Source organism: Oncorhynchus mykiss, chromosome 8 (genome assembly GCF_057628025.1).
Source record: "Oncorhynchus mykiss isolate SJ-2025 chromosome 8, ASM5762802v1, whole genome shotgun sequence".
Classification (NCBI taxonomy): domain Eukaryota; kingdom Metazoa; phylum Chordata; class Actinopteri; order Salmoniformes; family Salmonidae; genus Oncorhynchus; species Oncorhynchus mykiss.
In genome coordinates, this window is record NC_143029.1 from 13,914,947 (window position 1) to 14,049,426 (window position 134,480).

The following is a 134,480-nucleotide window of genomic DNA, read 5'->3' on the forward strand; positions in this document are numbered from 1 at the left end:
TGGAGCAGCTGTCATGGAAGGGGAGAGAGTATGACCCGATGACCACATGAGGAGGTTATGTCTGCCATGATTTTTCCTCCATGAGGAGGTTATGTCTGCCATGATTTTTGCTCCATGAGGAGGTTATGTCTGCCATGATTTTTCCTCCATGAGGAGGTTATGTCTGCCATGATTTTTCCTCCATGAGGAGGTTATGTCTGCCATGATTTTTCCTCCATGAGGAGGTTATGTCTGCCATGATTTTTCCTCCATGAGGAGGTTATGTCTGCCATGATTTTTCCTCCATGAGGAGGTTATGTCTGCCATGATTTTTCCTCCATGAGAAGGTTATGTCTGCCATGATTTTTCCTACATGAGGAGGTTGTCTGCCATGATCAGGCGTTTCTGTTCTCGCCGATGCGCCCAGCAGCATTCCGAGACACTTTCTCAAAGTCAGCTTTGCTTTCCGAATTCTCTTCTGAGCCTTAGCCATCTTGGATTCCTTATCCTTCTCTGACCTCTCTGACCTCTCTGACCTAGTCTTCTGCGCCTCGGAAGTAACTTATTTTTGGGTGTCCTTACCTACACCACGGTACATGAAGGCATCTGGCAAGAGACAAAAAAAGGATTGAACTACATTTGATGTCATACGGCTAATTTTCCACTATCAGAACCGGAGGAACAATACCTAAGGACAGCCAATAATGGTGATTCAAGGAAGTAAACATGTATTCTTAAACTAATTGTATATTTGGCCACATAGTGACAAGGCTGCCAATAAGTGAGGAAGTCTCAATCTCACACAACTGGAAGAAAGTCATTCTCCACAACAACAAAAGTGTTACTGTGTAGCTGTACTTACAGCGAGGACAAAAGGCTCCAAGCACAAAGCACTTCACTTCCAGTAGCACCCCATTCATTGCCAAGTCTCTCCTGGCCAGGAATGTTGTGAAGTGCATTGCTAGCCACCAGTCCATTCTGTTCACCAACTCCTCTGCAACAATCTTCAGCCATTGTTTTCTAAAGGAAAATATCAATCAGTGGAATTACAAGTATTATGCATAATATTACATTTAGTTAATTAGCAATGAGAAGAGATACAAGCAATGTAAGGTGACTAATTACATGAATGGAGAGGAACTTCAAAAGTATATTTTTGAGAGAGAATAGTATGGATTCATGCTGTCATCCTTACCTGGGCCTCAGCCTCTTCACGATGGTCATCAAATGGTTCCAGACATCCAAGTTTCTCCTCCAACTGGATAAGTCCAGGAGATCCAGAACAACACCTAGAGCCTTCTGAAGATCACTCTCTCTGAAACAAATCAATTCTTCCTTTACTATGAACACCTTCAAGTGACCAACGTCAATGTGAAGGGCGCATCCACCAAACACATTCATCTTAAATGTGTAAAAGCCCCAGTTTCATGCACAAAATTGAAAGAATGGCCAGAACATCAAGATACACCATAAATTGGCTTTTTCCACATTTTACACGCTAGGGCACAGTGTCCTTCCCTCTTAAGGATCAGACCATTTTCACATAAAATGACATACCCAAATCTAACTACCTCTAGCTCAGGACCTGAGGCAAGGATATGCATATTCTTGATACCATTTGAAAGGAAACACTTTGAAGAAGTTTGTGGAAATGTGAAATTAAATGTAGGAGAATAACACATTAGACCTGGTAAAAGATAAAAACGGTATTATTTGTTCCATCATCTTTGAAATGCAAGAGAAACGCCATAATGTAGTATTGCAGCGCAGGCACAATTTAGATTTTGGCCACTAGATGGCATCAGTGTGTGCACAAAATTGCAGATTGTTCCAGCGAAGCATTTCAATACTGGACAATATTTTGTATCAAGTCTGCCCAAATGTGCAGAATTGGTCAATTGATACATTTTCAAGTACATAACTAATAGAGAACATACAAAAATGATATGGTAATAAAAATTAAGTTTACACACTCCCAGGAATGTCATACATGATGGATCATTAGCTTATACAGTAACTTTCACACATCTAGATGGCCAGGCGGGGTGGGTGTGGAGTCAGACACAGCAGGGGTTCAAACTGTAGAACTCAGTTTCCACATTTGAATCTAAAAATGTATTTTTATCAAAACTATGCTACATTTTATCTCTGGGACCCTAAGGATGACAAATCAGAGCAAGAGTACTGAATGTAAGTACATTATTTACCTTCAGAGGTGAATGTATGAAATGAGTTGACGTGATAGAAGTTGTTGTTGTGTACTCTACTCAAACAATAGCATGGTATTTTTACACTGTAATCGCTACGGTAAATTGGACATTGCAGTTAGATTAACAAGAAATTAAGCTTTCTGCCCATATAAGACATGTTTGTGTCCTGGGAAATGTTCTTGTTACTTACAATGTCATGCTAATCACATTAGTGCACGTTAGCTCAACTGTCCCAGTGGAGGGACACCGATCCCGTAGATAAGACACTGAAAAGTATAATATAAGTACCAGTCAAAGGTTTGGACACACATACCCATTCCAGGGTGTGTCTTTATTTGTACCATTTTCTACATTGTAGAATAATAGTGAAGACAAACTATGAAATACCACATATGGAATCATGTAATAAGCAAAAAAAGTGTTAAACAAATCAAAATATATTAGAGATTTTTAAAAGTAGCCACCTTGACGACAGCTTTGCACAATTTTGGCATTCTCTCAACCAGCTTCATAAGTCAACTGGAACGCATTTCAATTAACAGGTGTGCTTTGTTAAAAGTTCATTTTGTGGAATTTCTTTCCTTCTTAATGCGTTTGAGCCAATCAGTTGTGTTGTGACAAGGTAGCAGTGGTCTTGTACTAAATAGGGCCAAGTCCATATTATGGCAAGAATAACTCAAATAAGCAAAGATAAATTACAATCCATCATTACTTTAAGACAGGAAGGTCAGTCAATCCCGGAACATTTCAAGAACTTTGAAAGTTTCTTCAAGTGCAGTCGCAAAAACCATCAAGTGCGATGACGAAACTGGCTCTCATGAGGACCATCACAGGAAAGTAAGACCCACAGCGCCAGAGAACAAGGCTGCCATTTTACGTATTCCTAACCAATTGTGTTTGTTCGTGTCTTTGCGTTGTTTGTAACTTATTTTGTACATCACCACGGACTGGCAGAATCCTTTCTTTCCTTTAACGAGTCCGACATGAATGATAAACTGCTTTCCCGGGAACAGGCCCAGATCCACGTAATTTGCGTGAAGAAAAAGGGGCCAGAGGGCAGGCTGCCTTCTGAGAATTCATAGGCGATCAAATAAACCCCCACTTCCTTCCATTCTGCTAGCAAACGTGCAATCTTTAGAAAATAAAATTGATGACCTACGCAGAATATTAAACTACCAACGGGACATTCAAAACTTTAATATTTTATACTTCACGGAATCGTGGCTGAACGACGACATTATTAACATATAGCTGGCCGGCTATACGCTGTATCTGCAGGATAGAACAGCTGCGTCTGGTAAGACAAGGGGCTGCGGAAAACATATTTTTGTAAATAACAGCTAGTGCACGATATCTAAGGAAGTCTCAAGGTTTTGCTCGCCTGAGGTAGAGTATCTAATGATAAGCTGTAGACGACCCCATCTACCTAGAGAGATTTCAGCTGTATTTTTCAGAGCTGTCTAAATACCACCACAGACCGATGCTGGCATTAAGACCACAGTGAATGAACTACTCCGCCATAAGAAAAGAGGAAAAGCCTCACCCAGAGCATGTTAAATGTGCAACTCTCGACCACCTTTACTTTACACACAGAGACACGTGCAAAGTTCTCCCTCCATTTGGCAAATCTGACCATATTTCTATCCTCCAGATTCCTGCTTACAAACAAAAATTAAATCAGGAAGCACCAATGACTCGATTAATAAAAAAATGTGGTCAGATGAAACAGATGCTAAGCTACAGAACTGTTTTGCTAGCACAGACTGGAATATGTTCCTGGGATTCTTCCTATGGCATTGAGGAGTACACCACATCAGTCATTGGCTTCATCAATAAGTGCATCGATGACGTTGTCCCCAGTGACCGTACGTCCATACTCCAACCAGAAGCCATGAATTACAGGCAACATCCGCTCTGAGCTAAAAGCTAGAGCTGCCACTTTCAAGGAGTGGGACTCTAACAAGGAAACTTAAAGAAATCCCGCTATGCCCTCCGACGAACCATCAAACAGGCAAAGAATCAATACAGGACTAAGATGAAATCGTACTACACCGGCTCTGAAGCTCGTCGGATGTGGCAGGGAATGCAAACCATTACAGACTACAAAGGGAAGAACAGTCGAGAGCTGCCCAGTGAAACGAGCCTACCAGATGAGCTAAAATACTTCTATGCTAGCTTTAAGGAAAATAACACTGAAACATGCATGAGAGTACCAGCTGTTCCAGAAGACTGTGTGATCACACTCTCCGCAGAAGATGTGAGTAACACCTTTAAAACAGGTCAACATTCACAAGGCCAGGCGGATTACCAGGACGTGTACTGCGAGCATGCGCTGACCAACTGGCAAGTGTCTTCCCTGACATTGTCAACCTCTCCCTGTACGAGTCTGTAATACCAACATGTTTTAAGTGACCACCATAGTCCCTGTGCCCAAGAACACAAAAGGTAACCTGCCTAAATGACTACCGACCCGTAGCACTCGTCTGTAGCCATGAAGTGCTTTGAAAGGCTGGTCATGTCTCACATCAACACCATTATCCCAGAAACCCTAGACCCAATCCAATTTGCATACTGCCCTAACTGATCCACAGATGATGCAATCTCTATAGCACTCAACACTGCCCTTTCCCACCTGGACACAGACACCTGTGTGAGAATGCTATTCATTGACTACAGCTCAGCATTCAACACCCGAGTGGCCTCAAAGTTCATCAATAAGCTAAGGACCCTGGGACTAAAACACCTCCCTCTGCAACTGGTTCCTGGACTTCATGACAGGCCACCCCCAGGTGGTAAGGGTAGGTAACAACATCCGCCACGCTGATCCTCAACACAGAGGCTCCTCAAGGGTGTGTGGTCAGGGTGTTTGGTCAGTCCCCTCCTGCACTCCCTGTTCACTCATGCACGGCCAGGCACAACTCCAACACCATGATTAATTTTGCCGATGACAACAGTGGTAGGCCTGATCACCGACAACAACGAGACAGCCTATAGGGAGGAGGTTAGAGACCTGGCCGTGTGGTGCCAGGACAACAACCTCCCTCAACGTGATCAAGACAAAGGAGATGATTGTGGACTACAGGAAAAAGAGGACTGAGCACTCCACCATTCTCATCAACGGGGCTACAGTGGAGCAGATTGAGAGCGTCAAGTTCCTTGGCGTCCACATCGCCAACAAACTAACATGGTCCAAGCACACCAAGAAAGTCGTGAAGAGGGTACGACCAAACCTATTCCCCCTCAGGAGACTGAAAAGATTTGGCATGGGTCCTCAGATCCTCAAAAGGTTCTACACCTGCACCGCCGAGAGCATCACTGCCTGGTATGGAAACTGCTCGGCCTCCGACCGCATGGCACTAGAGGGTAGTGCGAAAGGCCCAGTGCATCACTGGGGCAAAGCTTATTGGCATCCAGGACCTCTATACCAGGCGGTGTCAGAGGAATGCCTAAAAGTGGTCAGACTCCAGCCACCCTAGTTATAGGATGTTCTCTCTGCTTCCGCACAGCAAGCGGTACCGGAGCACCAAGTCTAGGTCCAAGAGGCTTCTAAACAGCTTCTACCCCAAAGCCATAAGACTCCTGAACACCTAATCAAATGGCAACCCAGACTATTTGCATTGCCTTGCATTGTTTTGAACAGGACAATGACCCAACACACCTCCAGGCTCTGTGGCCAAGAAGGGAAGGAGTGGGAAGGAGTGCTGCATCAGGGAAAGGGAGGTACCTAGTCAGTTGTCCAACTGAATGTATTCAACTGAAATGTGTCTTCCGCATTTAACCCAACCCCTCTGAATGAGAGAGGTACGGGGGGCTGCCTTAAGTCGACATCCACGTCTTCGGCGCCCGGGATAGTGGGTTAACTGCCTTGCTCAGGGACTGGACAACAGATTTGTACCTTGTCAGCTCTGGGATTTGATCCAGCAACCTTCCGGTTCCTGGCTAAACGCTCTAACCACTAGGCTGCCTGCTTCCAATGACCTGGCCTCCACAATCTCCCCGACCTCACCCCAATTGAGATGGTTTGGGATGAATTGGACCGTAGAGTGAAGGAAAAGCAGCCAACAAGTGCTCAGTATGTGGGAATTCCTTCAAGACAGTTGGAAAAGCATTCCTCGTGAAGCTGGTTGAGAGAATGCCAAGAGTGTGCAAAGCTTTCATCAAGGCAAAGGGTGGCTACTTTGAAGAATCTCAAATCTAAAATATATTTTGATTTGTTTAACACTTGTTTGGTTACTAAATAATTCAATTTGTGTTATTTCATAGGTTTGATGTAGAAAATAGTACAAATAAAAGACAAACCCTTGAATGACTGGTACTGTACTATCTATACACAACACACTTACTTACCGGACTGTAGCAGAAGAGAACTGTATACCAGCATTAACTCGTGACTTGGGACCAATGTATGCAGGATCTAAGGCTAATGTAATAGAAAACATGGACTCATTAAAAACATTACTGTACTAGAACGCTATTGAAAGGGCAGAGGAGCGCAGGACTAACTGTAGCCTAGAGCTTAGCAATTACATCTCACAAAAGTACTGTAATTACTTTTTTTAGGGAGGTCAACCTTAGGCAAACATTTTCCGTGGCTTAATTTAACATTCAATAAGCCAACTGTAAACATACAGCTAAATAAATAATGTTTTGTGAGTATACTTCCCACCTATTCCCATTCACACCCTCTTTGGTGCCTTTCCTACAATACAAAAGGAAAGGACATACTTCAGAAAAAAACTAATAGACGATTTTCATTTAATACAAAATAATGTTTAAAACAAGCAGAGGCCAGTGCTCAACATTTCTGCTAGATATCTTTGTCAAGAACACAAACAATGGCCTCAGTCCTACCTTGAGCACTGAGCAGTTTATTTGATGGGTGGTTGCATTTCTTCATGTACCGGTAGAGGTAGACATGGGCATTGGGGAGGCAAACTGATGTCATAGGCATAGTCATTCAGAACCTTCACAGTTCCCTCGTGATCGTTGTAGAATTCCAGCATCTGCCATTGACACACACAAGTCAAAACATTAAATGTTTTCTCCTGTTCAATGCCTACTAAACACAAACTAGCACTTACATTAATGTAACTCAGAACAAAAGGATCCCAGACCCCAGGAAGTTTAATGATATCCTTCCGGTTCACAGAGGCTTGGCGGAAGTAGCTGTGCATCTCTTGATTGACACCATCATACTCATCTGAAATAATTATGTCAAAGTCCATGTTAAGCTGAGGCATCACAGTTTCTGGTTACTTTTTGTTTTACCACGATGTTTGAAATGCATTGGAATTATGTCCCAAAAGGCAGTTACATTATCTGTCCAGTAGATGGTAATGTTTTTACTCTTTTTTTTTTTTTTTTTAACTAGGCAAATCAGTAATAACAAATTCTTATTTCACAATGACGGCCTACCCCGGCCAAACCCTCCCCTAACCCGGACGACGCTGGGCCAATTGTGCACCGTCCTACGGGACTCGGGACTCTCGATCGTGGCCGGTTGTGATGCAGCCCGGGATCGAAACAGGGTCTGTAGTGATGCCTCTAGCACTGAGATGCAGTGCCTTAGGTCTCCCGAGTGGCGCAGCAGTCTAACACAATATGAAGATTTTTACTATCAATGCAATTGAAACCAATGAATAATGGATGTTTGGGGGTAGCCAGGTGTCGTCTTACCAGTGCTGGAGACGGTGGACTTTTTTACTCCCCCCACACCAGATGAAGTAATCCAGGAAGCCACTGTAGGACTGGATCAGCTTAATCCGCTGGGACTGATCGGCTGACTGCTTGCCGTACCTCCAGCTCTCAGCGATGGACGTCCTCAAACTGCCCGTTCACCAGGAGGTGAAACGAGTGCTCCAGACATATTTACTGGACAAAACACTTCCTCAATGTACATTCACATACAGTACCAGTCAAAGGTTTGGACACACCTACTCATTCAATTGTTTTTATTTGTACTATTTTCTACATTGTAGAATAATAGCGAAGATGACAAAATTATGAAATAACATGTATGGATTCATGTAGTAACACCCCAAAAAGTGTTAAATCAAAATATTTTATATTTTAAAGTTAATTTGTGGAATTTCCTTCTTAATGCGTTTGAGCCATTCAGTTGTGTTGTGACAAGGTAGAGGTGGTATACAGAAGATGGTCTTTCACCAAATAGGCTAAGTCCATTATTATGGCAAGAACAGCCCAAATAAGCCAAGAGAAATGACAGTCCATCATTACTTTAAGACAGGAAGGTCAGTCAATTCAGAAAATTAAGAGCTTCGACAGTGCTATGATGAAACTGGCTCTCATGAGGAACGCCACAGGAAAAGAAGACCCAGAGCTACCTAATAAGATCATTAAAGTTACCAGCCTCAGAAATTGCAGCCCAAATAAATGCATCAGAGTTCAAGTAACAGACATCTCAACATCAACTGTTCAGAGGAGACTGCGTGAATCAGGCCATCATTGTCGAATTTCTGCAAAGAAACCACTACTAAAAGGACACCAATAAGAAGGAGACTTGATTGGACAAGAAACACGACATTAGACCGGTGGAAATCTATCCGTTGGCCTGATGAGTCCAAATTAGACATTTTTGGTTCCAACCGCCGTGTCTTTGTGAGATGCAGAGTAGGTTAACGGATGATCTCTGCATGTGTGGTTTCCACCGTGAAGCATGATGGAGGAGGTTTGATGGTGTGAGAGTGCTTGCTGGTGACACTGATTTATTTAGAATTCAAGGCAGTTAACCAGCAATACGCCATCCCATCTGGTTTGCGCTTAGTCGGACTATCATTTGTTTTTCAACAGGACAAATGACCCAACACACCTCCAGGCTGTGTAAGGGCTATTTGACCAAGAAGGAGAGTGATGGAGTGCTGCATCAGATGACCCGACCTCCACAATCACCCGACCTCAACCCAATTGGGATGGTTTGGGATGAGTTGGACCGCAGAGTGAAGGGAAAGTAGCCAACAAGTGCTCAGCATATGTGGGAACTCCTTCAAGACAGTTGGAAAAGCATTCCAGGTGAAGCTGGTTGAGAGAATGTCAAGTGTGCAAAACGATCAAAGGAAAGGGAAGAAGAACCTCAAATATAAAATATATCTTGATGCGTTTACCACTTTTTTGGTCTCTACATGCATCAATGTGTTATTTCATAGTTTTGATGCCTTTACTATTATTCTACAATATAGAAAATAGTAAAAAATAAAGAAAAACACTTGAGTAGATGAGTTCACACTTTTGACTGGTACTGTACATTTCCATGTTAAACACATTGTTACATATTCCATCCATTTGTTTGTTTTTGAAGGTGTCATACTGGCTCAAAACATAATAAAAGTATTGACTTTTTTAACCTATTGGCCTATATTGACTTTTTTTTTAAAAACTATATTGACTTAGGATCCTTTGGGAAAGGTTATATTTTTTTTAACTGACTACAGAGGTGAAGGAAAGACGATAAGAAGGAACATACCTTCAGGTAATGTTTCACTCCTGAGTTTCACTCCCGCATAGATCTCTAGTAGCGCACAGATCTCTAGTAGCGCATAGAAACTGTTGTGGCCTTCCAGCTTCAAGATGGGACGGTGGTGTATCTGTGCTTGTCCTTCAAATGATCTGAAAATCTAATTTAGCATTTCTACAGTATTTCGAGTTAATTTTGTGAGTGTTTAGTCAGAGCAAAGATATCCCTACCTCAGCGTAGAGTTGTGGCATGTCCTCCAGTGTTCGTGAGTAACTGGACATGTACTCAGCAGCTTCCTGCCATCTATAGTGTAGCAGGGTCTCCTTGATGTGCTGGAGGCAGTTCATTGTGGTCTTGTGAAAACCAGTCTCACGGTGTGTCTCTGTGATCATACAGGAGACAGACTGGTTACTAGGTCTAAGAGATCTTACACAATGATGAACACGATAATCAGGCATATAGTCGTGCGTTCTCGTGGCGCGATAGGTCCAGAGCAAGCAACCAGCCACCGGTAGCAGCACATTGTCAAGATAATAAATTAGCGGATCACATATTCGTCAACAAAGTGTATTTTATAAAGTGTCTTTAAATATAGTTGACTCCGGGGTAGGTTTGGCTGCTTGATTCGTTTTCTGTTGATTGATTCATCATCTGAAGAGTCATTTTCTCCCAGTTCTCCTAGCACCCTCAGTTCTGACTCAAGATCATCCATGACACCGTTTGAAGTTTGACCCATTTCGTAGACAATCATGTGAAAGCCCACAAATGTCATATTCTGGCTAAATATGATGTAGTTAGTTTAGTAAAATGTGAATTTGCTTCAAACCCCATACATGCTTTTCATTAAAACACAGTTAACCTAGTGGACGCTCTAACAATGAGATTAAATCTTCAAAAATGAAGGCAAACGGGAGGAGGCAAGATCAGGTTCTATTCTAGCCAATGACAGGGCAGATACGCGTATGAACAAAAAGCACAACAGTTACCACAACCACAAAGTCAGAATTGGCTGTGTCGTAAAAATGTATGAAAACAAAAATTAGATTAAATTTAAGGTTAAGCATAAGGTTAGCAGTGTGGTCAAAGTTATTTTAAAAATAACATTTTATGAAGATACATTGTAGAAATCGGCGGGGTTTATGACTTTCTGACTGGGGTAACTAGTAACAACGGCGATATAAAGTGTTTTTTCTCGAATTTCCCGGGATGTCACTTGTTCTACTTATATCAGTACACTCGTAACATCCTAATAATTACGAAACTTCTATTCAATCAAATAAGCCACACGTACTAAATAAGCCATTCAATGTTTTTTTAACCAAATGCGACAAGCTCTCATTGACCTCCATACACAAACTGCTCGCTTGATGAGCGGAAAGAAACGAAAAATCGCCCCCTGCTAGAGAAGACAGCTTTTGCGCTCAGTAATCACTCTCGCTTTCGCCTCTTCCTCTCTGGTTCATAACATGCCTCACTTCCGGTATACTTCCCGAAGAGCTTCCTGGCATTCTATCATTGGTGGAAAAACTTATTGAAGAGCTTTCTGGCATTCTATCATTGGTGGAAAAACGTATTCCGCTCGTTAGTAAGTAAACAAAGTCTCTACCGCTGATGTAGGTAGCCTTTATATGATTTTTAAAATGGCATAAATTATTCAGAATCCACAAAAAGTGACGTTAGTTGGAGATGATCTCATAGAATAAAACGATCTCCTAAACCTGTGTTTACCACAGACCTTATTTTCTGCTTTTTATCCCAAAACACCATTCTTTCCCCCGCATAGGCTTTGTTCAACGAACCATGGTGGTGTTAGTGCCAACAAAAAGACGCAATTACTATTGCTCGCGATATAGGAAATATTGGGAACAGCTGAAATTTAAAATCTGCTCAGCCTGTATTACTTAAGGGAAGCTGTTTGCTTTAAGATGTGAGGTAACTGAGCTCTAAGAAAATTGCTAATATCACGGAGATTGAGCATCTTGATTTTAAGGCTAAATTTAATGATTTTACAGAGCCAACTACACAAATTATATAAGGAAAAGGCTAAGAGCCTTCATAAGGTTAAGAAAACAATGGCTTGAAAAATGCGAAATTAACAGATTTATTTGGAAAAGAGAAGGGAACCCGGAACTCTTCGGAAATATAAGATTAATGGGGTAACCTCTGAGGATAGTTGATATCAGACTTTACCACTATGTTTTATGAGATTCTTTACTCCTTAGATACATTTCAGTGACTAAACTCTTTGGTTCTAAAGAGAAGGTTAACTGTTAATGAAGAATTCAATCGGACTTGCTGTCAAGATTTGTCCATTATGGACATCCAATATGGGATTGCCCCATGAAAAAAAAAAAGTATCCAGGCCCTGTTGGATTACCCTCTGAATTTTCCAAAACCTATGAAGAAACAGCACAATTTTTACGTGAAACCTTTAACGGTGGCTATAAATAAAGGGAGAACTACCTGCCTCTAAAGCAAGGTTATTATCCAAGACTGAGGGACTATCTATTGATATTACAAAATCCACTTGCTGTACCTCAGGCTATTGTACAACTTCATATGGAAAAACAAGCCAAAATAAAAAGAGATGTTATCACCAACAGGGTTTAACGGTGGACTAATATGTCTTAGACTTCATTCTCTTTAACTAAATAACGAAAGTCAACTGGGTTAAAAAGGTACTTACTAAAAAAAAAAAAAAAAGAATATTGTACCGCATTTTGGTTTTTCAGAAACTCGGATTGCGACTTTTTTTTACAACAATGTCCTTATATTGTGGGTAAACTTCCTGTGGAATTGGCATCTTTTCACAAGCAGGCTTTAATGTGCCGGGCTTTGCTGTATAAACAACTTTTCACTTCCAATGTTTTATATGGAATAATAATTATATATTACATGGAAACAAGATGTTATTTTACCGTAATTGGTTCTCAAACAACATTGTTCTAGTCAGCCAATTAGTATCCGTGGGAATCTGTATACACGGAGAGAGTTTATGGAAAGATACAACTGAGGTTTCAAGCAAGGAATATGACACCGTTATAAAAGCTATACCTAGTGGCGATAAAGTCTTTACTACAGAATAATGCATATTGTGGGATATTTCCGATTGTAAGTGATATCCAGGTGAATGGCATAGGTTTACCAGATTAGAAATTCAACAATCGATTATTAAGGGATATTTTCTACAGGAAATCTATTCCTTCTGCCATATTTTGTTGGGCTTCATCGTTTGATGTGAACTGGCACCGTGCTTGGCTCACTCCTCACAAATTTATGGTGACCAACAAAGTAAAGGAGATCTCCTTTAAGATTTTCCATGGATTCAAACCCCTGTAATAACTTGGTTTCTAAATATACACACACCTGATGTTACCAGGGAATGCAGTTTTTGAACTAGAAACTGAATCTATTTAACACTTATTTTGTGTTTTTTTGCATGATGAGGGTTTCTGGACCGATGTGACGCTATATCTTGGTAACAAAATGCATACAACCATTGAAATATCCAAGTTTTGACATTTTACTACACAGATTCTATAGTTGAATGTCAGTATGTCAATCTCTTATTAGGAAACATTTTTATACACATAAACATTAGTTTTGTAATGAAACGTATGCAAAGCAAAATGTCTCAGATGTATTTGTTACTTTTTGTTGAATTGTAATCACTCTGGCTGTTCTATTGTTTTGTATGTTACTGTTGTTTAATCAAATACAAAGTAAAATGTTATGCACTTTAACGCACCTATTGATCGAAGTGAGTAGGTAATATAACCAAGTTAGAATATACTAGCAAATCATTGGTAGGTTCAGTGCCTCACATCACTGGAATCGTGAAGGCAAGTAGGCCTCAAATAGAGCTGGGAAAGATATTATTTATGGGAGTGAAATAGAGATCCATTTTAAAACAATAATGTCAATACCTAGGGGAGATATTTACTCTGAATGTTGAATGGAGCAGCCCAGTTAGCCAACGTCACTTTTATGGGCTGTAAGAATAGGCAGAAAGACACACACACACACCACCACCACCAAATGGGAGCCCTGCCGGGCTACCCTGGACCTACTATTTTGAGAACCGGAATGCACCACGCTCTCATACAGAAAGGTAGCCATGCAGAAAGGATAGCCTAACCACCATGAGGCTGCGAGAGATTCAGTATCATATTCTCTCTTTATTTGTTTTGTTTGTTAGGGTACCCCTGGAAAAACAATGCACGTGTACACCACACACATCTTTTGAGGTGTCATAATACATCTGCTGTAGTCAGATTGGCAAATTGAATGGGGAAAAGGAAATTGCGACCACAAACAGGCTTTAATGTGCTGGGCTTTGAATGTTTGAGGTGTATCCAACAAAGACGTACTAAACCCGAATCAGAACGTATGCGATTCAAATGAAGATTATATTCTGGTTCTATGGCCTTGCTCTTTAATATTTGTCATTGTCCGCCCATATTTTGATATTTGACTCCACGATCAACATCCTGCAAATTGCACCAGCCTTGGATTTGCTGACGTGTCGGCTTCATCTGCTCATGCTCGAGCAGAACCAGATAGCCCAACTGACGACATGGCTGTAAATGTATCTCATGTATACATTTTACTTTTATTTATTATTAATTTCATATCCAATGCCGCCACCGAAAGGAGATTCTCCGACTTAAAACGATGTGCTGACGAAGAATGCAGTAGTAAGTACTTGGCGTTTAGCTCACGCGAACTTTCAGGAATGATGCTTCCATCGATCGTTAAATGCACTCTCCCCACCTCATTCCAGTGTAACGTAGCAGCTAGCTAGCTAATAAACCGGCGTTATCTTTGACCTGTTGCCATTTCAAAGGGATGAACTCGGCTAACCTAGATAAAAGTACTGTCATTAGTATTCTTATCAGCACGAGACGAGTAACGTATTATTACTAAATATAGCTAGAAACCTGGCTTGTTTGGTTGTAGCCGAATCCTGGGTTGGCTACTGCTGGCTAGTTGCCTAATTCTGGAGCTAGTTAACGTTACCTCAACTCTGTTTTCTGTAGTAGCTTGTACCATGTAAACAAGCTTTCGGCCTACATATTTTATTGAAATCAAAGCCACCGAAGGCCCCAGTGCTTCATGGGCAATGTTCACCAGTGTGGACTACACAACATAGCTGGCAGTGTCCTTGGTTAGCGAACACATCTATGTTGTGTGTATGGTAGGCTAAGTTATTGTAATCAACTAGCTCCCTAAGTCAATCAAATGTACTTATAAAGCCATTTTTACTTTAGTATTATCATCTTTAGGGACCGTTTAATTATGTGTTGGCTTTTAGGAAGCAAATAGCCAATTTCACTGTGACTAGCTCAATTGCAAGATGGTGTATAGGCTTAGCTATTGTTGACATAAAAAACACGTCATTAACCCCCTCTGCCTGCAAGTTCTTGACTTTTTGCATCTGCCATAGCTGTTTCATTGAACCCTTGATACTCACTGTAAAGTGTAAACAGATTAGATTAAGCAAGGTTTACCTTAGGGATGTGTATTTACACATGGGGCACTAAAGGTGGACGCCCAAAGACGGTCCATGGCTGGGTCATTGGATGAGATGTTTGGTGTGGGTGACATTCCCACAACAACTGATCTGTGAATCCTTCCTCTCCACAGTGCTCCTGTGCCGGGGGAAAGCATCAAGTGATTTCACTGGACCAGACTGTCGGTTCCTGTCTTTTAAAAAAGGAGAGACGGTATATGTCTACTATAAACTCTCAGGCAGAAGGACAGATATATGGGCGGGAACTGTAAGTATGAGTTAATATTTAATCATGTGATAACAAAACATTCTAGACTGCAATGTTAACATTGTTTCATTCTTTGTTTTGTTTCCATTTCTTACAATTAGGTTGGTAGCCGCTTTGGTTACTTCCATAAGGACCAACTCGCAATCAATCACATATACACTGAAAAAGAATTGGAGATTCCTGCTCAGGTAAGAAAATAACTTGTATTTATTTTATTTCCAATGCATTATTAAGAAATTCTGAAATGCCTGTACTTTCTGAAATGGTAGTATGACTCAAACAAGGTTCTTTTTTCTTTTCAGGAAACCGACTTTGTTTGTTTTGACACCGGACACGATAAGTTTGACAGTTATGACATTGAGTCACTGTTAGTCTCCTCCTTATTGTTAACGGACCAAGACAAGTCTGTACAAGGAACCACAGAGACTTTAGACCGAAACAAAAGTGCAGAGAGCACCACAGTGGAAGTGGATGAGCCTCCACCTGAAGTGACTCTGTTAGAAAACAATGATGTTGATAGTGATGTTCCTGAGGACATTGATAAGGTTTTAGAAGAGGTTTTAGAGGAGTTTCCAGAGGATAAAGATCCAGGCCATTTTGATCCTTTAGAGTCCTCTCTACCTCAGCCTGAAATTGAAACTCTTGACGCAAAAGGAGTTGAATCTAACACAGTAGTTGAGCCCACAGCTGAGAGGATCAAAGATGACCTTCAGAAATATCAGCTGACGACCGAGGACTCTGTGCCGGACAGTGTTGTTGAACCAGAGCAAGGTGAGACTAAAGAAAGCCTTTCAGAACCTCTATCCAAAGATGATCCTGAGTTGGAGAATGCGCCAGATGGTTTTTCAGAAGGCAGACCTGTCCCTCAGTTGAAAACTACACTTGGAACAACTTTTGATGCTGTCACCTCCGATGACGAGGAAACTAGGAAGGTGACTCCATATGACGAGGAGGACGAGGGAAGTGAAGAGTTTGAATATCAGCAGGATGACAAAAGTGATTATCATCTTAGGGAAACTCCATTGCTGGCTTTTTCTGAAGAACATTCTAATTTAGAACACGAAGACATTGATAAGGTTTTAGAAGAGGTTTTAGAGGATAAAGATCCAGGCCATTTTGAATCTGATCAGACAGATGAGGAAGAGAGTCCACCAGAGACAGCTGAAAAACAGGACTCCAAGGACAAGAACCTATGGTCTTCATTAGGTGATACAGTTTTTAACATTGTCAGTGGTGGGGAAAGAACAGCTCATGTTACAGGTTCAGAGGAAGAGGACGACGACGACGATGACGACGAAGGTGAGATTGTACCAGAGGAGCTTCCCAAAATTGAAGAACCCAAGGAGAATATACAGCTGCTAGCCAACGACCCAAAGCAGGAGCCAGAGGTAACAGAACAGCCACATGAGGTCATCTTTGAGGAACCTATAGACTCTGATTTCCTTGAGGCTGTCAAAATGCCTAATGTGGATTCCCAGACTTTGCAGTTGGAGGATGAACCTGAAGAAGGTGACATTGAACCTTCAATACCACTTGCTGATGAGGTGATTCCTTTTGAACATACTGAGGAGGCTATAGCAGAGAATCTTACAGTAAATGAAAGCCCAGTCCCTAAACACGTCTCACAGACAGAAATGCTCTCAGACTTTGATAGTAATACTATCGACTCAGAACAGACGCAAGCTGTTGAAGAACTCCCCATACAAAAAGAACCCAAGGAGAATATACAGCTGCTAGCCAACGACCCACAGCAGGAGCCAGAGGTAACAGAACAGCCACACGAGGACATATTTGAGGAACCTATAGACTCTGATTTCCTTGAGGCTGTCAAAATGCCTAATGTGGATTCCCAGACTTTGCAGTTGGAGGATGAACCTGAAGAAGGTGACATTGAACCTTCAATACCGCCTGCTGATGAGGTGATTCCTTTTGAACATACTGAGGAGGCTTTAGCAGAGAATCTTACAGTAAATGAAAGCCCATTCCCTAAACACGTCACACAGACAGAACTGCTCTCAGACTTTGATAGTAAAACTAACGTATCAGAGCAGAAACAAGCTATTGAACTCCCTATACAAAAAGAGTCAAGAGATTTCTCACAAGTAGAGAATAAATTGAAACCGGGTGGTACAGAGCTTTTCAGACGATTTAGAGGACCTAACGTCCCAGATCCAACTAAAAACACAATGGTTAAAGAGAGGCATGAAGAACTCCCTGTAGACAATGAGGATTTGATAGACCCAGAGAACTTGGAGATTGAAGAAGAATTGCTAGAGGATGAAAATGCAGCATTGTCTTCATCCAAAACCGAGCACACTGATAAGGACAAAGAAAGTAGATCGGAATTTGGGTCAGAGCAATCCAATTATGCTACAGAAACCGAGGTATCTAGTGATGAGTTGGATGTTGTCCAAATTGAGGAGGCTATTGACATAGAACCTGAGGAGCATGACATAGAAGATTCAGAAAGCGCAGGGTTGGATCAAACACATACACCCTCACTTGAAGACAAAGTTCCGGATCCCCTTTCAGGCCAAGAGCCAGAATACAGTGATAATGTGTTGAGGCTGACGCTACTGCGCAACCACTTCAAGGAACAGGATATGAAGCTCTTCCAGAAGATTCTGGGTCTTCAGAACCTCTTCAGGGTGGAGTTCTTGTTCTCTGACCTGGAGCAGGAGCTGAATGCTGCCCTGATGTCACAGACAAACACCAGTGAGGACATTGAAAAGGTGCTGGAGGCCATTTTGGAGGCCTCTGAGACCCCAATCCTGGATGAGATTGAGAGGATGCTGGATGCCCGGGAGAATGCTGACGTACAGCAGGAGACTGGTGAGCTTGATGTGGAAGCCACCATCTTGGACAACTTCCAAGAGTTGGCGTTCACCCTGCATCAGAAGTACTCAATGACCAGCGACAGTGCTCCCTTGGCAGAGGGCAGTCAACTACACCCTGACACCGGTAAGATTGCTTATTTACTTCAGTTAATGTCAGATTATGGGAAGATTAAAACCTTTTAAATTAATTTATTTGGAAAATGTCATGTTGCAAATGACATGATGATAATAATGCCTGGCGATTGGGTTTGCATGAGAAGTTGTATTTAAAGCTGGAATCCATAATGGTGAAACAGCCATGTCCATTTGCGATATTACAACAACAAAGTTAATGCAAACAACAAACACTTTATTTTTCTCTCTGACTTCATTGTATGCCCGATAGAGCAAAATATGTACTGCAATTTTTTTTACCATGCTGTACGATAGTCCTCAGCTCGGCAACAATAACAACGGTCGTGAGGTGGCCAGTGGCGCTGTTTCCCCCTATTGCGGATCACATCTTTAAGAAATGCCTATGAAGTATCACAAAGTAAATAGTCTGTTGACATAGCACAAAACCACACCCTGACAATGCCAGTTAGTACATTTTCATGCATTGCAATCTAACTGTTTGAACCGCTATAATAATTCGAGAAGATGGGGACGTGTCTGATGCAGAGGAAGAAAAGATGTTCCTGCACTCTGTGGGGGACATAAACGAGGACAACCTCACGGTGACGGGTGAAGAGACTAAAGCACCTGAGGAGAAGCCTGATCATGAAGGCCACAACAGACCAGATCTGGATATGGGTCTTGAGGAGGATGTGGGGCATTTTAACAGAAACCAAGACAATCAACCAGAAGAAATCCAGAGGGGCCCTCAAGCTATTTTGGAAAATACCTTGGACATGGGACTTGTTGACATGGAGCACCCTTCCTCAGGTATGCGCTCTTTCAACTTCTTCTACTTTTGAGATTGCTGTGAGGGATAAACTGTGCAGACATTAACCTAATTTGCTTGTCCTTTATTGCCAGGCTCTTTGGAGTCGCCCCCTGTTTCTGATTTCCAGGAAGAGGAGCAGAGTAGTTCATCAATCGTATCGGTGTTAATTTTCTCTGGTAGTCTAGTCACCGTGGTTTATGAGTACCTTGGAATATATGCTGTTATGGTAAGTTACTTCATGTACTTCTATGAATGAGTTCGTCTTCCTATTAATTGACTAACTTTTCAGACTGTCAGAATTGAATGCTTAGGCCTCAAGTGTGGTATGCATCAGGGTTTCCATTAGCAAAACATACATTTACGAGTAACGAACAGCAAAATCACTAGCCTAAAACAATACTATACTGATAGAATAGATTAACATTTCTACTATTGGTCAGCTATTCGAGAAATAAATAGTCTATTCCAAATGGACTCTTGGACACTTCTGGGAAGGTGGATCCAAAATTCAGTCAACCAGTAGGCCTAGGCGTAAAAATAAAATACACATTTAAAAGCAATGCGTGATGCTATAGATAAGAACGTTTCGCTAAAAATGTTGATAAACTATTATTTCTAAACATAAGGGCAAGTGTTCGTTCCAAAATGCAGTTAGAGGGAAAACACCATTGTCAAAAGGGCACCGCACATGCAAGCAGTTTCATGCAACAGAGATTAAAATATATGTTAGAAATTTATAGAGATCTAATAGGCTACTTTTGAAGCAAGGTAAGACGTATCTCAAGTCTTAAAATGTTCAGGTTTCAAACAATTTAAGTATATGTTTTCAAAATGCATAGCCTACTTCCTCCAGCTCATTGCAAAGTGGTATGTGATGCACTGATGAAGCCTGTCTTCCGTTGCTGTTTGAGATGCTGGTTTTCTCGCGCTGTCTGACAGGTTTTCCGCTCAAGGACTCTGTATGTGTGTGATGAGATGCATAAGGAATATTCTGTGCCTACACATTATGCAAATTAACCTATAGACCGATAAGCATGACCAGTCAAATGTATTTCCATCGACTGGTTTCCATCAATGAATAGCTAAAAGCATTAATTCATAATGGGATTGTTTCTTTTCTTTCCCCAGACAATTGGCCAGGCGACAATTTTATTTCTCAACTTTTCTATTTATTTCATAGCCGGTAAGCCAGCTTTTAGCCTAACGGAAACCCTGGTATGCATATGCATTTTATCTCACCTACTTATTGCTGCGACAATGCATAGTTTTCAAATGTTTTGTTTTTTAGCTTTATTTTATTATTATTTTAAACATTGGTTTTGCACAGAGCAATATTTTTCCCACTTGAATGTTTGACGCTCGATGTGATGTCATTAGGTCAAAGGTTCTGCAGGGCCATGTTCAGTTGCAAAACGTTCTCGAACGTTGCAGATAGAAATCCATTAATCGAGCAGAAATAATTCATTATTCAACATGTCTGAGGTATATTTGTTCTACAGAGCGTTTTTCTATCTGAACGTAAGAAAAACTTTGCTTCCTGCTGTAATCTTTATTTAAAACAATTTTGCAACTAAAACGAGTTTCTATTGGACAAATTCAGTAGGTCCCGCCTCGTTTAGTACGGTTTCCTTTAAGAAACGTTTTGCCAAAGACAGTAAAGTAGGTAATGAAACTGGGATTTTGCAACAGAATCGACCGAATGAATATATCCCAGGTTTATTGACCTTCCTTCTTTTTTTGTTGACGTGTTCTAGGGAAGTCTAGGCTGAAGTTCAGTGACCACCACTGTCGGTTTATTGGTATTGTGTAGGGCATACTTGTAACGCCGCTCGTAGTGCAAGCCTTCTTTCTACTTGTGCATTTGTCGTGGAAAGTAATCGCGTTCAAATCTCTAAAAGGAAGCTAAATGCATAGCTAGCTATCTACGCGTTACTAGTAGACAGGTTGTTGGCGAATCAGTCAGCAAGCTAACGTTAGCTAGTAAGCCTATTAGTTCACCAAGCTAGATGGGCACAGCTTGTCATCTTCGGTGTCGTCAAAGACAACCACGATGAAGGATCCTCAAGTATTCTACGTTGATAGGTTTGTGAAACGAGGAATTTCGGATTTCCGCAAGCCAGTTGCATTGCATATTAGCCTAGCTAGGTAGCTCAGCTATCAAACAGTACTACTTTCAGTAGCAATGGATTCGGAAGTAACAACCCCTTTGCCCATGATGCCAGAATCTGATCAACTCTCCGTCTTCTACGCCTCATTTATAACGGAACTTCAATATGTAAGTAGTTGGCTAATGTTAGTGTTGACACTGCGCATTTATGGAGGCTATAACTATTTCAGCTAGCCAAGTCTTAGTCTACCAAATGGATGGCTTGCTATAACTAAATTGCAACTCAATTTTGTTGGCACCTTCAAAGTCTTGTGTAATGGTTTAGTTGTCGTCCAATACATATACAATTTCTCCAATAGTTTCAGCCTAGAAGGGATCACTTGATTGCTCGTTTGTTTCAATGTTATCAAAGTGAAAGTTGACTGTCCTCTTCCTCATAAAAAAAATTGGCCACTTACCAGACTTTAGCAGTAACCATTATTCATGTAAATGTATGGCTCGGATCGAGGGGTTTCTCTGAGCGGTTGAATTTTGCTTTGTTGCTTTAACCTATTCCCTTTTACAATTAAGCAATAAGGCCCGAGGGGGGTGTGGTATATGGCCATACCATGACTAAGGGCTGTTCTTATGTACAATGCAAAGTGGAGTGCCTGGATACAGCCCTTAGCCGTGGTATTTATGGCAGTATACCACAAAAAAACGAGAGGTACCTTATTGCTATTATAAACTGGTTACCAACATAATTAGAGCAGTAAAAATAAAGGTTTTGTCATACCCATGGCATATGGTCTGATATACCAAGGCTTTCAGCCAATCAACATTCAGGGCTCTAACCACCCAGTTTATAATTAATTATATGCTAGACCTTATGTTAAGTAGTTGTTTGTTTATTGCCCGCCTTTAACGGGGTGAAAGGGCACATAATGCACTCTAAATCCAAATTGGCCTTAGTTTGTTAGATCCACTCCACAATGTGGTGTTTTAATTTAGCTTGTTTGATCTAATCCAAGATTTTCACTGAGCGACTGAGATGTATGGTCTGTGTTGGGCCTGTATGCCACGTTCATAGTGCAAAGGTCTCTGGTTGGACAGTGGCAGGGCCCCAAGTCAATCCCCTTTTGATTAGATAAGCTTAAGGCAGGTTTACCCTCTTTATTGATTTTGATCAACAACTGGGTTACAGGCTAGGTCTATTTCAGAACCCACCTTGATTTGATCTGAAGAAGTGTCTGTTGGCATTGACTGAGAGGGTGCTCAGTTTGAACAACACAGTAATGCCTGATGGTTTAGTAAAATTATTTTCCTCTGTCCTTCATCTCAGCCCAACTATTGCCCAACTTATTTGCTTGACCTGAAATATGAGCTGTAGCAAGGAACGCTGTGTGATTGGGCCTGTGTCTCTCCCCAGATGGTCACCTGCCTGCCAGAGGAATGGAAGCCAGGTCCAGACTTTTACGGCGTGTCCTGGGAACCCGTGCTGGCCACTGCAGGTGCCGGGTTCATCGGCTTCCTCTTCCTCTTTTGGAGGAGTGTTCTATCTGTAAGTCATTTTTGCTCGGTCACTGCTTTCAGACTTTCATATGGTGTCCGAGACACAAGTGATTCTTCATGTTCTGAATCATTCAGTGGGGTTTTTCTCTAACATAACATTATCTTGGATTTTGTGAACTAATACATCTGATAATAAGTACCAAGCTCTGTTGGCAGAGCAGTGCCGCCTCTCCCATTGACTTGAGGACTTTACATGGATTTTTACATCTCCTGCAACGTAGTTTCCGCAGGTCGCAAAATTAACTTGGCACAAGCTGAATGAAATGTAAAAAGCTTGGAGTACGCTCAGTGCTCCATTGACATTTCAGAGAGATGCTTGTTTTTCAGACAAATCTTCGAAAAATAACAGGAGTAGCCAGTAATATGAAAAGCGTTAAATAAAAAAAATACTACATGTCATGTCTCAACATCTATCTATCTTACCTTTATATTGTTTTATGTCCTCCGGATTAGAGAAGAAAAATGACGAGTTCAGTGACGAGCCTGTCAGTTAGTCTTAATTCTCACACAGCATCCAGCCTACAGTGCCCTTTTTCCAGATTTTTGACCACTTTTTTTTCCTCTGGCCTCCATTGATTTAGTCACCTTGATCTTGACATCCAACAAGGGTAAAAACTCCAATAACATTTGAATGGATTATGATATAGGTTTGGACCATTGGTCAAAATAAGCATTTTTGATTGGACATCGTACATTTCATCATTTTTGTTTTTATTGTTTTATGTAATTCTATGCAATCGAGGTGGGCATGCTGCTATTGAAGAGACTTTGCCTCAATGTATTGACCTATTTCCTTTTCCATCTCACAGGTCAAAAGGAAGTCCTATCTAAGTAGGTTCATCTACTTATTCTTTTGCAATTTATGGTGCATAGTGAATCCTCATTTATATATGCCTACATGTCTTACACGTCTCATTTCGTACTCTTAACATATATTTTTGATTAGCTACTGAAAAAGAGATGGCAGACAGGATGAAAACATTTGAACAAGAGAAGGAGGAGATACTCCTGAAGGTTGCTGAACTGCAACAACAGGTATGTTGCTGAGACTTTTCACTGACCAAGATCCAGACTTTGGGTTCAATGTGAATTAAGTGACATAACAATGTTTTGATCATATATTTCTACTGGGTTCCCCTCAGGGTGAAGAACTCAAAGAAAAGAAAAAGCTGTCTGAGAAATCTGCCACCTCATCTCTGGAAAAGATCCAAGAATTAAAAGTGAGCCTCTGGAAAATATTCTCATGATCACACGTCATTGTCAGGCTGACTATTGTTTACTTGTTTGTTTTTTTTGTTTTACATAGTTTTTTAAATGTGTTTGTCTCACCCTTTTCTTTCAATATCTATCCAGAATCTTGTGCAAGAGATGGAGAGACAAAATGAGTGCCTGGACGAGGAAAAGAACTTGCTCGCCAGATCCTTTGACGAAGAGCGGACAAAGGCGGCGAAACATCAAGATATGGTGAGTCATGCTGAGCGATAAGCCGAAATGTCGGGCGGGGTTTTCGTCTGGGTTTTTTAACAACCAATTGATCAACGTTGTTCCTTCGAAGTATCTCTACCTGACAATACATCTAATAGATGGTATTCAACAGTCTTCAAACTAGATAAAGGCATAATTTTAAGAACTAGTAATATTGTGATTTTGTCAGACCAAATAGTCTGCTACTACTAGCCAGCTAATCGCCTAAATAGAACAACTTGATGGGGAGCACAGAGAAACATAGTAGTCATTATGCTCATTATCTTTACCTATAGATGTCAGAAATGGACAAAACTATTGAGAAGTTGAAGCGGAGCAGAAAGAAGACTCAGGAGGCTCTCTCAAAGGTACATATCAAAGATGCAAACATCAACATTGCACCACTCAAATATAAATGGCATATGGCCGTTTTTAATATATAGCACAGTATAGAGCACACATTTTTGATTCTGCAGGCTACCATTCTGATGGAAGAAGCCAAGCTCCGTGAAGATGCACGGAATGTCCAGCACCATGTTCTGGAGAAGGATATTGCCACCCTGAGAGAGGAGAACATCTCGGTGAGTACCAACACGGAACAACGATTCACACTTTAAGCCTCGTGACATATGGTGCAGCAGTCTTTGGCCATGCGGGGCCTGCATAGCAACGTCCTTATGACCTAATATCCTCCTTCCAGCTGCACCACGCTGCCAATTCGTGGGAGGAGAAGCACAGGGAGTTGAGCGAGCAGATCAAAGTCTACCAGAAGTCCCAGAAAGATCTGGAGGACTCCCTTGCTCAGAAGGACCACAACGTTGAGGTGAGTTTTTTTAAATTATAAAAAAATTAAAAATCTAACGTTACGATTTTGTATTTGTTCTAAAGTTGTTGACTGATCCAAGGGGAGTAGTGTAGAGTATAATTAATTGGTGGTTCTCTCCCTCTCTGGCAGGTTTTGTCTGACCTCCTGGGAGACCTCGAGGCCTGCGACGACCTGAAAGGAGGCGTCGTGGCTAACGGGGAAGCCGCTAACGGTAATTCACCTGACACCTTGTCATAAATGACTTGATAACTTGCTAATTAACATGCCAAATATGTAAGTGTTGTCCCACTAAGGCTTTGTTTAGACAGGTAGCCCAATCTTTTGACCAATCAGATCAGCTCTGAAAAAGAGCTGATTTGAAAAGATCTGATGTGATTGGTCAAAAGACCATTTAGTGGAAAAAGATCAGAATTGGTCTTCCTGACGCAGTTAAGACTGAACGCAAAATTAGGCCTATATGGCGGCATCTGCTAGCCCTCAGTGTGTATCTGGGTAAACTGGATTTAGAGTCATGTTTGGTCTGTTTCAGACAAGCAGACCGTCATCCGAAACCGCATTAAGCAAATGATGGATGTCACTCGGGTAAGACGGAGTCCTTTCTTGAACAAACCCACATTTTTGTGTATCTGAAAGCCAAAATAATGATATTCAGAACTAAGAAGTGAGTCAACTCTTACTAACTCTTGGCATACAATACTTTCTACAGGTCCAGACCACTCTGTCTGTTGTGGAGGAAGAGCGCGATCGCTTCATGACCAAGCTGCTGAATGAAGAGAAAGCCAGGAAAGAGCTGGAAGGTATGTCAAGCACTATATCCCAGCAGCTAGAATTTGAAATGCATCACTCCCTTTTCTCTCTCTCTCAACACGATCAACTTATCACCACAGAACAATACCAGAAGCTGGAGCATGCCATCTTGTTGGTGAAAAGTGATAAGAACCACCTGGAGAACCAGTACAAGACCCTGCAGCAGAAGAACGAGATCATCACAGAGATGTACCAGCAGAAGGAGAACGCCTTGCAGCAGTAAGTAGAATTAGACGCTGTTCAGTTCATGCATTAATACCATTGTAGGGTTTGTTCTCAGCGGTACCACAGCATGTAAAAAGAACAATGACTTTTTCCTCAATGTGCCTTCTTCAAAACATATTTTATTGTTTTTCTGTGAAGTATATTGAGATTATTGAATGCACTTTAAGTAAAACTTCATTTGATTTGTGTTCGTCGCCTCACAGGAAGCTAACCAAGGAGGAGTTTGAGCGTCGCAACAACGAGGATAGGCTGACTGAGGTGGACGGCAAGGCCCTGGAGGCCGAGGAGGAGGTCAAGGTGTGCAGGCAGCGTATCAAGGAGATCCAGGATGAGCTGAAACAGACTGAAAAGTCCTACAAAGCCCAGATCATTGAGCAGGAGCAGAAATCCCATGAGAACTGGGTATGTACAACTTACTTGTTACAATGTTAATGTGTCTCCTACTCATTTCTCAACCCCCACTGATTGCACACATGTAGAACGACAAGGACATTACATTTATTTTTATTTTTTAAATGAAATAAAATAAAAGTCTGCTGTTTGACCAATATTTCATAAGGTAAATTTAGTCCCAAACATGACATTTTAAATACCTCTTCCATCTCTCCAGGTTATTGCACGCGCCGCAGAGCGAGCTCTGTTGGACGAGAAAAAGGAATCAACCAACCTCCGTATTAAGTGAGTGCTACAGCAAACTCAGTTGGGCAATACCAATGGGGTTAGCGACACCAGTCTAGATTTCTTTCTCTCTTTCACCTTAGACTGACGGAGATGTCCAGCAAGCTGAATGAGCTCCGTAGGCCTCTATTCAAACCCACCCCTGGGATGGCTCCCATGCCTCTCCGACGAGGTAAGAACAAATCCCCACAGAGTTCCCAATGTTATTAGGTGCTGGCGACTGGCACATCTGGGGTGCATTCAGTAAGGCAAATTGTTGAACGTGCAGTGCGCTCCAAAAGTGTTGGGACAGTAGCAATGTTGTTGTTTTGGCTCTGTACTCCAGCACTTTGGATTTGAAATTATACTTGACTACGATGTTAAAGTGCAGACTGTCAGCGTTCATTTGAGGGTATTTTCATCCATATTGGGTGAACCGTTTAGAAATTACAGTACCATTTTAGGAGACCAAAGGTATTGGGATAAATTAACTTAAGTTTATTAAAGGAGTCAAAAGTTTGTATTATTTGATCCCATATTTGTGGCACACAATGACTACATCAAGGTTTTGACTCTACAAAGTTGTTGGATGCATTTGCTGTTTATTTTGGATGTTTCAAATTATTTTGTGCCCAATAGAAATTAATGGTAAATCATGTATTGTGTCATTCGAGTCATTTTTATTGTAATATTTAATATAATGTTTCTAAACACATTCATTAATGTGGTTACGGATAGCTACCATGGTTACGGATAGTCCTGAATGAATAATGAATGCGAACGTTAGAGACATAGACTTGCTAACCTCTCACCATTTCAATAACAGGGGAGGTTAGCATTTGAGGTGGTATGATATTTATGCCCAACTTTCTCAGTCACTATTCATTCAGCATTTTACCTAATCATAGTAGCATCCACATTCATTTAGAAGTTTTTTTAGAAACATATTCTATTCTTATTTACAATGAAATGTACTCAAATGACACATTATTTACCATTTGTTTCTATTGGGCACAAAATAATCTCAAACGTAACCAAAACAAACAGAAAATGCATCCAACATATTTGTAGTCATTGCGTGCAATGAATATGGGACCAAATACTTAACTTTACTGCTTTAATACACAAGTGTATTTGTCTCAATACTTTTGGTCCCATAAAGTGGGAGGATTATGTACAACAAGTGCTGTAATTTCTAAACTGTTCAACTGATTATGGATAAAAATACCCTCAAAGTAAAGCTGATAGTCTGCACCTCATAGTAATTAGCCGTGTTTGAATACTCATACTAACTGTACTATTTGTGACATAAATTTAGTATGTAGTATGGTCATAGTATGGATATACTGTAGTTAGTATGCCAAAGCTTCCCTGATGTCGTACTACATTACTTGTATACTTCGTATTTTGGCGAGTGGACACTCTTTCTGTGTTTTTAGGGCCCATAATGCAATTCTTCATAAAATGGCCGTGGCTTCACAACATAAGATTTGAAGAAAATAGCGGAAAATACGCAGCCATAGTCCGACAGCGGATACAAATTAATTCAAATGTTGAGCAATGTAATGACTTTTCAAATAAGTTACGTTACATGTTTGCTGACAAGTTGTTAGCTACGCTAGCCTTACGAACCGCATAACATGTCATTAAATCTCATTTATTTATAAAGCCCTTTTTCCATCAGCAGTTGTCACAGTGCTATTACAGCAGTTGCTTGAATGTACCGGTATGTTAGCTACCTAACTTTAGTTGGCTACTAATACATCAAACTTGCCAGTATATAAACTATACGCTATCTAACTAACTACCCAATGTGTATTGACTTGATTGTTCACGTCATTCTTAGCATAGCTAAGTGGAATAGTTGTTGTGTGTTCTCAATGCACATTGTTAATGACGTCGTAACATGTCTAGCTAGTAATTTGTTATGCTAGCATGAAGTTGCATAGCAACAGCATCTACTTCCGGTAGACAGGTGAAGCGTTAATACACTCAACTGGAAGGATACTGTTTGTTTACACTATACTAAGATGAACTAATAGTATGTAGTATACAGTATGTTCGTTTGGGTATTCAAACACAGCTATCATTGTATCATTTCAAATCCAAAGTTCTGGAGTACAGAGCCAAAACAACCCAAAATGTGTCACTGTCCCAATACTTTTGGAGCTCATTGCGTTTTGCAGATGGATCTGAAATGACTCTCTATTCTTGAGGACAGAGATGGATACATGCTCTACATCATATGTTTATATCTGAATATTCTGTCATGTTGCACCTTCCTGAACAGACCCCTGTGTTCTTTGAGTCCCCGTTGGTTTGTCTCTATTCTATTGTTGGTTGGATAATAGCTGTGATTGCGTTTCAGATGAGTTCTTGTACTTTGTTTTTGACTATTGGATAACCCATCTGCTGTTGGAGCTTTACCATCGGAAATATGTGGAGTTGTGTTGTTGATTTGACGCCTATTCCTTGAAGCTGGACCAATGTGGAGAGACTGACCACAATATTTGGCTGTGTGCTGTTGGTTGGGTGTTCATCATTTTAAATGGTTTGGTTTAAACAGGTGACTCGTACGGGCCCTCGCCCGTGAGCGGAGGTGCCCCGTCCCCCCCTCTCATGATGGAGGGTCCTGGGCGACCCCCCTCTGCCCCTGTGGGGAGACGGAACGAGCCCTACGGTGAGTCTCCAGAACCCTTCCCCGGACAGCCTCGGCCCTGGTGATTGGCCAAGCAGTACCGTCTCTCAGCCAATGAAATCCCTTCTAACCTTTTCACCTTCCTTTATATCCCCTGTTCTGTTTCAATCATGTCTCCTTTTTCTTCCTACTGCTCTCATCCTGTACCTAGTTGGTTTCCACGTCTGATCACTTATTCTTCTTATCTTCTGATTACTTCCTGTTTACATTTAGATTTTCTTGTGACATGCTTTCCTCTCTCTCACTGCCATCTTTTCTCCCCATACCTACCGCCGTACCCATCTTTTTCAACCGGGTTTGCGTGTCCAGGTGGTCCAGAATGTCCCCTTGCCTCTATCTTTCACCGTCCTTCTCATGCATTCCTCCTGCTTTTTCTGTACTATGTTGGTGTCTTGGTGGTGCTCAGCTGCTGGGAGGTCATATGTGAGGGGCATGTCCTTGGGATAGTCAGGTTACAGAAGCCTTGGCCATTGTGATCCCTTGTGGAACTCTGTACAATCCAGTTGTTCTTCAGCCATGTGATATTAATACTGATTCACAAGTGTTCTAGTTGTGGAATAATCCTACCAGTATATGGCCAAACATTTTCGACAGACTGCAAATAGACCAGACACTGCTATAAATAGCTGGTAGCATAAAGCAGTAACGTGAACCACAGTGGTGTAGAGTCAGGTGCCTAATGACACCCAGGAGAGCTGAGGTCAGAGAATATGGCAGTGTTAACATTAGCCTTGGTAGGATGATGTATGACCGTGTATTTTGTGTTCAACAGGACCACGACCTCCATCTGACCCTCACGGTCGTTACCCCCCTGACCACAAACACCCAGTGGCTGCCAGACCTGGTAGGGATGATTTATTTGTCAGTGAAGGTTGATTCAGTATTATTCCCTATGATCCAATATCCAGACCTGCCAACATGCATGCATTTTGCATACCAACTATGCAATTCTCTATCCATGTTCGAGATCCGAGTTAAAAGTAGAGTTTTTTTTAAAACCTTTTTATTTAACTAGGCAAGTCAGTTAAGAACAAATTCTTATTTTCAATGACTGCCTAGGAACAGTGGGTTAACTGCCTGTTCAGGGGCAGAGCGACAGATTTGTACCTTGTCAGCTCGGGGTTTGAACTTGCAACCTTCCGGTTATTAGTCCAATGCTCTAACCACTAGGCTACCCTGTCGCCCCATAAATTTAACATCCTGGTTCTCGGGCTGCAACACACAGACATGTGCGGAGTTTGTGTCAACAGACATGGAGATTGATACATCATTATTGGACGTAGCTAACCCGTGTCTGCCCCTCCTGTTTGTTGTGATGCTGAGTTTGCCGGCTGTCAGATGTACCTAAACACATGGACAAATCCCTTTTCGACTCCGTGTGGAAAGGTGAACACTAATTGTTTCAAGCTAATGTTAGCCAACATAAGATGGACATTCAGTGGGCTCTAAAGTGGCAGCAGTTCGCATTTGTAGATTTTGTACCGAAACAAATAACTTTAAAAAAATCCCAGAATAAAGGCCTTTGTTCTTTCTCATTAGATCTTGTTAGTGACTTTTACCATATGTATAAATAGATTGCTGTCAAGAAAGAAAGTATTCCAACCTTTTATAGACTTGATTTGGTACAATTCTATAATTGTGATCAGACTCACAAACAGCATGAGCGTGCGGGATGAAAGAACCTCAATTCGGCGCGCAAGTTGAATCTCCACTTTGCCGTGAGTGTCTGGTACTCTAAAAAGTTGGACAGGGTTGGCATGTGTGAATGTCTCTATCCTAGCTGTATTTCCTTTAATCAATCTGCTCTTTGCATCACCTTTAGACACCATTGCACCACGGACATCCTCTCCAAGCAGTCTGGACAGCTCGGTGAGTTTTCAGTCAATTTGTGACAATGTCCACAACTTCTTTCCTTATTACGTTACAAAGTCAGGAATGGAAAATGGACAAAATGGAACTAGCAAAGAAAAGTTTCATTGAGGCACCTCGAGTCCTTAGTCTTATGTGCATCTCTCCTCCCCCCCCCCCCCCCCTGTTACTCCATTCAACATGTGGGTGTGTTTGCTCTAAAGCAGACCGCTCCACCACAGGCTGAGGCCCAGGCCTCCACAGAGAACCCAGAGGCAGTGAGTATTATGTAGGAGGCTGAGGCACGGTGGAAGGGATGTGGATATGTGAGCATGCTTACCTCAGCCATGGATCAGTGGCAGGCAGTGGGCTTGTGGCCTCGCAAGGTTTGTCAGACTTAACAGTAACTGTCCAGTGAAAATCATTCTGTTAACTCATACCCAAATTATGTTGACTCATCCTATACTCATGTTTGTGGCCAAAGTATAAATTGGGGGGGAAAAAACATATTTGTATCTCAAACCGACCATTTAAAAAATGCGTGCTATTTCCTCAGAGGATGATGTCATCCTCCTGAGGAGGATGAGCTGGCCAATCAGCAGTCTACTCACAATATTTTTTATTACCGGTATACGCCCACACAATTCCACACAGAAAAGCGTATATTTAACATGCTTAATGACAATTTTTTTTGGAAGGGAAAACTATTTCACTCATATTGTAATTATCGGTCATTTCATTGAAATCTGGAGACACTGAACAGTTACTTGAATGTTGCTGGCTGGATTTTCACATGCGTGGTTACTTGCCTTATCAGTTCTTTACATTACAACACCACCCCCACTGAATGAAATGTGGTGACACTTCTACAAAGCCATAATTAAAGCACAACTGCATGATGTGAATTGTGTTATCGTTAAAAGCTGTGTGTTTTGAGGTTAATGCTTTGTGGAAAGGTCCTGATTCCCGAAATCACGGTGATTCACGGTGATTGGAACTTTGTCGTGTGATTTGTTGTTGGGAACTGCATAACTTACCTTACTATTGTGGGATATCGAAGTTTTTTCTGACATGTGCATGATTGTGTTTTGTTCTAACGAAACTGTTTTGAAAGGAGCTCACGGGTGGTGCCAGCAACAGGGCTACAGGCACCACCAACCTACATCTCCTCTTTAAGACTTCTAGGTTTGTAATGGTGTTTATTGGTGGTTCCTCCAGAACTCAGGACCTCGGGGCCCTGGCTCCCTCCTGGTCTCTCCTATCAGCTCCCCCCCCGACTCAGGCCCCGGCCCCCTCAGACCAGTAATCAGCCATCCCTCCGGACTCTGCTACCGTCCTCCTGGCCCTGGGCCCCACCACATCCCTCCTCCCTCACCCTTCATGCCTCCCATGTACCGACCAGCCAACGGACACCCAGGCATGATGCCTCCCGGACCCCCACCACCTAATGGACACCCACCTGGCCCCATGATGCCACCCGGACAGCGGCCTCCACCTCCTGGTGCCTACGGCCCCCCACACCACCGGGGCCCTCCTCCACCTCACTATGGACCAGTGCCTCCCCCATTCGGTAGGTGTTGAATTCGGCGACCCATTTGTTTTATTTTTTAACCTCAAGTTGACTTTCTTTGCTATTGTTATTTCAGTTGTGTAGAGTAACGTAGTAGTGATAATGTAATTTTTGTTCTAGGATATTATATTATTGCTTTTCACTTTCTCATGTTTGCTCTCGCTCTCCCCAGGTGTTCGCGGCGGCCCCCCTATGGCCCGACCCATGGGACCACCACGTCCCTACATGCACTACGGACCACGTGATCACTCCATCCCACCCCAGCACCTGCCCCCAGGAGCGGCCCCATACCCTCCTCACAGTGGCCCCAGAGACTTCCCCGGGCAGCCCCCCATGCAGCAGGCCCCCCATGGGCATGACTCTTCTGTGGGTCCCCAGGGGCAAGACTACAGCTCCCAGCAGGCAGCAGCTACCCCCCAGGACTCAGTCAGCTCCTCCATGGGAGAGCCTTAGACACCCACCAACTATGTCAGAGGGCTTGGATACCACCTGCTACCATTAACAACCCGGCTATGTCTAATCAACCACGATTTATCTTTATTTTTCCCCTTTCCTTTAGATTTAATTTGGATATATATATATTAGTGCCAGTCAAAAGTTTGAACACCTACTCATTCAAGGGTTTCTTTATTTTTACTATTTTCTACATTGTAGAACAATAGTAAATAAACCAAAACAATGAAATATCACATAGGGAATCAAGTAGTAACCAATAAAGTGTTAAACAAATCAAAATATATTTTAGATTATTCAAAGTAGACACCCTTTGCCTTGATGACAGCTTTGCACACTCTTGGCATTCTCCCAACCAACTTCATGAGGAATGCTTTTCCAACAGTTTTGAAGGAGTTCCCATATATGCTGAGCACTTGTTGGCTGCTTTTCCTTCACTCTGCGGTCCAACTAATCCAAAACCATCCCAATTGGGTTGAGGTCAGGTGATTGTGGAGGCCAGGTCATCTGCAGCACTCCATCCCTTTCCTTCTTGGTCAACTAGCCCTTACACAGCCTGGAGGTGTGTTGGGTCATTGTCCTGTTGAAAAACAAATGTTAGTCCCACTAAGCCCAAACCAGATGCAATGGTATATCGCTGCAGAATGCTGTGGTAGCCATGCTGGTTAAGTGTGCCTTGAATTCTAAATAAATCAGACAGTGTAACCAGCAAAGCAACCCCACACCACCACCTCCATGCTTCACAGTTGAAACCACGCATGCAGTGATCATCCATTCACTTACTCTGTTTCTCAAAGACAGTGGTTGGAATCAAAAATTTGGACTCATCAGACCAAATGACAGAGTTCCTCTGGTCTAATGTCCATTGCATGTATTCCTTGGCCCAAACAAGTCTCTTATTGGTGTCCTTTAGTAGTGGTTTCTTTGCAGCAATTCAACCATGAAGGCCTAATTCACGCTGTCTCCTCTGAACAGTTGTTGTTGTGTCTGTTACTTGAACTCTGAAGCATTTATTTGGGCTGCAATTTCTGAGGCTGGTAATTCTAATGAACGTATCCTCTGCAGCAGAGGTAACTCTGGGTCTCCCTTGTGACAGTCTTCATGAGAGCCAGTTTCATCACAGAGCTTGAGGGTTTTTGTGACTGCACTTGAAGAAACTTTCAAAGTTCTTGAAATGTTCCGCATTGACTGACCTTCATGTCTTAAAGTAATGATGGACTGTCATTTCTCTTTGCTTATTTGAGCTGTTTTTGCCATAATATGGACTTGGTCTTTTACCAAATAGGGTTATCTTCTGTATCACCTCTACCTTGTCACAACACAACTGATTGGCTCAAACGCATTAAGAAGGAAATGCCACAAATTAACTTAACGAGGCACACCTGTTTATTGAAAGGCATTCCAGGTAACTACCACATGAAGCTGGTTGAGAGAATGCCAAGAATGTGCAAATCTGTCAAGGCAACGGGTGGCTACTTTGAAGAATCTCAAATATAAAATATACATGATTCCATATGTTATTTCACAGTTTTGATGTCTTCACTGTTCTACAAAGTAAAAATATAATTCCCTGGAATGAGTAGGTGTGTCCACACTTTTGACTATTAGTGTACCAAGTTATTTCATATATCCCATTACTACATGACCAAAAGTATGTGGGGACACCTGCTCATCAAACAAACATTTAATTTCTAAATCATTGGCATTAGTATGGAGTTGGTCTCCCCCTTTGCTATAACAGCCTCCACTCTTCTGGGAAGGCTTTCCACTAGATGTTGGAACATTGCTTTGGGGACTTGCTTCCATTCAGCCACGAGCATTAGTGAGGTCGGGCACTGATGTTGGGCGATTAGGCCTGGCTTGCAGTCGGCAGTCCAATTCATCCCGAAGGTGTTCGAAGGGGCTGAGGTCAGGGCTCTGTGCCGGCCAGTCAAGTTCTTCCACACTGATCTTGACAAACCATGTCTGTATGGACTTTGCTTTGTGCATGGGGGCATTGTCATGCTGAAACAGGAAAGGGCCTTTCCCAAACTTTTGCCACAAAATTGTCTAGAATGTCATTGTATGTTGTAGCGTTAAGATTTCCCTTCACTGGCACTAGCCCCAACCATTATTCTGCCTCCACCAAACTTTACAATTGAGACTGCATTCGGGCAGGTAGCATTCTCTTGGCATCCTCCAAACCCAGATTTGTTTGTCGGACTGCCAGATGGTGAAGCGACATTCATCACTCCAGAGAACGCATTTCCACTCCTCCAGAGTCCAATGTAGGCAAGCTTTACACCACTCCAGCCGACGCTTGGCATTGCACGTGGTGATCTTAGGCTTGGGTGTGACCGCTCGGCCATGGAAACCCATTTTCATGAAGCTCCTGACGAATAGTTATTGTGCTGACGTTGCTTCCAGTGGCAGTTTGGAACTGTAGTGAGTGTTGCAACCAAGGGCAGATAATTTTAACACGCTTCAGCACTCGGTGGTATCGTTCTGTGAGCTTGTGTGGCCTACCACTTTGCAGCTGAGCCTTAGTTGCTCCTCGATGTTTCCACTTCACAATAACCACACCTACAGTTGACCAGGGCAGCTCTACCAGGGCAGGCATTTGATTTGTTGGAAAGGTGGCATCAAACTCAGCAGAAAAAGAAATGTCCTCACTGTCAACTGCATTTATTTTCGGCAAACGTAACGTGTAAATATTTGTATGAATATAAGAATATAAGACATAAACTGAACACGTTCTACAGACATGTGACTAACAAATTGAATAATGTGTCCCTGAACAAAGGGGGGGTCAAAATCCAAAGTAAGTCAGTATCTGGTGTGGCCACCAGCTGCATTAGGTACTTCAGTGCATCTCCTCCTCATGGACTGCACCAGATTTGCCAGTTCTTGCTGTGAGATGTTACCCCACTCTTCCACTAAGGCACCTGCAAGTTCCTGGACATTTCTGGGGGGGAATGGCCCTCACCCTCTGATCCAACAGGTCTTCGCTGGCCATGGCAGAACACTGACATTCCTGTCTTACAGGAAATCACGCACAGGACGAGCAGTATGGCTGGTGGCATTATCATGCTAGAGGGTCATGTCAGGATGAGCCTGCAGGAAGGGTACCACATGAGAGAGGAGGATGTCTTCCCTGTAACGCACATCGTTGAGAACGCCTGCAATGACAACAAGCTCAGTCCAATGTTGCTGTGGCACACCACCCCAGACCATGACGGACCCTCCACCTCCAAATCGATCCTGCTCCAGAATAAAGGCCTCAGTGTAACTCTCATTCCTTCAACGATAAATACGAATCCGACCATCACCCCTGGAGAAACAGAACCACGTCTCGTCAGTGAAGAGCACTTTTTTGCCAGTCCTGTCTGGTCCAGCGACGGTGGGTTTGTGCCCATAGGCGGTGGCGTTGCCGGTGAGGACCTGCCTTACAACAGGCCTACAAGCCCTCAGTCCAGCCTATTGCGGACAGTCTGATCACTGATGGAGGGATTGTGCAACTCGGGCAGTTGTTGCCATCCTGTACCTGTCCCGCATCTGTGATGTACCGATCCTGTGCAGGTGTTACACGTGGTCTGCCACTGTGAGGACGATCAGCTGTCCGTCCTGTCTCCCTGTAGCACTGTCTTAGGCCTCTCACAGTACGGACATTGCAATTTATTGCCCTGGTCACATCTGCAGTCCTCATGCCTCCTTGCAGCATGCCTAAGGCACATCCACACAGATGAGCAGGGACCCTGGGCATCTTTCTTTTGGTGTTTTCAGAGTCAGCAGAAAGGCCTCTTCAGTGTCCTCAGTTTTCATAACTGTGACCTTAATTGCCTACCGTCTGTAAGCTGTTAGTGTCTTTTACGACCGTTTCACAGGTGCACGTTCAGTAATTGTTTATGGTTCATTGAACAAGCATGGGAAACAGTGTTTAAACCCTTTACATTGAAGATCTGTGAAGTTATTTGGATTTTTACAAATTATTTTTGAAAGACAGGGTCATGAAAAATGGACGTTTTCTTTTTTTGCTGAGTTTATATCCTATGACGGTGCCACATTGAGTCACTGAGCTCTCCAGTAAGGCCATTCTACTGCCAATGTTTGGCTATGGAGATTGCATGGCTGTGTGCTCGATTGTATACACCTGTCAGCAACGGGTGTGACTGAAATGGCCGAATCCACTAATTTTAAAGGGGTGTCCACATACTTTTGTGTGTGTAATATATATAGTGTATATATTTGCAAACGGAAGCATCTAAAAAGCTAGTTTTCCTACTAAAGCATCAGAAAATTTGTCTTATGTTCCGTGTCTGAAATGTAAATGACTGTCTGCCACCATGCAAGAAGGCTTATTGTGCAATAACATTTCTATTGTATGCCTGAAAATTACGTTTTTATTTTGTAAGGTAAAACAAAAGGGTATTACATTGATTTTGTATTAATTTCACAATGTTATGGTTTCCTGTGGAAATTATTTAAAATAAAGGGGCGGGCTTAACAAGTCTTTGTTGCTTGATCGATCATTTCAGAAGTACTATCTTACCACTCTCCCTAAAGCTGTCGCTTATAAAATTGACCTTTCGCTAAACCCGCCCCCATTTTGGGCAACTAATCGCCGCGCTCCACCTCGGACAAGCTCGCGGCACGTTTTAAATCGCATAAAAGCCAGTGAGGGCTATTGCAAAAACATTTCTTAAGCTAAATATTTGCACAGGGCACCAGGAGTACTTGCTACTGTGATTCCTGAAATTCTCTGTAATTATACATTTTTTACCTTGTTTGCTAGCTCAGCTGGTTAGCTAGCGCTGTCTCATTGACCAGCAATTGTTAGGTTAGTGTTGGGATTTTAAGAAATAATGAGGTTTAGCCATAATTATGACTTTGGCTGTGGTAACTAGTGATAACTTATTAAATGGTTCTCAATGAATGTTGGAATTGAGCATCCCTGAGGTTGCAACAGTAACCAAGGGGGGTTAGTGAAGGGTCAATTGAAGGTCAGATGTATAACTTATGTTCTTAGGATATTTTATGAATAAAGCTGGTCAAATCGACTGCAGTTATGAAACATGAAGACTCTTGAATGAAACCCATTATAGTTTGAGCACTGTTAAACATTTCCCTTCAATGTGTGTTTTGTATGGATAGCTATATCATGTGTAAAGCCATGTAGATCCAACACCTTCATTACCTTTCACATTTGTAATTTGTTACATTTCAGGGATACTTTAGATTTCTTTTAAATTTAAAAACAACAATTTTTTTTGTACATGATTAAAGACAATGCAAATACTATCTTGTATGCTGGGGTGAAAAGTTTCATTCTGTAGGTTAAAGAGCATTGTTCTTTGTACCCACAGCCAAGATTTACTGCAATCAAAACACTTGACTGATTGTTGATTTTAATTGCATATCTAGAATGTTATGAGGTATGTTGTCAAGGATGTCATTCATATATATATGAGACTGCTCTTCCTGTAAACAACCTACTGTATACATTGACAGTGGTTCTGAGTGAATGACAGGGAGAAGTACGAGCATAGGAAAGTTTGAGTCTTATGCTCTAGTCCAGTGGTTCCCAAACTGGATTTGTTCTGATTGTGTACTCAAACCAAAAACGGGTTTTGTGTGCATCTCTACATTGGGTACATCAATAAGTAGTCTGCATTGTGATGGTTCACAGATCAGAATTTACCTCAAGGGCACTGGCTGCACAGCAAAAGGAAATTATTTGTTATACGTCAATATATTCTTTAACTGTTCAGAGAAAAGCACAATGAATGAGTAAAGCAGGTGATTGACACATTCCTCTTAGTATACGTACTGGGTTCCAGTTTCTTCAGACCTTCCAATTTTCCTGGGACTCTGTGCACTAGAAGATGGAAAATACTGAAATATTCTTTGTCTTTAGAGAGAATTTGCAGCAGACTTGATCAAATCTGCCTGTGATTCACTCACAAGGTTGTGTTACAGTTAAATGAGTATCATAGCTGGTTTAGAATTAGAAATCATAAAAAAACTGAGTATCATATCAATCTGTTAGTTTTAACACAGACACTGGATTTTCAACAACAATTGTCTGCAGCTGTGTTTATTTTGCTCTATTCTCGAACAATGAGGACTGTCTGGACATTCAATGTATCAACTGTTTGCTCACAGAGGCGAAGTGACTACCACTTAACGTTAACTGAGTTAGCTAGCTAGCTTACGATATGCACGTACGATGTAAAATGTAACCCAAACCGGCTGCGCGCGTGTGCTATCGTGCATACATTTATTTCGCCCCCCCCCCCCACACCAAACGCGATCACGACACGCAGGTTAAAATATCAAAACAAACTCTCCAGTAGCAAGAGCGACATCATTGATGTATACAGAGAAGAGTCCGAGAACCCTGTGGCATCCCCATAGAGACTGCCAGAGGTCCGGACAACAGGCCCTCCGATTTGACATACTGAACTCTATCAGAGAAGTAGTTGGTAATCCAGGCGAGGCAATCATTTGAGAAACCAAGGCTGTCGAGTCTGCCAATAAGAATGTGGTGATTGACAGAGTCGAAAGCCGTGGCCAGGTCGATGAATACAGCTGCACAGTAATGACTCTTATCGATGGCGGTTATGATGTCGTTTAGGACCTTGAGCGTGGCTGAGGTGCACCCATGACCAGCTCTGAAACCAGATTGCATAGCGGAGAAGGTACGGTGGGATTCGAAATGGTCGGTAATCTGTTTGTTAACTTGGCTTTCGAAGACCTTAGAAAGGCAGGGTAGGATAGATATGGCTAGCAGTTTGGGTCTAGAGTGTTGCCCCCTTTGAAGAGGGGGATGACCGCGGCAGCTTTCCAATCTTTGGGAATCTCAGACGATACAAAAGAGACGTTGAACAAGCTAGTAATAGGGGTTGCAACAATTTTGGCAGATAATTTTAGAAAGAGAGGGTCCAGATTGTCTAGCCCGGCTGATTTGTAGGGGTCCAGATTTTGCAGCTCTTTCAGAACATCAGCTATCTGGATTTGGGTGAAGGAGAAATAGTGGGGACTTTGGCGGGTTTCTGTGGAGGGTTCCAGGCAGTTGACCGGGGTAGGGGTAGCCAGGTGGAAAGCATGGCCAGCCGTAGAGAAATGCTTATTGAAATGCTCAACTATGGGTTCGCGCCCAGGCTCTGTCGTAACCGGCCACGACTGTGAGGTCCGTGGGGCGATGCACAATTGGCCTAGCGTTGTCCGGGTTAGGGAGGGCTTGGCCGGTAGGGATATCCTTGTCTCATCGCGCACCAGCGACTCCTGTGGCGGGCCGGGCGCAGTGCGCGCTAACCAGGTGCACGGTGTTTCCTCCGACACATTGGTGTGGCTGGCTTCCGGGTTGGATGCGCGCTGTGTTAAGAAGCAGTGCGGCTTGGTTGGGTTGTGTATCAGAGGGCGCATGACTTTCAACCTTCGTCTCTCCCGAGCCCATACGGGAGTTGTAGCGATGAGACAAGATAGTAGCTACTAACAATTGGATACCACAAAAAAGGGGTAAAAATTCAACAACAAAAAAAGAAATTCTCAATTATAGTGGATTTATCGGTGGTAAGTGTTTCCTAGCCTCAGAGCAGTGGGCTGCTGGGAGGTGCTCTTATTCTCCATTAACTTTACAGTGCCCCAGAAATGTTTGAGTTTGTACTACAGGATGCAAATTTCTGTTTGAAAAAGCTAGCCTTAGGAAAGCTAACTGCCTGTGTATATTTGTTCCTAACTTCCCTGAAAAGTTGCATATTACGGGGGCTGATCGATGCTAAGGCAGAATGCCACAGGATGTTTTTGTGCTGGTCAAGGGCAGACAGGTCTAGAATGGACCAAGGACTATATCTATTCCTAGTTCTACATTTTTTTGAATGGGGCATGCTTATTTAAGACGGTGAGGAAGGCACTTTTAAAGAATAACCAGGCATCCTCTACTGATGGGATGAGGTCACTGTAATTCCAGGATATCCCGGCCAGGTCCATTAGAAAGGCCTGCTCGCAGAAGGTTTTTTAGGGAGCGTTTGACAGTGATGAGGGGTGGTCGTTTGGTCGCAGACCCATTACGGATGCAGGCAATGAGGCAGTGATCGCTGAGATCTTGATTGAAAACAGCAGAGGTGTATTTGGAGGGCGAGTTAGTTAGGATGATATCTATGAGGGTGCCTGTGTTTACGGATTTGGGGTTTTTACCTGGTAGGTTCATTGATAATTTGTGTGAGATTGAGGGCATCAATCTTAGATTGTAGGATGGCCGGGGTATTAAGCATGTCCCGGTTGAGGTCACCTAGTAGCACGAGCTCTGAAGATAGATGGGGGGCAATCAATTCACATATGGTGTCGGGGGCAGAGGGTGGTCTACTATAGCAAGCGACAACAGTGAGAGACTTGTTTCTGGAAAGGTGAATTTTTAGCAGTAGAAGCTCGAATTGTTTGGGTACAGACTTGGATAGTAATACAGAACTCTGCAGGCTATCTTTGCAGTAGATTGTAACACTGCCCCCTTTGGCAGTTCTATCTTGGCGGAAAGTGTTATAGTTAGTTAGAGCCCTGGAGATTTCAGGGTTTTTGGTGGTTTTCCTAAGCCAGGATTCAGACACAGCTAAGACATCCGGGTTGGAAGAGTGTGCTAAAGCAGTGAGTAAAACAAACTTAGGGAGTAGACTTCTAATGTTAACACGAAACCAAGGCTTTTACGGTTACAGAAGTCAACAAATGAGAGCACCTGGGGTGTGGGAGTGGAGCTAGGCACTGCAGGACCTGGATTAACCTCTACATCACCAGAGGAGAAGTAGGATAAGGGTACAGCTAGTCTATAGTCTATACGAACTGGCCGTCTAGTACGTTCGGAACAGAGTAAAAGCGGCAGGTTTCTGTGCACGATAGCATCGATTCAAGGCATAGTGTACAGACAAAGGTAAGGTAGGTAAGACTTGCATATAAATGTGCGAAGGCTGATGTCTAAACTGGACATTATGGATGTCTGGGTGCATGACACTAGCCCAGACCTGGTTATCTCAGAGACCTGGCTGAATAATTAGATAATAATATAATTTATCCAGGTAGTTTCTGTACTGAAGCTTTTATATACACTAGCCAAGCCCTTCTGCGTTCTCACTTAAATTTCTCTCCATCCCGCGTGGAGCAGCGGTCTAAGGCACTGCATCTCAGTGCTAGAAGCGTCACTACAGACACCCTGGTTCAAATCCAGGCTGTATCACAACCAGCCGTGATTGGGATCCCATAGGGCAGCGCACAATTGGCCCAGCGGGTATAGGCCGCCATTGTAAATAAGAACTTGTTCTTAACTGACTTGCCAAGTTAAAGAAGTGATGATTTGTATAACTAAACCAAGATAGACCACAGCCTGTCATTTTCAAATGGGAACAAATTAGCCATGCTGGGCAGAACAATCCAGGAGGTGGGCAGAGCCAAGCACGAGCTAGCGAGATCCTATTGGTGCGTTTTAGCACATATTTGCATATTTCCATAGGGGATGCCTACTTTGTAAATAGCGCATGTACAATATCTCAATTTGCCTTTGCACTCTTTCTAAACAATGCCATTTTTTTTTTACTTTGGCATATGGTTAAGTCTACAAAACCTTGTCCACTCCGGTGAAATATGTCTCATTGTCCTATCTGTTGTGTTTCTTCTTCTTCTATGATATCACGATGGTCTTCAAACAAACGTTTAAAGTGCATGCCGCCAACTACTGTGCTGGAATGTAGGTTCAATCGTGATCTGCCCAATTTTGTACGACCATGAAAATAAAATTCTAAACTAAATAAATCCTTAACTTCTATCACACCCTCCCCACTCCCCAAAAAAACCTCCCTAACCCCATTAAACCTTATCTATATCACGCTGAAACACTCCACCTTTAGAATTGCTCAGCATGTTAACAACCATTTCAACAGTAACATCTGTTACCCCCAATGTCTCTCTTGCCATCTTCACAATAACCTTCAACCTGGTATTTCTGCTTTCCACAACCCGAGTCGTATTGATAATCTTACCAAGTGTCCTTTGACACCACACATTCATGAGTACACAAGATTTCTGAACAGGCCTCTTAACCATGTCAGGACCATCAGAAGCACCAGCCCAGACAGTAGGTCCACTTACTACAGGTACATCCATGTAAACTCCATCAGTCCTCACTGTAGTTCTACCAATGTGTCTTATGGCCTCTGCATATGATACATGGCTGATCCTACAGTGCCTTGCAAATGTATTCATCCCCCTTGGCGTTTTTCCTATTTTGTAGCTTTACAACCTGTAATTTAATTGGATTTTTATTTGGATGTCATGCAATGGACATACACAAAATAGTCCAAATTGATTAAATGAAAAAAATATACTTATTTGCCACCATAATTTGCAAATAAATTCATTAAAAGTCCTACAATGTGATTTTCTGGATTTTTTTCTCATTTTGTCTGTCATAGTTGAAATGTACCTATAATGAAAATTACAGGCCTCTTTTTTTTCTTTTTTTTGTGGTATCCAATTGTTGTAGTAGCTCATCGCTACAACTCCCATACGGGCTCGGGAGAGACGAAGGTTGAAAGTCATGCGTCCTCCAATACACAACCCAACCAGCTTCTTAACACAGCGCTCATCCAACCCGGAAGCCAGCCACACCAATGTGTCGGAGGGTACACCATGCACCTGGCAACCTTGGTTAGCGCGCACTGCGCCCGGCCCGCCACAGGAGTCGCTGGTGCGCGATGAGACAAGGACATCCCTACCGACCAAGCCCTCCCTAACCCGGACGACGCTAGGCCAATTGTGCGTCGCCCCACAGACCTCCCGGTCGCGGCCGGTTACGACAGAGCCTGGGCGCGAACCCAGGGACTCTGATGGCACTGCAGTACAGTGCCCTTAACCACTGCGCCACCCGGGAGGCCGCCTCTCATCTTTTTAAGTGGGAGAACTTGCACAATTGGTGGCTGACTAAATACTTTTTTGATACACTGCTGATTTTTTAGGTTTTCCTACTTACAAAGCATGTAGAGTCTGTCTGTCATTTTTATCAAAGGTACACTTCAACTGTGAGACACGAAATCTAAAACAAAAATCCAGATAATCACATTGTATGATTTTTAAGTAATTAATTTGCATTTTATTGCGTGACATAAGTATTTGTTACATCAGAAAAGCAGAACTTAATATTTGGTACAGAAACCTTTGTTTGCAATTACAGAGATCATACATTTCCTGTAGTTCTTGACCAGGTTTGCACACACTGCAGCAGGGATTTTGGCCCACTCCTCCATACAGACCTTCTCCAGATCCTTCAGGTTTCGGGGCTGTCGCTGGGAGGTACGGACTTTCAGCTCCCTCCAAAGATTTTCTATTGGGTTCAGGTCTGGAAACTGGCTAGGCCACTCCAGGACCTCGAGATGCTTCTTACGGGGCCACTCCTTAGTTGCCCTGGCTGTGTTTCAGGTCGTTGTCATGCTGGAAGAACCAGCCACGACCCATCTTCAATGCTCTTACTGAGGGAAAGAGGTTGTTGGCCAAGATCTCGCAATACATGGCCCCATCCATCCTCCCCTCAATACGGTGCAGTCGTCCTGTCCCCTTTGCAGAAAAGCATCCCCAAAAAATTATGTTTCCACCTCCATGCTTCACGGTTGGGATGGTGTTCTTGGGGTTGTACTCATCCTTCTTCTTCCTCCAAACACGGCCTCTGGATCATGCAGATGGTTATTGGCACACTTCAGATGGGCCTGGACATGCGCTGGCTTGAGCAGGGGGACCTTGCGTGCCCTGCAGGATTTTAATCCATGACAGTGTAGTGTGTTACTAATGGTTTTCTTTGAGACTGTGGTCCCAACTCTCTTCAGGTCATTGACCAGGTCCTGCCGTGTAGTTCTGGGCTGATCCCCCACCTTCCTCATGATCATTGATGCCCCACGAGGTGAGATCTTGCATGGAGCCCCAGACCGAGGGTGATTGACCGTCATCTTGAACTTCTTCCATTTTCTAATAATTGCGCCAACAGTTGTTGCCTTCTCAGCTGTTTGCCTATTGTCCTGTAGCCCATCCCAGCCTTGTGCAGGTCTACAATTTAACCCTGATGTCCTTACACACCTCCCTGGTCTTGGCCATTGTGGAGAGGTTGGAGTCTGATTGAGTGTGTGGAAAGGTGTCTTTTATACAGGTAACGAGTTCAAACAGGTGCAGTTAATACAGGTAATGAGTGGAGAACAGGAGGGCTTCTTAAAGAAAAACTAACAGGTCTGTGAGAGCCGGAATTGTTACTGGTTGGTAGGTGATCAAATACTTATGTCATGCAATAAAATGCAAATTAATTACTTAAAAATCATACAATGTGATTTTCTGGATTTTTGTTTTAGATTCCGTCTCTCACAGTTGAAGTGTACCTATGATAAAAATTACAGACCTCTACATGCTTTGTAAGTAGGAAAGCCTGCAAAATCGGCAGTGTATCAAATACAGTGCCTTGCGAAAGTATTCGGCACCCTTGAACTTTGCGACCTTTTGCCACATTTCAGGCTTCAAACATAAAGATATAAAACTGTATTTTTTGTGAAGAATAAACAACAAGTGGGACACAATCATGAAGTGGAACGACATTTATTGGATATTTCAAACTTTGGGCGTGCAAAATTATTCAGCCCCCTTAAGTTAATACTTTGTAGCGCCACCTTTTGCTGCGATTACAGCTGTAAGTCGCTTGGGGTATGTCTCTATCAGTTTTGCACATCGAGAGACTGACATTTTTTCCCATTCCTCCTTGCAAAACAGCTCGAGCTCAGTGAGGTTGGATGGAGAGCATTTGTGAACAGCAGTTTTCAGTTCTTTCCACAGATTCTCGATTGGATTCAGGTCTGGACTTTGACTTGGCCATTCTAACACCTGGATATGTTTATTTTTGAACCATTCCATTGTAGATTTTGCTTTATGTTTTGGATTTGTCTTGCTGGAAGACAAATCTCCGTCCCAGTCTCAGGTCTTTTGCAGACTCCATCAGGTTTTCTTCCAGAATGGTCCTGTATTTGGCTCCATCCATCTTCCCATCAATTTGAACCATCTTCCTTATCCCTGCTGAAGAAAAGCAGGCCCAAACCATGATGCTGCCACCACCATGTTTGACAGTGGGGATGGTGTGTTCAGCTGTGTTGCTTTTACGCCAAACATAACGTTTTGCATTGTTGCCAAAAAGTTCAATTTTGGTTTCATCTGACCAGAGCACCTTCTTCCACATGTTTGGTGTGTCTCCCAGGTGGCTTGTGGCAAACTTTAAACGACACTTTTTATGGATATCTTTAAGAAATGGCTTTCTTCTTGCCACTCTTCCATAAAGGCCAGATTTGTGCAATATACGACTGATTATTGTCCTATGGACAGAGTCTCCCACCTCAGCTGTAGATCTCTGCAGTTCATCCAGAGTGATCATGGGCCTCTTGGCTGCATCTCTGATCAGTCTTCTCCTTGTATGAGCTGAAAGTTTAGAGGGACGGCCAGGTCTTGGTAGATTTGCAGTGGTCTGATACTCCTTCCATTTCAATATTATCGCTTGCACAGTGCTCCTTGGGATGTTTAAAGCTTGGGAAATCTTTTTGTATCCAAATCCGGCTTTAAACTTCTTCACAACAGTATCTCGGACCTGCCTGGTGTGTTCCTTGTTCTTCATGATGCTCTCTGCGCTTTTAACGGACCTCTGAGACTATCACAGTGCAGGTGCATTTATACGGAGACTTGATTACACACAGGTGGATTGTATTTATCATCATTAGTAATTTAGGTCAACATTGGATCATTCAGAGATCCTCACTGAACTTCTGGAGAGAGTTTGCTGCACTGAAAGTAAAGGGGCTGAATAATTTTGCACGCCCAATTTTTCAGTTTTTGTTTTGTTAAAAAAGTTTGAAATATCCAATAAATGTCGTTCCACTTCATGATTGTGTCCCACTTGTTGTTGATTCTTCACAAAAAAATACAGTTTTATATCTTTATGTTTGAAGCCTTAAATGTGGCAAAAGGTCGCAAAGTTCAAGGGGGCCAAATACTTTCGCAAGGCACTGTACTTGTTCTCCCCACTGTATATATATATAGACATACACACTACCAGCTAAATGTTTGTTCACATGCAATGGTTTTTATTTATTTTTTACTATTTTCTACATTGTAAAATAATAGTGAAGACATCAAAACCATTAAATAATTAATATTGAATCATGTAGTAACCAAAAAAGTGTTAAACAAATCCAAATATATAATATATTTGAGATTCTTCAAAGTAGCCACCCTTTGCCTTGATGACAGCTTTGCACACTCTTGGCATTCTCTCAACCAGCTTCATGAGCTTCACCTGGAATGTATTTCAATTAACAGGTGTGCCTTGTTAAGTTAATTTCTGGAATTTCTTTCCTTCCTAATGCATTTGAGCCTATCAGTTGTGTTGTGACAAGGTAGGGGTGGTATACAGAAGATAGACGTATTTGGTAAAAGACCAAGTCCATATTATGACAAGAACAGCTCAAATGAGCAAAGAGGAACGACAGTCCATCATTACTTTAAGGCGTGAAGGTCAGTCAATCCGGAAAATTTCAAGAACTTTGAAAGTTTCTTCAAGTGCAATCGCAAAAACCACCAAGCTCTACGATGAAACTGACTCTGTTACCTCTGCTGCAGAGGATAAGTTCATTAGATTTAACTGCACCAGTTTACTCCAATCGGGGGAGGGGTTGTAGGGTTTGCTGGGAATAATAAAGGTATATTCAAAAAAAAAAAGTGTGTATATGTATGTATAGTTGAAGTCGGAAGTTTACATACACTTAGGTTGGAGTCATTAAAACTTGTTTTTCAACCACTCCACAAATGTCTTATTAGCAAACTGTAGTTTACTACTTTGTGCATGACACAAGTCATTTTTCCAACACATGTTTACAGACAGATTATTTCACTTATAATTCACTGTATCACAATTCCAGTGGGTCAGAAGTTTACATACACTAAATTGACTGCCTTTAAACACCTTGGAAAATTCCAGAAAATGGTATCATTCCGCTTAAAGCTTCTGATAGGCTAATTGACGTCAATTGGAGGTGTACCTGTGGATGTATTTCAAGGCCTTCCTTCAAACTCACTGCCTCTTTGCATGACATCATGGGAAAATCTAAATAAATCAGCCAGGACCTCAGAAAAAAAAATTCTAGACCTCCACAAGTCTGGTTAATCTTTTCCAAATGCCCGAAGGTACCACGTTCATCTGTACAAACAATAGTACTTTTTGGAGAAATGTCCTCTAGTCTGATAAAACAAAAATAGAACTGTTTGGACATAATGACCATCATTATGTTTAGAGGAAAAAGGGGGAGGCTTGTAAGCCGAAGAACCCCATCCCAACCATAAAGCACGGGGGTGGCAGCATCATGTTGTGGGGGTGCTTTGCTGCAGGAGGGACTGGTGCACTTCACAAAATAGATGGAATCATGAGAAACTAACATTATGTGGATATATTGAAGCAACATCTCAAGACATCAGTCAGGAAGTTAAAGCTTGGTCGCAAATGGGTCTTCCAAATGGACAATGACCCCAAGCATACTTCCAAAGTTGTGGCAAAATGGCTTAAGGACAACAAAGTGAAGATATTGGAGTGGCCATCACAAATTCCAGACCTCAATCCCATAGAAAATTTGTGGGCAGAACTCAAAAAGCGTGCGTGAGCAAGGAGGTCTACAAACCTGACTCAGTTACACCAGCTCTGTCAGGAGAAATTGACCAAAATTCATCCAACTTATTGTGGGAAGCTTGTGGAAGGCTACCTGAAACGTTTGAACCAAGTTAAACAATTTAAAGGCAATGCTACCAAATACTAATTGAGTGTATGTAAACTTCTGACCCACTGGGAATGTGATGAAAGAAATAAAAGCTGAAATAAATCATTCTCTCTAATATAATTGACATTTCACATTCTTAAAATAAAATGGTGATCTAACTGACCTAAGACAGGGAATTTTTACTAGGATTAAAAGTCAGGAATTATGAAAAACTTAGTTGAAATGTATTTGGCTAACACGGAGCCCAAACCGGCTGCGCGCGTGCGCCATCGTGCATACATTTATTTTGTACCCCAACACCAAACGCAATCACGACACGCAGGTTAAAATATCAAAACAAACTCTGAGCGAATTACATTAATTTGGGGACAGGTCGAAAAGCATTAAACATTTATGTCAATTTAGCTAGATAGCTTGCACAAGGTCTTCTACTCCGACAAGTAATCCACACATAAAACTGTCAACCGAATCGTTCCTAGTCATCTCTCCTCCTTCTCGGCCTTTTCTTCTCTTGACTTTATATTGCGATTGGCAACTTTCATAAATTAGGTGCATTACAGCCACTGACCTCGTTCGTCTTTCAGTCACCCACGTGGGTATAACCAATGAGGAGATGGCCTGCTTCTATAAACCAATGAGGAGATGGGAGAGGCAGGACTTGCAGCGTCACAAATAGAACTGACTTCTATTTTAGCCCTTGGCAACGCAGACGCTCGTTGGCGTGCGTGAGCAGTGTGGGTGCAATAGTTGAATAGTATAGATTTCTTCATTTTCTGCAACGCTCGCGCTCGCATCAGTAGTCAGCCTGTAAGGCGTATGTAAACTTCCGACTTCAACTGTGTATATATTTAACATTCTATTGGTTGCAAAAATATTGTATAATAATGGAAATTGAAAAATGTGAAGTTTTGAATGTAGCGTAGTTTTGCGTGTCAATTCATAAGCCATGTGCCATGGAATCGGTACATCAAAAATCTCTTCCCAACTATTTTGCAATTTATGTGGTACAGCTATTATTTTTTTCGTCCTTAAATTAAATTTGTATATGTTTTTATTTATCACCATTTTCTTTAACCATTTTTCGTCTTTAATGCAGGGCCGACAGACAAGTTCCTTACTTTTTTTCCCCTTCCACTTGCCTCTTCCATTTTTGTGGTAATGCTGCAATTAGTTGGTTGTAATTTTGGGTAGAGCAGACATTCCCATAGGTCTGTGTTAGCTGCATGTGTGACATAACTCCACCAGTCCTATTTATATCATTTACAAAGGTTATACCTTTTTTTTTATTGAAAAAAGTTTTTTTAATCAATTAGTATAGTTGAGTTTAACCACAATGTTTCTTGTATTATTTGTTCTGTCTTTTCAGGTGGATTAAACTGAAATTGCAACCAAATTTCTAAGGCTGGTTTAAAAAATAACGATATTTCTGAGATTATTTCGTTTTCAAATAACTGAAAGTGAGCAGTTGTAATCTGAATAATGGGAAAAAAAAGGCCATTCTTGAACATGGGGTGAGATATTCTTACTAATTTACTAGAGAACCATTTCAGATTTAACTGTAACTTTTGTTTGACTGATGCCTTTAGTGAGAGGCTTCAATACTTAATCATTTCTGCCCTCTGAATTCATATTCGTTATATAAATTGGCCCTTTAAATTTGTCTAGCTTGCCATTCCAAATAAAATGGAATATATTTTGTTCATATAATTTAAAAAGCAGGTCACTAGGTGTAGGCAAAACCATAAGCAAATCGGTAAACTGCGATGTGACTAAAGAGTTTATCGGGGTAATTTTTCCACAAATAGACAGGTATTTTCCTTTCCATGGTATCTTATCTATTTTTGCTGAGTTTCTATAAAAATGTATTGGAGTGATCATTTCTTTCTTTCAGGATATGTATACCGAGTATGTCCACATCCCCGTCATACCATTTTATTGGTAAACTACACCGTAATGTAAAAGTAGCATTTTTTGTGATCCAATAAGTAATATAGTACACTTATGATAATTCGGTTTTAATCCAGAGAGGTTAGCGAAAGTATCTAGATCCTCTATGAGCCTGTGAGGGGATTCTAATTGTGGTTTTAAAAGAAAACATGAATCATCAGCGTACAATGACACCTTTGTTTTTAAGCCACGGATTTCTAATCCCTTAATATTATTGTTGGATCTAATTTTAACAGCTATCATTTCGATGGCAATAATAAATAGATATGCCGATAGTGGACAACCTTGTTTTACTCCTATTGACAGTTCAGAACTTTCTGACATGTAGCCATTTTACACCTAGGGTTATTATACATAACTTTAACCCATTTTATAAGAAATTTTCCATAATTGAAATATTCTAGGCATTTATATATAAACTCTGGTCGTACTTTATCAAAAGGCTTTTCAAAATCAGCTTTGAAAACCAGGCCTGGTTTCGCCCGATATTTCATAGTCTATTTCATATTCTATTGTATTATCTCCAATGTAAAAAACCTGTCTGATTAGGATGAATAATATCTGGCAATACCTTTTTAATTCTATTCGCCAAGCATTTAGCTCAAATTTTTGCATCACAACACTGAAGTGTAAGAGGCCTCCAATTTTTTAAATGGACTGGATCTTTAAATATACCACTTGGATCCTGTTTCAGTAGTAATGAAATCAGACCTTCTTGTTGCGTGTCCGAAACTTTGATATACTTCCACTGGTATGCCATCCAGAACTGGAGTTTTCCCAGACTTAAAGGCTTTAATTGCATCAAGAAGTTCCTCCTCTGTAATTTGGCCTTCACTTGAGTGTTTCTGTACAGATGTTAATTTTACATTATTAATAGGGAAAAAATCCATACAATTAGCTTCAGTTAGTGGAGATGGAGGAGACCGAAATAAAAACATATTCTTAAAGTACTTTACTTCCTCTTTCAAAATATCATTCAGTGAATCTTGCTTGACTCCATTTGTAACAAGTTTCAATACATTTTTGTTAGTAGCATTTCTATGTTGAAGATTGAAAAATTATTTGGTGCATATTTCATCCAGCTCACTTTATTGTTATAATATATTTCTTGAATATGTTCCTCCATTTCTTTTTGTTTTTCCTCTAATTTATTATGTGCCTCTATGGTACAGTTTTTATTTCTATCTAACTGTACTGTTGGTCCCTCAATTTCCTTTGTTAAAATGGACTCTTTTGAACTAAATTGCTTTTGTTTTATAGGTGAGTACTGAATTGCATGGCCTCTAAAGGCACATTTAAAAGTGGAGGGGAATAAGGGGATCTGCTGTACTTATGTTATGTCTGAAAAAGTCAGTTATAAATTATTCTGTCCTAGTTATAAACAAGTTACCATCCAGTAGGCTTTGATTACATTTTCAATATCCTCGCCCACATTGAAATTCTGTAAGCGTAATATATGTAAATAATGTGATGATCCGACTGCATTCTGTCCCCTATCAACACTTTTGTGCAGAGAGAATGACATAAGAAAGTAAGCAAGACGACTAGCTTGATTAAGCTTCCGCCATGTATATCTCACTAGGTCAGGGTATTTAAGCCTCCATATATCCACTAATTCCAATATATCCATGCCATTCATGATTTCCTTAAGTACCTGAGGGTGATAGTTTGTAGTGTGATTTCCTTAACAGTCCATAGAGGTATTTAAAACCATATTAAAATCTCCCACCATAATAATAGAGTCCAGAGTCACTTGTAGAGTTGATAAATTCTTATATATATTTTCAAAGAAGCTTGGATCATCATTATTTGGACCGTATAGGTTAATAAGCCATATCTGTTTATTGTCCAATAGCATATTAAATATAATCCATCTACTTTGATGATCTGTTTGGATAATTTGCACATTTAGATCAAAATTACTGTTCATTAATATCGTTACCCCTTTTGGATTTCTTTGCCCATGGGAGAAATGTATTTACCCCCTCCCCAGTCCTTTTCCCACAAAACTTCATCTAAAATTGTTGAATGAGTTTCCTGTAAACAATTGATATTATATTCCTTTTCTTTTAGCCAGGTAAATACTGATCGTGTTTTCTTATTATCTGCTTAGCCTGGCTATTCTTATTTCACCAATTACCATAATGAGACACAAGTTTCAGTTCTATTAATCATAATATATGTTTGTAAACGAACCATTAAAAAGTAACATGATGATTAAGTGTCTATATAGCTGTACCATGATATTTGCATTGCTACTAAGCAAACCTCCAATTGGTCCCCACTATTCCTCCCGCTAAAACCCCTCTTCATCCCGAGTTGGGTTGTCATCCCAATGCCCGTGCAGACCACCCCAGACCCCCGGATCCCATGGCCCCAGAGAGACTGGGACCCATCCTTCGATAAGAGCACACAGTACCACCCACAGAACAGAAGCAGATCAACAGCCACATGCATTTCCATCGCTGATGAGATAATTTTGTTCTCAAGGTACATAACCCAATTTAATTATATTACTCAGTCTGCAAACCAGAACTTGTAAGATACTGGTCGAATGAAACAGACGGAGGCCTAGCTAAAATAGTAAAAAAGGTTTATTCACGGGAACATTCTAAAGTCAAGAATACAAAACAATTCATTTTATACTGACTTCTCACGCCCACACATTCACACAACCATACGCACACATATACAGTGGGGCAAAAAAGTATTTAGTCAGCCACCAATTGTGCAAGTTCTCCCACTTGAAAAGATGAGAGAGGCCTGTAATTTTCATCATGGCTACACTTCAACTATGACAGACAAAATTAGAAAAAAAATCCAGAAAATCACATTGTAGGATTTTTAATGAATGTATTTGCAAATTATGGTGGAAAATAAGTATTTGGTCACCTACAAACAAGCAAGATTTCTGGCTCTCACAGACCTGTAACTTCTTCTTTAAGAGGCTCCTCTGTCCTCCCCTTGTTACCTGTATTAATGGCACCTGTTTGAACTTGTTATCAGTATAAAAGACACCTGTCCACAACCTCAAACAGTCACACTCCAAACTCCACTATGGCCAAGACCAAAGAGCTGTCAAAGGACACCAGAAACAAAATTGTAGACCTGCACCAGGCTGGGAAGACTGAATCTGCAATAGGTAAGCAGCTTGGTTTGAAGAAATCAACTGTGGGAGCAATTATTAGGAAATGGAAGACATACAAGACCACTGATAATCTCCCTCGATCTGGGGCTCCACGCAAGATCTCACCCCGTGGGGTCAAAATGATCACAAGAACGGTGAGCAAAAATCCCAGAACCACACAGGGGGACCTAGTGAATGACCTGCAGAGAGCTGTGACCAAAGTAACAAAGCCTACCATCAGTAACACACTACGCCGCCAGGGACTCAAATCCTGCAGTGCCAGACGTGTCCCCCTGCTTAAGCCAGTACATGTCCAGGCCCGTCTGAACTTTGCTAGAGAGCATTTGGATGATCCAGAAGAAGATTGGGAGAATGTCATATGGTCAGATGAAACCAAAATATAACTTTTTGGTAAAAACTCAACTCGTCGTGTTTGGAGGACAAAGAATGCTGAGTTGCATCCAAAGAACACCATACCTACTGTGAAGCATGGGGGTGGAAACATCATGCTTTGGGGCTGTTTTTCTGCAAAGGGACCAGGACGACTGATCCGTGTAAAGGAAAGAATGAATGGGGCAATGTATCGTGAGATTTTGAGTGAAAACCTCCTTCCATCAGCAAGGGCATTGAAGATGAAACGTGGCTGGGTCTTTCAGCATGACAATGATCCCAAACACACCGCCCGGGCAACGAAGGAGTGGCTGCGTAAGAAGCATTTCAAGGTCCTGGAATGGCCTAGCCAGTCTCCAGATCTCAACCCCATAGAAAATCTTTGGAGGGAGTTGAAAGTCTGTGTTGCCCAGCAACAGCCCCCAAACATCCCTGCTCTAGAGGAGATCTGCATGGAGGAATGGGCCAAAATACCAGCAACAGTGTGTGAAAACCTTGTGAAGACTTACAGAAAATGTTTGACCTCTGTCATTGCCAACAAAGGGTATATAACAAACTATTGAGATAAATTTTGTTATTGACCAAATACTTATTTTCCACCATAATTTGCAAATACATTCATAAACAAATCCTACAATGTGATTTTCTGGATTTGTTTTGCTCATTTTGTCTGTCATAGTTGAAGTGTACCTATGATGGAAATTACAGGCCTCTCATCTTTTTAAGTTAAAGAACTTGCACAATTGGTGGCTGACTAAATACTTTTTTGTCCCACTGTACACACAAACAGACGCACAAAATGTCCTGCTACGCACACACTGTCTCACTACCCAGCCCACAGAGATTAGTGACCTTGTCCTTGAGGCTACTCCCCGTTCTCTCCCAAATCGCTAGTCAGGTCGGCACCAAGCTCAGACAATCTGTGTTTAAAATACCATAAAGACATATTGTTTTACCCTAATTCTGACTAGGACAACACATTTATTGATTATGATTTTATACATTCTAATCAATTCCATACAATTATATGTTTCAGGACGGAATATTCTAATCATTCAATTAACAGATAATTCTCAACTAACAATCGCCCTCACCTCGATTTGTATTATATAACAATATATATATATATATAACAATATATATATATATATATATATTTTAAAAATCATGTTTATCTTATTTTCCATAATTAGCTATTCATATTTGTAGTAATGTTGGCAGTTTATGTAAAGGATATTTACCTCTCACCAGTCTCGCCATTATCAAAATTACATTATGGCAAGCAATTATTATTTTAGCAAACAATTATTGTGATTCATCATATATAAGGTTGTATATCTGTCCGAAGCAGTGTACCACGTTCGAGTTCGATTTTGTCGATAGCTTCGCGTGGGATCTGAAGCGCTGTAAGGAGGAACTGTCTAACTACACATTCAGGAACTTCTTCTTTCTCTTGGATAGCTGCAACTGTGGTAAATACAGTTTAAAATAGTATATTCAAAGGATATTCGCGCTTTCAAACCACTTGAGCCACAGACTCCAAATAAGTGTCATGATGTTGGAAAAATATGTCTTATGTGTAGGCCCAATGAGTGGACATTCTGAACCTTGTTTGAAGTCAGTAGGTCACATGACCAAGGAGCTATTGAAATTTTAAAGTTTGAAAAATTCATGTAAAATCGAGAGATGAAAATGGACAAACATTGGTGTGCAATGTGTAGGCCCACTGAGAAGAATTCTGAACCTTGTTTTGAAGTCAGTAGGTCACATGACCAATGAGCTATTGATATTCAAAAATGTAAATACATCATTTAAAATAGTGCAAGATGTAAATAGACAAAAAAAAAGTGTGTGCAATGTGTGTCTATGCCATCGGGTTAGCTACAGCCAGTTTTTAACGTTTTAGGAGTAATGCTTAAAGAGCTATTGAAATGTGAAAATGTTGATTTGTCACTTTGTTGACATCCCTAACTGCTGTTGGTGGACGTAAGGAAAACTACAGACGAATATCCAACCTGAAACTTTCATTACCTCGGTCTGTAAGTACCAGTTTTTCTCTCATGGATCTAGTCTGTATGTCAAGTAAGGCTTCTCTCAGAACGATGTTCTCCATTTTAAGTTCATTAACTTCAGTTTTAATCTTATTGACTGTCCCTGTTAGCTTGTTTGTCTTTCTCCAATGTCGCAGCTGTTTCGTCACTCATCTTGAGACTTGCCTTCAACTCTTTTATATCCTTACTGACTAGTTCAAGTATGCGCAGTTTGTCATTTATTGATTTTTTAACAGATCGGGTTCGACCTTTACAATTCACGGTGGTGAAAATATTAAATCGTCTGTGTCTGTAGAAGAGTCACGTTTTGAAATAGGTTCCCCTTTTATTCTCCGTTATGTTTGGGTGTTGCTTGTTTTCGTAATATTTGTCGATGCATTTCTCTAGTCTCGTGATTTGTTTTGTTATCCAGATTGAAGGTTATTGTGTAGATTGTGTAGCGCTAATATTTAGTCTAATTTACCGATATTGAATATTTCGTTTTTATCATGAGGTGGTCTACATAGTTGTGTTCAGTCCGCCATCTTGAAGTGTTGGCTAAGCATCAACGTCAACCTGCATTTGGAACATTAAATGAATGTGCACCCAAGCTAATAGCCAAAATATTTACATCTCTTTCTTGCTTTTTCTCTGTTTTCCCGGGTTAGTCCTTGTCTGTCCATTCCAGTCCAGCTGAGATTGTGTCTATGGATTCCAAAGGTAATTAACCAGAATTGTTCAACCCTTATACAGGCCATAACTGTAGAATAAGCTACTAGTTAAATAAACGTTGTGTTATACAGAGGACAGGACTGGTTAAAATGGAAACAAGTCTGGAATTTGTTTTGCTCCTATATATAGATGCATCTCTATATTTTCCCTGTCTGACTCCTCTCTCTCAGAACGTTTTTTTTTTAAGGAGGCTGGCCCTACGAAGAGGCCAGATCTCTCCATACCTACACAAGGAACTTCTTTCCAGTCTACCAACACCGCTCAGGATGGCAGCAATGTCATATCACCCACAATCTCTGGCAGCCAAATAAGAGACATTAATTATTACATCAGTGTGGGCTCGAAGGGTGGTGGTAAGTTACCTCAAACTTCTGACTCATTAAATTGAATACATAAAGTACAACTTACTATCTGGTGTTGGGAAATTTTACACACATCCCAGATCTTTTTGTCGCTCTCTCCCTTCGCATTCTCACTCTCTCTTTCTCTCTTTTTCTCGTTCCAGATGATGAAGATACTTTTCCTAATTCTGAAGGTAATAACACCCTCTACAGACCATCTAAGTTTTTTTATTTATTTTTTAAATACAGTAATTACTTTTAACTTTACATGCAAATCTGACACTAAGTGTGAATCTTTATATATTTTTGGTGGATGTCACAGCCCTTTGAATAAAAGGGCACACACAAGCTACTGAGCATAGATTTCTGTTAACAATCAAATCTATCGTCTTCATGTTTTGATGTAGATGCAGATGATTTTCTGTCATTTTGTTTCTTTCAGATATACATGTTGAAGACCGCCATCAAAAACTAAAAGACTATCTGAAGATTAACAGTAAGATCACTACTATTCAGGAGGGTTTAGCTCAGCATGGAAACTCCAAACTGCTTAATGACATCTACACAGCGGTTTATATAACAGAGGGGGAAAGTGGAGAGGTCAATAATGAGCATGAGGTAAGACCATTTGAAAAAACAGCTTTACAAGAAACTCCAATCCTATCCAACGACATCTTCAGATCCATAGTTGGGAAAGACAAACCGATCAGAACTGTGCTGACAAAAGGAATTGCTGGCATTGGAAAGTCGGTCTCTTTGCAAAAGTTTGTTTTGGACTGGGTTGAAGGAAAAGCAAATCAGGATATAAAATTCATCTTTCCACTTCTTTTTCGGGATCTAAATTTGATGAGGGAGAATAAAAGTTTGATGGACATTCTTCATCCTTTTCTTCAGACAAAAGAAGCAGGAATTCTCAACAACAATGAACACAAAGTGTTATTTATCTTCGATGGTCTAGATGAGTGTCGACTTCCTCTAGACTTCCAGAACAACAAGATCTTGAGTGACATCACAGAGTCAACTTCATTGCATGTGCTGCTGACTAACCTCATCAAGGGGAATCTGCTCCCATCTGCTCGCATCTGGATAACCTCCCAATCAGCCGCAGCCAATCGCATCCCCCCTGAGTTTGTTGACAGAGTGACAGAAGTACGAGGGTTCAATGACCCACAGAAGGAAGAGTTTTTCAGAAAGAGATTCAGTGATCAGAAACTGGCCAACAGAATCATCAAACACATTAAGTCAATACGGAGCCTCTACATCATGTGTCACATACCTTTGTTCTGCTGGATTTTAGCCACTGTCCTGGAGAGAATGAACAAAATGGAAAGTGGAGAGATCCCCAAAACCCTGACCCAAATGTACACGCACTTCCTGAACATCCAGAGAATGCTAAGGAAACGAAAGTACCCTGGAGAAAATGAGCGAGATCCACTCTGGTATAAAGCGAGCATCATGTCACTGGGAAAACTGGCCTATCAGCAACTGGAAAAAGACCATCGGACCTTCTTTGAAGAGGATCTGACAGAGTGTGGCATTGATGTCAGAGAGGGGTCCATTTTTTCAAGGGTTTGTTCAGAGATGTTCAATACAGAGTTTGGACTGTACGAGAGCAAGACGTACCAATTTGTGCATCTGAGCATCCAGGAGTTTCTTGCTGCTGTGTATGTTTTCATCTCATTCAAAACCAGCAATGAAAATCCAATGCTAGAAGGACAACACTGCTCCAAAGGCAAAGACATCTACTTAAGTGCAGTAGATAAGGCCGTTCAAAGTGAGAATGGGCACCTAGACCTTTTCCTCCGCTTCCTTCTCGGCCTCTCGCTGAAGAGCAATCAAGATATCTTACAAGGTTTACTGATAGAAAAAAACGGCAGCTCACAGACCAATGAGAAAACAGCCATGTACATTAAGATGAAGATCAAGGAAAAGCCCTCTCCAGAGTGTTGCATCAATCTGTTCCACTGTCTGAATGAGCTGAATGACCATTCCTTACAGGAGGAAATCCAAAGCTACATAAGGTCTGGAAGTTCCTTGTTTGCCAGACTCTCATCTGCACAGTGGTCCGCTCTGGTCTTTGTGTTGCTGACTTCCACGGACGACCTGGAAGTGTTTGACCTGAAGAAATACATCAGATCGGATGAGTGTCTTCTGAGGCTGCTGCCAGTGGTCAAAGCTTCTAGAACCGCTCTGTGAGTATTTGGTCAAATCGATGTACTGAAAGTTAGCAAATCAATATTCTATTACTTGATGGTAATTGCATTTCGTAGTCCCTGGACAAAATCATACTACTGATCTATTCAAGTGAAGATAATTCATTTCTATAAGTAACCACCATGTTACCCGTTCTAAATTTGTTTAGGATAGGACAACAATGTGTCCTGTCTCTTTAAAATGCCATGGTTCATTTGTGCAGTATTTTTCGCTCTGTGAAGGAAGTTTTGGAGACAGAAGATGTCGTCTGATAACTCATTTGACAATATATTTTCCCAGACTCAATGGATGTAAACTTACCTGGAGATGCTGTGAAGCACTGGCCTCAGCTCTCAGCTCAAAGTTCTCTAGTCTGAGACAGCTGGACCTAGGAAACAATGACCTGCAGGACTCAGGAGTGAAAACACTCTGTGCTGGACTGGGGAATCCACTCAATAAACTAGATACACTGAAGTAAGACAATCTTCTGAGCGTGAAATTAGATTTTAAATGCTAGATAACTGTATTTACGGCCAACAATGAGTTGTGATTTGATTTGTACTACCATTTAGTGCACAGCCCTATAGTAAGTGTATGCCATTTAATTGTAGAATGTCTCTCTTCAGACTGTCTCAGTGTAATATCACAGAGGAAGGCTGTGCTTCTCTGGCTTTAGCACTGAGGTTAAACCCATCACACCCAAGAGAACTGGACCTGAGTGGAAATAACCTAGGAGACTCCGGTGTAAAAATGCTCTCTACTGTACTCAAAGATCCACAATGTAAACTGCAGAAACTGAGGTGAGTATTCTGATCTGTGGAATTAAGCAAAAAAATTGCATTAGAAAAAGGTTACTGTGGAGGTAGATTCCCATTGACCCGGCGAAGGCACACCTGAGTAAGAATCCTAGAATAGTTTCACCTTTTTACCACGGTACCATTACTTTCCCTTCCTTATGGAGACATCAACAGAAATTTGAAAGTCAATATGCTTTTTAGACTGTCACACATTCAACATTGTGTGTTTTGTAGTAGATTTGACTAATTTGATAAAAATATATTCAGAAAGTCCAAATAGATATATGACATGTAGAACAGACATGCTTCTCTGTCATGTGGAGAAAACAAACAGAAGACTATTTGATGTGCAACATTAAGGACAGTACACCTTAATACAGGATTCAGCATGCACCTGTCTAAACACAAGCAGCAGAATTCACTTAAAAGTAAACCAGGAATTTTACTTGCTAATTGTTTTCCTCAAATGATGGCATGAGTGTTGCCTGTGTGGTTCATATAAACATATATAACAATCCATTGATTTCTTTAAACTCATGAAACCCGTTATAGACTAGCATTAGGGCCGGGATGATACCAGTATTACGACAGTATCGTGGCAAGGAAACAAAATACAAAGCAGATGTAACTTCTTTAGGAAAACAGACCTAATTGTTGGAAACAAACCACATTATGTTGTCATCCAGAGTCACATTTATTTATTTTCCAAGCTATTCAGCAGGTTTTTAAAGGACCAGACAGTTTGGTCTGCTGCATGTTTGAATTTTTGCCATAGAAGAAATATTGCGATACTGGTATCATCACAGCCCTAGCTAACATATGCTTTTGCTCATGGTTGTGGCTATGTGTGCCCCTTCCTCCCCAAAAAATATAATTTCTGGGTAATATTTCTGGCCATTTAGGTGACCCATTTCGAGCCAAATGTTCCATAATTAACATTAATATGAATGATTTTTGTAAAACTACAATGCTTTACTTCTATTCACAATTAAGCAAAAACAATTGCATTAGAAAAAGGTTACTGTGGAGGTAGATTCCCATTGACCCGGCGAAGGCACACCTGAGTAAGAATCCTAGAATAGTTTCACCTTTTTACCACGGTACCATTACTTTCCCTTCCTTATGGAGACATCAACAGAAATTTGAAAGTCAATATGCTTTTTAGACTGTCACACATTCAACATTGTGTGTTTTGTAATAGATTTGACTAATTTGATAAAAATATATTCAGAAAGTCCAAATAGATATATGACATGTAGAACAGACATGCTTCTCTGTCATGTGGAGAAAACAAACAGAAGACTATTTGATGTGCAACATTAAGGACAGTACACCTTAATACAGGATTCAGCATGCACCTGTCTAAACACAAGCAGCAGAATTCACTTAAAAGTAAACCAGGAATTTTACTTGCTAATTGTTTTCCTCAAATGATGGCATGAGTGTTGCCTGTGTGGTTCATATAAACATATATAACAATCCATTGATTTCTTTAAACTCATGAAACCCGTTATAGACTAGCATTAGGGCCGGGATGATACCAGTATTACGACAGTATCGTGGCAAGGAAACAAAATACAAAGCAGATGTAACTTCTTTAGGAAAACAGACCTAATTGTTGGAAACAAACCACATTATGTTGTCATCCAGAGTCACATTTATTTATTTTCCAAGCTATTCAGCAGGTTTTTAAAGGACCAGACAGTTTGGTCTGCTGCATGTTTGAATTTTTGCCATAGAAGAAATATTGCGATACTGGTATCATCACAGCCCTAGCTAACATATGCTTTTGCTCATGGTTGTGGCTATGTGTGCCCCTTCCTCCCCCAAAAATATAATTTCTGGGTAATATTTCTGGCCATTTAGGTGACCCATTTCGAGCCAAATGTTCCATAATTAACATTAATATGAATGATTTTTGTAAAACTACAATGCTTTACTTCTATTCACAATGACACTGACTATTTTCTAAATGTGAATAATCTTTTGGGGCAAAGAGTTGAGTTGAATGTTTTTACATGAACTAACATCACAGGATGTCAGGCTGTGGAGTCTCAGAAGAAGGCTGTTCATCTCTGGCTTCAGCCCTGACGTCGAACCCCTCACACCTCAGAGAGCTGGATCTAAGCAGGAATGGCCCTGGAGGCTCAGGAGTGGAGAAGCTCTCTGCAGTACTGGTGGATACACACTGTAAACTTGAGACGCTGAGGTGAATAATTGAATAGTCTTTTCTTTACACGGTATCCCATATTTCTGAGTGAAGAGTGACGGCATTATTCCTTCTTTCTGTAGGCTGTCAAACTGTAGTATCACAGAAGAAGGATGTGCTTCTCTGGCTTCAGCTGTGACGTCAAACCCCTCTCACCTGAGAGAGCTGGACCTGAGCGGGAATAACTTAGGAGACTCAGAATTAGAACGGCTGACAGTTGTTTTGAAGAATCCACAGTGCAAACTTGAGAAACTGTTGTAAACAACTCATTATTTTGAGCACTTTGAGAAATGTTTTCATAGATAATATTCTATGTTATTGATATTTTCAATTCAACACTATGGTCATATTTTACATTAACTAGACTATATAACAATGCATATGAAATAATATGTACCTCATGTTACCAATCTTAAAAAATGTTCACTTCTCTCCAAAGGCTTAAAAAATGCACATTCACAGTGGAAGGCTGTGCTGCTCTGGCTATGGCTTTAGCCCTGAGGCCAAGACCATCACCCCTGAGAGAGCTGGACCTAAGTGAGAACCAACCTGGTAACTTAGGAGTAAAACTACTCTCTTCTGTACTGGAGGATAAACGCTGTACACTGGAAACACTGAGGTAAAGACTGTATCCTCATGGTGGTTGGTTTAAGCAGGGCAATAAGTTGGGACTGAACCGGCAGACTGTATTGGGTTCGGCAGCACTGCTCTGCGGCTGACGCTGTTCTGTTTCCACCCTTCTGGGTGTGTGTGTTGTGAGGTTTGGTCAAATAAACAATAAAGGATCTGTTCTATATCACCCTAGGTTGAATGATTGCAACCTCACTGAGAAATGCTGTGAAGCACTGGCTTCAGCTCTCAGCTCCAGCACTTCAAGTTTGAGAGAGCTAGACCTGGGGAAAAACAAACTCCACGATGTGGGGGTGAAGCTGTTCTCTGTTGGACTGGGGAATACCTACTGTAATCTGGCAACACTGAGGTAAGAGAGCTAAATTATACATGATACTTTTGTATATATAGTGTATGTGGACGGACACCCATTTTAAATAAGTGGATTAGGCTATTTCAGCCACACCTGTTGCTGACAGGTGTGTAAAATCGAGCATACAGCCATGCAATCTCCGTAGACAAACATTGGCGGTAGAATGGCCTTACTGAAGCGCTCAATGACTTGCACCGTCATAGGATGCCATCTTTCTGACAAGTCAATTCATCAAATTTCTGCCCTGCTAGAGCTGCCCCAGTCAATTGTAAGTGCTGTTATTGTGAAGTGGCAATGTCTAGGAGCAACAACGGATCAGCCGCGAATTGGTAGGCCACACAAGCTCACAGAACGAGTCCGCTGAAGTACTTAGCATGTAAAAGTAGTTTTTCCTGGGTTGCAACACTCACTACCAAGTCCCAAACGGCGTCTGGAAGCAACTGCAGCACAATAACTGTTAGTCGGAAGCTTCGTGAAATGGGTTTACATGGCCGAGCAGCCGCACACAAGCTTAAGATCACCATGCGCAATGCCAAGCCTCTGCTGGAGTGGTGTAAAGCTCACCGGCATTGGACTCTGGCCTAATGGAAATTCATTCTCTGGAGTGATGAATCACGCTTCACCATCTGGAAGTCCGATGGACAAATCAGGGTTTGGCAGATGCCAGGAGAAACGCTACCTGCTCCAAAGCATAGTGTCAACTGTAAAGTTTGGTGGATGAGGAATAATGGTCTGGGGCCGTTTTTCATGGTTGGGCTAGGGCCCTCATAATGCTACAGCTTACAATGACATTCTAGATGATTCTGTGTTTCCAACTTTGTGGCAACAGTTTGGGGAAGGCCCTTTCCTGTTTCAGCATGACAGTGACCCCGTGCACAAAGTGAGGTCCATACAGAAATGGTTTGTTGAGGTTGGTGAGAAAGAAATTGACTGGCTTGCGCAGAGCCTTGACCTCAACTGTATCGAACACCTTTGAGATGAATTGGAACGCTGAATGCAAGCCAGGCCTAATCGACCAACATCAATGCCCGACCTCACTAATGCTCTTGTGGCTGAATGGAAGCAAGTAGTCCCCGCAGCTATGTTCCAACATCTAATGGAAAGCCTTCCCAGAAGAGTGGAGACTGTTTTAGCAGGAAATGAGGGACCAACTCCATATTAATGCCCATGAATTTGAAATTAGATGTTCAACGAGCAGGTTTCCATATACTTTTGGTCATGTAGTGTACGTGTCCTAAAATTAAGTATCACAAAGTTAATCATTTTTATTGATTAAACTTGAGTTGGATAATGGAGAAGTTAGACAATCTTGAAGGTGACAGATGATTCAAATGATTTAACAATGTATATTAATCAACAAATGTTATATTGCAATGTACAGTATATTGGATGATCGTATTGAATCTACAAGTGATACACTACTACTTATTGGATGATTATGATGCATTGATAAATATGTCTTATGCTTCTCTGTAGGCTGTCAGATTGTGGTGTCACAGCGAACGGGATTTTCTTCTTGTCTTCAGCACTCAAGACAAATCCCTCATTCCTGAGAGAGCTGGACATGAGTCGGAATAGTCTAGGAGATTCAGGAGTAAACCTGCTCTCTGCTGTACTGGAGAATCTACATTGTAATCTGGAGACATTGCAGTACGTATTGTGACCATTATATTACAAGGTACATGTTATTTTAACTATAAAGCGATTTTAACACATTCCAATCAAAAATGGTATTTCCTTCAGCTTGAAGGACTGCAATCTCACTGTGAGATGTTGTGGTGCCCTGGCCTCAGCTCTCAGCTCAAAAGGCTCTAGTCTGAGAGAGCTGGATCTGAGTGGCAACGAGCTGAAGAATTCAGGAGTGGAACTGCTCTGTGTTGGATTGGGGAGTCCTCACTGTAAAGTGAAGACACTCCGGTAAGCTCCATAGAAATATAATTAACATATACCCTCAGACTATGGCTAATTTCAATTCTATGGTATCATTGACTTGAATCACATAAATTAGCACCACAACAAAAATAGTACATCAGAATGACTACACTTTGGAAGATAATGTTCGGCTGAGACATTCAATCAGAGGTTATTCAGTCACATTCAATCACACTGATTTCTGAGCTGGGTTCGGTGTAGGCCAGGGTTGGGGTCAATTCAGGAAGTACATAGACATTCCTATCATACTTTTCTCGCAGTGTTTTTCAATTAGGAACATTTGGGATTTGGTTTACTTTCTGAGTTGCCTGGAATTTACCGCAACCCTGGTGAAGGCAACATCTGTAAGATACACAAGCGTGTGCACATAACACTAACACACAATGTGTGTGTGAGGAAACCTGGGTGTTTTATCTAAGCCTTTTCTCCCTCTGGTGGCGAGAACACACATACAGTGCCTTGCGAAAGTATTCGGCCCCCTTGAACTTTGCGACCTTTTGCCACATTTCAGGCTTCAAACATAAAGATATAAAACTGTATTTTTTTGTGAAGAATCAACAACAAGTGGGACACAATCATGAAGTGGAACGACATTTATTGGATATTTCAAACTTTTTTAACAAATCAAAAACTGAAAAATTGGGCGTGCAAAATTATTCAGCCCCTTTACTTTCAGTGCAGCAAACTCTCCCCAGAAGTTCAGTGAGGATCTCTGAATGATCCAATGTTGACCTAAATGACTAATGATGATAAATACAGTCCACCTGTGTGTAATCAAGTATCCGTATAATTGCACCTGCACTGTGATAGTCTCAGAGGTCCGTTAAAAGTGCAGAGAGCATCATGAAGAACAAGGAACACACCAGGCAGGTCCGAGATACTGTTGTGAAGAAGTTTAAAGCCGGATTTGGATACAAAAAGATTTCCCAAGCTTTAAACATCCCAAGGAGCACTGTGCAAGCGATAATATTGAAATGGAAGGAGTATCAGACCACTGCAAATCTACCAAGACCTGGCCGTCCCTCTAAACTTTCAGCTCATACAAGGAGAAGACTGATCAGAGATGCAGCCAAGAGGCCCATGATCACGCTGGATGAACTGCAGAGATCTACAGCTGAGGTGGGAGACTCTGTCCATAGGACAATAATCAGTAGTATATTGCACAAATCTGGCCTTTATGGAAGAGTGGCAAGAAGAAAGCCATTTCTTAAAGATATCCATAAAAAGTGTTGTTTAAAGTTTGCCACAAGCCACCTGGGAGACACACCAAACATGTGGAAGAAGGTGCTCTGGTCAGATGAAACCAAAATTGAACTTTTTGGCAACAATGCAAAACGTTATGTTTGGCGTAAAAGCAACACAGCTGAACACACCATCCCCACTGTCAAACATGGTGGTGGCAGCATCATGGTTTGGGCCTGCTTTTCTTCAGCAGGGACAGGGAAGATGGTTAAAATTGATGGGAAGATGGATGGAGCCAAATACAGGACCATTCTGGAAGAAAACCTGATGGAGTCTGCAAAAGACCTGAGACTGGGACGGAGATTTGTCTTCCAACAAGACAATGATCCAAAACATAAAGCAAAATCTACAATGGAATGGTTCAAAAATAAACATATCCAGGTGTTAGAATGGCCAAGTCAAAGTCCAGACCTGAATCCAATCGAGAATCTGTGGAAAGAACTGAAAACTGCTGTTCACAAATGCTCTCCATCCAACCTCACTGAGCTCGAGCTGTTTTGCAAGGAGGAATGGGAAAAAATGTCAGTCTCTCGATGTGCAAAACTGATAGAGACATACCCCAAGCGACTTACAGCTGTAATCGCAGCAAAAGGTGGCGCTATAAAGTATTAACTTAAGGGTGTCTGAATAATTTTGCACGCCCAATTTTTCAGTTTTTGATTTGTTAAAAAAGTTTGAAATATCCAATAAATGTCGTTCCACTTAATGATTGTGTCCCACTTGTTGTTGATTCTTCACAAAAAAATACAGTTTTATATCTTTCTGTTTGAAGCCTGAAATGTGGCAAAAGGTCGCAAAGTTCAAGGGGGCCGAATACTTTCGCAAGGCACTGTACAGTACATTCTATTCTATTGCACATGTAATATTCATCTCTTGCTGTCAAGTCAATTAACATGCCTTTACGTAATAATACTTGATTACAGAATTGCTGTTTTGAGTCTGCTTATCTTAGCAATGTAACTAGGGTTTACAGACAGTGTTTTCATGTTTTCTCCCTCCTTGCTCTCTCGGTCTTTCTCTGCAGACTGTCACGCTGTAGAGTCACAGATGGGGGATGTTCTTCTCTGGCTTCAGCTCTGTTGTCCAACCCGTCACACCTGAGAGAAATTAATCTAGACAACAATAACCCTGGGTACTCTGGATTGAGACTGCTCTCTGCCGTAATGGAGGACCCAACCTTTAAACTGGAGACACTGAGGTTAGTGCTTTTGAAATGTTCAGGGCCCAGTTTTTCAAAAACATTTAATCCAGATCACAATGATCCTGTGCTGTCTCAATCCGGTTTCCCCATTCGATTTTGGAAACACACAGGAAGACAATATTTAGACTTAATGTCATATGACATATTTTTTGTAGCATATAATGGGATTTTTCATTTTGTCTTAGTACGATATCCCAAAAGAAAAAAGGGACCACGTCTGGAAGGGGATCAGAATTTAATACAACACAGGATTATTTTGATCTGGATTAAATGTTTTTGGAAAAACTGGGTCCAGAAAATCTATATCAGATCTGAGTTCAAATACTATTTTGGAGTCATTTTAAATACATTAGCTGGGCTTGATTTGTACTTTCATTTATCAATAGAACCAATAGAATAGTCGAGTGCAAACCCTTCCCACCTGGCACTATTGGCAGGCAACATCAAACACAAAGTATTTGAAAGATTTCAAATAGTTATTTTAACCCAGGTATTTTGATATTAATGTTGATCAATAGTTGCATTCTTTTGGGACATTAATCAAATATGGGTATCTGTATCTTTGACCTGAATGATTGTCTATGTTTATGTTTATCAACCTATCAACAGTGCATGGCCTTATCCTGTGGGGAGAGAGAAATGATCAAAGGACATAATGGATGAATTCTGTATCCAAAAACACAATGTACAGAGTAGATATATATTTGTACTGATAAATATTTGTAGATGTTTGTACAGATCTGTAGATGTTTTATGACATAATGGATGACTGCCTTTATCCAAAGACGCAGTGTACTGAGCGGATGCATATTTCCATGTAGATATTTTATTATGTGGGTGATTTTTCTACAGCTGTTCATTTTTCAATGTATGCTATGAGTCTAGAGGCTGGGAATGGGATTCAGGCACACCACTATGGTACGTTGTTATGATTTGTTTTCCAGTTATGCATGTTCAATCAATATTTCAATAAAGAAGCATTAACAGATTATAATTTGCCTTTGTCAGTTGTGGAATTATTATTTTACATCTGTCATCAAACACTGGATATAAAATGTTTTACCCTATTAGCTGGTAATTATTGGTGCTATAACAGGACAGACACCCATAATATTTGAACCAGCCACCTTTTGGTTACTGGCCCAATGCTCTAGCTGCTAGGCTACCTGTCGCAAACCGGGATGCATCCCAAATCTACTGAAGTGTGAACTTGTTCACTACATCCCACAAATATAATAGCATTGAATTGGGGGAGGTATGGGCTAGTTTATACCGGTCATTCCAGTAAAGGGAAGTGATCAAGTGGAAAATTGACAGATTTCAAAGCATATTTCCTTCATACTGTAATTTGCCAGTACCTCATTCGACATATGTGGACACCTGCTCGTCGAACATCTCACTCCAAAAACATGAGAGTTAATATGGAGTTGGTCCCCCATTTGCTGCTATTACAGCCTCCTGGGAAGGTGTTGGAACATTGCTGCGGGGACTTGCTTCCATTCAGACACAAGCATTAGTGAGGTTGGGCGCTGATGTTGGGTGATTAGGCCTCGCTCTCAGTCAGAGTTCCAATTCATTCCAAAGGTGTTCGATGGAGTTGAGTTCAGGGCCCTGTGCAAGCCAGTCAAGTTCTTCCACACCGATCTCAAAAAAACATTTCTGTACGGACCTCGCTTTGTTCACGGGGGCATTGTCATGCTGAAACAGGAAAGGGCTTTCCCCAAACTGTTGCCACAAAGTTGGAAGCACAGTACTGTCTAGAATGTCATCGTATGCTGTAGCGCTAAGATTTCCCTTTTACTGGAGCTAAGGGGCCTAGCCTGAACCATGAAAAACAGCCCCAGACATTGTTCCTCCTCCACCAGTTGGCACCATGCATTTGGGCAGGTAGCGTTCTCCTGGCATCTGCCAAACCCAGGTTCGTTCATCCGACTGCTAGACGGTGAAGCATGATTCATCACTCCAGAGAATGCGTTTCCACTGCTCCAGAGTGCTTTACGACACTCCAGCCGAATAGGAGTGTTGTAACGCACACAGAAAGTATTCAGACCCCTTGACTTTTTCCACATTTTGTCACTTTACAGCCCTATTCTAAAACTGATTAATTTTTTTTTTTCTCATCAATCTACGCACAATACCCCATAATGACAAAGCGAAAACAGGTTTTTAGAAATTTTGGCAAATTTATAAAATAAATAAACACAGAAATACCTTAGTTACAAAAGTTTTCAGACCCTTTGCTATAAGACTCAAATAGAGCTCAGGTACATCCTGTTTTCATTGATCATCCTTGAGATGTTTCTACAACTTGACTGGAGTCCACCTGTGGTAAATTCAATTGATTGGACATGATTTGGAAAAGCACACATCTGTATATTTAAGGTCCCACACTTGACAGTGCATGTCAGAGCAAAAGCCATGAGGTCGAAGGAATTGTCCGTAGAGCTCCGGGACAGGATTGTGTCGAGGCTCAACCTATCTTGTCGGCCGACTGGTCCCATCTGTCAGGCCGACTGGTTCCATCTGGCCGGTCGGACCACCCTATCAGGCCGGCCAGACCGGTCCTATCTGACCAGCTGGTCGACCGGACCTATCTGGCTCCTCCTCTCCTCTTCGTTCTCCATTGTCTCTCTCTCTCTCCTCTCCTCTTCTCTCTCCACTTTTCTCTCTCCCCCCCCTCCCAGGCCCTCTGATGGGCGACCCACTGGTCATGCTGAGCCTGTACCCAGAGTTCCCCTTCTGTCTGTGAGTGTTCTCTCCTTCCAAACCTTGTCTCAAGTCAGTTCAAGTTGTTTACAAACACATTTAGCCATGCCATTCTGTTTGGTGTTAATCCAAAGGTAAACGGTGACATTGTTTGACAGTTAATGTTTACATCTAATAATTTGTAGCAGGTAGGCAACATATTTAAATGTCTATGTCTTGGGCCTTTAATATGTTGTGGTGATGACCCCTTGACCTTGTGTGTGTGTCTTTCTGGATGTCAGTAAGAGTGAGGACTACAGCCCGAAGACTATGGATGAGGCTCTGCAGAATTTGAAGAGAAGAAGGGCTGACCTAGGAGGTACAAAGATCGTTCAGCCTTTAAAACATATCTACAGTCATTCCTGCCTTCCCTACCAGCCTAGACAGGTAGCTAACACTGCTTACTCATACGACTTATACAAAAACAAACACACACACACACTGTAATTCACACAAGTTCCACCTGAAACACCTCAAACTCCCCAGACCATTCCATGACTTCAATCACATGTACTGCATGTTCACTACAATGGCATGTTAAGTTACAGAATTACACCCAACCAATGGCATGTTTAGTTACAGAGTTACACCCAACCAATGGCATATTTAGTTACAGAGTAACACCCAACTAATGGCATGTTGAGTTAAACCCAACTAATGGCATGTTTAGTTACAGAGTTACACCCAACTAATGGCATGTTTAGTTACAGAGTTACACCCAACTAATGGCATGTTTAGTTACAGAGTTACACCCAATTAATGGCATGTTTAGTTACAGAGTTACACCCAACTAATGGCATGTTTAGTTACAGAGTTACACCCAACTAATGGCATGTTTAGTTACAGAGTTACACCCAACTAATGGCATGTTTAGTTACAGAGTAACACACAACTAATGGCATGTTTAGTTACAAAGTTACACCCAACTAATGGCATGTTTAGTTACAGAGTTACACCCAACTAATGGCATATTTAGTTAGAGTTACACCCAACTAATGGCATGTCTTCATTTGGATTGTAAACATCTCTCACCACACAACCATTGATTCAACATATACATTTATTGTGCGATGTAATGAGAACTTTGGTTTAATCACCAAAACACAACATAATTAGATAATTTCAATTTAGTCGTATTATCTACCAGATAATCCAATAGCAAACAATGCAAGAAACTAGTTTCATATCTCCCTTAGAAGTGCTGAAAGTAATATGCTACAGTAGTGTAAATTACAGTACATTACACAGTTTTCACATTAGGCAATACACTTACATTACCCAACAAAATTGACAGAAAACCTATAATTTCTATAATATCTATCCAATGTGTATTCAAAGGTGTGATCAATGAAGATCCTTTACAATCGTTCATGCAAAAAAAGTATTTATATTTTTCAGATATAATTGCAACATAGGTGTACTGTCAGTAATCAAATGTAAGAAATTAAATTAAACAAATTAAATTCATGAAAATGAAACATAACGTTTAGCACGCGTTCATTTGCAGCAAGTCTGTCTTGAGCATTTGGCCCTAAATTCTCATCCACAATGAATGTCCTCATGCTAAAAACCTTGTATAATGGCAAATCCAAGCTTGACATTGATCTGCATTGATGTCGTCGCATGCCTCATTCATGGCCAGAAGGAGGGTGGCATCCTCATGGGGATGGCGACCTTCTACCTCCATTCTGAAAATCATTTCTCAGTAGGGTTGAGGAAGGGAGAGTATAGGGGCAGGTATAGGATCCAAGTAATGGCTACACCCTACCACACCATCTTCAGAGTTAGCTGCGCATGTGGAGTTATTGTATTCCAGATGTTTTGTCTTTTATGCTACTTTGTCTTTTATGCTACTTACAGTGGGGCAAAAAAGTATTTAGTCAGCCACCAATTGTGCAAGTTCTCCCACTTAAAAATATGAGAGAGGCCTGTAATTTTCATCATAGATACACTTCAACTATGACAGACAAAATGAGAAAAAAAATCCAGAAAATCACATTGTAGGATTTTTAATGAATTTAATTGCAAATTATGGTACTACATGATTCTGTATGTGTTATTTCATCGTTTTGATGTCTTCACAATTATTCTACAATGTAGAAAATAGTACAAAAAATAAAAAAAACTTGAATGAGTAGGTGTGTCTAAACTTTTGACTAGTACTGTATTTCTATTGATTAAAATTATATTCAATATGATTCTATAACTTTAACATTAAGTAACTCCCAGTACATTGCACCCTATATGAAATCCCATAGGAATGCATTACGTCCAGCAAAGAAGTACAGGTAACCCATTGTAAGGGACATTTTTATGCTTGTACTATTCTTATAACTAATAATATTCTTATAGCTAATTTCTGTGTTCTATACATGTTCTGTTCTATAAACCAATTTCTGTGTTCATTTTTTTATTTTACCTTTATTTAAACAGGAGGCCAAGTTGAGAGCAAGTTCTCATTTACAACTGCGACCTGGCCAAGATAAAGCAAAGCAGTGCGTCAAAAACAACAACACAGAGTTACACATGGGATAAACAAACGTACAGTCAATAACACAATAGAAAAATCTATGTACAGTGTGTGCAAATGTAGTAAGATTAAGGAGGTAAGGCAATAAATAGGCCATAGTGGTGAAATAATTGGAATTTAGCATTAACACTGGAGTGATAAATGTGCAGATGATGATGTGCAAGTAGAAATACTGGGGTGCAAAAGAGCAACAACAAAAAAATAGCAATATGGGGATGAGGTAGTCGGGTGTGCTATTTATAGATGGGCTGTGTACAGGTACAGTGATCGGTAAGCTGCGCTGACAGCTGATGCTTAAAGTTAGAGAGGGAGATATGTCTCCAGCTTCAGTGATTTTTGCAATTCGTTCCAGTGATTGGCAGCAGAGAACTGGAAGGAAAGGCGGCCAAAAGAGGTGTTGGCTTTGGGGATGACCAGTGAAATATACCTCCTGGAGAGTGTGCTATGGATGGGTGTTGCTATGGTGACCAGTGAGCTGGCTGAGATAAATGGCTGACTGTACAAATCCTCACTATCCGTAGCTGCAAATTGTCAGTATGCCCAGACCGTGTTTTGAGAACGGATGACGTTGTTTTGAGAACAAACGAAAGATATCTCAGTTTCAAGGTCTCCGCTTAGAGAGGAGAAGCCTCATGAGATGTTGGTCTGTCACATGTTATGAAACAGTATTGGTCGGTCACATGAATGGAAAAAAAAGGTAATGATGAATTAATTATGCTAAATCATGCAAATATAACTTGTCGATGTATAGCCAGCCGTACCCTGGGCTGGGTCTGCCCAGGGAGAGCTCCTGATTGACATGTGTACTATGGTGCATTGAGTTGGTTAGAACCTCTCCAACGCGCTGACAATAAACAATGAGTCATTTAAGATTGACTTCGAATGTCCCTGTGTAAGAATTTCCATACCACCATTTTTCCAAAATGTCTTCATAATGAGTGCACCAAATTGAACATAAAGCTAGGGGAAGTCTAAACAATGATGCCTAGCTATTACTGATTTAATCATAGGGTACAAATTCTCTAATATGGCGGCCAAACAGCTCCAGCCCACTGAGCACACACTGGTTGAATCAATGTGGTTTCAACGTTATTGTCAGCCTAATGTGTGGAATCTACGTTGGAAACACATTTGGATGTGCAAAAGTCATCAACCAGTATGGTTTTCATCTAATTTCAACCAGCGTTGTAAACATTGAAATTAGGGTAAAAGTTCAATTAAAAAACAATGACTTGACCTGACTAACAGGTTGTTACATCAATCTAATGTCAACATAATCATACGTTGAAATTGCAGTGAAAATAGGGTTAAGGACTCTACACACTCGATGCAAACGGAGCGACGGAGCGTTCTATATGTTCCTCTGTTGAGGTTGTCTGCTCTGTCACCCTTTTTGACATTAGATTGATGTAACAACCTGTTAGTGGAGGGCAGGCTGAGTTGGCCCCACCCCTTTCCGACCCTCTTCCCCCCTTGGGTGGGGATTTCCCCCCGTGGGTGGGTATTGGGCCCCCTCTCCAGGAGTTAGCCGCCCTTACTGGGTCGGCCCCAGCACCCTCCGGCCCTCTCCCCCCATTCCCTGGGCAGGGAGCTGGCTGGATGTAGTGGCGTCTGCTGGTGGCCACGGGCGGGGGTCAGCCCCCATCCCTGAGTCGGCCCCAACCCTCTCTGGCCATCCCCCCCACTCTTTCCCTGGTGCAGGAAGCTGGGTGGATGTAGTGGTGCCCCCTGGTGACCGTGGGTGAGGGTCGGCCCCACTCCCTGAGTGTTGGTCCCCCCTATCCTGGGTCGGCGCCATTCCTCTCTGGCCCTCTCCCCCGACCTCCCTAGTGCATGGAGCTAAGTGTATGTAGTGGCGCCCCTGGCTGCCTTGGGTGGGGGTCGGCCCACCTCCCTGGATTGGCCTCAGCCGTCTCTGGCCCTCTCCCCCATATCCCTGGGGCAGGCAGCTGACTGGATGTAGTGACACATGACGCATGGCTCCCTGATGGCAGCTGGTGGCGGTCTGGCAACCTCCCTAGGGAAGGGAGCTGGGTGGATGTGTTGGCGCCTCTGATTGCCTTGGGCAGGGGTCGGACCCCTCTATGGGGGACGGCCCACCCCTCCCTTAGTCGGCCTCAGCCCTCTCCCCTCATCTTCCTGGTGCAGGGAGCGGGCTGGATGTACTGGTGCCCCCTGGTGGCCATTGGCGGGGGTAGCCCCCCCTCCATTGGTCAGTCTCCACCTCATCTGGCCCTTTCCCCCCAAAGACCTGGGGAAGGGAGCTGGCTGAATGTAGTGGTGCCCCCTGGTGGCCTTGGGCAGGGGTCAACCCTCCCTCTCTGGGCATCTGTCCCCGGGGACAGCCACCAATACGGCTCACTCCCAAGGACTGTGGGCACTTGTTCTCCATGGCCGAGTGAGTAAGACATTTAAGCGTGTTGCATCCTCAGGCTCTGAGGATGCAACATCTCTAACCACATCCTCAGGGCATGCGCAGAATAGCTGGCTGAGGTGTTTACAGACATATTCAATCTCTCCCTATCCCAGTCTGCAGTCTCCACTTTCTTCAATATGTCCACCATTGTTCCTGTACCCAAGAAAGCAAAGTTAACTGAAATAAATTAGTATCGCCCCGTAGCACTCACTTCTGTCATGAGTGGCTGAATGGCTTTGAGAGGCAAGCTAAGGATCATAACACCTTCACCTTACCTGACACCCTAGATCCACTTCAATGTGTATACCACCCCAATAGATCCACAGACAATGCACTACACGCTTCCCTATCCCATCTGGACAAAAGGAATGCTGTTCATTGACTATAGCTCAGCCTTCAACACCATAGTACCCTCCAAGCTTATCATTAAGCTTGGGGGCCTGGGTCTGAACCCCACCCTATGCAACTGGGTCCTGGACTTCCTGAGGGGCCGCCCGCCGTTGGTGAAGGTAGGAAACAAAACCTCCGCTACGCTGATCCTCAACACAGGGGCCCCACATGGTGCGTGCTCAGCCCCTTCCTCTACTCCCTGTTAACCCATGGCAGCATGGCCACGCACGCCTCCAACGCAATCATCAAGATGGCAGATGACACAACAGTAGTAGGCCTGATTACCAACCATGACAAGACAGCCTATAGGGAGGAGGTGAGGGACCTGGCGGAGTGGTGCCAGGAAAATAACCTCTACCTCCACATCAACATAACGAAGGAGCTGATTGTGGACTTCAGGAGACAGCAGAGGGAGCACGCCCCTATACACATCAACGGGACTGTGGTGGAGAAGGTGAAAAGCTTCAAGTTATTCTGAGTACACACCACTGACAATCAGAAAAGGTCCACCCACACAGACAGTGTGGTGAAGAAGGCGCAACAGCACCTCTTCAACCTCATAATGCTGAAGAAATTCAGCTTGGCCCCTAAGACCCTCACAAACTTTTACAGATGCACAATTGAGAGCATCCACACTGCCTGCCCTCCAGGACACCTATCACTGCCTGGTACGATAACCAACGCAATACCGGGGGCACACTGCCTGCCCTCCAGGACACCTACAGCACCCGATGTCACAGGAACGCCAAAAAGATCATCAAGGACATCAACCACCCGAGCCACGGCCTGTTCACCCTGCTATCATCCAGAAGGAGAAGTCCGTACAAGGGCATCAAAGCTGGGACCGAAAGACTGAAAAACAGCTTCTATCTCAAGGTCATCAGACTATTAAATAGTCATCACTAGCCAGCTACCACCCGGTTACTCAACCATGCACCTCAGAGGCTGCTGCCCTATGTACATAGTCATGGAATCATTGGTCACTTTAATAATGGAACATTAGTCACTTTAATAATGTTTCCATACTGCTTTAATGGGTTCTGGACTTCCTGACGGGCCGCCCCCAGGTGGTGAAGGTAATGATTACTCATTTCATACATTCAGACCCAATGACTTTTTCCACATTTTGTTACGTTACAGCCTTAGTCTAAAAAAGATTACATTAAAAAAAAAAAACTCAGCAATCTACACACATTACCCCATAATGTCAAAGTGAAAACAGGTTTTTAGATACAAAAAAATAAAAATGTAATTAAAATAAAACGCAGAAATAACTTATTTAATATAAGTATTCAGTTGGCAGTGCTCGTAGAGCTCCGAGACATGATTGTGTCGAGGCACAGATCTGGGGAAGGGTACAAAAACATTTCTGCAGCATTGAAGATCCTCAAGAACACAGTGGCCTCCATCATTCTTAAATGGAAGAAGTTTAGAACTACCAAGACTCTACTTGGAGCTGGCCGCCCTGCCAAACTGAGCAATCAGGGGTGGAAGGGCCTTGGTCAGGGAGGTGACCAAGAACCCGATGGTCACTCTGACAGAGCTCTAGAGTTCCTATGTGAAGATGGGAGAAGCTTCCATAAGGACAACCATCTCTGCCACTCTCCACCAATCAAGCCTTTATGGTAGAGTGAACAGACGGAAGCCACTCCTCAGTAAAAGGCACATGACAGCCCGCTTGGAGTTTGCCAAAAGTCACCTAAAGACTCTCCGACCATGAGAAACAAGATTCTCTGGTCTGATGAAGCCAAGTTTGAACTCTTAAGCCTAAATGCCAAGCGTCACGTCTGGAGGAAACCTGCCACCATTCCTACGGTGAATCATGGTGGTGGCAGCATCATGTCGGGATCGAGGAAAAGATGAACGGAGCAAAGTACAGAGAGATCCTTGATGAAAACTTGCTCCAGGTCCCTCAGGACCTCAGACTGAGGCGAAGGTTTACCTTCCAACAGGACAACGATCCTAAGCACACAGCCAAGATAACGTAGAAGTGGCTTTGAGACAAGTCTTTGAATGTCCTTGAGTGGCCCAGCCAGAGCCCGGACTTGAACCCGCACGAACATCTCTGGAGAGACCTGAAAACAGCTGTGCAGCAACACTCCCCATCCAACCTGACAGAGCTTGAGAGGATCTGCAGAGAAGAATGGGAGAAACTCCCCAAATACAGGTGTGCCAAATTTGTTGCGTTATACCAAAGAAGACTCGATGCTGTAATCGCTGCCAAAGGTGCTTCAACAAAGTACTGAGTAAAGGGTGTGAATACTTATGTAAATGTGATATTTCAGTTTTTTTATTTTTAATAAATTATGTGTGACCAATAAAATTGGATTTGATTTGAAATGCACTCTGGACAAGTGGAGAAAAAAAAACATTGAAAAGAAAGTTAATAATTCTAATTACAAGTGTTAAGACTGTTTCGGGTAAAACAATGTTAACCTTTCCTTAGAAAACAGACGGGCCTCGAGCGTCAACGCGGTCAAAAGCGTCATGCTTGCTTCGAAAGTAAAAGTATATTTTTCTCGTGTTTACGTGAATCAATGGTCGTTCGCGATTAATTTGATGTGGCTTACAGGGGCAATGTTGCTAAACAATTAATTGGCAGATGTGTTACCTTTGACTTTTTAGGCCAATTGTTGCTAAATAGGTTTGATAATGTCAATGTGGACTTGATTGGATAGTAGCCGGGAGCTTGAGGTGTCTGATACTTCTGAGATGTGTTTATGCCATACATGCACTTTCATAATTGTTTGACGAGCAATTTATAGGTGGGCTGCGAGCTCGCGATCGACTTGTTGGAGCCCTTTTCCAGAACAATCAATGGTCCAGACATGAAGAAAAAGTTTTGTCGTCACTAGTTACCACAGCCACAAAGTTAGAAACTCCGCCCAATTCTTAAAATGTAATATTAAACCTGACTTAACTTAACCGCACTTTTAACCTTATGCATAAACCTAACCTTAAATTGAGACAGAAAGCAAATGTTCGGTTTAATTCAGTTTTACGATGTAGTCAATGTGGACTTTGTGGCTTGGGTAAGTAGTGAAAACACAGCAAGTTTTGGAGTGAGGCATTGTGGGACTTTTTTAATATAAGTCACGTGACTTATTTTCCTCTGAAGCTCTGTCACCCCCTAAGAAGGGAAAACGAAACATATTTTGCTCAGCTATCTGGCTGTAATATGTTGTAAAATGGACCAAATAGAAAGCTCAAATTTCTCTACAGCCGAGGAAGATGAATCTGCGAAGAAATTAGTATGGTGTTTGACACGAGTCGGGAAAGATTTGGACTGGCTCCGCCTGTTCGAGAATACAGAGGTACAGTAATTAGCTAACGATAGTTAACGTAGCCGTTAGTAAATGTAGCTGCGAATCAAACAAATGTTATATGTACATTTTGACTAGTTAGCTGTTTGGTGCTAAAGTTGAACCTCAACCTACTGGCTAGCTAGCTAACTAGAATGTTCGCTAAATCCCTCTTGAATGCGAAATGGTAGTCAAGGGCTGAGACCTGTTCAATATGCAAAGCCCTCTCTGTCACTCAAACTTATTCCAGCATCTGCCAGCTGGAAATACTAACGTAAACTCGTACATCGCCTTGGTCCGTACAATTGCCCTTATTTTAGCGCCCCAAAAATGTAATACTTCCAGATCAACTGTAATGTCAATACCATTGTAAAGCACAATTTCTCCCCTTTTCAACAAAATCAATTACATGACCTAAACGCTGCCTGTTTCTGCATAATTCAAGCATGCAATGAGCCTGTCTTTTTAAAAATGGTGGGTGGGGAAGCGAAACTAATGCGTGACAGTGAGAAGAAGAGATGTCGTGTGGGGAAATGTCCCCCCCCCCCCACTCGATCTGTCCAACTTATCACCTTATAGCCTCTAAAATGTAAATAAACGACTATAAAGAGTTTATATAATGTGTCATTACATACCTATTTGAAAGTTTGTTGAATTTGAATCGGGTCTTTAGGGCGGTGCTAAAGTGATCTTAGAAGTAAACAGCGTCTTTGAGAATGATGATCGCATGCAATGATGACGAAAAAAATGACTAGGTATCCCCCCCTTACCCCGTCACTGTCCAGTTCTTCTTTTTAAAGGATGAGAGAAGTGCTACACCTGGTGGAGAGAGATTGTAAGACAGAAATAGTTGCTTTATGCGTGCTGTACATTACGACATGGCATGTCAAGATGTAATGGAGGGTCAGTTTTGAACTTTTCTCCAATACTATAGAGCCATTACCATGTCGATCAACGCTTGAATAGAAACCTAGTTCACACCCCTGATTTTGAAGTCAACACAGTCGCCACAATCCCATTAGTTTTCTTTGTAGCCTCGTTTGAATGTTGCGGTTGTGCACATTTGTACGGAATGGGGTGAGTTTACGTTATATTTGCCAATGGGTGTGTACAGTGTAGGTTACCCTCTGAAGCATAGGTTACTCTAGCCTAGTACTGACAACGTTACTAGTTTTTAATTCATAAATTACACGTGCACACATTCGACATACTCACTTCCACACTCATCACATACGCTGCTACTGTTTATTGTCTATCCTGTTACAGATCTAACGTTGCCTCAATTTCCTCGTACACCTGCACATTGACTTGGTAACTTACTGGTTACATGTATATGTATATGTTAGCCAGGCTGTCATTGCTCATTGTGTATTTGTTCCTCGTGTTACTATACATGTTTTTTCTGTATTGTATTCTGAGCTGTTGAAGGGCCTGTAGGTAAGCACTTCACTGTTAGTATACACCTCTTTACGAAACATATTACAATTATATTTGATGTTTAGAGAATTTACTTTTTCAATGCTAGTAAAGGGTACTATAGTTATCACATTTCACATTGGATTTACTAACTACAAAATGTTGTTTAAGACGTGTTTGTTATTCTAATGCTGCTCTGCACACACAAGTTTAACATTTGGCAAGGTCCAACATTTTAAACCAACTCGGGAGTTCAAAGTTCCTCCATAAAAGCCTCTCCTCCATAGGGATAATTATGTAACGTTAGACATGTCATAAGACGCTTAGCACTTAATGACAAGCTTCCTCCATCTCCATGTTTGTCTTACATAATGATTAAACCATCCTGTTCCGGGAGGCAAAATATACAATTAGCTCTTAACAGTAGTAAAAATACTTTCAAGTACTACTTAAGTATTTTGGGGGGGATATCTGTACTTTACTTTACTATTTATATTTTTGACTACTTTTATTTCTACATTCCTGAAGAAAATTATGTACTTTTTACTCCATACATTTTCCCTGACACCCAATAGTACTCGTTACATTTTGAATGCTTAGCAGGATAGAAATGGTCCAATTTCCACTTATCGAGAGAACATCCCTACTGCCTCTGATCTGGCGGACTCACTAAACACAAATACTTTGTTTTTAAATGACAACCCTTACATACAGTACATGTCACCACCAGTGGTGATTGTAGCATGTAAATCTTGGTGAAGCAAAAAATAAATTTTAGATTCATGCCAGCAGTGGCGACCCGTTGTTCAAGGCAGGTGGGGCTCTGCTATGTTTTTTTCCCAAATGCAGTAAGAGGGCGAATTAACTCCTTCACTGCTAGACAAGGCTTCGCTGGTAGCAGGGTGTGTATTTGTGAATTTTTATTAGGATCTTCATTAGCTAATTACTTTACAAAACATTGAACAAATAGACAATTAAAATACCTGACAGGAATCACATTAACATTCAGTTGATGGTTTCTATTTCCTGTCCAGTCATATTGTTTATCGCATTAGAACTTAATTTTTTCTTTCTTGAAGGTGGCTTTACTTTCTGCCTGAGAAATATGGATTGGTAAAGAGCTCCATTCAGTTTTGGCTCTATATAAAACTGTAAAGGTGATTTGTCCTTGGGTTGTCTTAGATCGGGTATTCCCAAACGTGCAATGCCTGTCGTGGGTATGCCAAATAAAAATGAGAGACTTTTTTTTTCACATTTTCAAGCAGCCCATTTATATTTTCCAACGCGGCTATACATTTGGGTGAGGATTTTTCTTGTCTGAGTAGCCTCGTTTCACTGCCAAAAATAAAATGAAACCATCGAGCGTTCAGCGAAATAACAACACAATGTCAAATACAGGTAGCCTTGTCAAATAATTAACATCCAATCACATTAACCGCTACTGTCTCGCCTTAATTCTACTTACTGTCCATATGTAGCCAAATGTAGCTGCTGCTCATGTTCGTATCTGTACTGATGGCGCAAAAGCCATAACAGGGAGACATAGTGGAGTGGTGACATGCATGCAAGCAGTTGCTCCCGACGCCACTTGGGTACACTGCAGCATCCCCCGAGAGGCTCTCTCTGCCAAGGGAATACCTGACAGCTTGAAAAACATTTTGGACACTACAGTGAAAATGGATAACTTTGTTGAAGCAAGGCCCCTGAACTCTTGTGTATTTTCTGCACTATGCAATGATATGGACAGCGACCATGTAACGCTTTTACAACATACAGAAGTGCGCTGGTCATCAAGAGCAAAGTATTGACTAACCATTTTCACTTGTCTGGCTGCTTGCATGATAACGAGTTTCTCATATGACTGGCCTATCTGGGTGAGGTTTTTCTCATCTGAACGATCTGAATCTAGGATTACAGAGACTCTCCGCAACTATTTTCAAGAGGTTTGAGCTATTCTCTGTCTGCAGTAACAAGGATAACACACAGGTCTTTCTATCATTGTATGATTTTTTTGTGTGCAAATTAACTGAAGCTTACGACAATGTCAAATGTGATATAGCGAAGCACCTGAGTGAGTTGGGTGCGCAATTACGCAGGTACTTTCCCGAAACGGATTACTCAAACAACCGGATTCATTATCCCTTTCATGCTCTGCCGCCAGTCCACTTACCGATATCTGAACAAGAGCGCCTCATCGAAATTGCAACAAGCTGTTCTGTGAAAATTGAATTTAACAGAAGCCACTGCCAGATTTCTGGATTGGGCTGCGCTCAGAGTATCCTGCGTTGGCAAATTGGCTGTTAAGACACTGATGCCCTTTGCAACCACAACCTATGTGAGAGTGGATTCTCAGCCCTCACTAGCATGACAACTAAATACAGGCACAGACTGTATGGAAAATTATTTAAGGCTGAGACTCCAATTATGTGCATCCTTTCAAGCACACCCTTCTCATTAAGTGAGTTATTCACAGTTTGATGAACAAATAACGTTTTATATGTAAGATGGCTAAATAAAGAGCAAAATTATTTATTATTATTTGTGTCTTGGTCCTATAAGAGCTCTTTGTCACTTCCCACGAGCCGGGTTGTGACATAAGAATGAGTTTATGTTTAATAAATGTATGTGTGTGGCAGGCTTACAATGGCAAAAAAAAACATTTGAGTGCGCTGACCCAGATGCAGGAGGAGGTACGCAGCTGGAGTTTGAATGTTTGAAGGGGTACGGGATAGAGGTTGACCGATTAATTAGGGCCGATTTCAAGTATTCATAACAATCGGACATCTGTATTTTTGGATGCCGATTCTGCAATTTTTTAAATGTAATTTATTTTTTACACCTTTATTTAACAAGGCAAGTCAGTTAAGAACACATTCTTATTTTCAATTACGGCCTAGGAACGGTGGGTTAACTGCCTTGTTCAGGGGCAGAACGACAGATTTTTTTTTTTTTTTTTTTTTTTTTTTCTCCTTGTCAGCTCGGGGATTCAATCTTGCAACCTTACGGTTAGCTAGTCCAACACTAACCACCTGCCTCACGAGGAGCCTGCCTGTTACGCGAATGCAGTAAGAAGCCAAGGTAAGTTGCTAGCTAGCATTAAACTTATAAAAAACAATCAATCAATCATCACTAGTTATAACTACACATGGTTGATGATATTACTAGTTTATCTAGTGTGTCCTATATAATCGATGCGGTGCGCATTCACGAAAAAGGACTGTCGTTGCTCCGTGTACCTAACCATAAACATCAATGCCTTTCTTAAAATCAATACACAGAAGTATATATTTTTTAAACCTGCATATTTAGCTAAAATAAACCCAGGTTAGCAGGCAATATTAACCAGGGGAAATTGTGTCACTTCTCTTGTGTTCATTGCACGCAGAGTCAGGGTATATGCAACAGTTTGGGCCGCCTGGCTCATTGCGAACTAATTTGCCAGAATTTTACGTAATTATGACATTACATTGAAGGTTGCGCAATGTAACAGGAATATTTAGACTTATGGATGCCACCCGTTGGATAAAATACGGAACGGTTCCGTATTTCACTGAAAGAATGAACTTCTTGTTTTCGAGATTATGGTTTCCGGATTCGACCATATTAATGACCTAAGGCTCGTATTTCTGTGTGTCATTATGTTAAGTCTATGATTTGATAGAGCAGTCTGACTGAGCGATGGTAGGCACCAGCAGGCTCGTAAGCATTCATTCAAACAGCACTGTTGTGCGTTTTGCAAGCAGCTCTTCGCAATGCTTCAAGCATTGCGCTGTTTATGACTTCAAGCCTATCAACTCCCGAGATTAGGCTGGTGTAACCGATGTGAAATGGCTAGCTAGTTAGCGGGGTGCGTGCTAATAGTGTTTCAAACATCACTCGCTCTGAGACTTGGAGTGGTTGTTCCCTTGCTCTGCATGGGTAACGCTGCTTAACTTCTTGCGACTAGCAATCCCGGATCCGGGAGCGTAATCATAGCCTCAAACGAATTAGCATAACGCAGCGGACATAAATACCCCTAGAAACTTTTCCTATTCATGAAAATCGCAAATGAAATATATTCAAACACAAGCTTAGCCTTTTGTTAATCACACTGTCATCTCAGATTTCAAAATATGCGTTACAGCCAACGCTTGACAAGCATTTGTGTAAGTTTATCATGGCATAATGCTATGCTAGGCTCTGCTGGCAGCAGGCAACATTTTCATGAAAATAAGAAAAGCAACCAAATTAAATCATTTACCTTTGAAGAACTTCGGATGTTTTCACTCAGGAGACTCCCAGTTAGATAGCAAATGTTCCTTTTTTCCAAAAATATTAATTTTGTAGGCGAAATAGCTCCCGTTTGTTCATCATGCTTGGCTGAGAAATCGACCGGAAAATGCTACCACTACAACGCCTAACTTTTTTCCAAATTAGCTCCATAATATCGACAAACACGGCAAACGTTGTTTAGGATCAATCCTCAAGGTGTATATAGGTGTGTGTATATATATATATATATTCGATAATATATCCGTCGAAGCAATTGGTTTCTTATAAGAAGCGATTGGAAAAATGGCTACCTCAGTATTTTACGCAAGATTTTCTGCGGGAGACACCATGTGACCACTTGCTAAATATGGTCCCTTACGGCTATTCTTCAATCGAAATGCGTAAAAAGACGTCACAATGCTGTAGACACCTTGGGGAATACGTGGAAAACGTAAGCTCATTCACAGCCATATAAGGAGTCATTGGCATGAGGCGGTTTCGAAAATTGCGGCACTTCCTGGTTGGATTTTTATCTGGGTTTTGCCTGTAACATCGGTTCTGTTGCACTCACAGACAATATCTTTGCCGTTTTGGAAACGTCAGTGTTTTCTTTCCAAAGCTGTCAATTATATGCATAGTCAAGCATCTTTTTGTGACAAAATATCTTGTTTAAAACGGGAACGTTTTTCATCCATAAATTAAAATAGCGCCCCCTAACACCAAGCGGTTAACCTCTTACCACTACTCCCCTACTATTTTAAATTTCTGCCTGAAGACATTCCCAAATCTAACTGCCTGTAGCTGAGGCCCAGAACCAAGGATATGCATATTCCTGTTTTCATTTGAAAGAAAACACTCTGAAGTTTGTGTAAATGTGAATTTAATGTATGAGAATATAACACAATAGATCTGGTTTAGATAATACAATGGAAAAAAACATGTTTTTTTCTTATTGTTTCGCCTTTTAAAATGAACAAGACAAAACAAACATTCAGATAGGATGATGGGGACAATTTCAGTGAAAAACATGAGGGCAACAGTATTTGTGCAAAGTTTTAGAATGATAACTTCCAAAATGAGTGTGCTACATGACATTTATCATGAAGTCACCCAGGTGACCCGTGAGTCACCCATGAAGTCACCCGTACTTATAGAATGCCCTTTGTATGCATGCTGGAAACCTGTTGTCAGACCATTACATGAGAAATAATCCTTGATTTCTACAGACACAACACAGGTAGCAAGCTTATATGGCGACTATTAGGACCAGTGAGTGAATGCAGATTTTTTTTTAATCCTTAGTGGAATAACCTTTGACTCTTTCCAGACTTCTGTGCACACCCCATACATCAAGCACTGAGGGATTGGGGTAGGTTTTTGGTTAGTTGTAACTCTAAGCAATTTGGCGTCAATATTATCTGTACCAGGAGAAAGAGACAACGGCATCCTTTCTACCTCTTCCCTTTATACTTGGTGAAATGTAAAACATGCGTTGCCTCTCCGTCATCATACAATCTTTTATTAGGGTATATGACATGGAGCCATCAGTTGGAATCATAGCATTCCTCAACTTGTCCACTTTGCCTGTAAAATATTAAAGTAGTTTGCGATGTCAGGGTTTTGTTATGAATATACCCTCTGATTCAACAGAGGCAGACATGTTATAATTCCTACCCAGAATGGCCTTCAACATTCTCCATCCCCCCCCATCACACTTCATACATTTATTTTGTGCTGATCGAATCCCTTCTTTCCTTTTGTTTATCTGTTTATTTATCTGCTGCTGTTTTGGCATCATAACGTTGAATCATTTACATTTCTCAGCTCATCAATCCATGGGGCACCGTTTGACCTCGGTGCATTTTAGGGGCATGCTTATCAGCTATACTCAAATCATTTCATTAACTTGGTGACATTTCAGGATCATCCTTACAACACACTTCTAACCATTGCATATTCTTAATCTTATCCACAAATGAGTCCTGATTGAACCCTCTGTCGGACCATCGGTAGCATGTTTTCCTAATGAGTGCAACCAAGTTATGATCACTACAACCTAGTGCCACTGATACAGCTTTAGAACAATGTTCAGCCATGTTAGTAAAAATGTGATCGATACAAGTTGATGATGTGATAACGGACCAATTAGTGAACCTTCTGGTTGGCAGAAGTTTTTTTTTTGTGTGTATCTGGACATGACTTTACTATAAATTTGTACAACTTTTTACTTCACTACATTCCTAATGAAAATAATGTACTTTTTACGCCATAAATTTTCCCTGACACCCAAAAGTACTTTTTACATGATGAATGCTTAGCATGGCAGGAAAATTATAAATCACGCACTTATCATGAGAACAGGGGGTCATCCCTACTGCCTCTGATCTGGCATACTCACTAAATATAAATGCATTGTTTGTAAATCATGTTGGAGTGTACCCCTGACTATCAGTACATTTTAAAAACAAGAAAATGGTGCCATCAGCTTTGCTTAATAAAAGGAATTTGAAATTAATTTGACTTTTGATACTTAAGTATATTTAGAACCTAATACTTTTAGACTTCTACTCAAGTATTTTACTGGGTGACTTACTTGAGTAACTTTCTATTTAGGTATCAGTACTTTACTCAGGTATGGCAATTGGGTACTTTTTCCACCCCTGCTGTTGGAAATGTCATAACTTGGGTCAGGTTACATACATTGGCAACAGAAATATGTTTCTTATTTGACAGTTGGTGTTAAACATGTTTTATATTCATTTCTCCCAAAAAATATATTTACCTATTTTCATATCTTATCCAACATTTTGCATATCACATCAGCACTAGGTGCCCTAAAGCAGCAACCAACTAGTATATGTTTCTAATGTGGTGTTAGGTTCTTATTTTTCAGAGTAAAAAACTCAGACACTAGAGAAGCTTTAACCAAGTTTAATTCTTCCCAACGGTTCTGTACAGCTGTAATCGGACAGCAAAACATTTCTCACTTCACAGTTATACATCCTACTTAAAACACTCCTCCTTCTCCAATCCTTACAGTTTATGGCTCCACAGGAAGCTAATGAAGAGGGTAACAGGATAACAAACCTTTAATACTGCCTTAACCTCTAGGGTATATGGGACACTAGCGTCCCAGCTGGCCAACATCCAGTGAGATTGCAGAGCGTCAAATACAGAAATATTCATGATAAAAATTCAGAAAAGATACAACTATTTTACATAGGTTTAAAGATGAACTTCTTGTGAATCCAACCACGGTGTCAGATTTTTAAAATGCTTTACGGCGAAAGCATACCTTACGATTTATTTGAGGACATCGCCCAGCAGACAAATCATTACAAACAGTAACCAGCCAAGTAGAAGAGTTACACAAGTCAGAAATAGAGAAGATGAATCACTTGCCTTTGATCTTCATATGGTTGCACTCAGAAGACATTCATTTATTCAATAAATGTTCCATTTGTTCGATAAAGTCTCTCTTTATATCCAAAAACCTCAGTTTTCTTCAGTAATCCACAGGCTCAAACGCAGTCACAACAGGCAGACAAAAAAATCCAAGTTGTATCCGTAAAGTTCATAACATGTCAACCGATGTTTATATTCAATCCTCTGGTTGTTTTTACCGGGCAATAACGTCGTCAATATAAAAAGTGAACCAGAAAGGCACTCTCTCGGTCGCGCGCATGAAAAAGCTCTGACACAGCAGAGTCCACTCATTCAGACTGCTCTTAATCCCTCATTTTTCAGAATACAAGCCTGAAACAATTTCTAAAGACTGTTGACATCTAGTGGAAGGCATAGGGACTGCAATTTGAGTCCTAAGTCAATGGATACTGTAATGGCATTGAATAGAAAACAACAACAATTTTTTCTCAGGCGTTCGCCTGCCAAATCAGTTCTGTTATACTCAGACACTATTTTAACAGTTTTGGAAACTTTAGAGTTTTCTAACAAAATTTACCAATTATATGCATATCCCATCTTCTGGGCCTGAATAGAAGGTAGTTTAATTTGGGCACGCTTTTCATCCAAAATTCCAAATGCTGCCCTCTACCCTAGAGAAGTTAAACAAATGGATTTTCTACTGACAATTGAGATGTACAAACTATGGCATAAGGGGTCGAGTGAATAAGAGGCCATCTGTAATTTCGGTTAAGACAATAAGCGAGCTAGGACCAATGTAGTCAATAAGTGTTCAGCACTTATAATTTGTTGCACTACATTCATAGGGGGAGGCACATGGGCTACTGACAGCTTACTACACAACATAAACAAGGTTGAATCATGACGTCAGTGATCTTCAGGCCGGCGCTCTAGAAAGAGGCCCGATTTGGAGCTCTCCCACCCCCAGAGTTCCCAGTTGGCTTAAACTCACCGAAGTCTGGAGATTTTAAAATTCTGAGTTTCCAATTGTTTTGAACGCGGCAGAAGTCATGCTGGATTGACAGCATGGCCAATGTATTCAACCTTTTATGGCCAATGGTGTTGAATGGTTTTTATTTTAAATTTAGAAAAGAGAGCCTTTAACCCAGACTTGGACCACACACCCCCACCACTGAATAGCAGGCTAGTGATTTGCTTTGCAACGCTTGCAGTTAGCCACTGATTCCTTCCACTCATTGTTGAATTTGCGATTTCCAGCTTGTTGTGTAATGTTTATGGCCGATGAGCACTGATACATTTTATCTGTAATTTCTCTTCATATGACAAGGATTGAAAAGGATTTGCCAGTAGATTGTCCACTTGAGTCATGATGACTGCTTGTCTAGCTTGCTAGCTAAATTTTTAGAAGTATGAGGTTGGACATCAGTCTAATCAAGGCTACGGTAGGTATAAACTGAATTGGTGTAATTTTATCTGTGGCCAATGACCTTGAGTCTTCTTGGATGTGCACTTCTAATGTAACTCTATGGCAGCACTCAAGGGGCTTGAATTTTTGAGCTCTACCTGTAGATTTTGCGGTGAGGTAATGTCCCTAATGAGTGACAGAATACTGAGCCAATCACAGCGCAACTAGAGAACATTACCAACCCTTACGCTCCATATTTTCCGCTTGCTGCTCCACCACAAGCACTGAGCTAGGTTGAAACTAGAGGTCGACAGATTATGATTTTTTTCAACGCCGATACTGATTTTTATTTTATTTATTTGTAATAATGACAATTACAACAATACTGAATGAACACTTATTTTAACTTAATATAATACATCAATGAAATCAATTCAGCCTCAAATAAATAATGAAACATGTTCAATTTGGTTTCAAAAATGCAAAAACAAAGTGCTGGAGAAGAGAGTAAAAGTGCAATATGTGCTATGTAAGAAAGCTAACGTTTCAGTTCCTTGCTCAGAACATGAGAACATATGAAAGCTGGTGGTTCCTTTTAACAAGAGTCTTCAATATTCCCAGGTAAGAAGTTTTAGGTTGTAGTTATTATAGGACTATTTCTCTCTATACCATTTGTATTTCATTAACCTTTGACTATTGGATGTTCTTATAGGCACTTTAGTATTGCCAGTGTAACAGTATAGCTTCTGTCCCTCTCCTCGCTCCTTCCTGGGCTCGAACCAGCAACACAACGACAACAGCCACCATCAAAGCAGCGTTACCCATGCAGAGCAAGGGGAACAACTACTAGAAGGCTCAGAGCAAGTGACATTTGAAACGCTAATAGCGCGCGCTAACTAGCTAGCCATTTCACTTCGGTTACACCAGCCTCATCTCGGGAGTTGATAGGCTTGAAGTCATAAACAGTGCAATGCTTGACGCACAACGAAGAGCTGCTGGCAAAACACACAAAAGTGCTGTTAGAATGAATGTTTACGCACCTTCTTCTGCTTACCACCACTCAGTCAGATGCTTGTATGCTCAGTCAGATTATATGCAACGCAGGAAACGCTAGATAATATCTAGTAATATCATCAACCATGTGTAGTTAACTAGTGATTATGATTTGATTGTTTTTTATAAGATAAGTTTAATGCTAGCTAGCAACTTACCTTGGCTTACTGCATTCCCGTAACAGGCAGTCTCCTTGTGGAGTGCAACGAGAGAGAGGCAGGTCGTTATTGCGTTGGACTAGTTAACTGTAAGGTTGCAAGACCGGATCGGCCATTCCGATTAATCGGTCGACCTCTAGTTGAAACACATGCATTTTGGAGATGCTTTACTCAAGAAAAAGAGACCATTTTTGTATGTGGCTTTACATTGTTTGTAACATCAGTTCACATCTATTAATGCCAAAATAACATACAAAACTGGCCCGACCTGCCCTGAATGACGGGTCGCCACACAACATGTTACATAGAATAAGATCACTAGAACATTTCTCTATCATACAGAGAACTATGGACTCTTATTCTGCTCTATGCAAATAAATATTATTGTAAACATTATGCAAAAAAAGTATAACGCGCTACTGTGTGACAATTTCCTAAACCCCATTCTTGTCTCAGGTCACAATTGGACGTGGCTTAAATGTCACTCACCAGCTCGTGTCCCCAAGCTGCCCCCTAATGATATCCAGAATGCACTGTATGTTCAAGCAACGAGACGGCGGCCAATGGACGGTGACCGATAAGAAGGTACAGCTTCTCCATATATCCAATTTTAAAATAAATAGTTTTTTTATTATAAAAAAAAAAGGTGTAAGCAGTTTATTCTTTTTTTCAGAGCCTTAATGGTGTGTGGGTGAACGGAGAACGAATTCCTGTGGACAAAGCTCACCTGCTGAGGCTTGGGGACTCGATAAAGTTGGGGGTGCCCATCGTCGGCACCAAAGTGGAGTATGAGTACATACTGGTTCGGCAGCGCCTCGAGGACATCAAACCCTACCTAGTGACGGGACCAAGTGAAGGGGCCTGCGCCACATCCAGAATCAAGAAGACGAAGAGGAAATTTAACTCTGAACTGGAGCCTTCAACCTCCTCTAAATCCAAGCTCTACCGCCACTCTGCCACAGACAAGTCCCAGGGCCAGCCCTACCCCACAGACGAGCCCCGGGACAAGCCAGGGACCAGGGTACGTGAGGAGGCCGGGCCCAGCATGCGGCAGCATCGGCGACTGGACTCGCCTCTAGAGAGACCCAGCAGTCCTAGCAGGAGTCTGTCCAGCCTGCAAATGTACGTCTGTGTCTCCTACTGCTACATTTATAACATATTGGGCAGGTTCTATATAAAAGACAATATGTCCCTTTCTCAATTGTCTAGAAATCAGTCCTCCTTTCCTTGTCAGCACTGATTGGAAAAGACTTGACAGGTGGAACAATATGATGGAAGCTCATCATTAGGCTGGCTTTCACCAGGTCTATTATTTTGATCAGCAAAGAGTTGCAAAATTCTGGTAACTTTTCCAGAAATCCTGTTAGGAAGATTTCTGGAGTCAGTAAGGAATAAGCAGGAAATCCGGATCCTCCGACCAGTATTTCTGAAAAACCTGGGAGATTGTGAAAGTTAGCAAAATCTTGCAACCCTAGATCAGCACGAGGAAAGGAGGACAGATTTGCAGAAAAAGCCAGGTGTTCTCATTATTAACATCCAACCTGATAAACAAAAATGTACTGATTGGCTGCTAGGTACAGCCAGAACATGCTGGTGCTGCGGGAGCGGATGAACTTCACCCAGCGGCAGGTGGAGGCCCTGGAGGCTGAGGGGGGGAGACAGCGGGATGACCCCCACCGGGAGGAGCAGGTGAGGGAGCTGCAGAGCCAGCTGGAGATGCTGAGGGGCCAGCTGCACAGGATGGAGATGTTGGAGAGGTCCATCAGCGAGACAGAGAACCGCCTGGAGGTGAGCCTCAGTAAGGGGATATCAGGGATTCATCCAGAATTTCTGCTTTTTATAAGATTATCCTCCAGTCACATAACATTTACAGACCTATACCCCGTTGCTAGCCTATTCTTTGTTGTTGTTGTGATCACAGTGCCTTCAGAAAGTATTCATACACCTTGACTTATTCCACATGTTGTTGCAGCCTGAATTCAAAATGGATTGAATAGTTTTTCCTCCCTCACCCATCTACACACAGTAGCCCACAATGACAAAGTAAAAACATGTTTTTAGAAATAGTATTACATGTATATTGAAAATGAAATGCATAAATATGCCATTTACATAAATAGTCACAGCCCTCATTCAATACTTTGTAGAAGCACCTTTTTTGGAGGCGATTACAGCTTTCAGCTTTGCACATTTGGGGATTTTCGCACTGTCTGTTAAGTTAAATGGGGAGTGGCAATGAACAGCACTCTTCAAGTCTTCCAATGGGATTCAAGTCTGGGCTTTTTGCTGGGCCACTGTTCTGAAGCCATTCCGGCATTGGGGTTATTGTCCTGTTGGAACGTGAACCTTCGACACCTTGACCCCCCCCCCCCCCCCCCCCCTCCCCTCTGTAGCAGCTTCTCATCAAGGATTTGCCTTTATTTGGCTCCATTCATTGTTCCCTCTGTCTTTACCAGTCTCCCAGACCCTGTTGCTGAAAAGCATCCCCATAGAATGATGTTGCCACTACCATGCTTCACGGTAGGGATGGTGTTAGACAGGTGATAAGCTGTGCTTGGTTTTCTCCAGACATAGCGCTTTGCAGTCAGGCCAAAGAGATACATTTAAAAAAATAAAATAAAAAATTTAAATATATATATATATATATTTTTTTTTACCCCCTTTTCTCCCCAATTTCGTGGTATCCAATTGTTAGTAGTTACGATCTTGTCTCATCGCTACAACTCCCGTACGGGCTCGGGAGAGACTAAGGTCGAAAGCCATGCGTCCTCCGAAACACAACCTAACCAAGCTGCACTGCTTCTTAACACAGCGTGCCGGTCACGGCCGGCGCGAACACAGTCTCTGGTGGCACAGCTAGCACTGCGATGCAGTGCCCTAGACCACTGCGCCACCCGGGAATCCCAAAGAGATACATCTCAGCCAAGGAACTTTGTAGTTTTTTTAGTGGTCATTGTGTTCTTGGTCACCTCCCTGATCAAGGTCCTTGCCTGGTTGCTAGTACTGAGCGATCAACTGAAATGTCTAATTTCTCGGGTTTTAAACAACTAATTGTTTTATTTCTGTGAATTCCATTTTGTTCAGGTTTTTTTTCTGTGAGCTCAATGTGCACATTGCACAGTTTCTCTAGAGATAAATCATATCCAGACTGAACTATGCGATGAGGTAGGGAGCTTGTTTCCAACAGGCCAATATTCTACATGGATTAGATTCAACTTTGTCATTGTACAAGTACAGTACAAAGAAATGCAATTAGCATCTGACCAGAAGTGCAAGTATAAGAATGCAAAAATGTACAAGTGAAACAATTAAATACAATGTATGTTAAGTGGGATGTATAAATGTGCAATGAAGGCAAATGGCAAGTCTAAATGTGCTATGACGGCAAATTGAAAGTGCAAGGAGGCATTCAACTGAAATGCAGGAATAGCAGCAATGAGGTTACCGAGGTATTGTTTTTATTCTGTGTTACAGCATTCAACCCACATAATGCATAGTGCATTTTTTAAATTGAAACCAAAAACCTTGATCTATGTTATTTTTTTATCTAACTGAAACAAACCTCAAAGGACATTGCTCAGCACTACCAGTTGCACAGTTTGGTCTGACGGCCAGCTCTAGGCAGAGTCTGGGTAGTTCCATAATTTTTCAAGTTACCAATGATGGAAACCACTGAGCTCTTAAATGTTCATTACTCTAGAAATTTGTTTTCTACCCTTTCCCAGTTATACAGCACCAGTCAAAAGTTTGGACACACCTACTCATTCCAGGGTTTTTCTTTTGTTTACTATTTTCTACATTGTAGAATAATAGTGACGGCATCAAAACTATTAAGGAACACATATGGAATCCATGTAGTAACCAAAAGTGTTAAACAAATCAAAATACATTTGAGATTCTTCAAAGTAGCCATCCTTTGCCTTGATGACAGCTCATTGGGTAGTCACCTGTAATGCATTTCTATTAACAGTTGTGCCTTGTTAATTTGTGGAATTTCTTTCCTTAATGCATTTGAGCCAATCAGTTATTGTGACAAGGTAGTGTTGGTATGCAGAAGATAGCCCTAAAGGACCAAGTCCATATGGCAAGAACAGCTCAAATAAGCAAAGAGAAACGGCAGTCCTTTACTTTAAGACATGAAGGTCCGTCAATCCAGAAAATTAAGAACTTTGAAAGTTTCTTCAAGTGCAGTCGCAAGAACCAAGCGCTATGATGAAACTGGCTCTCATGAGGACCGCCACAGGAAAATAATACCCAGCATTACCTCTGCTGCAGAGGAAAAGTTCATTAAAGTTACTAGCCTCAAATCTTTAATTAACTGCACTTTTAGATTGCAGCCAAAATAAATGCTTCAGCGTTCAAGTAACAGACTCTTCTCAATATCAACTGTTCAGATGACACTGTGAATCAGGCCTTTATGGTTGAATTGCTGCACAGAAACTACTAGTAAGGGACACCAATAAGAATAAGAGACTTGCTTGGGCCAAGAAACACGAGCTATGGACATTAGACCGGTGGAAATCTGTCCTTTGGTCTGACTCCAAATTTGAGATTTTTGTTTCCAACCACTGTGTCTTTGTGACGCGCAGTAGGTGAATGGATGATCTATGCATGTGTGGTTCCCATCGTGAATTATGGAGGTGTGGGGGTGCCTTGTTGGTGACACTGATTTATTTAGAATTCAACAGGACATTGACCCAAAACACACCAGGCTGTGTAAGGTCTATTTGATCAAGAAAGAAAGGGATAGAGTGCTGCATCAGATGACCTGGCCTCCACAATCACTTGACCTCAACCCAAATTATGTTGTTTTTTTTCTCCCCCCCCCCCAATGAAACGGAATAAAGTTTCTTCGTGGGTTGGGATGAGTTGGACTGCAGAATGAAGGAAAAGCAGCCAACAAGTGCTCAGCATATTTGGAAACTCCTTCAAGACTGAAAAAGCATTCCTCATGAAGCTGGTTAAACAAATCAAAATATTTTAGATTTGTCAAATAGCCACCCTTTGCACTATCTATGCCTTTTTGGTTGATACATGATTCCATATGTGTTATTTCATAGTTTTGATGTCTTCACTATTGTTCTACATTGTAGAAAATAGTAAAAATAAAGAAAACCCCTCTAAATGAGTATGTGTGTTCAAACTTTAGACTGGTCCTGTATGCCTCATTACAAGAGAGCTATGGACAGTTCCTTGGACTTCATTGGTATAGTTTCTGCTCTGACATGCACTTTCAACTGTGGGACCTTTATAGACAGGTGTGTTTCTTTCTAAATCTTGTCCCAACAATTGAATTGGCCACAGGTTGTAGCGACAGCTCAAGGATGATTTGGATTTTCATAGCAAAGAGGTATGAATACTTACTGTATGTAAATTAGATTTCTGCATTTTCAATAACTTTGCTAAAATGTCAACAACCACAAAACACTCATTATGAGGTATTGTGTGTAGATGGGCGAAAGAGAACAAACATTTAATCCATTTTGAATTCAGGCTGTAACGACAATGTCGATTTAGTCAAGGGTTATGAATAAGTTCTGAAGGCACTGTATATATTATACGACTCTGACAAGACCTTTCAGGACGAATCTTACACAAACGTATTTGAGTGTATAGTAGAGCAAATATGTATTTGATAATGATCAAGGTGTGCTCCAGAACGGTGACTCTTAACACTGGCAAATGTTTGTTGTTTTAAAGGTGCAAAAAACACAGCATGAAGAGGAGGGTTTAAAAAAACAGTTGGAGGAGAAGGATTTGAAAAAGCAGCTGGAGGAGGCATTGCAAGAGGTAAACAACATTAAGCTCTTGTATTAAATGCCTGACACAATTGTATTTGTGTAACCAATCTTGAATCTGTTACAATCGATATAGCAAAGAAAAGTCATAGAGGAACTTGCACTCTCTCGACAAGGCTTCGAGGACGTCCTCAAGGCCAAAGACAAAGAGCTGGAGGTGACAAAGGTAAGCTACCTTCAGCGTGACTTCCTCACTCAATTGAATTTCCTAACTCGTTTGAATGAAATTGTCTTCACTTGACATGCCTGGATTAAAATAAATTGGTGAGGTTTCAAACCAATGTGTTGTCTTGCAGGAAGAGAAGGAGAGGGCGAGAACTCAAAAGGAGGAGGTGGTAACACAAATGACGGAGGTGCTGGAGAACGAACTTCAATGCATCATTTGTTCTGAGCTCTTCATTAGGGTAAATATTTTGACCATTTTATGGAGTTCCCATTGGATATCAATAAGTCTCATGTACAGTTAAGTTTACATCTCTGTCTGGGAGTATAGCTACTAACTGGAAGACTCTGTACTGTAATCTCAATCTCTAATTCCAATGTTATCACAACGAAAGGTTACGGTAAAGGCCCAATGCGGCTGTTTTTATCTCAATATCAAATCCTTTTTATCTGTTATTGGCAGAGAGGCTTGGAACTCTTTATTCTTTTATGTCACCGGACAAGCCAAAACTCCACCCGTTTAAACCTCCTGATTTTAAAACAATATACACTGCTCAAAAAAATAAAGCAAACACTTAAACAACACAATGTAACTCCAAGTCAATCACACTTCTGTGAAATCAAACTGTCCACGTAGGAAGCAACACTGATTGACAAATTTCACATGCTGTTGTGCAAATGGAATAGACAACAGGTGGAAATTATAGGCAATTAGCAAGACACCCCCAATAAAGGAGTGGTTCTGCAGGTGGTGACCACAGACCACTTCTCAGTTCCTATGCTTCCTGGCTGATGTTTTGGTCACTTTTGAATGCTGGCGGTGCTTCCACTCTAGTGGTAGTATGAGACTGAGTCTAGAACCCACACAAGTGGCTCAGGTAGTGCAGCTCATCCAGGATGGCACATCAATGCGAGCTGTGGCAAGAAGGTTTGCTGTGTTTGTCAGCGTAGTGTCCAGAGCATGGAGGCGCTACCAGGAGACAGGCCAGTACATCAGGAGACGTGGAGGAGGCCGTAGGAGGGCAACAACCCAGCAGCAGGACCGCTACCTCTGCCTTTGTGCAAGGAGGAGACTGCCAGAGCCCTGCAAAATGACCTCCAGCAGGCCACAAATGTGCATGTGTCTGCTCAAACGGTCAGAAACAGACTCCATGAGGGTGGTATGAGGGCCTGACGTCCACAGGTGGGGGTTGTGCTTACAGCCCAATACCGTGCAGGACGTTTTGCATTTGCCAGAGAACACCAAGATTGTCAAATTCGCCACTGGTGCCCTGTGCTCTTCACAAATGAAAGCAGGTTCACACTGAGCACATGTGACAGAGTCTGGAGACGCCGTGGAGAACGTTCTGCTGCCTGCAACATCCTCCAGCATGACCGGTTTGGCGGTGGGTCAGTCATGGTGTGGGGTGGCATTTCTTTGGGGGGCCGCACAGCCCTCCATGTGCTCGCCAGAGGTAGCCTGACTGCCATTAGGTACCCAGATGAGATCCTCAGACCCCTTGTGAGACCATATGCTGGTGCGGTTGGCCCTGGGTTCCTCCTAATGCAAGACAATGCTAGACCTCATGTGGCTGGAGTGTGTCAGCAGTTCCTGCAAGAGGAAGGCATTGATGCTATGGACTGGCCCGGGCCGTTCCCCAGACCTGAATCCATTTGAGCACATCTGGGACATCATGTCTCGCTCCATCCACCAATGCCACGTTGCACCACAGACTGTCCAGGAGTTGGCGGATGCTTTAGTCCAGGTCTGGGAGGAGATCCCTCAGGAGACCATCCGCCACCTCATCAGGAGCATGCCCAGGCATTGTAGGGAGGTCATACAGGCACGTGGAGGCCACACACACTACTGAGCCTCATTTTGACTTGTTTTAAGGACATTACATCAACGTTGGATCAGCCTGTAGTGTGGTTTTCCACTTTAATTTTGAGTGTGACTCCAAATCCAGACCTCCATGGGTTGATAAATTTGATTTCCATTGATAATTTGTGATTTTGTTGTCACCACATTCAACTATGTAAAGAAAAAAGTATTTTTTTTAAGAATAATTCATTCATTCAGATCTAGGATGTGTTATTTTAGTGTTCCCTTTATTTTTTTGAGCAGTCTATATATAATGATTATTGAACCTTTATTTAACTAGGCAAGTCAGTTAAGAACAAATTCTTATTTACAATGACAGCCTACCCCGGTCAAACTCTGACGCTGGGCCAATTGTGCGCCACTGAGATGCAACACTGAGATGCAGTGCCTTAGACCGCTGATCTACCTTTCAAGTCTCTATGAAAATGCTATTTTTGTTACAAATGTAACCAGATCAATGCACATCCACTAATAATGACCTACTTCTTGTAGCAGGCATTCTAGAAAATGTACATAGGTCTCATAATAAATATATTAAGTAAAAGCCCATGTGCTAGTGAGTAGCCAGCTGATCTTTAATATTTAGTCTTGGCAACTTGGATCTATTTGCTTGATAATAAGGTAGGACAGTTGAACTGTTATGAATACACCCTCCTGTCCATCTTCAACTGTTTGAACAACACAGCCTGTTCACTTTAAGATATTGAAATCAAGTGGCTTACCTAGTAAAGAAGATACGTATTTCTCAGAATGAGAACAAGTTGCCAATTCATCATTTAAATGTGTTTTATGCTCATTGCACATTTTTTTAAAACAGACTAGACAGCTAGCACATAATTCTGTCTAAAATTCTGCTAGCAGTACTGCAATGCCGCACACGACAAACTGAGCAATCGTGTTCATTGATACTCTTGGTTTAGTAGGGTCCGCTTTGTTCTACATTTTGGGAGTTGAAACACAACCTTTCTAACTATCTTTTTTTCTTTTTCTTAACTGTTACAGTAAAATGTCAAAGCATTTTGGTGTCCATATGAACTATTTTGTTGGATCAAACCTCCAATGCAAATAGTTAGGGGATTGGCAGTGAGGCCCTTTATCTACTTCCCCAGATTCAGATGAACTCGTGGATACCATTTTTATTTCTCTGCGTGAGGTTTGAAGGTCGTTGCTAACTTGCGCTAGCGCAATGACTGGAAGTCTATGGTAACGCTAGTTAGCCTTGGCTCGCCAAAACTACCTCTAACTTACGTCATACTGGACACAGACATAGAAATGGTATCCACGAGTTCACCTGACTCTGAGGAAGTGCAAAAATCCCAATGTATCCCTTACACTTCTTGTTGTCAGAGAGGAAGAAGGTCATCTTTCATCATTGTTGTGAGTGGCAGGGCAAGGGGCTTGGTGTCCGCAAGTGGGAAAGTGCACACAGCACAGAAGGAGCTAACGATATGAGACCAAAAAAACACAGAACACTCTTAAATAAAAAAATACAATACAGGCATTTCTAAATCACGCTAAAACCTTCATTTGATATATCGCCTAGCCCTATTTTTAACCAGAAAATATCGCTTTTACAGTATAATATGATACAAGCCACAGGTAAAACGGAATTTTGAATGCTGTAAGCCTTTAATCCGAGCTGTTTGGTTTCGATCTTTCGTTCATATATCCCCTACAGGCGGTGACCCTTAACTGCGCCCACAGCTTCTGCCTGCACTGCATCAGTGAGTGGCGCAAGCGGAAGGACGAGTGCCCCATCTGCCGGCAGGCCATCCTCTCTCAGACCCGCTCGCTGGTGCTGGACAACTGCATCGATCGCATGGTGGAGCAGCTCAGCCCAGACATGAAGCAGAGACGCCTGGTGCTCATCACTGAGAGGAAAGGTGAGAGGTGCGTTCACCCCACTCCTAAGTTTGTGGAAGTTGTTGAGGGAAGCCTTGGAATTCATGGGTAAAGATGTGGCGGATAGATGGAAGGACGGATGGATGGATGTTTGTGTGATAAGTCAAATCAAAGTAAGTTAACAAGTGTGCCTTACCGAACACGACCCAGGTCAGTGGGTCTGAAGGGCTCTCATGGTACTTTCTACTACTGTCTCTCCACACAGCCCAGCCAGAGGAGGTGATGGTGATCCACGACGACGACAGTAGTAGTAGCAGTAGCAGTAGCAGCAGCAGTAGCAGCAGCAGTAGTAGCAGCAGTAACAGTGACCTCTTCATGGATAGCTTCAGCTCCGTCATCTCCCTGGAAGGGAGCGTCATTTGGAGCTCTAGCCCTGCATCTTATATCAGTGGTGATTCAGATGTAGACAATGTCGATCTTTAGCCAATTTGACGTTGGGTGTTTCACGTGACTTTTTTTCTTTTTCTGTTACACGCATTGTCCTGTAAGGTTGTCAGAGACGGCCGTGGAGAGTGCAGAGGAAAAAGCCCGTCCTTGACAGGAAACTAAGGCACTCAATATTGTACAATAAATTACGTTAGTGTTCATATATTTGGTAACAATGTCTTATTTTTTTTTGTGTTCATTTATTTTCCCATTGAAACGGAATAAAGTTTCTTCATTCATTTGACGTGTCACAAAATGTCTGCACAGAAATGGACACAAGGTGGCGCCAGTAAAAACAATACTATTTTTGTGGGTGTGAAACTGGTTTATCTATCTATCTTTTTATAAATTCCACTTCTCAAATCACACCTTCCACCTACTCTTTGGCAATTTACACACTGCCCCATTGCCTAGCAACTAATGCAATGGCTCCTGCCATGGAGGAAAATGGTTAAGTGTGATTGTGCCACCATCCCAACAATAATGCAGGAAATACTGCTGGCACTCTGCATGGATAAACGGATGAGTGGTGTTTCTCTCTGTGCTGGGTTTTGAATTCCCTTACACGAGGATCTTTGAAGATGTTAAGACAATTTACAGTGCTTTCAGAAAGTATTCACACCCTTTCACTTTTTCCAAATGTGGGATTAAAATGGATTTAATTGTTTTTTTGTCAATGATCTTCAAAAAAAATACTCTTGTCAAAGTGGAATTCTATTTTTTTTTTTTCATTAAACAGGAAATAAATATTAGATAAGTATTCAACCCCCTGAGTCAATGTTAGAATCACCTTTGTCAGCAATTACAGCTTTGAGTCTTTCTGGGTAAGTCTAAGCACATTGCACACTAGATTTGTACAATATATATCCGTTCTTTTATAAACAAATCATAAAGTTGTTTGTTGAGCATTGCTAGACAGCCATTTTCAAGTCTTGCGATAGATTTTCAAGCCAATTTAAGTTAACTGTATCTAGGCCACTCAGGACCCTTGAATGTGATCTTGGTAAGCAACACCAGTGTGTATTTGGCCTTGTGCTTTAGGCTATTGTCCTGCTGAAAGGTGAATTTGTCTCCCTGTGTCTGTTGGAAAGCAGGCTGAACTAGGTTACCCTCTAGGATTTTGCCTGTGCTTAGCGCTTTTACCTTTTTATCAAAAAAAAAAAAAAAAGTCCTTACCAATGGCAAGCATACTGATAACATGATGCAGCCACCACCATTCTTGAATATTTTAAGTGGTACTCTGTCATGTGTTGGCTTTGCCCCAAACAATGCTTTGTAGTCAGGACAAAAAGTTAATTTCTTTGCCACTTTTTTTTGTAGTATTACTATAGTGTCTTATTGAAAACAGGATGTGTGTTTTGGAATATTTTTATTCTGTACAGGCTTCCTTTTCACTGTAATTTTGTTAGTTTTGTGGAATAACTACAATATTGTTGATCCATTCTCTGTTATTGCCCATCACAGCCATTAAACTCTTAACTGTTTTAAAGTCACCATTGGCCTCATGGTAAGGTCCCTGAGCAGTTTCCTTCCTCTCTGGCAGCTGCGTTAGGAAGGACGCCTGTATCTTTAGTGACAGGGTGTATTGATACACCAGTGTACAATTTAACTGCACCATGCTCAAATGGATATTAAAATGTTTTTTTTTACCCATCTAACAATGGGTAGCCTTCTTTGCAAACCATAGGAAAACCTCCCTGGTCTTTGTGGTTGAATCTGTGCTTGAAATTCACTGCTTGACTTAGGGAGCTTAAAATTCTGTATGTGGGGTACAGAGAGGGGTTAGTCATTTCAAGATAAACACTTGCGCACGGTGAGTCCATGCAACTTATGGGCATAGTTAAGCATATTTTTACTTGTGAATTTATTTAGTCTTGCTGTAAAAAGGTTGAATATTTAATGACTTGAGACATTTCAGCTTTTCTTTTTGAATTTAATTGGTAAACATTTCTGAAAACAATTTCACTTTGACATTGAGGTATTTATGTCACTGATCTACACACCTCAATTTAATCCAGTTTAAATCCAGACTGTTATAACAAAGCGGAAAAGGTCTAGGTGTGAACACTTTCTCAAGGCATTGTAAATTCTGTAAGATGGCATCTACTGCATTTTCCAATAGCAAAGCTCTTCTCTTCTCTGAAACAGGCAGTACTAGGTGAGATATATGGGCCAATATCCTACTGTGTTGTATGATGCAGAGGGGAACCCTGCACTGTTAAAGGTGCCACATGGTCAATTGGACACCTGCGGTTGCCGTGAAGCAGTTATGGTGATATGGCCTCGGCAGAAATCAAGGCACTCAAACTTCTTGCGCTTTGCTGAGCAACGCAGAGCTGTTGTGAAGGAAGTGAGTTTGGTTGACAGTAGGTCCTGTATAAACAGTCATGTCAATACGGAGCCCCCTCCCCATTGTTGTAACATTTGTGGTATGGAGGTCAATTTGCACTCTGCGCCTCCAGAGGCTCTGATTGTGTCAGACCATCAATATGGTGCCTCCACCACATTTTAGAATTAAGCATAAATTGGCTTTTAACTGGGAACGCAATGACATCAGCACTTCTGGAAATATGTGGGCATTGCATTTTTTTACCTGTCAATAGAGAATGCAGTCAGTGTTATCTCTGCTCTTCAACCATAGATGTGTCCAATGTCAATTCTACTGTAACGACCAACATAAATTATATGGTTTTGTTAATTCATTTACTTTGATTAGTCTTATCAACATGCAGATTTTCCCCACTGTGTTACAGATCTTTTTGGGTTCTTCAGACACAAAGCAATGGGGACAAGAGGCTTTGCTCTTTTAGTGCAACCTAACTAACAACATCACTAAGCCATGCAAGACTCAAAGATGACACTGGATTTCCCCACACATTATTCTTCAGTTCCAGGCTAGAGCAGATGCAGCCTGGGATCGCCAACACTGATTCATTCACCCCCACTAGGTTGATATCCCGAGCGCGTTTCAGTGCCTGCTTCTGGATACCCTCTCCTCCACTGCTCTGTGGAGAAGGCCCATGTCATGCCAGTTCATTAGAAGCCAAGAGCAAGGAAAGCGTGTGTCTGTCAGACTGCGTTACACCAGGGCGACAGTGACGGTCAGCCCCGGGGCCCTAGTCAGAGTCGTCGCTCCCCTCACTCCATCCCTCCATCTCCTCCAGGAGCCTCTACCATGATGTGTCATGAAAAGAACAGTTACCCGCTCTCTCTTGCCCCCCCCCCCTCGTCATGCTGAGCGTTTGGGTCGCACCATGTGACCGGTCATGTCCCATTAAGTTACTAAGTAGGATTACCCATCTTATTACATAATTAAGCGAATATCCTCCTAATACACCATATTATGTCATTAGGCCTTCAGTGTCATAAAGTAAAGCATTTGCCCCTGCCTAACCCCTTCCCCCACTCCATATAATTTAGCCCTATATTTTAGAACCTAAATACTAATAGGAATGTGTATATGACGTGTCATTGATGCATACTGTCAAAAGGTGAGCTTTAAGTTAAGTAAACATCCTATTCCTACTTTTCTATATTAGCTTGGGGCTGTTAGGAGAATCAGCATAGTGCTACTGTGCCAAACTGACATGCCTCTGAACTCGCTGCAAACCCTTTGAAGAAACAAGCTCCACTCAATGAACCGTGGCTGCAGTAGAACAGAGTGCAGGGGGAATCAGGGAGAGGTAGCTACACAGACTCCAGATGAGGGTTACAGACAGAACATTAGGACCTATCGGCTTTTTGTCTTTTGTTGTTGTCCCAGACCCACCTCTCCGGAGCCTCCCTAGTTCTGCAACTGATAAGACCTAGCACTGGTTCCTGTCATAGACGGTCAACTCCAGGCCTTGGTGACCATTGTTATAGGCTGAGGATGGCATAATTGGGGGATTTTGTAAGGCTAAGGCTGATCTAGCTGTTTTTTTTGTGTGTCTAGACTGCAATTCATTATTTATCCTGCGGTGTCTGGGAGAATGTATAGTATGTAAAGTGTAACCTGAAAGTGATGTTTAGATTTTATTGTCCAACTCTTCAGATAGGCTTCATGGCTCTAAATCGATCATCATTATTGGGTTGTGTTTTTGTGTTTCTTGTCTGTTTCTGTTCTTTTTGTACTAACGTGTAATACTTTTCTCTTTATTTTACTCTTATTATATATACATATACAGTGGGGAGAACAAGTATTTGATACACTGCCGATTTTGCAGGTTTTTCTACTTACAAAGCATGTAGAGGTCTGTAATATTTATCATAGGTGCACTCAACTGTGAGAGACTGAATCTAAAACAAAAATCCAGAAAATCACATTTGTATGATTTTTAAGTAATTAATTTGCATTTTATTGCATGACATAAGTATTTGATACATCAGAAAAACAGAACTTAATATTTGGTACAGAGACCTTTGTTTGCAATTACAGAGATCTTACATTTCCTGTAGTTCTTGACCTGGTTTGCACACACTGCAGCAGGGATTTTGGCCCACTCCTCCATACAGACCTTCTCCAGATCCTTCAAGTTTCGGGGCTGTTGCTGGGCAATACGGGCATTCAGCTCCCTCAAGACTTTCTATTGGGTTCAGGTCTGGAGACTGGCTAGGCCACTCCAGGACCTTGAGATGCTTCTTACGGAGCCACTCCTTAGTTTCCCTGGCTGTGTGTTTCGGGTCGTTGTCATGCTGGAAGAGCCAGCCACGACCCATCTTCAATGCTCTTACTGAGGGAAGGAGGTTGTTGGCCAAGATCTTGCGATACAAGGCCCCATCCATCCTCCCCTCAATACGGTGCAGTCGTCCTATCCCCTTTGCAGAAAAGCATCCACAAAGCATGATGTTTCCACCTCCATGCTTCACGGTTGGGATGGTGTTGTTGGGGTTGTACTCATCCTTCTTCCACCAAACACGGCGAGTGGAGTTTAGACCAAAAAGCTATATTTTTGTCTCATCAGACCACATGACCTTCTCCCATTCCTCCCCTGGATCATCCAGATGGTCATTGGCAAACTTCAGATGGGCCTGGACATGCGCTGGCTTGAGCAGGGGGACCTTGCGTGTGTTGCAGGATTTTAATCCATGACGGCGTAGTGTGTTACTAATGGTTTTCTTTGAGACTGTGGTCCCAGCTCTCTTCAGGTCATTGACCAGGTCCTGCCGTGTAGTTCTGGGCTGATCCTTCACCTTCCTCATGATCATTGATGCCCCACGAGGTGAGATCTTGCATGGAGCCCCAGACCGAGGGTGATTGACAATCATCATGAACTTCTTCCATTTTCAAATAATTGCGCCAACAGTTGTTGCCTTCTCACCAAGCTGCTTGCCTATTGTCCTGTAGCCCATCCCAGCATTGTGCAGGTCTACAATTTTAACCCTGATGTCCTTACACAACTCTCTGGTCTTGGCCATTTTGGAGAGGTTGGAGTCTGTTTGATTGAGTGTGTGGACAGGTGTCTTTTATACAGGTAACGATTTCAAACAGGTGCAGTTAATACAGGTAATGAGTGGAGAACAGGGATCCTTACTGGTTGGTAGGTGATCAAATACTTATGTCATGCAATAAAATGCAAATTGTATGATTTTTAAGTAATTAATGTGATTTTCTGGATTTTTGTTTTAGATTCCGTCTCTCACAGTTGAAGTGTACCTATGATAAAAATTACAGACCTCTACATGCTTTGTAAGTAGGAAAACCTGCAAAATCGGCAGGGTATCAAATACTTGTTCTCCCCACTGTATATACAGTAGGGGCAAAAAAGTATTTAGTCAGCCACCAATTGTGCAAGTTCTCCCACTTAAAAAGATGAGAGGCCTGTAATTTTCATCATAGGTACACTTCAACTGTGACAGACAAAATTAGAAAGAAAAATCCAGAAAATCACTAGGATTTTTAATGAATTTATTTGCAAATTATGGTGGAAAATAAGTATTTGGACAATAACAAAAGTTTATCTCAATACTTTGTTAAATACCCTTTGTTGGCAATGACAGAGGTCAAACGTTTTCTGTAAGTCTTCACAAGGTTTTCACACACTGTTGCTGGTATTTTGGCCCATTCCTCCATGCAGATCTCCTCAAGAGCAGTGATGTTTTGGTGCTGTTGCTGGGCAACACAGACTTTCAACTCCCTCCAAAGATTTTCTATGGGGTTGAGATCTGGAGACTGGCTGGGCCATTCCAGGACCTTGAAATGCTTCTTACGAAGCCACTCCTTCTTTGCCCGGGCGGTGTGTTTGGGATCATTGTCATGCTGAAAGACCCAGCCACGTTTCATCTTCAATGCACTTGCTGATGGAAGGAGGTTTTCACTCAAAATCTCACGATACATGGCCCCATTCATTCTTTCCTTTACACGGATCAGTCGCCCTGGTCCCTTTGCAGAAAAACAGCCCCAAAGCATGATGTTTCCACCCCTATGCTTCACAGTAGGTATGGTGTTCTTTGGATGCAACTCAGCATTCTTTGTCCTCCAAACACGACGAGTTGAGTTTTTACCAAAAAGTTATATTTTGGTTTCATCTGACCATATGACATTCTCCCAATCTTCTTCTGGATCATCCAAATGCTCTCTAGCAAACTTCAGATGGGCCTGGACATGTACTGGCTTAAGCAGGGGGACACGTCTGGCACTGCAGGATTTGAGTCCCTGGCGGCGTAGTGTGTTACTGATGGTAGGCTTTGTTACTTTGGTCCCAGCTCTCTGCAGGTCATTCACTAGGTCCCCCCGTGTGGTTCTGGGATTTTTGCTCACCGTTCTTGTGATCATTTTGACCCCACGGGGTGAGATCTTGCGTGAAGCCCCAGATCGAGGGAGATTATCAGGTCTTGTATGTCTTCCATTTCCTAACAATTGCTCCCACAGTTGATTTCTTCAAACCAAGCTGCTTACCTATTGCAGATTCAGTCTTCCCAGCCTGGTGCAGGTCTACAATTTTGTTTCTGGTGTCCTTTGACAGCTCTTTGGTCTTGGCCATAGTGGGGTTTGGAGTTTGACTGTTTGAGGTTGTGGACAGGTGTCTTTTATACTGATAACAAGTTCAAACAGGTGCCATTAATACAGGTAACGAGTGGAGGACAGAGGGGCCTCTTAAAGAAGAAGTTACAGGTCTGTGAGAGCCAGAAATCTTGCTTGTTTGTAGGTGACCAAATACTTATTTTCCACCATAATTTGCAAATAAATTCATTAAAAATCCTACAATGTGATTTTCTGGATTTTTTTTTCTCGTTTTGTCTGTCACAGTTGAAGTGTACCTATGATGAAAATTACAAGCCTCTCTCATATTTTTAAGTGGGAGAACTTGCACAAATGGTGGCTGACTAAATACTTTTTTTGCCCCACTGTGTGTGTGTGTGTGTGTGTATATGTGTGTATATATATATATATAATGCCTAGTCACTTTACCCTTCCTTCATGTACAAATCTACTTCAAAAACCTCATAGCTTTGCATATTGATCTTGTTCTGGTAGTTCCTGTTCCATTCCATTCTTGTGTATGATATTTTATTCCTCTTGTGTTACTATTTAATTTGTATTATTATTTGTCAAATCTACTCTGCAGCATCATTGGGAAGGGCTCGTAAGAAAGAATTACAGGGTTAAGTCTACTCCAGTTGTATTCAGCGCATGTGACAAAAAAAAATGGATTATATTTAAGATATGTTATGTTTTGGTGTGTGATTCTTTCATTCAACATATATTAAAGACTCTCTTGCAGTAGCAAGACATTCATGTGTTGTAGTACCACCACAGTTTTAGACTAGAGAATCTGCTTGTTTAGATGCTTTGGGATGGATGATGGATCCTCTCCAAATGCATCTTATCCAAAATCCTCGTTCCATCTGCCAGCTTGCTCACAAATGGTCCACACAGCAGGATCATGGCACACAGCTACACTGCATCTACAGTTCTGTGTGTTGAGTGTGTACAGTATGTGTTGCGTAGCATGCAGGGTAAGCTATTCTGTCCACTCTGCTCTGCACCAAGCACAGCTCACTGCCCAAGTCCTGTCCCAATTGTCTTGCTAAGGCAGCCTCTGAGTAAGATTTATAATACTTATAACATTAATACATTGTAGCTTGGTGTGATGTAATCAAATCATTGTTTTAATAAGAGCAGTAGGTCTACATGATTGGATAATAGTAATTTGCTCAAACAAGTGCTTTGAGGGTAATTTATATAATTTTGCATTACAGACTGAAACAAAGATGGCAGACAGTAATTGTAATTACACGTTTATAGTATTTTGTTGTGAGACGTGGCGTGACATGACTGTGCAGGTTCCCTGCAGGGATGTCTTTGAGCTGCCAGCCAAGCTTCAGCTGAACATAAATCAGGGAAAAGGGTTTTCGCTGATGAGAATCAGCTCTACTGGCTGAAATTGTCTTGTTCATAGTGCTTTAATCCTCACCTCACCTTTAATCCTCAACCAGTTAAACTAATGAGGGCAATGGAATATCCTTGGTGCATAATTTAACATTTGGGTATTGATCAATAACCAATTTTGAGAGATTGGAACTATAAGGTTCTATCTGCAAAAAGATGATTCTGAGATAATTGGCTATAACGTTCCAAACCCTCATTGGTTTGAATGGTGTCAGCAACTTAAAAACACACTGGATAAAGAAATTAGCCCTAATTGAGGTCAGTATCATTGACATCAGGTTAGGCCAGTTAGGTCCTTATTAAAAGTGGTTAGATTAAATCTACTATGCAGCATACAAATATGTTGTTTTTGAGGGGTTGCCCTTTACGTTGTTTAATTACGTTGTTTGAGGAGTCGTCCTTTACGTTGTTTAATTACGTTGTTTAAGGAGTCTGTCTTAACGTTGTTTATTTACGTTGTTTGAGGAGTCGCCCTTTACGTTGCGTAATTACGTTGCTTGATAAGTCGCCCTTTACGTTGTTTAATTGTGTTGTTTGAGGAGTCACCCTTTACGTTGTTTCATAGGCTTACCTTACCTGGTAAGTGAAACTGCAATTTGAAATAATTCAGTATGTCACAATATAATTAATTTCAATCTTGGCATATTAAACAATGCTTCTATAACACTTTATTCTCTGTCCTTAGATGTGGAATATTGCTGCATTGGTGTTAGTTGTGGCAGGGTCTGCTCTGATCAGTCAACCTGCTGTATGACCAATGGAGGATATGCCTGCTGTCCCTTCCCTGAATGAGTACGAAACAAATTTGACACCACTAGTATAAATGTAGTTCTTCAATGGTGAAACCAACTTTTTGTTCAAAACGAAGACCCTCATCAGACCTCACTGAGAGATATTAGAGATTCATTACATATGAATTACAAGGTATTCACAGATCACCTCATAACTTTTATTTTCACTATGTTTGTTTTCCTAGGCAGTGTGTTTGTAAGTAGTGTTGCTCTAACATAACCCACTGTTGCCTGTCCGGATACAGCTGCAACACCACGGAACAGATGTGTGCGAAATATTACCAACCATAGAGCAGTGTGCCCATGCTGAACAAGGTGGCTGCAGAGGAACCACGCTCTCCTGTCTCTCCCCCACTTGAGTCTGATATCATCCCAGAGCAATGCTGCAGCAATTCTGCAGCAGTGGAGAGCTCAGTCTCTATGGTGCACTGTGATTGCTCAAATATCTGCCCTGCTGCCGTCACCCCGAGGACGGGTGGAGCTGCTGTCCATTTTCCTCTGTGAGTAGTCTTTCTGCTTGTATGTTTGCTTCATGGTATAGTTTAGGGGTCTCAAACTAATTTTGCCTTCGGGCCACATTTGATCTTCTTCCCCAAAGTCCAGAGGACAGCATTTGGCCCACAGGGCCCAGGTTCACAAAACCTTAAGAAGAAATGTATTCTTAACTGGGGGACATGGCTACTTAGGATTCAGTCGCATGTTGTTTGTTTGTTGCCATTTATGTTATTAAAGGTGGTAGCATATTGAAAATAACCTACGGATAAAAGTATTTTATATCTTAGATATAACCAAGGTCATTACATGTTTTTTTGCGTAAGACGGTTTTGCGTGTTTTGTGAATCTGGGCCCCGCACGCTGGTAATTTGAGACCCCTGGTCTACTGTAACTTTACATCTTGGATAACCAGATGAATATATATTGTAAAAATATATTGTCGTTATTCAGTTTTGTTATTAGGCTACTATGTAATTAATGCTTGTTACGTTCTACTTACATTAGTAACTACACAGTAAAGTTAGTCATATTTCTATAAACAGCATTGTTAATTAAACATTTCTACTAAAAAGGGTAACATCAAAACATGAACTTGTATATTGCTGTTTCCTAGAGCGTGTGCTGTCTGGATGGTGTCCACTGCTTTCCTTGTGGTTATAAGTGTGACCGCATACACACTGAAGACTGATGGCCTGAGGTACCCCTTTATTCCGAGGCAGGCCCACTTCCTTCCTATGATCAAACTCACCAAGATATCCAAGGTCAACGACCAGGTCAAACAATATGTTCCAGACGTAACAAATATAGTGTGTGAGCAGCTAGCGCTGTTCACTTTCTATCAATACATGACACTTTGTCCACAGTTTATCATCAGTCATGACATTACATTCTCAGACAAAGGCACGCTGGATGTCAGCTTTATACCATTAATTGAATTAAGACATTGTTCCTGCTCACTGGTATTGTGTTGCTTTGGTGTTACTACCCTGAGAGTAAGATCTTGAAGTTGCGGTTTTCTCTTCTTTTAGCAGGTCCCATGGACACTACTTGGTTGCTGTTGACAGCACCCAACATGGCTGGGTTATTCACTTCCACAGGAAATCAACTGACCTCCAGCTACAGTAACCCGTTGTGGCAAGGGAAACACTGGAAAATACTGTTGTCTACAGCTATCTAAGCCAAACTAACAAGATTTTATTTTGAATTACATTTTGCCTAACTACTGAGATTGGGATTGTACACTTTTTGTGAATGCATTATATGTACATGAATGGGGAATCATGACACCCACTCATTGTTGATTTCATAAAACAGACAGGTCAATAAAATAAATGATAATTGTGTCTATCTACTGGCTACATTCATTAAGGATGTGGGTTGGGGTTGTAGGGTAACATGGTATCAACATCTTGTACTGTTTTTTCTACCCCTGATAACTAGCCAGTACTTCTACCACCAATTTCAAATGTTTTATGGAAATATAAATTAATTATGCACATGGAAGCAAACTCTTTTTGGCTGCTGACTCCTGGGGAACAGAGAAACAGGAGGGACATCTGCTGTTGGCTACTGCATAAATGTTAGTCACCCCTAATAATTATGCTTTGTTTGGCTTTATGTTGAAGTAAAACAATTATGCATAATTCTGGTTCTGGAAATAATCAAATAATAGGTCAACATTCATGCACTCAGTATATGGATGTATTACGCGCATTGCAACTAAATGACCAGATTGTCCCTGCTTGACTGTCCTGATGCAACAAACTATTAATTATGCCTAAACTCTGCCTACTTCTACAATTTATATGCTTAAAATTCAATGTGAAACCTAACCATAACGACACTGCTAAACGTATGCCAAACACTAGACATAATTGTTTTTTCATACATTTTTACGATATAGACAATTTTGCCCTTGTGGCTGTGGATTCTAGTGGATACCACTTCCCACCCGGGGCGTTTCTCCCACGTGCAAGTGTGCTTGTTTGTAACCACGGCAACGTCGGTCGAGCAAAGGCAAAACAAGGTAAGCTAGCTAGCTAACATGTGCCTTCGTTATCAGATAAATATAGAATTTGCAGCATTTGGGTAGCTATGCATTGCAGCGTTAGCTAAAGTTAGCTATCCTGCTATGTCAAGTAACTTAGCTAGCTAAAGTTAGCTAACGTTAGCTGGCTGATAAGTTACTAATTTAGTTAGGCTAACTAACCTTAGCTTTCATGTTTGGAATGGCTGATAATGCCAGCATTAGTTCAAGGTAGCTAGATAGATAGGGCCCAACAAGTTACAGAATCCCTGCTCAAAAGTGTTTGTGATATATTTAAATTAATGTGGCAGTAATACTATATTTGACTATGGTTTATTTGCAAACTCTAACATTGCATTTTGAGAATTCTCTCTGGTTAAACTCTGTTCTTATATTGAACAGGTAATTCCCCCAAAAATTCCCAAGCATGACTGCAACAATGTCCAAGTCTCCTGGGGCTGGCATGTATCCCCCAGTAGCAAAACTCAACTTGGCTGCAGACCCCAGGAAGATGCGCAGGATCATTGCAGAAGATCCAGAGTGGTCCCTCACTGTAGTGCCCCTTTTATCCAACCTCTGCCTGCAACACATAGTGAGAAACTTTGAGGGTATGTTTTATTATATATGTTCTATGTTATTTATTCAGTCAATGAATCAAGTCAGTTGTTTATTTGATCACATAATTCAACCTCTATATCTTGGTCACAGAGAAGCCCATCCTCGAAGAACTTCTTCCCAGGCACAAAGACTATGTCCTGGAGAGGCTCTCTCCGTCCCTGCCCCTGCAGGTGACTGCCAACCTGATCAGTGACGACGGCTACTGGAAGCGCTGCTGCAAACAGCGCTGGGGCCTGTGTGACGTCTCCTCATACGGCCACAGCTGGAAGCGCATGTTCTTTGAGAGGCACCTGGAGAACATCATCGAGCTCTACATTCCTGATGCCACTGACCCCAAGACGGTGCTGGGCATGGTGCCTCTGTGCCGGAACTACGTGAAGAGGCTGGACATCTCACAGCTGATGCCGCCAATCAAGGAACCCCAGAAGTCAGAGGACGATGACAACTCGGACTCGGCCAGCGACATGGGCATGGATGGGCCATCCATGGACCACTTTGACTTTGGCATCCTGCTGGACAAGCTGACCCATCTGGAGGAGTTTCACGTGGTCTACCGGGTCAAGGGATGCGGCATGAACTTTGAGTGGAACCTCTTTGAGTTCACCTTCCGCGACTGCGAGTCTCTGGCCAAGGCCTTGAAGTCCTGTAAGACCTTGAAGGTGAGTATCGATCGACTCCCTCTCAGTGTTCACTGGCATGGTGCCCTTTGGCTTTGTTGCTCTGCTTTCCTATACAGGATGGAGTCAGGTTGTCTGGGGCATTTCTGTTCTGCTCTGTGTCACACACTTCCTCAGTAAGCATCAGTAACAAAGATTCTGTTTCAAATGAGGTGAAACTAACTGCAGTATCACAGAAGTATTATAATTCTCTACTTACATCAAAGGAAGTACAACAATACCTGAGGCTGAAACCCTAAACACCTTTCCTTGTATGACACAACTGTTATTATGCTACAGCACAGGGATTCATTGCTTCTTGGCTACTTGGCATAATATAATACCACATAAAAAGCATGAGCTGGTGCACACCCAGAGAAAATGATTTAATGTATAGGTGCTGACTAATGGAAAATAAACTAAGCTATAAAAACAAAGAGAGTCGCACAATCCATATGTATATCCTCCCAGTCATTTATTGGGTAAAAAAACACCAAGGTCTTGACATCACTGCATCATGAATGCTTGAACCAGGTTATGTAGACCAACAGTTAAATTAGTGCAACCAATGACAATAGTGAGGGCTGTGTCGTAATTGCTAGGTTGATCAGAATGAATTGAGCAAAACTGTTAAAAGATAATAGCCCACAGCATCACATTTTGTTCTATCAGAGGAAAGAATGACATTTGATTCAAGCGTGCTGTTTTATATATTATGATATTTATATATAAAGAATGACGTTTGATTCCAGCTTGCTGTTTAATATATATATATTTTAACACGTAGATCTACCCGCCCCATACTATGCTATCGTCGCAGGTGCTGAGGATCCACCAAAGCAAAGTGGATGACGAGAAGTGTCGTCAGCTTGTGAACAACCTCCTAGACCACCCGTCCCTCAGGGAGCTCAACCTCTCCCACAACCTCATCGGGGACCGGGGCGCCCGGGCCATCGGCAAGCTGCTCAACAGGTGTGATTTTGTCAGGTTGCCTACCTCACCTGCACGTGTTCCCTTTAAGTGATAATGCCAGAGAAGCCAGTGTTAGGAGGATATAATGGCACTGGTGTTGTTAGGCCCAAGATGAAGTTGAGGTCCGGCAAACAGTGCCAATATATTCTCCAAACACCGGTTTCGAGGGTATTATCACTTTTATACAACAGGTTTCCAACATATTAAAATAATGATTTACATATTTTCATCAAAATTTTTATTTTGATACATTTTTTCATACTATTTCATCCTTCCCTTTTATCACATTTTCTCCTGTAATTATTGACAATTAAATTAAACTAACCAGGAGTAAGCTGGAGAGACTCACTGTCTACGACAACAACATTCGGGGGCCGGGGGCCCAGGCTATAGCTTATGCCCTGGCCAAGAACTCCAGCCTGCTGTCCCTCAACCTGCGTCTGAACCGGCTGGGGGACGAAGGTGGTCAGGCCATCGCCCAGGCCCTGCTGAAGAACCGCACCCTGAAATGGCTGCACCTGGGAGGCAATGAAATGACAGAGCCCACAGCCACGGTCCTATCCCAAGTCCTGGTCCAGAATAATACGCTGAGGAGCATCAACCTGTCCTGTAACAGGCTGGGTATGGTGAGTGCTGGCGCTTACCTCAGACACAAACTACATCGTATGATCTGTCTGCTGTATTGTATAGTACTGTACTGTTTTAAAGGTTGGCATTGTTTTGTTTTAGATCATTCAGCTTTAGATTCAGTGAAACACATTACTGATTCAACATTTAACAATTGTCACTAATTTAACAGTAAGTCAAGTTGTAATATGGTAGGCATAACGAAGCATCTACGTTATATCTGCTGCTAACACCTTTCAGGTGGTACAATAGTTCAACAACTACAAATAACGGATCAAACATGCAACAAAGAGAGGGCATTTTATACAGACTTGGTTCCAATGGGAAAGTAAACAGGCAAATGTTAGCTCTACAATCCAAGCTGTTTGCATCTTCAATTATTCATATGCATGCCAGAAATACACAATAATGGAAAGCTAAGTAGGAGTTGTTTTCCAATGGGATTTATTGTTCCCTCTCTCACGTGCAGCTTCCCCTTTCAGATGTCAGGTTCATCCCAGGAAGTGGAACTGGAGTGCACAGGGTGAAAAATCACCCGCATAGCAAAACTGTCACGTGCATCAAAATGTCTGTCTGACCTTGGTATAGTGTACGCTGAAATAGAAAAACGCTTGTCTCAGACATGACAATAAAACACTGTTGACAGTACAATAGGCCATTGGAGAGGCCTTGTATGACACCGTAGCCCACAGTAAATTCATCCAGTGTTTTCAAGGACTGAAACCATCCTTCATGTCCTATTACATACTATGTAGCCTCGACCCCAGCTGTTCCAAGTTTCTCCAGACTGAGATTACGGTGTGAGGTCAGGCAGTGTGAGAATTCTAACTCCCACTTAATGCACTGATGTCAGTGGGAGACTAAGTGAAAATCTGACTCAAATAAACTATATTTTAGTGTTAGTCCACTGTTATTACAATCCTAAAAAAGTTTCCATGTCAGCTTTTCAAGATGGCGCACTTTCAGTGCTGAGCAAAAACTGTGGTGATGATGATGCGTTTGGCATCATACAATATCTGTGGTGTATTAACCAACTGCTGTGTGCAATGTGTTTTGTGTGTGTTCATTCAGGATGGTGGTAAAGTGTTGGAGGAGGGCATGTGTCACAACAGCAGCATGGTGGAGTGTGATATCCGCCTGACAGAGGTGGGCCAGGAGAGCGACTACTGCATCAGCCAGGTGGTACGCAACAATCAGAACCAAGCACACAGGAAACACAACACAGAAGAGAACCTAGCCTAAACCTCAGAGCATTATTAAATACAAGGAAGAAGAATCATCACTGAATTATCACAGGGAATTATTGTAATGTTTGTTTATGTGTCAATTAATCCCATTGGGGGATGGGTTGCCAGCGATTTGACATGAAAATACATTTTCATTCATTCATATAAACATACAGCCCATTTGTGTTCACCAAAGTGCCACTTTGTCATATATTCTAGACAGAATGCCTACTATTTGTTTCATATCTGCAAAGTTGTTAAATGTTCTGTTTGGAGGATGTCTGTAATGTGTTACCACTGAAATCAGAATTTAGCTAAATAGGCTACATCACTGTACCTTTGGCCCATGGAAAATAACCCCAGTTTATTAGGATGTAATAAATGGGCTTGGTCCGAAGGTCAGGGATGAAAACTGACGTAGGTGTTATTCTGGGATGACTTCAGGTTGTTGAGATCCACCACTGAGCTATGGGGCACCTTCACTGTATGTAGGCTACTCATTGTTTGTATTCACTGTTTAGTAAATGTACAAAGTGGAGTTATATATTTAAGGAATAAGGCCCAAGGGGGTGTGGTATATGGCCAATATACCACAGCTAAGGGCTGTTCTTGGGTACGACGCAACGCGCAGTGCCTGGATACAGCCTTTAGCTGTGGTATATTGGCCATGTACCACAAACCCCCAAGGTGCCTTATTGCTATTATAAATGGGTTACCAACATAATTAGAGCTGTAAAAATAAATGTTTTGTCATACCCGTGGTATACCACGGCTGTCAGCCAATTAGCATTCAGGGCTTGAACCACCTAGTTTATAATAGCATATAAATTAGGTTGGGAAGTTGGATATACTGGTAAATATAGGCTTTATATTCTTCTACCACATGGGTTTCATTGTGTACATGTTATATGTCGTATGTAAAAAGACACATGTTTCAACAATTTCACAAGCTGTTTTATTGAGTTAGCCTTTTTTCACTTTTGATACACAGATTTGGTTTGCGGTCATTGTAACTGTATTATGCAACATCAAGGCAACATTGTGATAGTGTCAATATGCAGTTGAAGTCAGAAGTTTACATACACTTAGGTTGGAGTCATTAAAACTTGTTTCTCTTCCACTCCACTTGTTAATTAACAAACTATAGTTTTGGCAGGTCGGTTTGGACATCTACTTTGTGCATGACAGAAGTCATTTTTCCAACAATTGTTTACAGACAGATTATTTCACTTATAATTCACTGTATTACAATTCCAGTAGGTCAGAAGTGTACATACACTAAGTTAACTGTGCCTTTAAACAGCTTGGAAAATTCCAGAAAAGAATGTCATGGCTTTAGAAGTTTCTGATAGGCTGATTGACATCATTTGAGTCAATTGGAGGTGTACCTGTGGATGGATTTCAAGGCCTTCCTTCAAACTCACTGCCTCTTTGCTTGACATCATGGGAAAATCAAAAGAAATCAGCCAAGACCTCAGGAAAAAAATTGTGGACCTCCACAAGTCTGGTTCATCCTTGGGAGCAATTTCCAAATGCCTGAAGGTACCACGTTCATCTGTACAAACAATAGTACGAAAGTATAAACACCTTGGGACCACGCAGCCGTCGTACCGCTCAGGAAGGAGACGCGTTCTGTCTCCTAGAGATGAACGTACTTTGGTGTGAAAAGTGCTAATCAATCCCAGAACAACAGCAAAGGACCTTGTGAAGATGCTGGAGGAAACAGGTACAAAATGATCTATATCCACAGTAAAACGAGTCCTATATCGACATAACCTGAAAGGCCACTCGGCAAGGAAGAAGCCACAACTCCAAAACCACCATAAAAAAGCCAGACTTCGGTTTGCAACTGCACATGGGGACAAAGATTGTACTTTTTCGAGAAATGTCCTCTGGTCTGATGAAAGAAAAATAGAACTGTTTGGCCATAATGACCATCATTCTGTTTGGAGGAAAAAGGGGGAGGCTTGCAAGCCGAAGAACACCATGCCAACTGTGAAGCACGGGGGTGGCAGCATCATGTTGTGTGGGTGCTTTTCTGCAGGAGGGACTGGTGCACTTTACAAAATAGATGGCATCATGAGGGAGGAACATTATGTGGATATATTGAAGCAACATCAAGACATCAGTCAGGAAGTTGAAGCTCGGTCGCAAATGGGTCTTCCAAATGGACAATGACCCCAAGCATACTTCCAAAGTTGTGGCAAAATGGCTCAAGGATAACAAAGTCAAGGTATTGGAGTGGCCACCACAAAGCCCTGACCTCAATCCTATAGAACATTTGTGGGCAGAACTGAAAAAGCGTGTGTGAGCAAGGAGGCCTACAAACCTGACTCAGTTACACCAGCTCTGTCAGGAGGAATGGGCCAAATTCACCCAACTTATTGTGGGAAGCTTGTGGAAGGCTGCCCGAAATGTTTGACCCAAGTTAAACAATTTAAAGGCAATGCTACCAAGTACTAATTGAGCGTATATAAACTTCTGACCCACTGGGAATCTTATGAAAGAAATAAAAGCTGAAATAAATCATTCTCTCTACTATTATACTGACATTTCACATTCTTAAAATAAAGTGGTGATCCTAACTGACCTAAGACAGGGAATTTTTACTAGGATTAAATGTCAGGAATTGTGAAAAACTAAGTTTAAATGTATTTGGCTAAGGTGTATGTCAACTTCCGACTTCAACTGTACATGCAGACTTACAGTTTTGCCCTATATTTATTATTTAGTAGTCACACACTCAACCTGTGATTCACCTTACCTAGGCAGTACAAAACATGTTTCCTGACTGTAGATCTTGCTGCAAGGACCAGCAATCTATGACATTGAGAGAGTAGGAATAATGCAGGCAGAGCAATGTGAATAAACCTAACAATATGTGTGTCTCAAATGGCACCCTATTCCCTAGAGAATGTACTACTTTTGACCAAGGCCCAGAACACATAGATCTTTAAACCCAGAGGGATATGTTTGAAAGTAGAGCACTACATAGGAAATAGGGTGCCATTTGGGACGCAACCAATGTAACTAGCCTGAATGGCAGTCTAAGATAGTGGAATATTGATCAAATAAGTCAGCGGTTGGCTTCCTTATGTAAAAAGTTGTCTGCACTCAAATCTGCGGCTTTGACCTCCATACAAAAATGTGTTATCTCTTCCAGCCTTTCCCCTATAAAGAAAGAGTGTTAAAACATACCAATAACGTTGAAGGAAAGAATCAACAGTGCTCTGCCATTGCAAAGTAAGTGTATATCTCATACAGCATCAGATTGGCCGCAGGGTCTGCAATTGAAATTGTACTGTATTTACAAGATTCATTTTCCTTGTACAACACCATTTTATATAGAAATGTGTCGATTGTTGATCTGAAAACCCGAAACACTTCCCTGTTGACGAGTACATTTGAGGATTAGCCGTGTTTAATAAAACACCACGTTTTATGCATTTACTGGTGACACAATCGACTAAGCACAAGAAACACGACGACAGTCCTAACCTACAATCTCTGTATTACTTACAGTACAAAATCGTTCTCCTGCAATCCTGTTTTAAGCCACAAAATGATACACAACATTATAAAAAGAGGAGCCCCAAAAGCATTCTGGGTGTGAGAGTACATACAGTATTATAAGGTATTACTCCACTTTGTACACACAATAAAGGGTTCCATGTAGGGTTGCAAAATTCCGCTAACTTTCTCAAAATTCCCAGGTCTTTCAGAAATCCTGGTTGGAAGATTCAGGATTTCCTGGTTATGCCCTCCTGTTTCTGGGAATTTACCAACCGGGATTTTGGGGAAAGTTACCGGAATTTTGCAAGCCTAGTTCTATGTTACATTAGGATAAAGGGTTCGAAGTTAACAGTCTGTGGTAGGAAAAGATTTTCAGTTTTCTGAATTGTCACTAAAAAAACTCAGTTTGATAACCTTGGTTTGCTGTACTTGTATACTATTTATTGTTTTATGGTTAGTAAACATAGCACTGTTAAACACTTTTATTTGTACACAATTACATATCACAGTGACGCCATCTGATATAACTGTTTTATCTACATTAAATTAACTTTTTTTTTATTAGTGAGAGGCTGGTCAGTGAGCAATGGACTATTGAGTCTGTAATGTAATGCCGGTATCACTATCTTTTTTTGACCATTGTTGAAGTCTAAAACTCTGGGGCTTCACTATCTGCTGTTTCCAAACTTCAGCCCATCCCAGACATAATAGGAGTGATCTAAATAAAGAGGGCATTCTGTGACTGAGTGAACTGTGCTTCCCATGACGTGTGTGACCTCCAGCTAGGTTATAATAACCTTCCATCATCTGCTATAGGGGCATCAGTATGGTTACAGAGCTGTGTCACATGCTGTGATTAAAACCCCATAAAGGACACCATTCGTTTCAGCTGATACCCACGGTCAAAGCCTCTGACACGTTAAGGAACTGCAGAGCAGACCGAGACCTAGGAGTGTTGATCTAGGATCAGGTCTCCCCTTTTTCATTATGATCTGAAAGGCAAAAATTATTCTATATCAGCACTCCTACTCTGAGACTGAATATGGGCACTTAAGTGCATCCTCATAGCCTCCTATCTGGAAAACAAATCAAACAGCACTGTCAAGTCAGCTGACAGGGATAATAAGAAAAGGTTAAGGGGTAGAATTTATGACAAATGTAAGGTGGATATCCTGACTACACTCCTGAGTTGGTTATGGGGGTTGCATAGATGCGCTTTAGATGAGGTGAGCCACAACTAACCATGACAGGACTCAGTGTCTTGTGGTTATGACTGGTGTGTATTTTTTGTTTGCTGCTTTATTGTATAGCTAAAGTGTTTTTTGGTTTATTGTCGAGAAAATGGGATTGAGGTTGAACAACTTCCTTTAATTGCTTCGCATCTAGTTCCCTAAAATGGCCAGTTGCAAGTGACGTTATAAAGGTAGTAGGGTGCAAGGAAGAAACGCATCAAGAGAAATAAATGCTATTACACTCTCTGCTAGAGATCTACCAGTATATTGTTAATGCAATTTTTGTTTGTGGGATGATCAGCGGATTTCACAAAATAGGTGTATGTTTTTTCACAATGAGCAGAATGAGTTTCTTTGACAGCATTGGATTATTAAGTGGTCAATCCAATGTTTACAGTCAATTCAATCACGTATCCACATCAGTCAATAATGCTAGTCATTTCTGAGATAAGAACGGGAATGGCTGTGAGAATCTGAGGTCAGTAGGATACATAAAATGGAGAAAGGCCTATCTATCCTTTGTGTATATAGATCTAATAACAATGTGTGAATTGTAAGTATGAGTCCTGGGCATAGATTACTGAGCTCTGCCGTCACCCTGAATTCATCAAAGTTGTTTTCTGTTAAATAGCAGAGGCCTCTGGGCCAGAAGTGACTGGCTAGCTGTCAGCTTAGCTCTTATCCCGGGCCATATTGACTCCAGCTCCTAGGGTTAGCTTTAGTTTGATCACAGCAACAAAGCCCTTTGACCGCTACCTTCAAAACCATTTAAAGAGTTATTTACAAAATGTGTGCGTATATTTCAGTGGACTGGGAGAAGTGGGTTGGATTTTTCACTTCATGAGCTGGGCACCCTTTCTGTGTACTTTATAAGTGATTGGTCCTAGGTGTGAATTCTACACATTTATTGAACTTATTTTAAAATATTATTTACCTTGCCTCGCTTTGAGACTTTGCTAGTGGAAATAAGCCATTAGTACATAGAACATTTGTTCAGTTGTGATCATGTTAATTCTCATATCTTCAAAAAGCCTCCTGGTTTATTACTAAAGCTGACATTATCAGTATTTGAACACAGCCCTCAGTCTATTTTGGGTCTCTGTGATGGCTGTCTGGCTGTTTCTGATAGGCATCATCAGAATCAGCACTTGGTCTTCCTTTTAAACCTACTTTTTCTGACAATAGACAAAGCACATCTTGAAGTTTTCAGGGCCTGATCATTGGTGCCAGCCTCAATTAAATGTCCTGTCTCATCAGTATATTGCTACTTAAGAAGAGATGCAGTGAAAGTTGAGTTGCTCTGTTGCTGCCTTTGTATTTCTGGTTGGTTGGTTGGTTGGTTGGATGGGTAAGTGAGCTACAGTATGTTGTTTAGGTGTGGTTTTGGATGAATGGGTAGGTGATCTACAGTATGTTGTTACGGTGTAGTTTTGGATGAATTGGTAGGTGTGCTATGTGGTTTAGGTGTGGTTTTAAGCCTAACTTTAAAGCACCCACAGTCAGGCACTTAAATCACGAAAACAAAGAAGAGGTAGTTTGAAGGAAATTATTGTTCATATAGTAATTAATAATAATTTTGTGTTCAAATAATAATTGGAAATAAGAGATATGCAATGCTGAGGTTATTATTGACAGCTGAGCTGACATGATATAATCACATTGCTGTTGTATGTATTAAGTCAATCAGAAATGCATTAACATGTAGTGAAGAGTGACAGTCATTTTGACAGTAAGGAAAATGATGCGATGAAAGACTTCTCTCATGGATTCAGTTTGAAGTATTTGTACCATTTAGTCCTCCTGATCTAAATTATTCATGGATCTGACTATGTTACTATATTTAGAGGGTCAGGAAGTGGGAATGTTATTGCACCCTGTGATATTTGATTCCCGTTGCTAATTAACTGGATGTTGTAACTGCTGTATCTCTCATCATCATTATCTTGAAAGAACATTAATTCTGTAAAAATATCTCTTGTTGGCTTCAAAACAAACAACTACACCATCACATAGCCCCAAATGTGTTTCAAATTGTAATGTTTTAATAAAAAATGTAGATCTGCGTCTAAGGCTTTTCATTGAGAACCATGAGCTAGAGGGGAAACACATTATGGACTGTATGAATTTACTTTGATATCTGCAACATAATTTAAAATATCCAGTAATGCATTTACTAGAAAAATAAGTCAGATGTTTTAAACTTTTCTTGCTCTCAATTATTTAATGTGGCGTCATGGTTTTCCTTCCCATCTCCAAATTGCTCTCTAAGGCTTGAATAAATCATGTTTATGTTCCTTAAACTCATGCCCCACTTATGAGTCATCTCCAATGAAGGCCTCTAGTCGAGCTGTGTTGGAGGCCTCTACCGTTGAGCTGTCTTGAGCTGTGTTGAGCTGTGTTGGGGATTTTCAGTCACAAGACATCCCTTCTAAGACTCTTACAAAAGAACACATTTTATCCAACTTTGAAAACAGATGTTCCAATTGAAGTTCTTTGCTACCTGGTTATGACAACAGCAAAATGCACTACGATTTAAGGTGGAGTTTATTCTCTGGCCAAATGTCTGTTAGTGTACTTTGCTTTTTCATGTTCAAACTGATATGAACAGAGCATTGTGATTGGTCCAGAATGGTGGTGGTGTGCATTCCGCGCAACAATATGTTCTTCCAAATATCATTCTCAGATCATTATGTCCATTTGTCGCAGACTGTCTGATTTTGCCTATGAATGTGTTTGTTTCATACATGCTTTGAGATAGTTACATAGTCTATTACTTACTATAATGAACATGTCACTGGAGGGCATCTCATGTGAGATGGAAAAGGTGGAGTGAGCATTCAAAATGTGCATTTAACTCAGTACTGTCTTTGATAAACAGTGTTGGAAGAGGTCTGGAAGGGTTCCGGAATGCCACTGGTGTGTCATGTGTTCTGTGGTCTAATGGAGAGGGAAAAAAGATACAAAAGGAAGGTTCATTATCCAGTCAGTGTCCTCCCAGAGAAAGGACAGTAACATTACATTCCTTGTTCAGGTCTGGACTGGGAGGCCCAGTGCTGCATCATATAGAGGTCTCCACGCAGGATCCATTCCTGTGCAGCGAGTGGTTCAGGCAGCCCTCGTTGCGGTGCACGATTAGCACAGGGAAGTAGAGCGCGTCCTGGTAGTCCGGCGGATTCTCCTCGCTAGTCAGCTGGCCCGACGGTGTCAGGCAGCGCGTGCTCTCTGTGGGGCACGATGTCTCGTTGAGGCTGCCGCTGCTCCGCCACAGGCAGCTGCGCCGTGATCCGTACAGCCGCGACAGCGAGAAGCGGCTGCCGCTGAAGGGGATGCGCGGGCTAGTCCCAGTGCAGATGCTCAGGGCGCTGCGCGAGAAGATGGACGAGCTGCTGATGGTGCGGTGGCAGCGCTCGCAGTTCTGCCGGTAGCTGCCGTAGCCGCCGCACACTGAGTAGGTGTTGGCATTGCCGCCGCCACCTGACGAGAGCTGAGCCAGGTCCATGAGTACAGCCTCTGAATAGCTGGGCACCAGCTGCTGGTTGGAGCGGATGTGCCACTCCAACTCGGTGCTGTCGATGGTGTTGACCCGAGGGATGTGGCGGCAGTATGGTCGCTCCTCAGATGGTGTGACAGGGACATAATCGAAGCCGAACAACTTCTCCACGTGGTAATGGACGTAGGCCGTGCGGTACTCGGTTAGCACGCGCAGCGGCCAGGAGAAGGTGAAGGCGGCGGCTGTCCAGAACACGTAGTTGGACACGTACCAGGGCAGGTGGTCCGGATCCGAGAAGGCAATCATGTACTCCTTAAAGTCTACATTCTTCAGGTGCATTCCCTCGCGGGCCTCCATGTAGTCGTCCAGGCCCTCATTCTCAGTGAAGAAGCGGGCCCGCTGAGTCAGGTAGGCGTTCTCCGACTCCACGTTGGCGAAGCTAAAGCACTTGGTGAACCTCAGCTTCGTGACAGGGAAGCAGTCTAGGCCCTGCAGCTGCTTGGATATGTCCTTCACACCACAGTTGCTGTAGTCGAACTCCGCCTCGGCCACATGCGTGTTGACGCGCTCGTGGTACACCTGCGTGGTGGTGTATGCGTCTCCGTTACGGTAGCGTGTTACCTGTCGCGTCCGCCGCACATAGTGGTAGCTGATGGCCTTCCACCAGATGCAGGGCGTGGCCTGCTGCATGCGCCCGACACGCTCTCCCACACTCTCCACGTTCACCTTGTGCTGTAGCTGGTTGTGGGTGTGGCAGTGCCAGCACTCCACCAGGTAGACCACGTAGAGCATGACCATGAAGGCCACAGGGATGTAGATGTAACCGTTGGAGCAGGGGCTTTCGTGGTACATCATGGACTTGACCTTGTAGGCACTGTCGAAAGAGAGGCGCGTCACCTTGGTCACGTGGCACCAGGTCATGGCCCCCACGCAGCCATACATGAGCAGGGACAGGATCAGGCATTTCCAGTGGCTCTCCCTACACAGGGATTTACTGAGCGACTGCTTCAGGGGCCGCTGCTGCACAGAGGGAAACCGAGAGAGTAAATACCAATCTGAGTCTGAAAACATACCTGCAAGCATTGTGGACAAAATACATTTCAAATACCTGATGAGAATGAATCAATAGATTTTTTAAATAATAGCTATCTTTGAAATAACTCTATAGAAACACTAAAAGCACCTTCTCTTTGCAACACATGAAATATTTAGAGAAATAGTCAGCATTCTAAGTGCATTAATGTATCTTATGCCTAAGCAGGGAGCCGCTTGATCATGTCTTTGCTTGTTAAGATCAAACGGCTCACACACTTCATCTGAACTCTCAACCTTTTCATGAGAATCTGCTTGTTTCCATTCCAGGCCATTGAGAAAACATGTAATGCGTTTGTCGCCATGAAGTATCTCACAGATACTACCAGCAACTTCAAGTGAGTGTGAAGCACTCCCAGTGTATGGCCCTATGTTTGTGTACATAGGAGTCTTCTGATCAAATATACAATAGCATAATAAAAGTGAAATTAGCTATATTAGCTACAAAATAATGTTTTACTCATATAAATAGTATTTATTTAAACAAATATCTAAAACACTTTGGATTCCAAAATTGTGAACCGTTAAGAGAGCAAACCATCCAGAAGAAATCATGCAGCCATTTCATCCAGGCACAATGAACCTGGTGGTACCTTTTCCACCCCAGGGCACCGCAAGCCCCAGTGCCTGCATCAGGAGCTGGTCACGCCTTATGGGAGTGCAGCCTGCCCACACGCTTGGAAAGGGATCCAAAAGCCTCAGGATGGTTGGATTATAGCGCAGTTCATTCCTACATTTGCATATCAGTCATCACACAGGGGGCAGAGATTGATTGGCTTAATGGTGTATAGTACAGGAGGCTCGCTGCCTGGACATCATGGGGTGATACTTTTGGCAGTGGATTAATTTGTTGGAACTAAACAGTAGCCTACAGAGGGTAGGCAGGACATTGCAACCAGCTATGAAGAGGAGGCATCATGCTTCAATGGTTATTTTTCGTTGGATAGGTTATTTATGCAATAAGGCACAAGGGGGTATGGTTCTTATGCACGAAGCAACACAGAGTACCTGAATACAGACCATAACCGTGGTATATATTATACCACAAACCCTGAGGTGCCTTATTGCTATTATAAACTGGTTACCAATGTAATTAGAACAGTACAAATAAATGTTTTGTCATACCTATGGTATACGATATACCACAGCTTTCACCCAATCAGCATTCAGGGCTCGAACCTCCCAGTGTATAATACAGGATAGTACTGTATAGACAACCTTTTTGGAGATTTAAATACAGGTTTCGCCAAACTGTATTCCAGATTTTTACAAAAGACCATCTCTGATATGACATGAGCAAGCCGTGCTCCTAACATGACAGCACTGAGTAAATAATAGATGTTCCTTCTCCATAATTATCCTCCCCCTACCTTGTCACATGACATGGTCCCTATGCCCCCTGTCAACATGACGCCCCACAGGGCAGAGGGCTTAGCACTAAACTTCCCCTTCTGTTGATATGCTACTGCAATGGAATATTATTCACTCACTGGCAGTGGATAAACTCTAGCCAGCACCGTAATCAATCTAACATAACACACTTTCCAGCTCCTGTTGCATGGAGCTGTTGTGCCCTCTTTTTGAATTGAGCATAAAGTAATATGAGTTTAAGCAGCATGACATGAGATCATGATTGATTGTAGAGGATGGGGGTGTCCTTTGGTACTCATCTAACATTCTACAGTTTTGAAGGGATACACGTTGCGTTTGCACAGTGGATATTGCACTACATTTTCTTTTAGACTTTTTAATTTGAAGGAAATACTTTTAATTCTTCTACTATTTTTGTGCATTTGCCTGGTGTCCAACAGATAATGTTTCACATTGTGTTATACAGCATGCCTGCCCTTACCTATGGCAGTAGGGAATGTTCAAGCTCTGAGCATCTCGAGGTGCCTGAGGAAAGATACCATTTGGTCTGATGATCTATTCTGGTCCGATTGTATATCATGCATAGCAAAAATCAATACATCGTATATTGATCATGACCACTTGCCTCAACAATGCAGAAACAGGCTATAGAGTGTTTGGGAAACCTTAGAGGAAAGCAGGATAGCAGGTACAGACATTTTTCAGTCAATTCTAGATGTAACTTGATGAATATTTTTTATTAGGAAGGCTTTGCAGTCATTTCGACTGACATTTTAAGCTTAATTTGATGAAAGCTGTTTGAAAAAGCAGTGGGAATCTTCATGGTAAAATGGTGAAGCTAGGGAAAATGCACCAGGCAATTAATTATCAACAATGTGGAGGCAGCTGAATTAATACTCTACAATGAAATAATGATATGAAACATGATTGTCTTGCTGTGTGGGTGGATAATGCCTAGTTCATGGATAATGTCTTCTTTGTGGATAATGCCTACTGCCTAATGAATTCTGTAGGAGCTGAAAACAGCCATAATGATGACACTCTCAGGTGGTCTGATTTTCACCAGAGGTGTGTTCAACAAATGGTGTTGATGAAGCACAAAGTGAGGGTGAAGAAGTGTCCCACTTTCTACCTGATTACTTTAGGGTTTCTCTGGGTTCACACTGTCAGATTGACATGCTTTCATTCACACTACCTGTGACATGGCGTTTCCACTTGTAAATTACCTATTTTTATAGGGTACAATATGTTATAAAACAACCATTTTGTGAAATTACGAGAAAACGTTGCACATGCAAAGGTGGTAACAGAATAATGGCATCAACAACACAAACACTCATTCTGTTACCAAACTTTGCATCTGCACTGTTCTTCAAGTCAATTGCGTTTTTGTAAAATGTTCAGTGGACATTGTTAAAGGTAGTCCTTGTGCAAAGAGTTGTATTTATTGTTTAATTTTGCAATCATTGGTTTTTGTTTTACATACATTTTAAAGTGAAAAATCGGAGTCTCAGCACTATGTTACCGTGGAAATACCCCCAATTGAGTTTCTGTCAAGCTGACACTTCTCTCTTGTTAAGACTGGCTCTGTGGTACATAAAAATAATTTAGTGTAATAGAAAGGCTAATGGAAGAGATGCCCAACTAAAACAAAAGTTTGACTAAACATTAGCACATCTTGATACTTAAACCTACTTGATTGGAATTGTCAGCTCTTCAGTCTTATGTTTAGTCCAGAAGTGTAACGGGAATTGTGAATGTAAGCTAATGAGTATATTAAAATGGTTAGTGACACATCCTATCAACTGATAATAAACCCTATTAAATCCTCAAAATATAAAACACCAGCAGTTAAAAACAATTATACAATAGTGTTCCCTGATCAGAAGGAAACCATAAAAACAAGGGTTCATTGTAGCAATTACAAATAATAATAGTTTGTGAAATGCGTCCAGAATGTCACTATTGCTGTATGAATGAATATTTAAAGGGCTTTAATAATCCCTTGCCTTGACAGGAGTTGTGGACTATAGCCTGTCATTACGACATCTCCTCAGACAGAGGGCTGTCAATCATTTTGATACCCACCAGAAAGGGACCATATAACGGGGATGTTTTACAGTGGCTGGAGACGAGACGAAAACAAGCGCAAACTCACGCACAGCTAACACAATATATTGAATGAATAATATGGTCAAAATTATAGGCTATTTATAATTTACATGATAAACGGTAAAAAAAAAATTTTAAAAACGTATTGGTGCAGCTGCAGCGCGTAATGCGGTTATTATACGTGGGTAATTGAGCCGCTATCTCTGAATCAGATTAGGGCTCAGGTTATGGGTGATTTAGCTGTGATATGAATATCAACTATTTTGCCAATTGCACGATTCGCCTAGCAGCTCTCGTGCAGCCGCAGGCGCAAAATCGAAGGTATACAACGCGGTTCTCTTCTCTCACCTCCTCGCGGGGGGTTTCCTCTGTGTCCTCCTCTGGAACGGTAGTGGTGCTGCTCTCACTGGCCGTGGCAGCCGATGCTGGGGACATGTTGACAAAGGCAAAAACACAGAGGCATGGATCACCTTAGGAAAACTGAGGTTCAAATCACAGTGCAACGTAAACTCGCCAGCAAGCCAATCGCGGGATACATAATCCAACCCGATTTAGCCGGAAGGAACCTCTACATCATGGTTAACAATGCTCCAGTTTCAAAGTAGCATCTTCTTCCCCACAGAATCTTTGATGTGAGGTGCCGTTGCATGGCTACGGGCAGCCTTTATCCAAAGCGTAATGTCCTGGGTTCATATGTCCGCGGTAGAAAAAAACGGGCTCCTTCCTTTGCGCGTTGATGCAGGTGCTTCCGAAAGGCTCTTGCGATAGAGTAGTGGGAAATGGCAAAGACATCAGTCAGTCCCCGTCAGGATGAAATGGGCATGGCAGCTGCATAAATTAGCCTCAGTAAATGAAAAAACAAGTGCACTACTAGGCTATATAGGACAAAGACAAATACTCTGTAGACTATTCTACACGATATGGCATAGGCAAAATGTAGATATAAGAGCGCGCCTGCGTGTGCTCGTGGTGATTGCAATCCTCTCCAGGTATCTGTGATGAGACGGCAGTAGACGGCGCACAGCAAGGTTCCCATTCAGTGTCCATTGGTCTCTGCAGGGAAGGGATACGTGAAATTGTCTGGTATGGGTGGGTTATTCCCCATTCCATGTCATTAGGAAAGTTTTTTACTGTTCCTGTTGAAAAGTGGCATCCCAAGTAGGCATATAGATACAGTAAATTACACACAATAAACGGTACAAAAAAATACAAGTTTAGAGCAAAATATTGTTTTTTTTACACAACTGCAAACTAACTTCAAGGACTAGGGCATTCAAGGAGTTGGTTTGATGGGAAGTCGTGATGTCATTGGCCTCCCCCTTGCTTGAGGAACAATAGAGGAGCAAGCACCCCATTCCCCTACTTGTGCTATGTCATGACTTACCTGGACCACCTATTGAGATGTGCCTTTTGTTAAGTAAATCAGATGTTAAATGAGGTGAAAGGGAAACTGAAGTGCCACTTTAAGCAGACTGTTGTGCCAGAACAATCTAGTCATATTTCCCAAACTGATTGATTGAGATTGATGGATTTTATTGTATTATATTAACACCCACACACACACATCCGTATCACAAACACAAGAAAACATACATTCATACATTTTAGAGAATAACAACACTGAGTGAACAAATCATTGCTGATGTGGGCCTCTGATTAAAGAGATTTTACTCAAAGTCCAACTGATATAGTCTGACTGTGCACTGATGAAGACCACTTGATTGACAGAACTGGTAGAAATCTCCATAGCCTACTTAATGAAAACCATCCTTGGCTCAGTGAAGATTTAGGCCTTTAACGCAAGTTACCAGTAAGCCAGTTTGACCTTAGCCAGTTTTATGGCTCACCCCAAAGTGATGTTATTAGATGGCACAGTGATTACGTGAGCATGATATAATCAATGTACAGTTGAAGTCGGAAGTTTACATACACCTTAGCCAAATATATTTAAACTCAGTTTTTCACAATTCCTGACATTTAATCCTAGTAAAAATGCCCTGTCTTTGGTCAGTTAGGATCACCACTTTATTTTAAGAATGTGAAATGTCAGTATAATAGTTGAGAGAATGATATATTTCAGCTTTTATTTCTTTCATCACATTCCCAGTGGGTCAGAAGTTTACATACACTCAATTAGTATTTGGTAGCATTGCCTTTGAATTGTTTAACTTTGGGTAGCCTTCCACAAGCTTCCCACAATAAGTTGGATGAATTTTGGTCCATTCCTCCTGACAGAGCTGGTGTAACTGAGTCAGGTTTGTAGGCCTCCTTGCTCACACACGCTTTTTCAGTTCTGCCCACAAATGTTCTATGGGATTGAGGTCAGGGATTTGTGATGGCCACTCCAATACCTTGACTTTCTTGTCCTTAAGCCATTTTGCCACAACTTTGCTTGGGGTCATTGTACATTTGGAAGACCCATTTGCGACCAAGCTTTAACTTAATGTCTTGAGATGTTGCTTCAATATATCCACATAATCTTCACTCCCTCATGATGCCATCTATTTTGTGAAGTGCACCAGTCCCTCCTGCAGCAAAGCACCCCCACAACATGATGCTGCCACCCCCGTGCTTTACGGTTGGGCTGGTGTTCTTCGGCTTGCAAGCCTCCCCCTTTTTCCTCTAAACCTAACAATGGTCATTATGTCCAAACAGTTCTATTTTTGTTTTATCAGACCAGAGGACATTTCTCCAAAAAGTATGATCTTTGTCCTCAAGTGCAGTTGCAAACCGTAGTCTGGCTTTTTTATGGCAGTTTTGGAGGAGTGGCTTCTTCCTTGCTGAGCGGCCTTTCAGGTTATGTCGATATAGGAGTCATTTTACTGTGGATATTGATACTTTTGTACCTGTTTTCTCCAGCATCTTCACATGGTCCTTTGCTGTTGTTCCTTGATTGATTTGCACTTTTCACACCAAAGTACGTTCATCTTTAGGAGACAGAACACGTCTCCTTCCTGAGTGATATGACGGCTCCCATGGTGTTTATACTTGCGTACTATTGTTTGTACAGATGAACGTGGTACCTTCGGGCATTTGGAAATTGCTCCCAAGGATGAACCAGACTTGTGGAGGTCTACAATTTTTTTTCTGAGGTCTTGGCTGATTTCTTTTGATTTTCCCATGATGTCAAGCAAAGAGGCAGTGAGTTTGAAGGAAGACCTTGAAATACATCCACAGGTACACCTCCAATTGACTCAAATGATGTCAATTAGCCTATCAGAAGCTTCTAACGCCATGATATCATTTTCTGGAATTTTCCAAGCTGTTTAAAGGCACAGTCAACTTAGTGTATGTACACTTCTGACCCACTGGAATTGTGATACAGTGAATTATAAGTGAAATAATCTGTCTGTAAACAGTTGTTGGAAAAATGACTTGTGTCATGCACAAAGTAGATGTCCTAACCGACTTGCCAAAACTATAGTTTGTTAACAAGAAATTTGTGGAGTGGTTGAAAAAACGAGTTTTAATGACTCCAACCTGTAAACATGTAAACATCCAACTTCAACTGTATCTAATCATTCAAAAAGCATTGCCAGATATGATTGCACTTGGAACATTAATAACATTAACTGCAGGCCAAAATATGCATCAGCGGCTCTTGACAGCAAGTTGAAATGCACAGAAAATCTGCTGAGTAGCTTTTCATGCTATGGGCAAGACTAGGGCTTCTATAGTTAATATTATTCAAGTAATCCTCTGTAGCACTGTGTTTCTGTAATGCTGTAGTAATGCTGCAGTAATGTTGCAGTAATGCTGTAGTAATGCTGCAGTAAAAGTCTAGTCATTCTGCAGTAATGTTGTACTAATGCTGTAGTAATTCTGCAGTAATGTTGTACTAATGCTGTAGTAATTATGCAGTAATGCTGTAGTAAGTCTGCAATAATGCTGTAGTAATTCTTCAATAATGCTGTAGTCAAACATGTAACATCTAATGTATTATCGCCTGTACTGTAGGCTGTAAAGAGTGGTATCAACTCTCAAAGGTAAATAATCTGCAATAACATGGCTGATTCTGCCCCCTAATGGCCATACTGATATTAGGCTTAATTTGAACAAGGGAACGGGATTTACGGTCAGGTTTGACTCCTATGGAACGGTGTGGAATTTTGGCAGATTTCAGACTACTACCCTCTGTCCACCCATGAACACATTTTTCTCTTTTGTTACCAAGAAAAGGCTACAGATGAGATGATACCTCTTTATTTAATTGTGATACCATGAGCTAAATCAGAGAGAACCCCCAGATAGGAGAAATAGCCTACAGGAGACATATTGAACACCAACTGTGAAAAATACCTTTTGGGGTTGGATTCAAAAAAGCTGACCAGTGCTCTCTGCTGGAAGATTAGGCTACA

The 134,480-nt window shown here is 41.6% G+C and overlaps 6 protein-coding genes across 19 annotated transcripts; 4 read left to right on the plus strand and 2 right to left on the minus strand.

The window, feature by feature from the left end:
* Positions 1-352: 352 nt before the first annotated feature.
* LOC110529426 (TATA box-binding protein-associated factor RNA polymerase I subunit A) lies at positions 353-10,237 on the minus strand. The gene is given in 12 exon segments (XM_090181960.1): positions 353-585; positions 842-999; positions 1,175-1,294; positions 2,380-2,455; positions 6,537-6,603; positions 6,898-6,913; positions 6,998-7,117; positions 7,119-7,441; positions 7,865-8,009; positions 8,011-8,060; positions 9,670-9,693; positions 9,876-10,237. Coding segments are annotated over 12 exon segments (1,386 nt in total). The 5' UTR covers positions 10,119-10,237; the 3' UTR covers positions 353-541.
* A 3,452-nt stretch (positions 10,238-13,689) lies between these two features.
* Positions 13,690-37,896, plus strand: LOC110529424 (transport and Golgi organization protein 1 homolog). 6 transcript variants are annotated; one of them, XM_021611581.3, is made up of 27 exons: positions 13,690-14,357; positions 15,307-15,440; positions 15,542-15,628; positions 15,743-18,401; positions 18,917-19,201; positions 19,295-19,428; positions 22,718-22,849; positions 23,670-23,691; positions 23,807-23,895; positions 24,003-24,080; positions 24,214-24,324; positions 24,621-24,692; positions 24,801-24,905; positions 25,025-25,147; positions 25,280-25,361; positions 25,680-25,732; positions 25,857-25,947; positions 26,038-26,176; positions 26,386-26,584; positions 26,793-26,860; positions 26,944-27,032; positions 29,406-29,519; positions 30,310-30,381; positions 31,360-31,406; positions 31,610-31,663; positions 32,604-32,955; positions 33,128-37,896. In XM_021611581.3, the coding sequence occupies exons 1-27, from the start codon at positions 14,237-14,239 to the stop codon at positions 33,406-33,408; spliced, it is 5,793 nt and encodes a 1,930-aa protein (XP_021467256.3). In that variant the 5' UTR covers positions 13,690-14,236; the 3' UTR covers positions 33,409-37,896. The 6 variants fall into 6 exon arrangements, with proteins under 6 accessions (XP_021467256.3, XP_021467257.3, XP_021467258.3 ...); XM_021611582.3 differs by having other exon boundaries at positions 31,613-31,663; XM_021611583.3 differs by lacking the exon at positions 31,610-31,663.
* Positions 37,897-55,994: 18,098 nt separating this feature from the next.
* Positions 55,995-69,328, plus strand: LOC110529427 (NACHT, LRR and PYD domains-containing protein 3). Of its 6 annotated transcripts, none has more exons than XM_021611592.3 (15): positions 55,995-56,711; positions 57,371-57,422; positions 57,605-57,787; positions 57,940-57,969; positions 58,218-59,967; positions 60,269-60,442; positions 60,595-60,768; positions 62,801-62,974; positions 63,058-63,231; positions 63,414-63,593; positions 63,780-63,953; positions 65,433-65,606; positions 65,700-65,873; positions 68,155-68,328; positions 68,941-69,328. In XM_021611592.3, the coding sequence occupies exons 2-15, from the start codon at positions 57,410-57,412 to the stop codon at positions 68,972-68,974; spliced, it is 3,582 nt and encodes a 1,193-aa protein (XP_021467267.3). In that variant the 5' UTR covers positions 55,995-56,711; positions 57,371-57,409; the 3' UTR covers positions 68,975-69,328. The 6 variants fall into 6 exon arrangements, with proteins under 6 accessions (XP_021467267.3, XP_090098732.1, XP_090098733.1 ...); XM_090242607.1 differs by having other exon boundaries at positions 56,455-56,711; positions 57,622-57,787; XM_090242605.1 differs by lacking the exon at positions 55,995-56,711 and adding an exon at positions 56,832-57,039.
* A 10,131-nt stretch (positions 69,329-79,459) lies between these two features.
* On the plus strand, positions 79,460-101,775 carry rnf8 (ring finger protein 8, E3 ubiquitin protein ligase). 4 transcript variants are annotated; one of them, XM_021611596.3, is made up of 9 exons: positions 79,460-79,726; positions 91,838-91,966; positions 92,055-92,503; positions 92,956-93,169; positions 97,082-97,171; positions 97,256-97,345; positions 97,476-97,583; positions 100,881-101,085; positions 101,315-101,775. In XM_021611596.3, the coding sequence occupies exons 1-9, from the start codon at positions 79,601-79,603 to the stop codon at positions 101,350-101,352; spliced, it is 1,449 nt and encodes a 482-aa protein (XP_021467271.1). In that variant the 5' UTR covers positions 79,460-79,600; the 3' UTR covers positions 101,353-101,775. The 4 variants fall into 4 exon arrangements, with proteins under 4 accessions (XP_021467271.1, XP_021467270.1, XP_021467272.1 ...); XM_021611595.3 differs by having other exon boundaries at positions 79,472-79,726; positions 100,881-101,092; positions 101,310-101,775; XM_021611597.3 differs by having other exon boundaries at positions 79,472-79,726; positions 100,881-101,092.
* A 10,905-nt stretch (positions 101,776-112,680) lies between these two features.
* Positions 112,681-118,254, plus strand: drc5 (dynein regulatory complex subunit 5). The gene is made up of 6 exons (XM_090242610.1): positions 112,681-113,213; positions 113,616-113,821; positions 113,922-114,490; positions 115,308-115,459; positions 115,788-116,085; positions 117,158-118,254. Exons 2-6 carry the CDS (start codon positions 113,641-113,643, stop codon positions 117,326-117,328), a joined length of 1,371 nt encoding a protein of 456 aa, XP_090098736.1. The 5' UTR covers positions 112,681-113,213; positions 113,616-113,640; the 3' UTR covers positions 117,329-118,254.
* A 2,990-nt stretch (positions 118,255-121,244) lies between these two features.
* On the minus strand, positions 121,245-131,184 carry tmem151ba (transmembrane protein 151Ba). The gene is made up of 2 exons (XM_021611598.3): positions 130,471-131,184; positions 121,245-126,567 (listed from the first exon to the last, which is right to left on the minus strand). Exons 1-2 carry the CDS (start codon positions 130,555-130,557, stop codon positions 125,116-125,118), a joined length of 1,539 nt encoding a protein of 512 aa, XP_021467273.2. The 5' UTR covers positions 130,558-131,184; the 3' UTR covers positions 121,245-125,115.
* Positions 131,185-134,480: the final 3,296 nt, after the last annotated feature.

What these genes read in the sequence shown, in the direction of transcription:
- LOC110529424 (XM_021611581.3), top strand. Translation starts at nt 14,237, where the DNA reads ATGGCTGTAAATGTATCTCATGTATACATTTTACTTTTATTTATTATT. An exon ending in TGCTGACGAAGAATGCAGTA is followed by an intron (nt 14,358 to 15,306) that starts GTAAGTACTTGG and finishes TCCTCTCCACAG; the next exon opens with TGCTCCTGTGCCGGGGGAAA. An exon ending in AGAAGGACCACAACGTTGAG is followed by an intron (nt 25,148 to 25,279) that starts GTGAGTTTTTTT and finishes CCTCTCTGGCAG; the next exon opens with GTTTTGTCTGACCTCCTGGG.
- LOC110529427 (XM_021611592.3), top strand. An exon ending in AATAAACTAGATACACTGAA is followed by an intron (nt 60,443 to 60,594) that starts GTAAGACAATCT and finishes GTCTCTCTTCAG; the next exon opens with ACTGTCTCAGTGTAATATCA. An exon ending in TGTAAAGTGAAGACACTCCG is followed by an intron (nt 65,874 to 68,154) that starts GTAAGCTCCATA and finishes CTTTCTCTGCAG; the next exon opens with ACTGTCACGCTGTAGAGTCA.
- rnf8 (XM_021611594.3), top strand. Translation starts at nt 79,601, where the DNA reads ATGGACCAAATAGAAAGCTCAAATTTCTCTACAGCCGAGGAAGATGAA. An exon ending in TGGAGGAGGCATTGCAAGAG is followed by an intron (nt 97,172 to 97,255) that starts GTAAACAACATT and finishes CAATCGATATAG; the next exon opens with CAAAGAAAAGTCATAGAGGA. An exon ending in GCTCATCACTGAGAGGAAAG is followed by an intron (nt 101,086 to 101,309) that starts GTGAGAGGTGCG and finishes CTCTCCACACAG; the next exon opens with CCCAGCCAGAGGAGGTGATG.
- drc5 (XM_090242610.1), top strand. Translation starts at nt 113,641, where the DNA reads ATGACTGCAACAATGTCCAAGTCTCCTGGGGCTGGCATGTATCCCCCA. An exon ending in CATAGTGAGAAACTTTGAGG is followed by an intron (nt 113,822 to 113,921) that starts GTATGTTTTATT and finishes TCTTGGTCACAG; the next exon opens with AGAAGCCCATCCTCGAAGAA. An exon ending in CCTGTAACAGGCTGGGTATG is followed by an intron (nt 116,086 to 117,157) that starts GTGAGTGCTGGC and finishes GTGTTCATTCAG; the next exon opens with GATGGTGGTAAAGTGTTGGA.
- tmem151ba (XM_021611598.3), bottom strand. Translation starts at nt 130,557, where the DNA reads ATGTCCCCAGCATCGGCTGCCACGGCCAGTGAGAGCAGCACCACTACC. An exon ending in AGGAAACCCCCCGCGAGGAG is followed by an intron (nt 126,568 to 130,470) that starts GTGAGAGAAGAG and finishes CCCTCTGTGCAG; the next exon opens with CAGCGGCCCCTGAAGCAGTC.